Source organism: Carassius gibelio, chromosome A17 (genome assembly GCF_023724105.1).
Source record: "Carassius gibelio isolate Cgi1373 ecotype wild population from Czech Republic chromosome A17, carGib1.2-hapl.c, whole genome shotgun sequence".
NCBI lineage: Eukaryota > Metazoa > Chordata > Actinopteri > Cypriniformes > Cyprinidae > Carassius > Carassius gibelio.
The window spans coordinates 24375501-24501454 of record NC_068387.1 but is presented as its reverse complement, the minus strand read 5'-3'; the positions used below and the strand labels follow the sequence as shown (position 1 = coordinate 24501454).

Here is a 125954-nt window from a genome sequence, read left to right as displayed (position 1 = left end):
ATAGTTGCAGAATACTCAAACACACATACACAATATTTAACCACTGAATATATTTAATTCAGTAAAGTAGCATATGGTGCCAAATTACCATGGTATAGTAATGGTAATGTTTAGTCCTGAAATAAAATGCATCTCAGTGCAGTCTTAACATGTCTGTCTTTATTTGTCTTAACAATACAACTCCAGTTTGTTTTTCTTCTTTCTTAATTGCCCTGTATCCAACACATGACACTTCACCATCTAGTGGCTTGCTCGAGTAACAGACACAATCAATTGATATCATCACAGGCAAATACCATGGTACATTTATCAGTGGAACTGAATTAACACTAATTAATTTTTATTAATTACTACTGTTACTAATGTTAAACCATATTGTTATCATGCTACTTTTCCTTTAGTGTTATCATTTTGATACTCTTTTGAACATATAGGCCTATGTCTTTGTCCTACAGTCATTCACAAGCAGCGTGTTTAACTTGTTAAAAGACTTTCTTTATTGCTGTCAGTTGCATTTGCAGGTTTGGTTTCAGTTTAGGTAAATATTCACTTTATCCAATGCTCTTTTGATCTTGTTCAATTAACAGCAGCAGAAAACGGTTGTCAGACCGGTTTTAGAGTAGGATACAATTAGGTTTGGATACAGGTTGGTTATTAACGAGAGACCCAAGAAAAAGATCAACTGTCCAGATGAAAAGATTTGTACCCACTGCTGAACGGTTGATGGTGGACAAACGGCATGATTTTGATATTGTTTTCATAACAGTTCAATGAACAAGAAATTATTTTTGACTAACTGATATTTTAAACATATATTGTTGGTTTCTTTTTTATGAAAATATTTCAATACATATTTCAAAGCACTTGCACGTCTCCTGTTATAGTGTTTGGTTTGTGAGTGAAGCAATGTGGTTGAACGAATCAGTTGAGTGAATCAGTCAATTCAATAATACAGTCACTTGCCACCACTGGTATAATGATGTAACATACAGAAACATACAGTGACTGACCAACAGAATAATTGTATCAAATCAACTAATTAATTCTTACATATAATTATTCCAAAAGCAGGGCCGGCCCTGACCAATTTACTGCCCTAGGCAAGATTTTACCTGGCGCCCGATGCATCACAGCCCATTTCACCCTGTCATTGTGTTCATGATTTAGCATATATATATATATATATATATATATATATATATATATATATATATATATATATATATATATACACACACACACATTACAGCAGAACTGTTTCCAACACTCATAATAAATCAGAATATTAGAATGATTTCTAAATGATCATGTGATCGACTGATGTTACATGTGACACTGAAGGCTGGAGTAATGATGCTGAAAATTCAGCTTTGCATCACAGAAATAAATGATAATTTAAAGTATAATAAATTGAAAACAAATTATTTTAAATTGTAATAATATATCACAATATTACATTTTTTTCTGTATTTTTGATCAAATAAATGCAGGCTTGATGAGCAGAAGAAACTTCTTTCAAAAACATTAAAAATAGTAATGTTTCCAAACTTTTGGCCTGTACTGTATCCCCCCAAAACTGCACAACTGTAGAGTAAAACATTAATAAAAAACTGATAATAAAAAATGCGTCTTAAAACTGACATGATTGTACAAAATCACAGTCTGGGGACTCAGAACTCAGAACAACTGCTAACATTAAGTTTAAGGTAAAAATAACTGCCATGAAATTATAGTATCTCACTCCTATGCAATAAATTGTTCTTTCACTACATCTCTTTACCTCTGTCTTTAGCCTGTCTGTTTTTGGCACTGTATCTATCGCAGACTATGCTCATTTATAATGTGTCATGTAAATTCGGCCTTCCGTCACAATCAGGAAACTTTCACCGTGCCTAGAACTGGCGCGGGCTGCCAGGCCCGTTTCTACTAGCTGTGTGTTAACAAAAGCAGTGCTGTCTACATTGGTCGCGGCGTCGGGCACGCTACACAACAAATTACCAACAACTGATCGTGCGCGCGCTCTGTTTCTGACGCACTTCAAGCACTCGATGGGCGGGGGAAGATTGAAGAGCAGTATTTCGAATTAATGATTTTTAAATAGTAGCCTATTATAAAAAAAATATGGAATATTTGTAAAATGTAAAAAAAAAAAAAAAAATTCACTCGTTCACTCATTCTGGCGCCCCTATGGATGAGTGGCGCCCTTAGCATTTGCCTATACCGCCTATGCCGCGGGACAAGAAGAACATGCCTGTTAAAAGCAGATAATGTTGCTGGTAATTTTTATGTTTATACTTACACATCAGAAGGGAATTGGATCAACCAAAATGAGAAAACATAATTGGAAATAAAGTCCCATAAAGACTTTGGCTTCTAAACTATTTCATCCAATTAATCTATAAAGTGTGAAATACTAAAATCCCAAAAATTGAGACAACCCTGTTCCAATGTGTTAATTTATTCCAACAGATTTGGAATTATAATAAATTAAGCACTTTCAAAAAGTCAGCCTACGTTAACTTTATACCCAGAGGAACAGATTGAACAGCATAAATCTTTAAAAGTAAGGTGTTGGAAATTAAGAGCACATTTTCCCAATTGGTCCTTCACTATAATAATATCCTATCTTAAAGCTGCAGTCGGTAACTTTTGACGCTCTAGCGGTTAATAAACAGAATTGCTTGCATCTGGCGGAAGAACATTGTATTGATCTACAATCTACAATTCTCTCTGTTTATGTCTATGAAGAATCACAAAGGTACTGGGTTACTCCGCCGCGGTTCCCCCGAAGCAATCTAAAATAGTCAGAATATAAACACTTATTATAGGTGCACCCTAGTGATTCAGGACAAGCTAAAAACACGGTTTGGAAAAAGGATTCATGGTGTACTCGCTTATTATATACATTTTGTAAATTTTGAACACATAAAAAAGTTACGGACCGCAGCTCTGATTGGTTGTTTCTTAGCGGTAGCGATGTATTCCTGCAAATGGCAATAGGAGCACTGGGAGGAGCCAGAGGAGCTTGATTTTTTCACAGATTATCTGTCTCATATTCTACTGTCAGGACATAATGACAGGTTGAACAAATATGTAAAAAATACATTTTTACAAAAGTTACCTACTGCAGCTTTAATTAGTGATATTGTGTAACAAAAGTATAACTGGAGTCATGAGCGCAAACCAGAGTTTTGGGAGGACAAATCAATACTTCTGCCTAGCGTCCTTAAGAAAGAGGGCTATGTCATCAGCAAGATTTCTGACTAGCTCTCCTTCAGCAAAAGCTCTTCCTGTTAAACTGATTGTTTTATGTAAGTGCAAGGAAACTGAGCTTCAAATAGGCAAAGGTAAAGAGAAATGGGGCAGCCCTGCCTAAACACCCTAAGTAATTCAAAATGTTGTATTTCTTCACTTCTCATTCATTGCCTTCTCCCTGTACAATTAAAGAATTAACATGTCCTTCAAGATGACTTTAATTGAAAACCGGGTCACAGGCTGGAGTACAGAGGAGCGAGGAAACAAGGACGTATGAATTTGAATAAAGAGAAGCACCCTTAATCCTATTATATACATTTAAGAAAACAGAAATACACATGTACACTACAGTGCAAAAGTCTTAGGCCACTAGTATTTTCACCAACAAAAAAAATGGTTTTAAGTCAGTTATTTATTTTTATTTTTTCTGCAGTGTTTGTAAAAATCTGATTACATTTCCAAACATTCCTTTTGCCATTAATTGTAATAATCCAGTGAGATTTTTCAAGTCATCATCAAGTCCTACTTGAATGACATGAAAAAAAAAAAACTGAGAAAGACTAAATACAGAAGAACTTTGCCAATGTCCCCAAGATGCTTTAAGAAACCCCATTGAGTGCAAGACAATGATAATATTTTATTGGTCACTGGTTCATAAAAATCAAATTGAGAAACTTAAATCATAACTGCTAATTAAGTTGCTGTAAGTATTTGAAAGCATCAGGGTAAAATATATAGTTTGAGGATAAAATATATCAATCACCATTATTAATCAGCTATAAATCAATCAATAGCTATTTTATACATAGACAGATAGATTAATAGATACACTTTTTTTATTTCTTTTTTTAGGTTAGCTACATTAAAAACTGGTGGGCGTTCATATTTTTTTACACACAGCTCCAAACTGGGGTGAAGTTAGGAGGTGTTTTTTTCCACATTGAAAGGACAGACGTACCTTCTTTTTGTGTTTCTATGAACTAAAATTAAGATTAGAAAAGATAACAGCTGTGTGATTTAAAGAGAGATAATGTGAGTGTGTTTTTTTCTCTCAACTCTGTTCCTGAATTGTTTCTCATAGGAAGCTGTTAAAACTAACAAAGAGACACTGACAAATGAGGATAAAGCCCAAATCCAGCATAGAGGGGTTCAGTGAATTTGGTGTTGAATGTGTGTAAGTGTGTGAGTGTGTGTGTGTCAGAGACACTGTAGAAGGACAGAGTGCCGGACGTCCAGTCCAGATACACTCCTATTCTGTTAGAGATTCTTAAAGGGGCAGGTATGACTTTTCTGTACTTATTGTGTCTCACAATAAATTTGTTATCAAAACAATTCAAACTCCAAGACTTTTCATTGTGCCCAAGCAAACTTTCAGTACACCACCTTTTCCTACTGATTCCTTTATATGTCACTGATATATCAGCCCTCTCACTCCATTCAGCCTCCCAGTAACAGCGTCCAGTCAGACTCTCTCTACACAGAACCTGACACCATTCATCAAATCTCTCTGAATGATCAGGATATGGCTGTTTCTCTGTCGCATGTGTCACTTTTCTGTTCATCTCAGACAGAGTGAGAAAAGTGCCTGCTGTGTTTAAATCCAGTGTGAGATCACATGCATCTGAACACAAGAAGAGAGATTATAACACATGTAACACAACAAAATAACAACTGTTAAGATTTGTGTGTTTCCTACATTTCTGTGGTCCTTCTGTAATCCTGAACGCTCCTCCATGTTCCACACTATAACAAGAGAGGATTATGATAGTTGCCATATTAGAGATTACAGATTTTTACATAATCTATTCAAGGTTTCTACAGATATGAGCAAGTTAAATTTAAGACTTTCTAAGACCAAACCTCTGATGAAAATATATATTATTTTACATACTTATATGTAATATTTAATGTGTTTACAAAAAATATAATCACTGTCCACAATGCTATTTACTATTATGACATACAGAATTTTTTTAATCAGCCAACAATATCTCATACAAAATCTCCCCACAAAAGCATTGTATCACAGAGAGCTTAACAGGGCAACATTGATATCAGAAATACACTTGCTATTATCTGTTGCTGTTTAAGCTAAATGCAATAAAATCAGAAGAATCATTCTCATGTTTCAATGCATCACTAGTTATTTTTTGTCCCTTAAGGTTTAATCAGGTAATTTGTCCTGTCAGGAAAGTAAAATTCTTGCATTAACCCATTTAATGTAGCTAGGAGGCTGGTCAGCTAGCTAGTTCGACTTGTCATTCTGTTTAATACAAATGATGATTGTTAGTGTTGAACATACTTGAGTTTTTCCAATTTGTAGTTTGGATCAGAGAGCAGCTCAATTAATGATTGTCCTGGGTGATTGTAGCTCAGATCCAGTTCTTGCAAGTGTGAGGGGTTTGAACTCAGAGCTGAAGCCAGAAAAGAACAACCTTCCTCTGTCACCATACAGCGTGAAAATCTATAAACACACAAGGATTCAAGATAACATGCTATGTGACATCAAAATTGATCAGGTACAAGACTACAGAATGCATATACATTTAGGCTACATCCTTTTTAGTGATCTGGAATTATTTTGGGCAAATAAAGATTTGTATCATTGATATGGGGGAAAGACAGAAATGTTATTCTGATTTCTATTTTTTTCTTAATGTTACTTGCAGTAATTATTAATCTATTAGCATGAGACCATCTTATTTTGATTCACACACAAGAATCTTCTGATTCCTGTAACTCTGCTTTAATAAAATTATTAATTAATTCAGTCTTTTGCTTTTTTCATCCACACATAACTGATTAAAGGTTCAGTTCAGATGGATCAACTCAGTTAAGATTAATTTAGGGTTCAGTGTGTTACTCATTTTCAAAAATAAATGACTAATACAAATCCAATCTTCAGACACACTGGGGTTTGCAAGTATATTACAAACACTCAAGAGATAAGGACCAGAGAAGAGGACGTCTTTCATTTTATTACTAAGTGTACCTTAATCTGTTTTTTCTTACCTCAGTATGTTGAGTTGACAGTTTGAGCTCTTCAGTCCATCAGAGAGCAGCTTCACTCCTGAATCCTGCAGATCATTATTACTCAGGTCCAGCTCTCTCAGTGAGTTTGATGATTGTAGAAATGAAGATAAGCTTTTACAGCACTGACCAGTGAGTTTACAGCTTGTTAATCTAAACAGATCAGAGTACAAATACTGTACACTTAAACTAGTGAAAAGTGTAAAAAAAAATATTGACGTGGTATGAAAGGATGGCATCCATTCATATTAAAATAAGCTCCTCCATGTTCCAAACTATAACAAGAAAGCATTATGATAGATGCCATATTAGGGATTACATATTTTTACATAATCTATTAAATGTTTCTACGGATATGAGAAAGTTAAATTTAAGACTTTCTAAGACCAAACCTCTGATGAAAATACATATTATTTTACATATGTATATGTAATATTTAATGTGTTTACAAAAATATCATCACTGTCCACAATGCTATTTACTATTATGACATACAGAATTTTCTTAATCAGCCGACAATATCTCATACAAAATCTCCCCACAAAAGCATTGTATCACAGAGAGCTTAACAGCGCAACATTGATATCAGAAATACACTTGCTATTATCTGTTGCTGTTTAAGCTAAATGCAATAAAATCAGAAGAATCATACTCATGTTTCAATGCATCACTAGTTATTTTTGTCCCTTAAGGTTTAATCAGGTAATTTGTCCTGTCAGGAAAGTAAAATTCTTGCATTAACCCATTTAATGTAGCTAGGAGGCTGGTCAGCTAGCTAGTTCGACTTGTCATTCTGTTTAATACAAATGATGATTGTTAGTGTTGAACATACTTGAGTTTTTCCAATTTGTAGTTTGGATCAGAAAGCAGCTCAATTAATGATTGTCCTGGGTGATTGTAGCTCAGATCCAGTTCTTGCAAGTGTGAGGGGTTTGAACTCAGAGCTGAAGCCAGAAAAGAACAACCTTCCTCTGTCACCATACAGCGTGATAATCTATAAACACACAAGGATTCAAGATAACATGCTATGTGACATAACAACTGATCAGGTACAAGACTACAGAATGCACATACATTTAGACTACATCCTTTTTAGTGATCTGGTATTTTTTTGGCAAATAAAGATTTGTATCATGGATATGGGGGAAAAACAGAAATATTATTCTATTTTTTCTTAAAGTTACTTGCAGTAATTATTAATCTATTAGCATGAGACCATCTTATTTTGATTCACACACAAGAATCTTCTGATTCCTGTAACTCTGCTTTAATAAAAATAATCATTAATTCAGTCTTTTGCTTTTTTCATCCACACATAACTGATTACAGGTTCAATTCAGATGGATCAACTCAGTTTAGATTAACTTAGGGTTCAGTGTGTTACTAATTTTCGAAAATAACTGACTAATACAAATCCAATCTTCAGACACACTGGGGTTTGCTAGTATATTACAAACACTCAAGAGATAAGGACCAGAGAAGAGGAAGTCTTTCATTTTATTACTAAGTGTACCTTAATCTGTTTTTTCTTACCTCAGTATGTTGAGTTGACAGTTTGAGCTCTTCAGTCCATCAGAGAGCAGCTTCACTCCTGAATCCTGCAGATCATTATTACTCAGGTCCAGCTCTCTCAGTGAGATTGATGATTGTAGAAATGAAGATAAGCTTTTACAGCACTGACCAGTGAGTTTACAGCTTGTTAATCTAAACAGATCAGAGTACAAATACTGTACATTTAAACTAGTGAATAGTGTAAAAAAAATATTGACGTGGTATGAAAGGAGACACTGTTGGTGATGGCATCCATCCGTATTAAAATAAGGTCCTCACCTTGGCTTTCCCCAAAATAACACTATTTATTGCATTCCTTATAATTGTCAACAGTGAACAATTTTTTTTATAAAATGACATGCAAAAGCAAGACAATGACAAATTATTTGTTTTTATCCTTTGCCTACAGGAGTTGTGTTACACTACTGCAACAATATATATTCACTCCATCAGGACTTCCCAAAAATGGTAAAAATGTTTAAAAAATTAACTTCAAAAACTATTCAGTTTGAAAAAGAAACCCCAAACCTCAGCATGTTGAGTTGACAGTGTGAACTCTTTAGTCCAATAGAAAGCAGCTCCACTTCTGTAACATCCAGGTCATTGTGGCTCAGGTCCAGCTCTCTCAGAGAGTTTGATGATTGTAGAGATGAAGACAAACTTTCACAACACTGACCAGTGAGATTACAGTCAGCAAGTCTATAACACACAATGAAATAAGGTTTAAGAAAGAGGAGAAAAAATACAAAGGAGCTCAACAACAACTACTGTCATGTGAATGTGGCAAGACAACATGGTGGGGGAAAATAATAATGCAGAGGCTATTTCATGCTTCAGAATTGTATTTTGATTTACTATATTGGCCTGTTGCTGTTGTTGTTTCCGCCGTATTACATGATTACTAATTAACATTATTAGAGTAGCATTTAATGCTAAAAGGATCACATAATGACAAATTTCAAATATTCGATCTGAAATTATTTTCTGATGTAAATGCAGTGAATGCATGAGAAATCCTTAACACACAAACTGACACTCACAATTATAACATTCATTGGGTGGCATGTAGACAAAAGTAAAGTTAATTGAATTTGCCTGCAGTTGCCATAAATTCCACCAGATAATGATCTGATTAATTGGTGGTCAGTAAATAAAAGTGCTTTAACAAACTTTATTGTTTAATTTTATGAACTTAAATATTCAATTACAATATTATTGAAAAATGTCCATACCAGTGATAAATCAGATTTTCTAAAAGAGTTGAAACAAACTATGACTTAAAAGTGACAAAAAAGCAGCAAAATAAGCTTTATCTGATATTCTTGGTATTGTGAATGATGTAATTCATAAGGATGAATATATTAACATGTGACTACACACAGACGCATCAATTAATACTCACATAGCTTTTCTGCAGTTCACCACAGCTAGTATCAGTCTCTCTTTACCCTCGTCTGATGTGTTGTATTTCTTCAGATCAAACACATCCAGCACCTCCTCTGATATCTTAAGCATGTAGGCGATTGTTGAGCAGTGAGACGGAGAGAGTTTATTCACATAGCGATTCTCTGATTTCACAAACTCCTGAATCTCTTTGTACAGAGTCTGATCCTTCATTTCCATCAGACAGAGGAACAGATTGTTGCATCTGTCAGCTGAGAGATCACCCTTAATTTTGTTTTTAATGTACTGTGTGATTCTATTGATTGTTTCCAAGTTGTTCACTGTGTGTGTCAGTAGATCCTTTAGAAGTCTCTGATTTGACTCCAGTGAGACGGCCATCAGGAACCGCAAGAAATGATCCAGGTGTCCATTTTTGCTCTGTAATAATTTATTAACTGCTGCTTTTAGTATCTCATGTAGAAGACGGCATTCCCAGATTTTCCAGTTACATCCATCCAAGAGCAAGTGCAGTGATTCCCTATTTTTGACAACATTTGAGTAAAACACAAAAAATGCAGCTAGAAACTGTTGAAAGCTCAGATGTATGAAGCTGTAAACTTTCCTCTGATGTATCACAGATTCCTCTTTAAAGATTTGAGAATACACTGAGGCATCAGTGACGTATATGCCGCTCTCAATCAGGTCCTCCTCATAGAAGATCACATTGCCCTTCATCAGCTGTCTGAAAGCCAGTTCAGCAAGTTTCACAATCACTCTTCTGTTGGACTTCAGGAGTTTTTCTGGATCTTTCTCATCATACTTCTGATTCCTAAGGTTGATCTGAGTCAGCAGAAAGTGGATGTACATTTCAGTCAGAGTTTGAGGGATTTCTGCACTGTCATCTTGTTTCAGGAGGTTCTGAAGCACTGTGGCTGAGATCCAGCAGAAGACAGGGATGTGACACATGATGTGGAGGCTTCTTGATCTTCTGATGTGTGAGATGATTCTGCTGGCTTCATGCTCATCACTGATTCTCTTCCTGAAATATTCCTCTTTCTGAGACTCATTAAATCCCTGAATTTCTGTCACACGGTTGATGTATTTTGAGGGAATCTGATTAGCTGCTGCTGGTCTGGAGGTGATCCAGATGAAAGCAGAGGGAAGCAGCTCTCCTCTGATGAGGTTTGACATCAACACACTCACTGAAGAAGACTTATTCATATCAAGGACTCTCTCATCATCTGAAAATGTCAGTGGAATTCTGCTTTCATCCAGACCATCAAAGATGAACACAACTTTACTCTCTTCATAAATCTTTGAGTCCAGATTTTGAAGTTCAGGATAAAAGTCCAGCAGAAGTCTGTGAAGACTATACTGGTGATCTTTAATCAAGTTCAGTTCTCGAAATGGAAGCACAAACATGAAATCTACATCCTGATTGGCTTTTTCCTCTGCCCAGTCCAGAATGAACTTCTGTACAGAGACAGTTTTTCCAATTCCAGCGATGCCTATAGTAAGAACAGTCTTGATTTTGTCTTTCTCCTCAGATCCTGGTTCATGTAAGGGTTTAAAGATGTCATTGCAGTAGATTGGAGTGTCTTGTGTTCTGGCTATTTTCTCAATCTGTAAAACCTCATATTCTTTATTCACCCCTTCAATCTCTCCTTCTATGATGTAGAGCTGTGTGTAGATCCAGTTCAAAGGGGTTTCATTCTCTTCTAGTGCGATTCCCTCAAATAAACTCTCATACTTGTTCTTCATACTGGTTTTATATTGATCTCTCACTCTTTTTATGACATCATCTACTGGTTGATGAGAATTGTGCTGTAAGTCTGCATTCTCCTTCAGCAATTTGTTTGTCTGCAGAGCTTCTGTGTTTTGCCACCCAAGAAAGTTCCGACAGTAGGAGACAAAGCGTGTCAGATAGAATGTAACTGATCTGATTACATCATCACTCTTCACTCTGTAGAAACAGTGAGATGAATAGAAAACTGCATTGAAATGTCCCAGCACATCAAACTCAGTGTTCTAGTTTGAAATGACACCACATTCACACAGAGGTGGTCGTTCAGACAGCATCCCACTAGCTGTCTAGAAACAACAAATGAATACTTCTTTGCACAGCCTTTAGATTCTTCAATAACTCTTTACATTAAGAAAATTTCAACTTAAAATCCTGGCTAGTGGGAAATTTGCAGACTTTATATTTTGTATAAAAATGTCTGTAATCAACATCCCTGTTTACCATGTTTCATCCATCCCATTTATACTCACTCAGAGTCTGAGGTCGCTGCTCCATCCTTGAGATCACGGGGGTTTTCTATGGACTCGTCACTCTTCACAGAAACACAACTGGATTCAGGAGCTGCTGTTTCATGTGTGGGAACATCCTCCTCCTCCTCTCTCTTTTCACAGAGACTCATTTTACAGGCTGTGCTTTCTAAATAGACAATAGATATATTCATCTGAATTGACAAAAGAGATTCTTCTGCCCTAATGTGCTCTCTTGAATTTCTGACAAACAACTGATAACATTCATTTATTATATTTAGTCCTGGAATATAAAACATATTTTCACATGATAGGTGAGACTCGTTCAGGGTTTTTTATTTTAGTTTTTTTGCTTTTTGTGACTCCAAAAGGCAGCTTAGTATAATTTTTTACTCCTAACATAGTTCATGCGCGTTCTTTCAAAAAATCTGATAAGTCTGCTGAAACCATTTCTCTTGCATTTTAAACTTCACTGAACCAGTTTCTGTTTTCTCAAGAAACAGGGGAGCACAAAAAACAATGTTGTTTATTTACCAACTATATACAGGTAAACCAGATTTCTTCATTTCTGCATGTCACACATACAATGACAGAAGTTATAGTTCAGGAATCAGGATCACGCTAACATTCCTCTAAAAAATATATATCTAACAATCTCACTTTATTTCTCATAATTGGACTTTTATTATCTCACCATAGTTGTTTCATGCATTTGAGGACATAACTGATGATGTGAGCAGCAGAGATTCATCCTTATTTTAGTGTTTGGCTTTATATATATTTTTGCTTTCATCCTTCAATATAAAGTCACAACTGTGAAGAATGAAGTTAAAATTACCATAGTTTAGTGGTACTTTAGGACTACCACTGCACACTCTCTCAAAAATAGAGATCTTTGTACAAATATTAGATCTTAAGATTGTGGTGTATTTAAATTCTTCATTTTACAAAATGCAGTCTGTCGGCAGAAATGGGTTTACTTGTGTCATAAACTGGCTGAATTTTGGCTGTTTTCAGTAGAAAGCTGGGTAACACTTTATAATAACTGCGCACTATTAATCATTAATTAAGCATTAGTAAACAGATAATTCACAATTTATAAAGCATTAATAGACAGTAATAATCAGTTTATAAATACAGATATAAATGCTTTATTCTTGATTTAAAAGCATATCTATAATGTGTAATTTCATACTTTATTCATGATCAATTTATCATTTCTCAATGAAGTATAGCATTATTTACAAACCAGTTATTTAGGAGTTTCCAGTGATTCATAAGATCACAAGAAATGTAGTAAATTCAGGTAGTTATAAAGCATTTAGTAGTGGTCAGTAAACTATTTATGTGAGCTCATCTAAAGTGAGGACTAGTTACGCCTTGTAAAGCATTTATAAAGGATATTTAAAGGCTCAGTTATCTTCTAAACAAAAAACAGAAACTAACAAAACACAGTGATACAGAACATAGAAATATTAACAGCCTTTAAATCTCATTTGTAAAAGCTTTACAAGGCATAAATAGTCCTCACTTTAGATGGGCTCACAAAAATAGTTAACTAACAACTACATATATTTTATAACTACCTGAATTAACCCTGAATTACAGTAGAAATACATGTTAATAAACCATATATTAACACTATAAGTAACTATTACTATATGTCTGAATAAAAAGATTAACATTTAAATTGTTTATTAATCATTTACTTACAATTTCTAAGTGATCTTATGAACCACTGACAACTCCTTAATAACTGTTGTGTAAATAATGCTATACTTAATTTAGAAATGATAAATTGATAAGTAATAAAGTATGAAAAAACAATTATTAAATACATTATAGATATGCTTTTAAATCAGGTATAAGGCATTTATATCGGTATTTATAAACTGCTTATAAATGTCTATTAATGCTTTTTAAATGATGAATTAACTGTTTCCCAATGCTTAACTAATGGTTAATAGCATGCAGTTTTTATAAAGTGTTACCGAAAGCTGTGACAATTTTCTTAAGGAAGATAAATTAGAAATTACAATTTACACTATTAACAAACAATTAACTATGATTTTTGCTTTGATAAACTCCTAATTTGCTGATTTTAAATAGTTAGTAAGGTAGTTGTTAAGTTTAAGTATTGGGTAGGATTTGGAAGTAGAATATGTTCATGCAGAATATGTAATGCTTCAAATGTTTGATATGCATCCAAGCACCACGGCTCCTTCAGTGAAGTCTTTGAAGTTTAATGACTCGCTTATGAAATGGAACAATCTTGTGACATTCTAACATTTAAAGAAAAGGTTCCCCCCAGATCATCTGTAGAAAGGAAGTTATGTGCTGAAGTGCACTTCTATCTGTCAAAGTATCTGAGAAGGAAGCCACACGTTTTCTCAAGTAACATTTATAGTGACCTTTGTCACAAGGACAAAAATATTTTATTTATTATTTTATTTCATTTCTTAAATAAAATAAAATGCAAAATACAATTTCATGACCAGTAACAACAATGGTGAGATATAAAAGTGCAATTATGAGAAATAAAGTGAGATTGTTAGATATAGTTTGTAGAGGAATGTTTGTGAGATCCTAATTCCTGAACTATAATTTCTGTCATTGTATATGTGACATGCAGAAAGGAAGAAAACTGGTTTACCTGTATATTGATGGTAAATAAACAACATTGTTTTCTTGCTCCTGTTTCTTGAGAAAACAGAAACTGGTTTAGTCATTAGTTCATAACGCAAATGAAAATGTTTCAGTAGACTGACAACATTTTGTGAAAGAAAGCACATGAACTATGACAGGAGAGAAATAATCTGCCTTTTGGAGTCATACACACACACACACACACACACACACACACACACAAAACCTGAAAGAAGCTTAATTATCCTGTGAAAATATTTTTTATATTCCAGGACTAAATATAATAAAAACACATCATATAAATCACAAAAAATAAATGTATTGGGTTTTTATTCCATATAGTGTAAGTAATGTTTTTTTTTTTCATTTCATACAATTACAATTAAGTAATTGTATCACCATTCAATTAAGACTGAATGTGTGCATGTTTTATAAAAAAATTTTTGCAAATACTTCAATGCAGACACACAGACACACACACACACACAAACGAAAAAAAGGTAATTTAGTAATATCTAAAAAATACACAAAAAAATACAGCAAAAAACTATTTGTACTCTGTTATATGCTTCTGGTTGTAACGCTTAATATTTGAAACACCAAAATAAATGAAACATTTCAATGCAAACTCATCAGGTGACAAGGCTTAATAATTGAAACAACACAAAATATTCTTAAGTTACAAATAAAGAAAATAGCAGTAAGATTTTTTCTTAAAAATGTTTTGTAAATCTAGCCCGTGAATTTTATAACATCTGATATTCTGACAGGCTGATTTCCTTTTCTGAGAAATCATTGATCACATTCCCCAAATTTTTACAGGATAGTTAAGTTTCCATTATATTTGTGTTTTATCAGCAGCAATTTGGTTGTGGAAAGCAATCGAGAAAAGAAAAAAAATAACAACAGAGAATAAAGCATCCCAAGTACTGACTTTTTATAGTTCAATAATGAAGCATGAGAATGATCTCAAATATTTGTCAGTTCAGACCTACCTCTGTCTCAGCAGTAAAGAGCATCAAACACAAACCTCTTGCAGTTCATAAATCTTGTCTCTTCAAACAGCTGTTCTTTTCTGAGGATGTCCACTTACTTCCTATCCTAAATTTGAGTGTGATTACGTAGTTTCTCTTGTATGATAAACTAGCTGAACCAGTTTCAATTTTCACAAGAAAAAGAGGAGCAAAAAACAATAGTTTTCTTTTTTTGCATGTCATTGTCTAAACCAGGCTTGTGATATCATAATATGCTTGACAATGAAACTATCAATATATTTAATATATCAACATATGCTGTTGTTATAACTGTTAGTGTTTCAACAATATCCTGTCTAACTGCCGAATACACAAACACACACTTACACTCAATATTTTTTCCTCCTTCAAATTAATTATGCAACTTTTTAGTACTTTCGTGTAAACAGTGTTAGTGTTTTTAAAGGAATATGTCTTTACCTGCAGTATAGAGGCAGTCAAAAGTGTACCACTAAACCAAAAAGCTCTACTTTGGAGTCGAAACTAATCTGTCCATAAAACAATCTTAGCTGACAATGAGAAAAATGTTGATACTTAAAACTGCACTGAGAACTCCAGTGCATCTCCTGAGCTACAAAACTTCAGAGCTAGCAATGTCTGAGAATCTAAAATGTTCCTCTGTGGAGATTTCAGAGCCAGAGCTGTTCTGTTAATTCAACTAAAATATATAATACGCTCAGCTTTAAGGAGTCCGCATACTCCTGGCTTTTGAAAACAATTTTAAAAATATGTCAGCTTTGGGTAAAAAAGATAAAACAACTCGGACCCAAAGATTTGGGAGGTGAACTAATAATTTATTTTTCTGGTACAGTCTACATAGGCTCTAGTAGTCTATGGGGCTGCCACATGATGAAAGAAAAACTCGAACCTGAACCCATAACTCGATTATCTGTTTCCAGTACAGAACCTATGGATGTTGCATGTCAACACAAAATGAACGAATCCCTCACTGAGATCACTCGTTCCAGAGTCATCTTAAAGATTTGAATCATTCAAGAACTACCCATCACTAATTGTTAGGTCTATTTGGCATTTTTGTTCAATGTTCACAATCTTGTGTAATATAATTACTTAAGTTCTTAATTGTATTGGCCACGGAGTTAAAAATGTGATGGTTACATATTATTGAAAACTTGATGTTCAATGACTGTGAGAATTTTTTATGCAAAAGCCAAATGCAGAAGTCCAAGACACACACAAAAAAAAAAACAAAAAAAAAAAAACTTTTGGAACTCTGCCACTATGATGTCACAAAGACATTCTAGAACTAGAATATATAGAACTCTAGAGTCAGAGTTGGAGGTGAGAAGACTGCATACATTTACTAAAGATCAACAGCTGGTAAAAATGGAGAACATCAGTCCCACAGCCTTTAATGTGTTTGATGAAGCACGTTTACTGGGCGAACACACAGACCTGATCATCAGAGCAAATGACAGAGAATTTCAAGTGCACAAGATCATCTTGTGCGGCTGCAGCCCGTATTTTAGGTAAGTAAAAGCATTTATCCTGCACAAAGTACCTAGAAATAATCATATACAAATATTTCACCACTAACATCATACTGTTGAAACTGCCTAAGCTGTCCATATATAAATGAATACAAATAAATGAATGAATTGCCAGAACACAACATTACTACAGTATGGTAAGCATGCTTGTTGCATGTTGAATTTAATATATAAAGCTAATCTGTTACAATCTGGTGACAGAATGTGAAAACTGGTCTTAAATTAAAATGTAAATATTTTTTAATGTGTGTAACACAAATACGCATTAAAAATGCCTGTATTTCTTTTTCAAATGTGTTTGCAGGGTTCTTCTTTCCACTAACTGGACCAGAACCGCGGAACATTTCTATGATATTCCAGGAATGTCCCGAAACATCATGTCTCTTATTATTCAGTACGCGTACACAGGATCTGTCCTGATTACAGAGGAGAATGTGCTGGAGCTCTTGGTGGCGGCTGATCAGTTCTTAGTCTCAGGTCTTGTAGATGCCTGCTGTCAGTTCCTGGAGTCACGCTTACGTCCGGAAAACTGCGTTGGCATCCGCATGTTTACAGAGGATTTCCACTCCTGCTCAAAGCTCTGCCGTAAAGCAAAGCTCTACATCCTGCAGCACTTTGAGGAGGTTCTGCAAGTATCTGAGGAGTTCCTGGAGCTCTCACTGGAGCAGCTCGAGGAGATCATTGAGAAGGATGAGCTGATTGTCAAACAGGAGGAGGTGGTTTTTGAGGCCGTCCTCCACTGGATTGATCATGCACCTGAAAGCAGGAGGAAACACATCGCCATGCTTCTGCCAAAGGTAAAATAGGGAAAGACAGTAAACTTTGACTAAATTAAAAATGTATTAATTAAATGTAAATAAAAAAGTAAACATAAAATAAATACTTAAAAATACTTTTTATTTATTAGGGTTTTTCTTGTTTTCTATTACAAATATCTAAAAAGTCAAGAAACGTTTACTTGAGAAGAAAATGACTTTAAGATATAGTCTTGTTTACTGAAAATGTTTAATTATTAACAAAAAAAAACATAAATTTTTATTCATGTTATAATTTTTTTTATATATATTTTCTGTTTTCATTTTACTCGTAGTTAACAGTTTATGAATTTTGTTGTTTTGTCATTTTTATTTGTTTTTACATTTTTTTTAATTGATTTACTTTTTCATTTTATTTCAGTCTTATTGTTACTCTAGTAAGTACATTAAGTTCAAATGAAGTGAAAATAAAAAAAAATGTTTTATTTATTTCAGTTAAAGTTTATTTTATTTTATTTATATATATATATATATATATATATATATATATATATATATATATATATATATATATATATATATATATATATATATATATATATATATATATATATATATATATTTTTTTTTTTTGTTTGTTAAATATAATAACCCTGCAACAGAGTAAGAAAAATAATCTTACCTTAATTTTAAAATTAGTTTATTTAATTTTATATTTGGTATATTTTTCTTAACCCACTGACAGATTATTTTATTTATTCTTTTGTATTTTAAGCATAAACATAATTAATTGTTATCATTTTTTAATAAAACAAGACTTAACATCTTAAGTAATTTTTCTTTATTTTGCAAAATTTTTTATCTTGATCTTAGAAAGTTTAGATACTGTATTTGTACCATAAACACAAGTAAAACATTTTTGTAGTGTTGTAACCACTTTGGCGTTGTGCATTTTTACTTTCTCAAAAAAACTCATTCTGTATGATTTATAAGCGTTTTGAAAAATGGGGACATGGGTTATGTCCTCATAAGTCACCCTCTCCTTGTAATACCTGTGTCATACCCATGTCATTATACAGAGTTGTGTCCTGATATGTCACAAAAACATGCACACACACACTCTCTTCACTGTGCTTCAGGTTCGAATGGGATTAATGACAACAGACTACTTCATCAATAATGTAAAGAGCAATGCACTGGTGATGGAGAATGAGGCCTGCATGCCTCTTATCATCAATGCAATGAAGGCTTTATTTGAATTTGACATGGATTTAGAAGAGCCCACCAGCTCAGAGCTCATACATCAACTGACACGCCCACGTCTGCCCTCTGCGATCCTATTGGCCATCGGAGGATGGAGTGGTGGCAATCCCAACAATGTGATCGAGGCATATGATGCAAATGTAGACCGCTGGGTCAATGTGACTCTTGAGGATGAGAGTCCCAGAGCCTATCATGGCACAGCCGTCCTGGATGAGTTCGTCTACTGTGTTGGTGGTTATGACAGTGTGGAGTATTTCAACAGTGTGAGGAAGCTCAATTTCATCACTCAAACTTGGCATGAGGTGAGTAATGCTGTAGGTCAACAGGTTACTTTCATTTTTGATTACTTTATAAAAAGTACAGTGGTAAAATCTGATGGGACCAACGTACTGAATTAAACTGCTCGTAGAAAAACCTTGATGCATTTTTGTATCCCCAAAATGATTGTAGCTTTGGATATAATTTAATTAATTAATATAATATATCTGTGGATATAATATAATATAATATAATATAATATAATATAATATAATATAATATAATATAATATAATATAATATAATATAATATATAATTCTACATAATAATATTACATTTTATTGTACATTTGGATCTGTGTTTTATAAGTACATTTGAGATACTATTATACAATTCTAGTATCATAGTTTATTAATAATTAGTTTTTTTTTAATATATTTCTGTATATTTACGCTCATTTTAGATTGTAATAATTTTTTTTTGCGTTTTTGTCATTTTTTTTAGTACATCAAGTTAAAATAAATGAAAATAATAAATATTACCTTTCCAAATAGCTGAAATAAAATCAGTTTAAGGATTTAATTTATTTTATTATATATATATATATATATATATATATATATATATATATATATATATATATATATATATATATATATATATATATAAATAAATAAAAAAGCTCCACCTTTTTAATTATTTCATGCAATGACTTTTTTGTATGGCTTTAGTTTTAGTTAACTATAATAACCCTGATCATATAAAATAATATCATATAATATAATCTTTGGACAAAAATAACCAGAATTATATTCATGATCACACCTTTTTGTTAAGCACATTGGTACTCTAAAAAACATTTAAAAGTATGCATTTGTACCTTTAAAAATACAGCAAAAAACCTGGTACTACCATTGTACTTCTCTGCAATTGATAGAAAAGAACAATGAAGCAGTGTATTGATATATGAACACTGATTTTTATGCCAAATGATGTGTTGTAGGTGGCTCCCATGTATGAACGACGATGCTATGTTAGTGTTGCTGTTCTGGAAGGGTTCATTTATGCTATCGGTGGTTTTGATGGACATGGACGGCTCAAATCAGCAGAGCGCTATGATCCTGACACCAACCAGTGGACACTGACCGCATCCATGAACGAACGGAGGAGTGATGCCAGCGCCACATCACTGCACGGCAGGGTAATGCAGAAGGGCAGGGGAAAGGAGAAATTGTGGACTGTAGTATGAGAATACTGTAAATAAGAAACAGAATTTCATATGAAATATACTGTGTGTGGTAAACACTTTTTTTTCTAACAACCTGTAACAGTTGTGTGAAATGCTGTGGTCATACTCATCATCTGGCAGGTTTATATCTGTGGAGGTTTTACCGGGACAGACTGTCTCTTCTCTGCTGAATGCTTTAACCCCGAGACAAACCAGTGGACTCTCGTCGCTCCCATGAGAAGCCGTCGCAGTGGTGTTGGTGTGATCGCTTATGGGGATCTAGTTTATGCTGTGAGTATTAAACACACACATCAGGGATATTTTTGAGTCACTGAGATACTATTTGAATTTTATTCATATTTTAAATGTTATATATTTTCTTATTTTATTGTAATTTTAATCAAAGTTTTTGTAATTTTGTCGGTTTTGTTTTTTATTTTATTTCTTAGTTTTTGTTGTTTAAATTTCCTTTTTAATCATAGCATGATATGTGTCTATTTAGTTTTTTTTTATTATTAGTTTTTATTTCAGGTTTAATATGTTGCCTTGCCTTGCTGTACTATCTGAAATAATGTTATGAAAGTTAAAAGTTTTAATAATAATATATATATATATATATATATATATATATATATATATATATATATATATATATATATATATATATATATATATATATATATATATATATATATATATATATTATTTCAGTTAAAGCAAGAAAAAAAAATTTAGTTACCTGTAATAACTCTTACACACATATAAAATCATGGAAGCAATCACAGTTTGAAGGTTGCACGTGTGTGTGTGTGTGTGTGTGTGTGTGTGTGAGAGAGAGAGAGAGAGAGAGAGAGAGAGAGAGAGAGAGAGAGAATGAATGCTTAGATGTGCATAAAAACACGAACAGAATGCATTAAAAAAATGTTTTTTGTTAAGGTTGGTGGTTTTGATGGTGCCAGTCGTTTGCGGAGTGCAGAAACCTACAACCCGCAGACTAACATCTGGTGTGATATTGCATCTATGTACAGCCCACGCAGCAACTTTGGCATTGAGGTGAGATGTGGACAATTAATCTGTATCTACTAAAACTATGAAATAACACTGCAATAATCTCAAAAACTCTAGAACACTTCATGTAAATGTCCAAATTAATCAATATTGCCCAATGTGTCCTATGCTATGATTTTTTTTTATACAAAGTTAAAGTTTAAATTCATTTTTACCTTCCTCAAAATCCAGGTAGTTGATGATCAGTTGTTTGCTGTGGGAGGGTTTAATGGATTCAGCACCACGTCTGATGTGGAGTGCTACGATGAGAAGACAAATGAATGGTAACGTCCACAAACAAACCATTTTACACAATTAAGACTCAATAATGTATATTTCTTTGCATTCTCAGCATGTGATCTGTTGTCTTCACAGGTCTGATGCAAATGAAATGGCCATATTCCGCAGTGCTCTGAGTTGTTGTGTAGTATCAGGATTATCTAACATGGCACAGTATGCTGCCCAGCGAGACGCAGTCCAGATACAAGACGAGTCTGACACTGAATGACCTGCTTCCAGCAGCATTCTCACCCTCTGACCAGGAAAAACCCCTCACCTGTGATATGTCACGTGAATAAATGCAATCAAAAATAAGGTCATGTTCTGAATGTCAAACCTCTCAAGTGTGGTTTCACTCATCAGATTATAGGTTCAAATCAACTCAATGAGCAATGAATGAAGTGAATTTAATCTAATATTGGAAATTATGTTTACTGAGTAAACTTTCTTACATAAAATCCATCCAACTATTATATTACTTTCCAAGTTTATGGACGTTGGTAAAGAATGCTCTTTTTTATATAGTTTTGAAGAATCTATATGTATTTTATTTTATTTTTATATTTTAATTATTGTCAGAGCGTAAAGGCATTTTGTAAACATTTTTTTTTTTTTTTACTTTTTTGCTGAAACTAATTCAGTTAGTACAAGCAATTCCTTGGCCCAGAAAGCAGTTATTTGTTATAATAAAAATGAAAACAAAAGTATAAATAATTTTGTAATTACAATATTCTGATTGGCAAATTCTTTATTCACAAATTCTCCTCCCTTGTACAAAGGATCTTTTTTTATGAAGTCTCTTAAGGTTGTGAAAAAATGTTAAAGGCATGTCTATTGTAAAATATGTGTGTGTGTGTGTGTGTTTTCTATATCTTTGGAGATTTAGACTTGATTTCTGAATTTGTTTTTGTAATGTTGTTCACAAGTTCTTTAATAATGATAATAACCTCAGTCAGTGAAAGATTAGCTGTGTAGTAAATAAATTATTATAATTCTTATTCTTATTAATTAAAATAAATATATATATATCAGAAAATAACCAAGAAGTTTTGTTTTAGTTAATAATAATAAAAAAATAAAAAAAAGTAACGAGGAGTCTCATACTGTGTGTTTAGCGCCATCTAGTGTTTAGAATCTTACTGTGCCTTGGCATTGTTTTGGTTCTGACGTAGCTTCCTGTATTTTAAATATGGCGGATAAAGGCATGAAAATGTCTCGCAGGTTTTGGAGCTTATGAAAGTTATTTTATAACATTTACTTGCTGCTGAAAAGAACACATTCCAAAGCAAAACAAAGGTATGTTTCGACCGCGGACGAGGCGGTATATTTATAATGTGTAATCTGCAGCGTTTGATTAAATGACTTGAATATATGCTTTATTCTGCATTGTTTAGATAAACTGACGTTCCACGAAAATATTTTCAATGCACTTTGTAAAAATAATCGTATATTTGTATATTTACTTAGTGAATAGGTTAGTGCAGTGATATCAATATTTTAGAATTAAGTAAAATTAAAGCTGCAGTCTGATCAAATAGAAAGTTTACAGAAAAATAAGCGTTTTAGACGTGTTTTAATATAACTATATGTGTTTATTTGCACTATATATCTTACAATTTGAGTACGTGTCTACCTCAAATTAAATTGGTGTACAAGTCTGCTACTCATAAATTGTGTAAATGCATGTATTTTTGTGTTACATTTAATGAGTTAAGTCTCATGCAGCTTTAATTAAATGCATGCATTTAATGGTGAATAAACAAAATAATATTGTATCTCAGCAGGTTTCCACTATGAGCAGCAGGAGGAAACGAGCACCACCGGCGCGCATAGACGAGGAGGCCAAGAAGAGACTGGAGTGGAATATGCATGAAGATCGGAGAAATGAAGGAGATTGTGAAGACATTCTGGAGTCTATCCCAGCTCTGTCTGACAGCTGTCATCTTGGATTGGTGCTTGAGAGCAACCAGGAAGAAGCAAACCAATGTTTTATATCTCCTGCAGGCACAGAAAAGGGACCTTCAGAAGAGCGTCCAAGCTGCTCCACACAGAATTCTCTTCCAGATATAATAGAACTGAATGTGATGCCAATTTCTGCGCTGGTTCACGGCTGGAATGCACTGATTGGAGAGTTGAACCTGTATCCAAAGATTCCCATTGGGATTGGAGACCGTTCCTTCTGCCTGCAGCAAACTGGTGATCGACTAAGCATGAGTCTGAATAGTCCTGAGTTGGAGGTTGAGACCGGCGGAAGTGATCCCGTCAGCTCTGTGCCGATTGAATGTTCATTTGGTGGAATTTTGCTGGAAGATCTGGATTGGCTACAGAAGAGGATGGTCGTTAAATTGTGCCACGCATCAGGAGATGAATCAGTAAAGGTGCAATTAGGATCAAGCATTTAACTGACTGAGGCTTTAGCGATCCAATAACTATAACATAATGTAAAAAAAATTCTGTGTTTTCTCTTCATTTGTTTTTGTTTTTGTGAACAGTTGAAAATTTTTCTTCTTGAGTCGGGATTGGGCAGAGCAGAATTTCTCAGTGAAGGAAATGGGCGCATTAAAAAAGCCAATCAGCTTCTGCAGAAATTAATGGAATTCTTCTACGACTTCATCATCCCTGGTAATCTACAATTTATGGATGCTTTCGCACTGTTTAATTCTTATAAGATACCGGTCATGGTTACACTAAAAGACCATTCCTATTTATTCTGTAGAAACAATCAGGCAACACAATTCAGTAATACACTTGGGCCTGGAGGTGGAGCTCCACTACAAGGCCCACTAAGCCCAGAAGTGGAGCTGCATCACATGACCCACTGAGCATTACATTGAAGTGCAAATGCAATAAAAAAAAATTGTAAACTTCTAGTTATTGGTTTCTGCTTTTTCTATGTTTATAGAAAAAGTGTAAAATGTACAAAAAAATTAAGGACTAAAATATGCATAGTTAATTTTTTTCATAAAACAAGTAGGCTAATATTTTCTAAAGCAAGACTTGAGGTCATTCCTGTTTATTTTTATATTTTTATTTGTATTACTATGTGGTGCAGATGCTTTGCATAGATATTATTTTGAACATATCCAGTAATATTTCAGCTGTATTCTAATTGGCTTTCTTATTTCTGGTCAATGTTAGAGGTGATGGTGAATGAGGAGGAGGAGTGTGACACTGATCTGGAGCGTCAGAACGTGGAGGAGCTGTACGATCACGTCAGACACCTCCATCAGACAGAAGCAGCGGAGCAGAGCTTCGATGTCCAGCACCCAGGCCTCATCCCCGTGCTGAGACCCTATCAGAGCCAGGCGGTCAACTGGATGCTGAGGAGAGAGAAGTACAGAAGCAGCAGCTCCCAAGGTCTACATGTGGTTTTCAAATGTTCATCATCATCTTTGATTTATGGAAGTGCACGAAAAGAATTCAGTGCTAAATGACAGTCTTTGTATTTCTTGCGTAGAACAAAGATTGCATTTTCTTTGGCGGGAAATGGTCTCGATTTGTGGCAAGAAGCTCTTTTATAATCCCTACACTGGATGGTTTGATTCTTTTTTCCTAGAATGCACTGAAACTATATCAACAGCGTTTAGTTTTGCATTGTTTTAATTCCCTTGAACTCAATCACAGCCTGATCCGAGAGTTTCCTCTGGCGGGAGTGGACTGGCCTGGCGGGATCCTAGCTGATGAGATGGGACTTGGGAAAACTGTGGAAGTACTGGCCCTTATTCTGTGTAACATCCGGCAAAACCTGGAGCATGGCGTTCTCACTTTACCTGTGGTACGTTTACGATTGCATGTGCCCTTTAATGCATGCAAACTAGTCTGCTATAATCTAATTTTGGTGACACTTTACAATAAGGTCCTGTTGATTATACATTAACCTCTAAACTTGGTTTTTAACAAAAATGTATATTGACTGCATGCCAAAACCATCAAACTATTACTTGTTCCTGACAAACTGTGTATCATTAGAATGATAAAAGACACTTTGCATTGACAGTAGTTTCTTAATTGATGTCAGGAGAAGAAAAATCAACATGTAAAGTCAATCTGTAGTTTTTGACATTGAATAATTTATATTCAAGTTCTAAGTTCTTTACTAAACAGCATTCATTAGGACATTGTTACTGTCACTTAAAGTTAGCTTATGTCTATTAAATAATATTAACAAACAACTTTAGATTTTAATGATGTATTAGTATGTGTATATTTTTGTAGTTAAATGTAGAAACCCAATGTTAGCAAATGGAACCTTATGAAGTGTAAAAGCAAGGGACATTGAAATATTTCTTTGCACTTTTTTCAGAATTGACACTTTTTGTATTTCTCTTGCGTCTCTGTCCTCTCCAGGGACGATCTGTGAATTACTTTGTCCCTCCTCCACCATTAGAGAAACAACAAACCATTAAACATGAGGCCAGACCCAAGGAGAAGATCATTTATCCAGGTAAAAACGAATTCCTGACTGTTTCATTAAACGTCATCTGATCAGATACCCTAGGGTTTTGAACCGTTTCATAGGAATATTATTCAAGGGCTGAGTTTTGTTCATTCCAGAACATGTCCAATATGTATGAATAAACAATCAACATAATATAATAAATAGGTAATTTCATACAATTACTGTCCTTTTCAAGCTGTTCGTGAGATGCTGTTGACTGCGATTAAGGAAATGAAGGTTGGCAAAGGAGCGTCAATCAATGCCATTTTTGCTCATCTGCGGACCATGTACAAGTATGACACCCTAAAGAACCGGAACCACATAAAGAGAGTCCTCACCAAGCTTATTAGCGAGAACATAGTGGAGCAGATCAAAGGACGAGGGTTAGCAGGATCCTTCAAACTGGGGAAGAACTACAAAGAAAAGAAGAAGAAGCCTGCTGCTCCTCGAATTGTAAGTAATTTTACATCTTCTGTAATTAACTTATTTTGATTAGTAAATATATAGAATACACTATCTGTTATTATTATAATTTTTAGTTAACCAGGCAAAAACCTCTCTGAGATTAAAAATCTCTTTTAGAGGAGTATCCTGTCCAAAATATTAAAAATAACATGCACACTTAAAACAAATAAGACACACTGATATACAAAACCTTCAGTGATTTATGCTCCAATTCGAGGAGAATGGGATTAAATGTTAAAAATACCAGATTATATATATATATATATATATATATATATATATATATATATATATGTATGTATGTATGTGTGAATTTATTTTTGATTATAAATAAATAGTTGTAAAATAATAAAAAATATGTATGCATAATAATATAAAAATAATAAATAATAAGTTATTGTTGATTGAAAAAGCACACAAGGCTGGATATTTACTACTTATTTTATTTTACATGTAGAAGAACTATATTTTTCTGTTTTTAAGGATGCTACTTAATGATTTCACTTACTTTTTAAAATGCTAATTTATTTCTATTATTTTGCTATTTTTATTATTTTGTTACTTTGTTTTTTTTTTATTGTTTTAAGAAAATGTGTAGAATACAGCATGTACTTTTTTCATGTTTTTGTTCTATTTGTATAGAATTCTGTATTTATATATAATTTGTTGGTGTATTTTTAATACCCATTTCATAAAAGAATGAAGACACACTTAAATTTAAGATGCATCATGCATTTTTCTTCCCTTTTTTTCTTTTAATATTTTTGTAGGTCTATTTTATTTATTTAATTGTTTCTTTCATTGCAGTTTTATTTGTGGTAACCACTTTAAATAATGCATAATGTACTTTTTGATATACTTTGTCTTATTTTAATACTAGTCATGTGACAAGGCCACTCCCAGAAGAACATCTCGTCGGTTTTCTGGTCAGGAGAAAGAGGTGTCACAGACCTCGTATACGACCGCATCAGACTCTGAAGACAGTGTGGATCCTCCTCTCCTCACAGAGGAACTCAAAAGTGAGCCAGAGTCACTTCTAGACTCCGAGAATCCACCGCAGTCAGTAGACATCACGGATGAAGATGATAAAGAGACAACAGACAAACCCCGACAAGAACCTACAGAAGACATCCATGTTGAGAGTTCGAAATCAGATCCTACTCAAAACTCCAAACCTGAACCCGAAACCCCAACCAGAGCATCTGTGATCCCGTTTAATACTCCAGACTACCGCTTTGAGTGCATCTGTGGAGAGCTCGGCCTGGTGGACTACAAGCCTAGGGTGCAGTGCTTGAACTGTCTGCTGTGGCAGCACGCTGAGTGTGTCAACTATAAAGAGGAGAACCTGGAAACCACCCCGTTTTATTGCCCTCACTGCCTGGTGGCCATGACACCTGTGTCTACCGGAGCCACTCTTATCATCTCGCCCAGCTCCATCTGTCACCAGTGGGTGGATGAAATCAACCGCCACATTCACACATCTTCCCTCAGAGTGCTGGTAAGAGCCAGCTAGAGAGCTGCAACTACTGTGTAGCTCGTTTGACCAGTAGTTTAAACTTTGATTGTATTTTGAAATACTTAATTTAAGACTATATTTCTTATTAATGTCAATATTGAAAACAGTTGTGCTGCTTAATATACACTGCCAGTCAAACGTTTGGGATCAGAACGATTTTTAAGTTTTTTTTTTTTTTTTTTTTTTATATACAGTTTCTCATGCTCATCAAGGCTGCATTTATTTGATCAAAAATGCATGAAAAAATTTTAATATTGTGAATTAATATTATGATATAAAATGTTTTTTTATTATTATTTTAATAAACATTAAAATTAAATTTATTCCTGTGATGCGCAGCTGAATTTTCAGCATTATTCCTCGAGTCTTCAGTGTCACATGATCCTTCAGAAATCATTCTAATATGCTGATTTATTATCAGTGTTGAAACTGTTGAGCTGCTTAATATTTTTTTGGAACCTGTGATGCTTTTCATGCAGGATTCTTTGATGAATAAAAAGTTAAAAAGAAGAGTATTTATTTACAATATAATTTTTTTCCAACAATATACGCAATAGTTATTTCTTTCTTTTTCTTTTTGGAAATAAATTAAACTTATATTCAGCAAGAATGTGTTAAATTATTAACAAGTAATGGCAAATTTATATTGTAAGAAAATATTTATATTTTCAATAAATGCTGTTCTTTTTCACTTTATATTCATCAAAGAGTCGTGAAAAAAGTATTGCCATTTAAAAAAAAAATAGTATGTGGCAGCACCTCTGCTGCCAACATTGATAATTCTAATAATGAATTTGCATATTAGAATCATCATGTGACACTTTAAACTAGAGTAATGGCTGCTGGAAATTCAGCTTTGCATTACAGAAATAAATGATATTTTAAAGGATATTATATTATAAACCATTGTTTTATATTTTAATAACATTTTGCGAGATTACTGTTTATATTTGTCTTTTTAAATTTTTTTTTACAAATAAATCTAGCCTTGATGAGCAAAAGAGACTTCTATATAATATATATATTTTTAAATTATTTTAGGTGTATCAGGGTGTAAAGAGACACGGTTTCATCCAGCCTCACATTCTGGCTGAGCAGGATGTGGTCATCACCACTTACGACGTGCTGCGCACTGAACTCAATTACGTCGACATCCCACACAGCAATAGCAAAGACGGACGCAAATTCCGCAACCAGAAGCGCTACATGGCCATCCCGAGCCCTCTGGTGGCTGTGGAGTGGTGGCGCGTCTGTCTGGATGAAGCTCAGATGGTGGAGTGCACCACAGCCAAGGTAGGTGATCACAACATTGGTATATTAATTTTGCAGGAATTAATCCAGTTCAGTTTTAATCCTAGAGACTGCACTGTCAGAGAACAGCTTACTTTGGAAAGATGGACATTCATTTTTATTTTGGTATTTTTTCTATTCAGGCTGCAGAAATGGCTTTGCGTCTCACATCTGTTAACCGCTGGTGTGTCAGTGGAACACCTGTGCAGAGAGGATTGGAAGGTAAGCAGAAGTAATATTTGATTGAAATAGGAATTGGTGATACAACTAAACAAGATCTTGAGATGAGCTCACACACAACCGTTAAAAAAAAAAGTCAGTTTTCATCCAGGCTAGATTTATTTGATCAGAAATACAGTAGAAACAGTAATATTGTTAAACATTAGTGAAAACTGAATTTTCTAAAATTAATTTATATAATTTAATTTATTTTAAATATTTATTTTTAAATAATGGCCAAACAACCTTTGATTTAAAATTTAAAAGCAAAATGAAATACATTGTTGTAGTTGAAAGTAATCAAGGGATGTTGTCCCCATTTACTGAATGCAGAAAAAACATTTATTTTAAAACCAATATATTTATATGCACCATTGTAATAAATGGCAATATTAACATACTCTATGTAAAATGCCTTATGGTGACTTTTTTTTTTTCTTTACTGAGTGATGGCACACATGAATCATTGAGTCGATGTTTTGAACCGATTCCCTAAAAAAAAATTTGTTTTAAGAAGTTCACTCGGTACGACTGCCATTTTTGTAACTGTGATCACTAATAAAATATCTGTCTCAGCATTATCATCAGCTTAATGTAACCAGAAGACAGTTGTATTATGTGATTATTAAATTAAATTAAATTAATGCATTTAGCAGACACTTTTATCCACGCTTTTAGACTTACAGTGCATTTAGGCTATCAATTTTTACCTATCATGTGTTCCCGGGGAATCGAACCCCCAACCTTGCGCTTGTTAATGCAATGCTCTACCACTTGAGCTACAGGAACCCATTATTATAATTGTTTTTGTTTCATATGAAATCTTTTAGACTTGTATGGTCTCGTCCTGTTTTTGGGAGTTGATCCTTATTGGGTGAAGTACTGGTGGGACCAGTTACTTTATCGGCCGTACCGGCACGGCAATACGACACCGCTCTACAACGTCATTGGTCAACTACTATGGCGATCTGCTAAAAAAGATGTCATCGATCAGGTTAGTAGGTAACTCTTTTAAATAACTATCATAATATTGTCATTGCATTGATTTGATGTCACAAACTCTCATTTCCAGATCCAAATCCCTCCTCAAACAGAAGAAATCCACTGGCTCAACTTCTCTCCAGTAGAGGGACACTTTTATCACCGTCAGCACGAGGTTTGCTCGCAGGATGCTCTTGTGAAGCTGAGGAAGATCTCTGATTGGTCATTAAAGCTGGGTAGTTTGGACCGCCGTACCGTCACTACCATATTATACCCCCTTTTACGTCTGCGTCAGGCCTGCTGCCACCCGCAAGCTGTCAGAGGAGAGTTCCTGCCCTTCCAGAAGAGGTTAGAAAGAAGTTTTTTGGGAGATGAGGTGTTCTGGTGCATTCTGTCCACACTGATTTTGTCATCTCCTGTTGAAGCACGATGACAATGGAGGAGTTATTGAAGTCGTTGCAGAAGAAATGTCGTGTGGAGTGTGAAGAAGCCCACAGGCAGCTGGTGTGTGCTCTCAATGGTCTGGCTGGGATTCACATCATCAGAGGTATCGTGAGCTCCAGTATCTACAGTATTAACCTGCATCACTGTTGTAGACATTAATGAATGTTTCCTGTCATCGCCAGGCGAGTTTGTAGATGCAGCGGAGATGTACAGAGAAGTGCTGCGATCATCTGAAGAACATAAAGCGAGACTGAAAACTGATTCCCTTCAGGTAAACCATTCCAACGCAGTTTAATTTTTTGGCACAGGCAAAACCTTTGTTTTTCAGGAACCGCTCAGTTTTGAGGCTGTTTGGGTTAGATTTAGGGTAGACTAGTGGAAAGACAACATTAAAAATACTGATTTAGTTGTTTACTTCTACTTAGTTTTCTCAAAATGAGTTTTTTTTTTTCCTCATCCTCAGTCTGTAATCTCCAATTCAGTCTCATGTACATTCACCAAACTTTACAGCTGTATTCATATCTACATTCAGAGGTTTATTAACAAAAAAATATTCAGAAAAATATGGTGATTATATTTTTTTCTGTGTATGTTCTGAGTGATTAAAAAGTGTTTTCCGAAATCTCCTCTATAAAATATTTTGATATGTCAATAAAATGAAAATAAGAATTTTAAACCTTTATCCAGTTTTCATATTTATGCAAATCAGTGCATATTTAATTAGATAATGCTTTATTTTAATACAACATTTTAGAATTTTTTTTATACAAAATAAGTGTCTTAAAGTATTGTGATTAATCAACTGGTATAGTTTTTAATACAATTTAATAATAATAATATTTTTAGTATTTAAATATTTATCCTATTCACCTGTGGTGTCTTACCCTAATCATACACGTTTATTATTTTATTTAGTTTTATGGAATTTTTTCACTCTAAGTCCAATTTAACTCCGTTTAAATATCTTAACTGTTGTTTTTGAACCAAATTTGATTACATCTTTTTTAATAATTTTGTGTGCATTTTTGTTGTTGCTGCTTAATTTTTATTATTATTATTTCTAAACGTATAGAGGCTCCATGCAACCCACAATCTGATGGAGCTTCTGAATGCAAAGCATCCTGGGATTCCTCCAACCCTGAGAGATGACAGTCTCAAAGATGAGGTTGGGTAACTGCTCACAGGCCTAAATATGAACTATTTGTAACAAGAAGATTCTAGTTTTCTGTGTTTTGGTCCCAGGCTGAGCAGCTGAAGCAGCATTACATGGCTAAGGTGAACTCTGAGGTTTCTGAAGCACATCAGAATCTACAGCCCGTTCTTCAGCACATTAAAGAGCTGAGACGCAAGGTAAAACCTCAGGAGCCACACATTATCAGCTTTGTGTTTTGCCGAGTTATTGTAGTATGTACTTGTGTGTAGGTGAACCTTCGCTCTCCCTGGTGGCTGGATGTCATACAGCATGCCATTCAGTACTCTATGGACGATGACCTTGTGGGCCGCATCCAAAATGAGCTAACTTGCAGTTATAAACAACAAGCCAACAAGCTCTCATTGGCAGACAAGTAATCCAGCATCCATTCACCTGATAGATTGCAGATCTATAGTTTTTGATGGAAAAGAAGTACTAATTAATAAAAAAAATGTCTCATTCATAGGTTTCGAGATGCTCGTGGTCTTCAGTTTCTGCTCAGCACTCAGATGGATGATTTGATGAAATCGCAGAAAACGGTTCAAGATGCCGTGAAGAAGCTGGAGGGACCGCCATCTCCGCAGGTCATCGAGGAAGCAACACTTTGCCACCTGCGACCTGTTCGTCTACCACTCAACAAGTAAAATCTTTTCAGTCTTTATGGATGAAGTGCATATTTTATATTACAATAGCAATGTCTAAATAATTACTGTTTCCAATCTGTAAAACTCCAAGGCTATTAGTAAACAATTTTTAACGCTACATTTTTCATTCCACATTATATTGAGTTACATATGTTTGTTATTGTTTTTGCATTTTATTTTTGAGCTTCTAGTGTTTAAGAAATTACACATTAAATGTCACATTTGCAAATTACGGTAACTGTTCAACGTTGAATTTAACATTTGTTCCTTTTAAAATTCATTCCGTAGCTGTGTGTTTTGCAAATCCGATGAACTTTTTACGGACTACGAGTCAAAACTCTTCTCTCACACGTAAGTTATAAAACACATTAGATAGTTTTCAGTTTAAAGTGGTAAGTCTTCTAAAAATGAACATTTTATCATTTTTTACTAAACCGGTTACGACTTTTTCATGTAGAACACGTAAGGAAATGTTTAGCAGAATGTCCAAGCTGCTCTTGTTCAATAAAGGTTGAAGGACTATGGGCTGTCAAAAAGGACAAAGCAGCACAATAAGAGTTTCATAAATGTAATTCATATAACTTCAGCGCTATATTCCAAGTCATACAATAGCTTTATGTGAGAAACAAACTGAAATTTTATCTGTTCTTTACTGACAATTATGTTAAAAAACCATGGTCACCATTTAGTTTCATTCAGTGGAAAATCAGTTCTTCAAATCTAGTTTCTGTGCCTTACTTAAAGGGTTTATAAAGACATTTTGGTGAACGTTTCCTTTGAAACATATATGCAGAAAGCATAGTCACTAAACTTCATTTCTTTGTGTATTCTTGGCAGAGTAAAGGGACAGACGGCCATCTTTGAGGAGATGATTGAAGATGAAGACGGACTTGTAGATGACAGGCTCCCCACGACCAGCAGGGGTTTGTGGGCAGCCAGCGAGACCGAACGAGCCCTTAAAGCCACCCTGTCCTTTGCAAAAGCCCGTCGCTTGGAGTCTGGACTCATAGAGGAGGGAAACTCCTTCATGGAGCTCTTTGAGTCCTGGAAGAAAGAATATAAGGTTTAAGGTTGTTTTTTGTCATTGCATGATGAATGAAGCGCTTGAATGTCCTTATCAAAATGTCTGGTGCTCTTTCAGCTGCTGCATGAGTACTGGATGTCACTGCGGGATCACGTGTCAGCCATAGACGAGCTGGGCATGGCCACAGAGAGGCTGCGTGTGCGGTTACCCGATGAACCCAAACCCAAAGTGCTGCACATCATAGAACCTCACGAGGTAATGACGACAGAAAGAGTCCCATCCGTCATGCTGTTTGTCATTTTTAGACTAGGAGAAGTAAGAACCATTTATTGTTTTGTTTTTTTATGCACGTGAACAGGTGGAGCAGAACAGGATAAAGCTGCTCAATGACAGGGCGGTGGCCAAATCACAACTGCAGAAAAAGCTTGGGCAGTTTCTCTATCTCACAAACCTGGAGAAGGTAATACATGATGTATTTTATGCTATATTAGTCAACGTTATTTAAAGTGGGTTCCTAATATTGTTTCGGAAGTCTCCTACAATAGGTTTGCATGCATGCAAGCATTACATGATTGCACACTGCATGAAAGGCAATATTGGAAATGGTATATAGGGGCACTTTAACCATTTTTTTAACCTTTTTTTTTTTTATACATAAGACTATTTACCCAACATTCAGACCCAAGTCTATTAATGTTTACCCTCTCTCTGATCCTTAGAACTAAAGAAGTGTTTTAATTTTTTTTGCTTCCGTGCCTTTAAGGCAATATGCTACAAGCAAAACCATTGTTTTCTTAATGCACTAGTCAGTGTATGGGTTATTTTGTTTCCATAACTTGTCTTCTTTCAGACTATTGGAAGGAAAACATCTAAAATACACACTTAAATTTATTTATTTCACATGGACATAGCAATAACATTGGACAAACCAGATGCATTGTTTAAAGTGTTATAGCACGTGCTAATTTTCAACACCTGTCCATAGGGGCTTTTACAACAGAAATGTTTATTTTAATACAAACTCTATTATTTCTCAGAAATCTCCATTTCAGTAGCTCTTACACCTAACTTTCCATGTTTATTCCTATCTATACTCTGAAGGTTTTTACAGAGATGTTTGTTCATGTGCCATTTTCCTGATTTATATAACACTTTTTACTGTTTGTGTCTGTAGATTTCAATTGATACGTATCTTTAAAGGCCATTTTCTCAAACTGATTTTTTTTTCTCCTCCACTAAGTCAAAAAAAGAAGAGTTAGTTGTTATTCGCCTTGTCTATATAACATTTTATTCCTGAAAACATTGTGAAAATGTATTTTGTTCCGCATGTTGATAGTATTTTCTGATTTATGCAGTGATAAAGAGATATATCCAAAACTTTAATATTTCAAAAGAATGAAAAGAATTATGAACTTGGATTTATCTTATATTCAGATTTCTGTTCTGGAAATACATTAAAATTACAGCGCATTTAATTACATAATGCATCGTTTGCATATTTTGACATAACATTATGAAATGTAATTCATGTATTGATCATTTCAGTCTCAAGATAAGTCCACCGGAGGGTTGAATCCAGAACCGTGTCCCATCTGCGCTCGTCCGCTGGGTCAGGAGGTAAAATCAAAGCAAAGTCAAGTGTATATACAGTATGTTAGTATATACTCTGAACGTGACTTGCATGTGTTTTTATTGTCAGTGGGCCGTACTGACCTGCGGACACTGTTTTTGTAACGAGTGCATTGCTATCATCGTGGAGCAGTACAGTGTCGGCAATCGACGGAGAGCCATAAAGTGCGCCATATGCCGACAAACCACTTCTCATTCAGAGATCTCATATGTGTTCACTACTCAGAGCGCCCACCAGGGGCAGGACATCCCTGTGAAGGTCAGAGACAATTCCCGCCTTATATAGGCGTTTAATATGGATTTAGGTCAAATACAACTGTACTGTGACTGTGACATTTTCAGTCAGGTCAGATATGATTTGTAGCATCTCTGTAATCTCTTTCCCCTGTAGGGAAGCCACTCCACAAAGGTCGAGGCCGTGGTTCGAGTCTTAAAGAAAATCCAGATGACCAACCCTGGAGCCAAGTCTCTTGTGTTCTCCACGGTAACGCTCTCATTAAATGAGTAACTACATCAAACAGCAGACTACAGCTCTTAACCTCTGACCTTACATTTACGCCTCGCCTCGCAGTGGCAGGGCGTCCTGGACATCATTTCCAAAGCCCTTTTCGACAACAACATGGAGTTTGCACAAATCAACGGAATCCACAAATTTCAGGTTTGTGTTGAATATGATGAAAAAGTAACATGCAATGTTTGTCTTTAAGGATTTTTCCATCTTTCTTTTCTGTAATTGCTCAAATATGTTATTATAAAACGGGTAGATCCAGCACAAAAATTATTAATGTTTAATAAAAAAAAAAAAAAACTGTTTCTGTTGTCTTCAATTACCCAAAGTGTTTTTTTTAATATATTTATATTTAATATTAAATGAATTTAATAAATTATTCGTTTATAAATGAGACATAGAACTCTAAAATTTAATATTTTTGGAAATGTTTTTAAATACATATTTGTATTTAATAAGAATAAAAAATATTTTATTTTACATGAGACAAAACTTGTTTATTTATATATAAATGAAACAAAATTCTATAAATTAAATTAACTGATTTTTAAGATGTTTTTGTTATTTTAGTTAGTTGAACAGAGTAAACAGTGGATGACAAGAATCTCAAAATTGCCAAATTTGATCCGGTTAATCAGGCAGCTTGGTTTTCCCTTGTTACCACTACACTTATTTAACCACTAAGCACAAATGTGAAATTATGATTATTGCATTCGTTTTTAGGAGAACCTGAGTGCTTTTAAATACGAGGAGAACATCAACATCTTGCTGCTGCCACTGCACACAGGCTCTAATGGGCTAAACATCATTGAAGCGACACACGTGCTGCTGGTGGAGCCCATTCTAAACCCTGCCCATGAGCTGCAGGCCATAGGAAGAGTGCACCGGATTGGCCAGACCAAGTAAGCATCAACCCAATCATATAACATTTAACACAACACATGCTGCTGACATGAGTTTGATTCTAGTTGCAACTTTTCTCTCATATCAGTTAAAATGGCTCAAATTCCAAAAAAGGTTTTTGGAATATTTAAAGGATTAGTTCACAAAACAATGTGCTCCCCCCTCAGGCCATCCAAGATGTAGCGATTGTTTCTTTATCTATATATATTTGGAGAAATGTTGAATTTCATCACTTGCTCAGAAATGAATGGGTGCCGTCAGAATGAGAGTCCAAACAGCTGATAAAAACATCACAATAATCCACAAGTAATCCACACAACTCCAGTCCATCAATTAATGTTTCATGAAGCAAAAAAAATCAACAAATCCATCAAGGCATTTTAACTTTAAACTGTTGATTCTGGCTATAACACAAGTCTGTGATCCATAACAACACTTCCTCCAAGGACAAAGAGATGTTATTAGTAAATGATTCAAATTTTTTTACAGACCTACATTCGTTCATCGGTTTCTGATCAAGTCCACCATCGAGGAACGGATGCAAGCAATGCTTAAAACAGCAGAAAAGAGGTACGTTTCTGACACAAAATTAGTGTATTTTTTTTATATCAAAATCAAACTATTGTGGTTTTTAGTCCATGTATGTTTATCCCTCTAGAACTAGTTTACTCCAGGTTTTTTTTTTTTTCCTATCCCAATTTCCTTGTTTAAAATGAATCTCATCAACACAGGATAAAAAATGCATTTGTCAAGCACTTCAATGGGATCTTTAAAACCTATAATTGTGCACTATGGTCTTAGTAGATTTGCATTGTTTTTGCTCTGTTTACTGAAAATGAACTTGACTGATCTGTCTCAAACCAACATCATCTCCAGTCATAGTTCCACGTCTATGAAGCATTCGGAGGCCTCCGTGTTTACAGTGGCAGACCTGGCCGAGCTGTTCACAGAGGACAGCGAGTCTCTTGAGTAAATGTCTCTGCAGACCTGCCAGTCCAAAGGCCAGTAATGTGAACACTACACTAACACCAGCCAGGAGACGAGCCGTGTGCTGCTCTCCAGCTCTCCTGTATGTTTGCTTTGCACATTCCCCTTTCTGTCTGTTCTGTCCCATGGTGTAATTTATTCACGATACTCAATATGAAAAAGCAACTGATTTGATGAACCGTTTCAGTCCTGTATCTCAGTTTGTTTTCTAGATTTATAGTGGGTGTCATTTTTATCAATGCAATGTTGTGCATAAACAAATGATTTTTAATATGATTTTAATGAACCAAATTGAAATTAGAATGCATTTTTAATGCTGTACAGTGCATCGGTTTTGACATTAGCACTCGTGTATTTGTGATTAAACGAACAAATGTTTTATAAGAACCTGCAGTAATCACAGTCTGTGCTGTAAAGTCAATAATAAAAAAAAAAACGTAACATTTTATTGGAATTATGCTCTTGTCCTGGTTTATTTTTTATTTAAATGCATTTTATGATGTTTAGGAAGGAAATTGCTTGAATTGCTTGTTGGAGCATCTTCCGTTCAGGCGCTTCTTTCAGTGGAGGGTCTGTGTAAAGTTTTAGCAGACCACTTTGAACATTTATCTGGTGCTATTTGCAAAACAAAAGACATGTGATTCAGTTTCCGTAACACTCATCCAATAAAGAGCACTTGTAAAAAGTAAAACCAGAAAAGTAAAAAGAAAGAGACTTTCTTTGTCCTAGAAATGACAAGGGCAGACGTGGCAACTGAACTCTTTCTGTCAAGCGTACTAAAATGCTAAATATCTTTCATGTCAGGTTATAACCCAAATAACAGTATTGTAGATGTTCTCAAACCTAAAATTGTCTGAAATGAAAAAAATACAATGGTTTGTCAACGGAGGAATTCACCAGAAATAAATGTTCTGTTTACAAGAAGAGATGCATTTTGTTGTTAATTTTCTTTTGATTTTTTCAGGGAAATGCTTAGCAGACTGATCATTTTATTTTATATATCCCCTGAAAATGCATTGATTGCAATGCCATCGTTTCACATTTTGGCATTTGACATTTGAAAATCTCCCTCACGAGTTTGAAAGACTGCCCTCTCTCTCTGTCCAAACAGTCTTAAAGACATCAACCCCATCGTGGCTAAGGTGTCAGTGAACTGCCCTTGACTCATTGTGACGGATTTCTTTCCAAACAAGTCGTTGGGGTTCCCGAAACAGTAAAGCGTTTGCCATGCCCTTTAAAAACCCATACAGACAAAAGAGTGAGATAAAACGAAACACCGCCCCTGTACCTCCATTCCCTTTGCATGACAAACAGACTCCTTGTCGACCAAAGCACTGAAATGTACAGTGCACCGTCTGCGAAGTGGGTTGCCAGTAGTAGTTTTTTTTTTCGGCTTTTGCCTGAAATCTAGTTGGTCGGTGTAACCTTGGACTCCCCCCAACTTGTACTATTCTTGTGTGGAATCTCATTGTTGGTGTGGACATCATTCAAGCTGGTGTTCCAAAGCAACTGGAGGTTCCCACTTCATTAGAGAGTGTTTCGGAGGGCTGGAGAGAGAGTGCAAGCACTACGTCTGGCTCTGACAGCTAGCCGAGGTGATAACCGAGAAGAATTGGTGGAAAGGGCTGAAGACCGAACTAAATTTCAGAAGAAAGAAAAAAAAGGAAAGGCTTTAAGGATGACACCTGCTACACTGGCACTGACATGGTCTTTGCTCTCAATATGGACCGTAACTTCTGCTGTGCAGATTGAAGAAGAAGGTAAGTCTGATTAAACACAGAGAAATATTCAAGTGCATTATTTTATTGTTACATGCATAAAAAAAAACTGTTTGAATTTGAGATGTATATTTTTGGAAAGTGTAATAAAATAAACCAAAAAAGAGCTTTTACATGCAATGTCTTCCATGCATTTTTATTTATCTTTTATAATGCTAAAGAATCTGTCATTGCACTGCAATTAAATACAATTTTTTAATGTTATGTTAATTTGAATTTATACAAAAAGATTAAAACAAAATTTTCTTTTGAAAACTAAAGCATGTACCATTGCAATACTTCAAAATGCATTATAATTATATATATATATATATATATATATATATATCTCCAATATTAAAATATTATTACATGCAAAATTAATATTTAAGCATTCTTTCTCCATGTTTTCATCTAGAACTCAATGAGACAGTCATTTGCACCAAAGATCAGATGCAAGTTATCATTCCCAGTGTGTTTTTTCTGAACAAGGAGCCACCTGTTTCTGTATGTTCATGCCATTAATTTCACAAATACTTAAATTCAAGCATTGCAACTGATTTGTTTTAAACCATCTTCACTGATCTGTGTTCAGGTTTGGGATTTGCACTTGAATGATCCTGACTGTCGAGGGGTTGAGGTTGGGAACGACTATGTCTTCAGCATCAAGACAAACCTCACAGACTGCGGCACCATTATGGTAACCCTCATTAGCATCCTCAAGGCATTGTGTGTAATCATAAAACTGCTTCAGAAAATCACGAGGACCGCAGAACGTCTTCAGCTGATAACAAACTGGTGTCGAGACATTAAAGACTTTTAAAAAGGTTGTAAACACTTGTTGCATTAAAGCAAACTACAAATTGGGCCTCTTTGGCTGTTAAACTTGAAAATACAAACAGTAAATTTCCCTATTTTACAATCCCTTCATAGGTTGAATGGTGACCCGTGCTTTGTTCATCGAATAAGCAAACCTTCTAAAATTGTTTAGTAAAATATTACACGTCTCTATAATTATGTGCATTGTAATAAGCGACAAACATGAGAGTTAGATATTCTTTTAAGGGAGACTTGTATTTATTTAATTATTTTTCAATATGCAAATGCACATCATTGTGCGTTTCCCTACAAATTGGCTGGCTTGTCCTTTCAGAGCTCGGAGGGGAGGACAAACAGCCATGTGGCTCTAAATTATCCTGATTTATATGTAAATGATTGCTGTGTTTTCAGCCGTGGTGAATAGGCCGACCATAATTCAGTGTCGTACTTTATAGTCCTTCTTTTATTCTGCCCTACAGCCAGCCTCAAACAGTGCTACCACAACCCAGAGGACAAGCTTCACTCTGGCACGGCATAAATCTGTACTTGAGAACTTGAGCATCGTTGAGAGCCTCTCTCGGGACTCAGCAGACTATTTTTTGTAAAGCCAGTAAAAGGTTAACGCAGCTTAGAAAGGAGACGAATTCCCTCCTCTGCCGTCTTTCAGAGTTTTACAAGCTTTTTTCATACTAAAAGTAGGCCGTCTTTGGATTAGCAAAATAAAATCCTTGGTTGTTGAAATTAGCTGCTTTTGAGAATGTGATCAAGAGAGGCAGTTTTCTGTTCCATGTACATCCAGGATTGATTTAAACAGAAAAATGTGAGGTAAATAGCACTAACATTTGGAGACTGGGTCGAGAAGAAACAAGAATCAGGAGGTTTGTTTGTAATGGTCGGGGAAATAAAAGGGCAATAAAGTTTGTTTTACCGGATGTGGTAGGGGACAATATAGCCCCTTCAATAGAACGTTGTTTCCTTACGTTGACCTTTAACTTTTTATGGATTATTGGCCCATGAATGTCACTCAGACATTATTAAACTCAATAATTATTATGCCAATTGAAGTTAGACGAGACAAAATATCTCAAAAGACTTTCACTGTAAGCTGGAAGAGGAACATTGTACAAGATAAATTATTAATTTACAACCATTTGAAGGTTATTTATCTCATATATATATATATATTAGTTTGAATACTTGGACAGTTAGAAATTTTTGAAGTTTGAAGCTTATTTAAACTCTGATATACTCATTACTATATGCATTGTTATAGATAGATAGATAATGTTTCATGTTTTCCCCAGGCATCAGATGATACTCATATCATGTTCACCAACTCGATCCGCAATAATGAAACCGATATCATCACCAGAAGCTACATCAACATCACATTTGGGTGTCGATACCCACTAAACTACATGGTTCAGCAGGAAAACGGGGAGAATCTGATCAGAGTGGATGTGAGGTGAGCTTCTCCAGTCATGACATCACCAGTTTTAATGAATTCTGCAACTCTTTTTGGTTCAGAGCTCAGTGTGTCTGGGACTGCAGCTCTCCATATGTAGTAATGGCTTTAATTATCACTATTTTTCCAAGCTTAAAAAAGGCCGAGCCCTTCACTAATTGTTTGTTTGTATGTAAACACAATAAAGGAAGCTAATGGTAACAAAAGACTGCCCTGGGGTCTAACTCTAAGAGTTTCATTCAATATTCATTGAGCAGACCTTTCAGCCTCTTCAATGAGTCTTTTAACATTCTCTGCCCCGCAGGACAATCACTCTGAACACAGAGGATGGAAATTTCTCGGTCTCCATGCTGCTGTATAAAGACGAAGCGTTTCAGGATAAATGGACCACTGTTCCTTCTCTCACACTTGAGGACAACATCTATGTCAAAGTTTACATGGTGTGTGTTGAGCTGAATAGAGGACATTACTCACTACAAGCTACAGAGGGCTTTCATGAAAGCTGCCGTGTGTTTTCTTTATGCGGCAGTTAAGAACTGTTTGGCTCTTTGTTCTCAGTTCTCAGAATGGAACATTCTATCTATCTATCTATCTATCTATCTATCTATCTATCTATCTATCTATCTATCCATCTATCTATCTATCTATCTATCTATCTATCTATCGTTTGTTCATTGTTGGTTCAATGGTTCTGTCTATCCATCTATCTGTCTGTCTGTCTTTCGTTTGTTCTAGATTAGATGTTTCTGTCCATCTGTCTGTCTGTCTCTATCTCTATCTTTCTGTCTGTCTGTCTGTCTTTTGTTTGTTCTACATTAGATGTTTCAATCCATCCGTCTGTCTGTCTGTTCATCGTTTGTTTATTGTTGGTTCAATGGTTCTGTCTGTCTGTCTATCTCTCTGTCTGTATGTCTGTCTCTATCTCTATCTTTCTGTCTGTCTCTGTCTTTCTGTCTGTCTCTTTCTTTCTGTCTGTCTCTATCTTTCTTTCTGTCTGTCTGTCTCTATCTCTGTCTGTCTCTGTCTGTCTGTCTTTTGTTTGTTCTACATTAGATGTTTCTATCCATCTGTCTGTCTGTCTGTATCTCTATCTGTCTGTATCTCTATCTTTCTATCTGTATGTCTGTCTCTATCTCTGTCTGTCTTTTGTTTGTTCTACATTAGATGTTTCTATCCATCTGTCTCTGTCTGTCTGTCCCTCTGTCTGTCTGTCTCTCTGTCTATCTCTGTCTGTCTTTTGTTTGTTCTACATTAGATGTTTCTATCCATCTGTCTCTGTCTGTCTGTCCCTCTGTCTGTCTGTCTCTCTGTCTATCTCTGTCTGTCTTTTGTTTGTTCTACGTTAGATGGTTCTGTCTACATGCCAATTCAATACTCCTGTCATTATAAATGCTTTGATCCTATAATTTGAGGACAGAATATGTACCAATAATGTACCATATCTACAAATGAGCAGTAATTATTTTCTAATGACGTTACTACTTTAAACGTACTAATGAAGCTTTCTGGACTTTTTATCCTGCAGATTCCAGCCAATCTGTTTCTGAGAGTGGAGAGATGTTGGGCCACACCGACCAATGACCCTTACAGCAACATTCAGTACACCTTCATCAGGGACAGGTCAGGTTTTGCCCATCAAGCATTTAATTTTAGTGATATAAAAACTCATTTTGTTTATTAACTCCCTTTTATTGTCCTCGGTGTAAATGCCCTCTTTCACAGCTTCATTATTCCTTTGCTCAGGATTGAAATGTTCATTCAATCATAATTATCACCAGTGGTGTGAAAGGCTGTTGTTGAGACATGCTGTTGAAACCGTTGCTAAAGGAGCTGATGACAAAACAGAGTATGTAGCTAGCTACAGTCACGTGACGACTGTCAGCTGCCGTGTACATTGCCGTTGAACAGCTGTGCTTGTCCTTAACCCAAAGAGATTCTCCACCAGGAGAAAGCTATGAAGCATGCAGCTTCTGTGAACATTAGAGAAAACAGATCCAATGTAGATATCTATCCTTTGAGTGCAAATATCACACTGACTTACATTTTACTTCACATCAGTTGTCCAGTGTTGTGGAATGACCAGACACTAGCTGTGATGAAGAACGGTCAAGGACCAGAAGCTCTGTTCAGGATACAGATGTTCAAGTTTGTTGGCAGCTCCTACACAGATGTTTTCCTGCATTGCAATGTCCAGATCTGTCATAACACAGGAGGAGTGTGCCGGCCTGTGAGTTCCCATCAACACACACACACACACACACACACACACACACACACATATATATATACTGCTCAAAGTAACCATGCATTGATTTGATTTAAAACAGTGCTATTGTGAAATAAGATTACAGTTTAAAATAACAATTTTTTATTTTAATATATACCAATATGTAATTAATTCCTTGATGCAAAGCTGAATTTTCAGCATCATTCCTCCAGTCTTCGGTGTCACATGATCTTCAGAAATCATTCTAATATGCTGATTTGCTGCTTAAGAAACATTTTTATTATTATCAGTGTGCTGCTTAATATTTTTGTGGAAACTGTTATAAATTTTTTAGGATTAATCGAAAGTTCAGAAGAACAGGTTTTAATTGAAATAGTATTTTTGTATCTGTAAAAAAAAAAATCTTTAATGTCAGTTTTGATCAATCTAATTTTTAATGGTAGTGTACCTATCTAACACCCATTTGCCGGGGTCTAAAATTGGACAAAAACACTATAAAAGTACAATATATGTACCATAAAAGTATTCCATATGACTTGCATATGCAAGTCTTCCAAAGTCCTAAAAGTCTTAAATCCTGCACTTTTTTTTTCTTTTTTCAAATTGCTAATCTGAATCATCAACCATCCTTTTATATTCCACAAAAAACATACCAATTTTGAACAATATGTGGGTAAATAAGTAACATTGATTTTCTTGGTTTGATGAATTTTTCCTTTAAAAAAATATAGTTGAGAAACATTGATTGCATTATAGTAACTTTAAATCACAGAACTGCTCTGCCGAAGATGCATCCGTACGGACACGCAGGGATGTTGCATCGTCTCACACAGTCTCGTTTGGACCAATCAGAAGACTCAAAACTAACATGGAGAATACGAATCTGAGTAAGTCTTGTAAAATCTTGTGTCTTCATCAGAGTCACCATACTCATGTGCTCAAACCTATTTGAACATCTCCTCTTCCAGGTTCAGATTTGCCCCCTGTGGAAACCTTTGTGTTGGGTGGTCTGCTGTTCATCCTGATTGTCATCACAGGAGTTTTTGGGAAACTCTGGCTCCAGAGCAGAAACTCGTATCCGACCCAAGAGGCCCAGCTCACTCTCTCCAACATCCACCACATCTCAGAGGTGGCCAGCTAACTTGAGATCTCATATACACACAGTGTTCTGTGAATTGTTCAGTTTGACAATTTTGTCTGCTAACCTGTAGTGCATTTTTTTTTTAGCTGTTCTTTTTGTCTTTTATTGTGAAATAAATAAAAAAGCTTTTTGAATTCCTAAAAGCTTGCTTAATATACTGTTCAAAATTAATCATCAAACATGATTATTGTTTATGTTTTGACATATGTGACCCTGGAACACCAGTCATAAGGGTGTCAAAGTTTTCCATTGATGTATGGTTTGTTAGTATAGGACAACATTTGGCCAAGATACTATTTGAAAATCTTGAATCTGAGGGTGCTAAAGTTGTCCAAATGAAACCTGTATGAAAACACCTGTGTGAACATTAGGAGAACTGACTCCATCCATCAACTAAACATCACCATCTGCTGATTCAAAGACATTGTGCAAAAAAGACATAGAACAGAAGGGAAATCTTTGGTCTAGACTCTAGGCCATGGTTCAATATATTATTATTTATGCATTTTAAAGTATCACTTAAGTTTACAAATAAATTTTTGGGGTCACTGTACAACAACATTGTTTTATCTGACCACAGTTCTTAGCTTAAAAACCGAAGAGTAAAGTTGATATTTGTATAATAACTCATTACCATTGTTAGGCTAACCATGTTCATTAGTTATTTAATGATTTCAATAAAGCAAACAATAGTATTTGATATGACGAATAGTAGCCTGAACACATTTAATACCATCCATAGTTGCATGAATGAATATCTAGGGCAGGTTTTAAATGTCTCCCCATACATTTAACAATATCAACACTCATAATGAGAATAAATTTTTATGATGAGATTAATTTTGCCAAATGTATTGAAACAAATCTACTGATATCAACAGGTTTCCATGAAGATTTGTGTAAATATTATTTCAAATACCACTCCAAAATACTAATTAATCAGTATGGCATTGTCATGGTGTGTGGGTGTGTGTGTGTGTGTGTGTGTGTGTGTTGTGATGTCTGGTGTGAAATAAACGCTGGAGTCAGTCTGCTGGTTCTGCTGGTTGTCTTTTATGTTGAGTGCTCTGCATCAGTAGAAAACATGCAGTTAATTATTTGTTGTACAGTCTTGTCTGCTCAGACCTCTCGCCGACTGAAGCAAGAGTTCACAATACAGAGAATGTCATTATTTCACAAGATGAAGAAATTATATAAAGAAAATAGTGGTATGTATATATATATATATATGCATAAGATGTCTGATATTTAAGGTATCACTTAATGCATTCAACATTTCCAGCATTTTGTATATACAAAACCAATTCAAGTTTGAACACTGAGAAATCATGAAAACACATAAGAAACGTTACCTGCATCGGTCGAAAAAGAAAATGCAGTTAATTATTCGTTGGAGAATCTAGGTTTGAAGGTAACATTCGAGTAACTCATTTGCACATCATAAGTCCCCAAAAGTATAGTGCATCAGAGTGCGTGCGTAGCTCCGCCCATCTATGGGCCTCCGTTCAGTTCAGTGCGTCAGTGTAGAGAGACACAGATATCAACAGAAACACACACAGCAGTGAAAACAACATCACTGTCATTATACTCGTTTAAATATTAATATTTTTTTCGTTAAATAAACACTGTCCTCATTAAACTACTGAAGACTTGTCACAGATCAACGGTAAGTCACTTTCATGTCTGTTTACTTTGAGTAACGTTAGTTTTCTCACCGGCTCCGACCGAACATACCCGGTCTTTATTAATATCGCAAAACACTTATTTTTTACCTTTTAATAATATGATAAATGTTCATCAGTATACCACGTTTTTTTCATTTCTTATGTGTCATTTTCATTTAATCTTGCATTTCGCTGCTAACCAGCTAATGCTAAAGGTTTTTGTGTTTGTCAGTTTAACGAATTAAAACATTTAACGTTATCTGTCAAAATATAAACAAAGATGTTTGAGGATGGTTCGTTGGAGTTAAATCGTTGATTATTGATCTATAGGAGTTAGTAATACCGTCAGGTTGATGTTGACAGTCGTTTTACTCCTAAAAACAACAAAAGCTGCATCAGGTTTCATGGGTTTGACTGGATTGAGTTCATATGCAGAAAATGTCATATTTGGGAAACATTTCACGTTTAGTGTCAGATCATATGTAGGATTGTGTCATGCTTGGGATTTTTAGGATTATCATGTGTAGGACCATGGTTATGTCATGTGTAGAATGATGAATCATATCTCATATTTGGGGTCATGTTTATGAACATTAGGAATGGTAAACTCAATACATATGGACAAAACAGATCATTAAATGTTTGTTTTATTATTTTTATTAAATATTTTAATTATTTTCATTAATGACAATGGCTCATATGCTGTAACTGATAGCTGACAACTGAGTTTATTATCTCTCAATCATCAAGGGCTTATAATGTAACTGAGATATGCCTTATATGGAAAAAGTGTAAGGTGGCATGAAAAATTAAACTCTTAATATTTTATATAACATTCAGTTTTATCCTCTTTGCCACTTTGGTTGTGATAGTCCTTTTTCGTTCTCTTGTTTTAAGGAATGCATCACATATGAAATTAAATTAAGATTAAGATGCTGCAGTTTACAAAATAACATTTCTGTTATTTTTTCCTTCATTTTATATAATAATGTGGTAAATGTAAGCATTAAGACTTTTTGTTGTTGTTGTTGTTGCTGTTGGTGAGAAAGTGTAGGAACACATTAGTTCTTTATCAATCGTCATCGTTCCTGTTTTTAAAGTTTTAAATTTGTCAGTGTGCTCTGTACTCTGCGATTTTTTTATTATTATTATTGATATTTGTGTAAAATTAACCTATTAAAATTCCAACCAGATTGCATTTTATTTTGAGATGTATTTTCTGTTCCAATGAAAGTAAAAAATTTAATTCTTTGTTATTCATTTTCTTATTAATAGTTTCAATTGTTATTTTGTTTTGTACATGTTGCATGTTGCACCATATTGCACATGATACCAAACACTTAAGTATTTAGAAAACATCCTCAAGAAGTGTTTTGCTGTTTCAAAAGAAGCCATCACAAGATGTGGTAGACTTAACATGCTGGCATTGTACACAAATGTTTCCCAATGTTTATGCCCAGCTAATATTACGAGGACTATGTTGAATGTCAGCTTGGTTATTCAAAATTACACCACATCATGATAGACCCCCACCCACCACCTTAACCCAAGTGACTCAGACGGTTTGCATTTAGGTCATGCCGGCTGAGTCTAACTACACATGTCCAGCCAAGCCCTGTCATGCTGGAGAGAGAGAAGCTTCTTGAATGACATTGCAAGATCCTTATGGAAGTGTTTGTTTTGAGTGGAAGCCATGACTGATTCCTGTAACATACCGTTCAGAAACAAGGGGTCGTGTTCCTTCTAAGTCCTCGAAGAACCAGTGTGACCGTGCAATTTTAGGACAGTTGTGAAATGACAATGTGCAATGGTTTAGTAATTTGGTAAACATACTGAGAGAGCAACAGGGTCTGATTTACACTTAACCCTTTTAAGAGACAGGGGGGAACTCTCCCCATGAATGGCATACATAGATTTTAAGCCATGTGGTGTTATACACAAAGTTTGTGTCTAAAATAAGACCAATAAGAACAAACTGTTTTCTTTTCTTCCACAGTTTTTGGCAAAGCATCTTTGAGTTAAGCGACCCACTAATATTTGCAATGGAGGAGCTTCATATCCATTGCCTGAAATGTGTCAACCGCCGATGTATGATAAGACCAGAACCTAATGTTTCCTGTGACATCATGGGCTGCCCTCTTGTGTGTGGAGCGGTTTTCCACTCATGCAAACTGAATGAACATCGATTGCTGTGTCCAAACGAAAGAGTCCCGTGTCTGAACTGTGGATTCGGATGTCCATTCACCCTAGTCAGGGTCAGAATGGCACAGCACCTTGAAACTTGCCCAGCCAGCGTTGTGTGTTGCACTATGGAATGGAATCGATGGCCAGTGAGTTATGCAGATCGCAAGTCCTACGATAACTTGAGTAAGGAGGTTTTTGATGTGGAACAGCTCGACATGGCTTTGGCCCTCCAGGATCAGCGGATGTTGCTGGAGTCGCTTAAAGTGGCGACCACAGTGACAAAAGCCCTGCAAGAGCAAAATCAGGACTATTCCTGCCACCAGGAGTCAAACCCGGAAAATGAATTCATTGAAACGGATGAGGAGCCGTATGGTGGACCTTACACAACTTCAGTGGAAAACAGTACAAGCTTTGCCGCCACTTTGGACATTCTCCATAGTGCAAAAACGATTGACTTCACTGTGGAGAATACCAATGGTGAGGAACAGAATGGAGGTTGCAGTGGTGTCAGGAATGGCGATGGAAAGTTTAGCAATGACACAACAAAGGAAAGTGACACTGATTCGGATTCTGATCTGGGAGCTGTAGGCGGTGCTGATTGTCCTTTTCCAGTAGACCCTGAAGATGAAAGAGATGATTGGTTGGAGAACAGTGGATGCGGTGAATCTTCTTCTGAAGAAGGCGAAATGAATGGTGGGATAGAACTCAGTGACCTTCATAATGAAGGGGACGGTGATAGCCAGGTCAGACTTGAAAGGGTCAATGGCTGTTCAAGCGTAAGGCAGGTTTTACCTGATCATTCCATACCTGTTCTAGCACAGGGGCCTGAAATGGCCCACTTGCCTCAGCTACCTCTTCCTTTGCCCATCCCTGTGCCTAACCTGATGCACAACAATGTTCTGCACCATTTGCCTTTCAGAATTGAGGACCGATGGCTGGAGCGCAAGTTGGAAAATCTCCAGGCACTCAGGGGAATGAAATTGTTTACAATCAACGGGCGAAGAACTCTGTTTTCCGACCCCTACTTATTCAAAGCCAAGATGGAGGACAAGGCGGTGGACACATCAGACCTCGAGGTGGCAGATGATCTGATGGGTCTTCATGGCATTGACCTCATCACCGCTGCCTTGCTCTTTTGTTTGGGAGACTCACCAGGTGGTAGGGGCATCTCAGACTGCCGCTTTGTAGATGGTTATCACATTGACTTTGGTACACAGACCTTCTCTCTTCCTTCTGCCATACTGGCAACCAGCACCATGGTTGGTGACATCGCCTCAGCTTCTGCCTGTGACCACGCCAGTCCGCAGCTTTCCAACCCCAGTCCATTTCACACCCTCAGATTAGACCTCGTTCTGGAGTGTGTGGCACGCTATCAGACCAAACAGCGCTCAATGTTCACCTTCGTATGCGGACAGCTGTTTCGCAGAGATGAGTTCTCCTCCCATTTTAAGAACGTCCATGGTGACATACATGCTGGCCTTAATGGTTGGATGGAGCAAAGGTGCCCGTTGGCGTACTATGGATGCACCTACTCGCAAAGAAGGTTTTGTCCTTCGGTACAAGGTTTCAAAGTCATCCATGACCGTCACCTGGGCTCTTTCGGTGTGCAGCCTGGATTAGCAGCTTGTCCCAATGAGCCTCTATCTAGAACTAACACCTGTCAGTTTAGGTCCCACTGTGACCACCTTAGTGACCTGCCCTTTGAGTTACTCCAGTACATTGCGAGCTTCTTGGATGGCTTTAGCCTATGCCATCTCTCCAGGGTGTCTCGCACTATGAGGGACGTATGTGCCAGTCTTCTTCAATCCCGTGGCATGGTTGTCCTAATCTGGGAGAAGACACAGCGAGTTGATGGAACCTCATCCTGGCAGATACAAGACAAGGTAATCAAAGAGTATTCACCTTGTTGAAGCACCAAGCATAAAAAGCTATTTTTCACAATCTAATCCTGCTGATGTTTTTCATTTTAGGTGTGGCGCTTCAGTACTGCATTTGATACTGTGAACGAGTGGAAGTTTGCCAACATTTCCAGCATGGCCGACCACCTCAAGATGTGCACATTTAACACCATAACACGGAGAGAAGAGGCTGTCCCACTTCCATGTATGAGTTTTACAAGAGAACTTACAAAAGAGGGACGCTCTCTACGTTCAGTGCTTAAACCGGTGATATAGACTGTAGTCAACATGCAGAAGAGGATTTCATTTTCGAAAACAACATGTCTTATGCGTTCAGGTGAACCATGGGATTTGTTTGGCAATGGATTCATTAAAATTAGAGCCTAAACTTGATAAACCACTTTTGGAAGAGATGTTTCTTTTAAATAAACAATATTGTTTATTACTGTATTGATGATGGTTGTGCTGTCTTATATTTTTGATACACTATATTAAGTTTTTTTTTTTTTTACAAATTAGTTGTTTTTGTTTAACTATGTAACTTCAAACCAGAAACACTGAATTTTTAAAATGGTGATGACCAAACGGAAAACCATCGTCTGCATTTTTGTAATGCAGGAAAACACAATCCAAGGGTTTCTTACATTGTGCATGAAATGGTGACGTCAGCTGGCTTTTCTGTTGCATTGCTCATGTTTTCTTTTACCTTGCATAGTTTTCCTCTTTGAGAATGTATATCAAGCAAACTGTCCATTTTGGCATTTCATATAATAAATGAATTTGATCCAAAATACATTAGAGTTTGATTAGACGTAGAGCAGAAGATATAAGAATTGTTTTCTCTTTAGAAGTCTGCTATTTTACTATCCTTCCTATACATGACTATTTGGCTAGTTGCATTTGATTATTTTAATTTGTATTTAGCGTTGTTTGTTTTATTGTTGTTTTGCCTGCTTTCACAGAACAGACCAGCAAACCACCAGGTCAGAACCACTGATGTAGACTTTAATCTCTTGATTTCTCTCTCATTTAAAAGTCTGTAAATGACAGTCTTTTACATTTTTCCCTTTTTATCAGTTGGTCAGAACGAACGCATAACAGTGCATTCTCTGAGAAGCATTTATGGTATCCAGTTTTAGTTGTATACAACACTTAGTACTTGATACTGTCAAACACAACACTTGCAGTGGTCATCCTCTGTGTCTTTTGAAAAGTAAACAGATTCATGTAAATGTACTTTATCTATGTTGATGGCGTGTGCTGCATTACAATCTTCCTGATGCTGGGTCACTGCACAAAACCTGCAGGACAGGTACAAGACTGCCGTTGTAGCCTGTTTTTGGGGACATACAGTGCATGTGCAGATGTACTTTTCTGTCTCTCGGGGGTTTAACATCAAGCATATGCAGTGGCGTAGCAAGTCAGTCCCGGGCCCATATGCAAAAATAAATAAATAAAATAATCCCTTAATAAGAACAACTTCGAGTGGGATGCCAGGTGTGCAAAAAAAAAAAAAAAAACTTTTTAAACAACTGATCTTGGCACGGCGGCCCAAAATGTAAAAACACAACTACTCACTCATTTTAGAAGCATTCTTCGGGCCTTTCTTTTCGGCAAATTCATCCACGATGAACGTGGTGTTTAATGCAAGGCTTCGTGCATTCTCGATGGAAAGAATTGCCAGTCCCGATAGTCTGTTTTGGGACATGGTGCTCCGCAAATAATTGTTGTGTCGTGACTAACTTCTCCACCTTCTCTTTTCTCTTTAAGTCCCCACTTTTATGTTTATATTGTCCATCCTTAATGTTCACGTAGATAACCTCTCACACGGTTTTTTTTTTTTTTTTTTTTTTGGCGCGACAATGCGTCATGTAAATAAATGATGGCGTAGTAGTCTACGGCAACCGCGGAGTGCAAAAAAAATGATAAAACGCAAACAAGAAATTACGGAGAAATTAGACATTACGGAGAAATAAGAAATTACTACACACGATGTGCATAAAAATATATTTATTACGGCCACAAATTAAAATTAAATTGCATTTTTTTTTATTAAAAGCTGGGGCGGGCCGGGCTCATTTGCACGTGCATAACCTGCATGCCCAGACGCTACGCCACTGAGCATATGCCATATGCATTCTCTTCCACTTTTATTTGTTGATGGTTTAAAAGTCAAGTTTACAGTATGTTTTTTAGGCCTTTTGCTGTTTGTTTTCAGGTGTGCAGTTACTGTGTTTCAGTTTGTGGTCTGAACTGTTGCAATATTTTCAATCTTAGTTGTGTGAAATGTTTTACTGTATGTGCTTTGTGCGAATTTTGAGAGTGACAGTCCTTGCGTTCATGTTGTGTGATGACAAGAGCAATATTCTGAAACGTTTGAGTTTCCGTATAATTTAATTCTAGCCACTTTGAGAACTGAAGAGTCATAAATGTTTATTTTGAAGGACTTTATCAGAGTTAACATCAATCAAAGTGAAAAATGTCAGAATGCATTCATTTACTGCATCAACAGTCTGGGAGCATTTTATGTTTTTTTGAAGAATTGTGATTATATTTGAATCCTTTAAATATATTAACTCTAAGTTTTCCAGCCATAAATATCATATGAGGGAACTCAGGTATTTAAAGAAGAACTGTGGAAAGGTTAGTTCTGAAAATTTACTATTTTGTTTCCTTTTTTCTTGATTTTTTGAAAGTAAGTGTACAGATAATTTACTCTCCAAACCCTGACATTTTTCTAATACAGTTTTCATATTTGCTGTTTTATATGACCTCCTAGTTCTCAAACCCCTTTTTCTATTGTAAATAAAAAGTAATCTCTAGGTTAGCTAACCTAAACAGTTGTTTCACATCAGCAGTTGTATAATCATTTGCATTTTTTATTTAATAATATTTTGTAATATTTTAATAAAGTGTGAGAAATCCAGGTTTCCTGTGTGCCATTTTATCAGACTCCAGATATGCGGCAAACCAAGTAGCATTAAAATAAAGTTGAGCAGAGCTGGCAGAGAAAATAATTTGCCAGTGAGAATCAATCATGTAATGGGTGGATGGTAGTTTTTTGAAGCACTTAAATATTAAAAGTATTCTAGTAAGTAGTGGATCCTCATTTATCACTTAAGTGCATGATGTGCCTCTGATTGTACATATGTTTTATAATAGAGTAACTCTATTTTTATGTTTGTAAAGTGCTTCACCAGCAGATGGCGCTACTGTATTCTGAATCAGAACATGCTAAACAAAACACAGGTCTTCTGCATGGTACATTTCCTGAGAAAAAAATTAATGGAACATCGAATTTTCTTCCATTAAAGTTGGATCTGGCTTTTGATCCAAGTTTGTGATCCTCCCTCTAAATCTTATTATTTTTTGAAAACTTAAATATGGTGACCCTATCTCACCTAATATCACCTGTGAGACGAAACACAGATGAGAAAAACCATGATAAATGTCCTGAATGGATCCAGGGCTGAGGGGCTGAGCTGGGGTCTGGTGGGCTCATCTGCTTCAGTAAACTTAATGGAAATTGGCTTTTACAGCAGCATTCACAGAAGGGTTTAAACAGACCAATAATACACCCAAAACTGTCACCACATTTCTTAAATTAAACAAAGAAGCATAGCTTTCCGATGCAATAATGTTCTTCAATAAATGCATGCCTTTGTAATAATCTTTACAGAGACAATGGATATATCCTCAATCCTTAATGAGGGGTGTTTTTTTAGCAACAAATCTATTGTCTCCTCTGCATTGTAATTAGTATTATGTAATACCGTAATTACCAATTACATAATGATTGACCATTAACTCATTAAACAGGCATTAAAGAAAAGTTTCCATCATCTCCTAAAACAAACAAGAATATTTAAATGTAATCTTAAGATGTGTGGGCGGCTTGCATTGCATCCTGGTTAGAGAAACAGAAACTTTTCAGTTAGCAACATTGTGACTGATATTTCCCCGTTTTTCTTCTTCTTCTTCTTCTTCTTCTTCTTCTTCTTCTTCTTCTTCTTCTTCTTCTTCTTCTTCTTCTTCTTCTTCTTCTTTTTTTCCAGTGTATAATCAGACAATAATCAGACAAGAGATTAAAAACAGCATCCTGTTCAAAACATCCTTAATTAATCATGCATTTTTTATATTCAGTTGAGTTTGAGAGTGATTATGAATAATCTTTTAATTAAATGATGCCCAATTAAGACTTTTAAAATTCATTATCAACATTTGTCTGAAAATACAGCAGGAACATCTGAGACAGAAAATATATATTTATTACAATGCAGCTTTTGGAGTCAAATCCAAAGAAGTTTAACAGTGACAAAGAAGCTTTTTCACAATAGCAACAATATGAGTTAAGAATATAATTGTAAGGACTTGTTAAGACACCAAAACACAATATAGTGTCATACGTATTATTACATCTTATAAGATGCAGACAGGAAACAAATATATGAAACATATTTAGGAATAAAGATGGAGGAAACATCTACAACATGTCCAATCTCAGTGGAATTTGAAAAGAAACACTCCACTTGTGTAATTCCTTTTCAAATTGTTGCTTTTGCCCTATAGATGGACAACAGTGCAGTGCATATGTGGATGAGTTTGAAGTGGTTTAAAATTAAAACTCCTCGAGGAATTTGTTTCTTAGAAACACACAGCTTTTCCACTTCACAAGGCCATATATTGATGTGCTGGAGTGGTTTGGATTGCTTGTGGAATATTGTAATGTTTTTATCAGCTGTTAAGACTCTCATTCTGACGGCACCCATTCACTGCAGAGCATCCATTAGTGAGCAAGTGATGGAATGCTACATTTATCCAAACCTGTTCCTGTGGTGAAAACAACTCACCAGGATGGCCTTTGAACATTTTCAGCAAATTGTAATTTTTTTAGGGAGTAACTTTTCCTTTAAAGCAGACTTTGCATTGTGTGTAATATGTACAGTTTTATCAGTGGCATTAAAGCATGACAGCAGTCTCTCTGGGAGGAAGTCTCGTGGGGTGTGAACAGCGAGCGATCTGTCTGTACGGTCATCCTCTAGCGAACAGCTCAGATAAACAAACACATCTGCACTGCGGTCGACTCCAGCTCTTATCAGTTTGAGGAGCAGAAGACAGCGATGATGAAAGTCCTGTCACACTAAAACTGCATCAGTCATCTCGATGTGGGGTGTGAGATGCTCTTACATGGGGGATGTAAGATGAAATCTTATGCTAAGAACTCAAACTTCAGATCGCAGGCCACCAGTATCTCATCTGATTGAAGAGTCTCACGTGATGTTGCAAAAAACATCCTCGGATCTAAAGGCAAAAGGATAGATTATGAAAGCTTGTTTCTGCCACAGGACTGAAACTAAATAAAAATGCCAGTTGTGACTTTTTTTCACATGATTCTGAGTTTATATCGGGCGAGGCTGACTTTTTTCGCAGAACTGCAAAATATAAACTCAGAAACTCAACAATTGCAAAGTGTAGAAAAGTCAGGATTGTGAGATATAAACTCTCATCTGCAAGGAAAAAAAGCCAGAATTGTGAGATAAAAAGTTGCAATTATTATTATTATTTCATTAAAATGATTTATTCATTGGTGCAACCCAAAAAAATAATAATTTTGGGATGTAAACTTGGAATTGCAAGCATAAAAATGGCCAAATTATGAAATAAAAATGTGTAATTACGTCTTATTCGTTTTTTATTCTGTGGTGTAAACAGGCTTCCATAGTAAATACTTCAATGAATCAAAAATCTGAAATTTTAAACTGTATAATTTATATCTGCTTATAAACTAATGATGATGGTCTATAAATGCTTCAATTCTGTAGAAATAAATTTGACATGTAGGCTCTGAAATTGCATACTAAGTAGGTATTTGTGTTGCAATTAGTTAACAAACGTTCTATAAAGTATGAATGTGTGTAGAATCAGTGTAATCCAGACGTACTCTATCACCAAGCTGTCACGGTCATGTGACCTACCAGCATCAGTTGTGTTGCTTCACTGCCATTCACTGGATAATAAAGTGTCCATTTGATGCACAATTCAGAATCTAGTTGGAAATAGTAAGTCATCTGGGAACATTTTGCCAGTTATTTTATGAATACTGTAAATTTGGGTTTACTAGTCTCTTCTATATGTTAGGAAAGCATGTGATTTCGGATCGAGCCATAAAGTAGTAGGCTATATGAAGTGCTAGCATTCATAAGGCATCAGGCCACCAGTGTGCATCAGGTGACATGATGCAGGTACCTGTCCGCCTCCAGACTCTGAGAAGGTTCCGGCTCATTCAACATCATCATCATCATCATCATCTCAGTGTCAGATGAGCTCTGATGTGCACATGGAGCTGCTCTCTCATCAGTCTGAGTGTGGATGTCGTCTGCACTCCTGCAAAGATGACAGATCAATTTGCATACTCTTTTACATAATAGATTATAATAGATTAATTAATTAGCAGTGATCTCAAAGTCAAGCATTAATATTGTATTGCTTAAATTGGTTTAACCTGATAACTGTCACTCACGTTTTTGAAGATAGACTTGAATGTGCATGATACAAACCTAAATTTTTATGTTTCATGACTGAAAACATTTTGTAACATGATTTTGATGTGCCATTTACATGGTAATGCAATGTCTGATTTTAAAATGGGTTTTGAAGGATGAATTTTGAGATTTTATGTTTTCAAGTGATATATAACTTCTGATGATTTCTAAAATGTGATAGAGAAAAAGGCAACGAGGAAGTCTTTTTTTTAAACAAAGGTCAAAGCTTCTTTTGTAATGTAGATTTCTGAGGGTGCACTCTTGTCATAAATTGATCTATTACTTTTCCTACATAATTTTTAACAAAAAATATTGGTATAATATATATTTGGGAGTCTTAGACCTTTCCAACGATATATAGTTTGTCAAGATTAGATTAAATTTGATTGTAATATAGTATAGTCAACGTAGGTGTCCCGTATACGAGACGGGGTGACATTTAACAGGTTAACCCATTATTTTGTTTAGTTTTAGATGCTACATAAAAAAAAACTATACTATATTTATTAAAAACCTATGCTGAAAAGTGACTTTCATAGTGGTCAGTCTGTGGCATGATGACAGACATTTCAAAGCAAAATTAAGAAAAAGCAAGCAATCAAATAATCACTTGAACTCTATCCATGCAATTAAGTTGTTAAATGCATAGCAGGTTTATTATAATAAACTAAAATTGTTGCCATAAAACTATAGTTAATTGGAATCAAATAAACCTTAACTATAATAAAATATAAAAAAATATATATTTTAAACACATTAGAAAAATTTCAAATTTTCATAATTTATATAAACACTAAATAAAAAAAATATATATATTGAAACATTAAAAAAATATATATATAAAAATAAACAATCAAAATATAAATAAAAACTGAGATATAATGGTATCTCATTTATAAAAAGTAAAATTTTAGCAAAAATGCTATGCCAATGCTTATTCAAATTTTAATTATTATTTTTAAGGATCGTTAAATGATTAAACAGGAGCAGTCTGCTGCCATCATGTGCCTGTCCTGAATGAATCCAGATTTATTTGTGCTGGTCACAGTGAGGTCAGATATGAAATGTTCACTCATCAGTCTGTTGTTCAGGCGTCACAGTGACTGACAGAATGACAAACTGCTGTGCACATGAACCAAACTCACATTTTTCCTGTTGACAGGTGAGATTCTGCTACAGGTAAGATGGCACTGGATTCTCTGTTGTTCTGTGTCGACCTGAAAGTGAAAAATGAAAGTTCAATGTGATGCAGGTATCGAACTGTAAAATGTCTGAAGCATTTTCTTCTTTTCCCTGCAGCTGTCAAAGTGAAATATTCAATTCAGCAAAACATTCAAAAAAGCATATGTGTATATTCAGCTTGTTTAGGGGACAGGCAAAGCAATTGACATTAAAATAAAATGCACTTGTAATATGGTGAGGAAAAAGAGAAGCTTTATTCAAAATTTTTGTAAAAAAAGAGACTGCAGATACTCACTCATACTCCTCTGGACACATGCTTACAAATGCAACGGGGCTGCAAAACATACAGACAGCAGAGTGAGAGAATATCATAGCTGTCAACGACCACACATGGGCAGTATCACATGGCCTTGTGAACTTTTCACACTTACACTACTTCAATATGTCTACTAAAAAGGGCCAAAAGTTTATATGCATCACAAGAAATCAATTCAAAAAGCTTTTTCCTGAACCATTATGAATTTTAATCATTTTTGGACATTTATTACATAAATAATAATAGCATTAAAAATACTTATTGCTTTATTCAGTGATACACAAGTGATTTTCCATTCACATCATCGTGTCTCATAATTCATCTCATGTGTATGTTTTCTTGTTGAATAATCTTTGAAGAATTTCAGTACTTCAGTAATTAAATTAAATTTCACCATAACTGACAGATAGTTATAATTTGTGTGAGAGAAAAAAATTAATAATAATTATTGATTGTGGTGGAAATGACACCATAAGTGAGGGGTACTCATCATTTTAAAGAAAAGATAATAATAAATTATATAAAATAAAATAAAAAAAAATAAAAAAAATGCTGATTGCAATGGAAAGGGATAGCTATAGGTTGTGCAAAATAAAATAAAATCATCTAATAAATATACATTTGTGATAACTGCACTAATATATACATACATACATATATATATATATATATATATATATATATATATATATATATATATATATATATATATGTGTGTGTGTGTGTGTGTATATGTGTATATATGTATATATGTATATATGTATATGTGTGTGTATATATGTATATATATATATATATATATATATATATATATATATATATATATATATTATGGATTTTCATAGTTTAACATTAAACAGCTGGGTCTGGGACAATACAGACTATTGCAAAACATGAAAATAATCTATAAAGTTGCAAAAATAAATGGAATTTATAATTAGCATGTTCAATTTTAGTTTTAAAAGGACAAAAGCAACTGTAGTTGACAAAACACCCATATTCAGTCACTCACATAATGAATCTGGACACGTCATAAAGACACTCAACTAAAAACTACTATTGTCTGTGCTCTGACATTACAACAGTCAATGTGAACAGCTGGTTTATTTCAATATTAAAGACTCTCGAGAACATGATAAATGTCCTGTCTCTTCGTTTCCCCCACAATCAGACACCTGATTGCTTTTGTAATTAAATTCACATCTGCGAGAGGAAAGCAGCATATGTGTGTTGATGTTAAAGCAGCAGCTCTGGAATTACATGAATGAACGGCCTCGTATCTGTTCCAGCATTCGAGTGACACATGAATAGACCTTTAGTAATTAATGAACTCCTCAGCAAAACAGAAGCTAACAAACATGATTCCCATGAGGCTGAGCGATGACAGGAAGTAGTCACATTACCAAGACTTAAAAATATGAAGTAAAACACGGTTTATACTTGCACTTTGTAAACAAGAATTATAGGCCGATAAAAATCTGGAGATCGCAAAAAGATCTTGAACGTTTCCACTAGGAAAACTCACGTCTCTAAATGCTCTTCCTCCAGGATGGTCTGCACGGGCAGGTAGCCGAGCCGAGGGTGTTTGGTGAAGTACTTCTTTGAGCGGAACTTGTTTTTCAGCACCTTGGTGAAGTCACGCACATCTTCTCCTGAGGTGGTCTGTAACAGAGAGGCAGTAGGGACATGTTCTGTTGTGCATGAAGAATTACAGTGGCAGGAGGTGGAGTGTTTAGGCTTGGAAAAATCAGAAGAAAAAAATAAAAATAAAATTAAATTATTAATGCACCTGCACATACACCCACAATAAAGTAGATATGTAATATTATTATATTCAAAAAATAAATAAATAAATAAATATATATATATATATATATATATATAGTTATTAATTGTAGTTAAAATATTTCTAAATAATAATAAAAAAAAACTTTATAAAACAATGTATAAAAATGAATGAATAAAATATTTTCCACATTATTTAGGGTGCACTATTCCCTCCCTTATTTTTGAAGCATTCACCACAAATGAAAACACAACCAAACACAAGCGTCTTCCAGATGCTCACAGGTGTGCAGTACTCCACCATTGGATAGCTGAGATGATAGTCCTTGGAAATCCTTCCCGAGAAAAAACATGTCTGGCACACGTTGTAGTTGAAGTGTTTCAGACTTCGATACCTACAGGATTAACAGATGTTTAACACTGCGACAGCTGTGCACTTCACCACCCTGACACTAAACAGAATCAACACTGAACTAACACTATTGTCTTCTGAAGAGCTGATTATACCTTCTTTTGAATTTGTTTCATAATTTAGGAATTATATTTATTTTCCTGTAGTTTACTGTGAAGCTTCTCTGAAACAGTCTGTATTGTATAAAGTGCAATATCATTAAATGTGACTTGACTTTTATGACACTGTCCACACAAATAAGATACACATTGGTGAACCATTACTTAATCTTTTAAAACAAATGCATAAATATCCTGTTCTCTGGACTGAGAACTGTTAGATAAGATATGCATGACATCTCAGTTTAAGGGAAAAATTGCATGTTTTAATTTATTGATTTATTTATTTGAATAGTATATTTTGTTATAGAACGGTATATTTCAACACTGTTTATATATTTAATTATCATGTTTATTGTAAAAAAAATTAAATAACAAATGTCAGGGTTTTTAAATTATGTTTAGACACATTCCACTATGTGTATAATAATAATAAAAGTAAAAATATTTTTATCATTGTTTTTTATTAATAATGTATATAATAATAATAATAATAATAATAATAATAATAAAGACTTTTACTTTTATTATTATTATTATACACATAGTGGAATGTGTCTGAACATAATTTTAAAACCGTGTAATTTGTGATTGAATAATTTTTTTACAATGAACATTATGATTAAATATATAAACAGTGCTGACATAAAACTCTAACACAAAATATACCATTAAAAATGAAATAATAAATAACAATAATAACGTTAATAATAATAATAATAATAATAATAATAATAATAATAAAAGTGATTACTGTTATTTATTATTTCATTTATTTTAATAGTATATATTGTTATACAATTTTATGTCAACACTGTTTATACTGTATATTTAATTATAATGTTCATTGTTAAAAATAATTAAATGATTAAATCACATTTCACGTTATTAAAATTATGTTTAGATGCATTATATATTATGATATATTATATTATATTATTGAAAGCCATTATATAATAATGGCTTTCAATAGCTAAAACGCTATTTTTAGGTAGATAAATACCACTGTCTAAAGATTGCGCACCTCCTTTGCTGAAGAAAATGACATTTTAAGAGCTCCTTCACTTTATTTACCTGAAGCCCACCATGGGACACTCCTTACAGATGTTGCATTTGGCCTGATGTTTGGCGGTCTCTGCAGCGGCGACTCTATGAAGGACGGGCAACCAGACCATCGACTGCGGCTCCAAATGCATCCAGTCCACAAACTGCTGTACCTCAATGACATCATCACGGCCCACCTGAACCCCAGACGACAGACAAACCATTCATTCATAACCACAATGCACTGCACGACACACTATAATGGAGCCGTCTGAGTCTAAAAGCACTCAGATGGTCTATTTATCATTTTAGAAGCGTATTCAACTACTCTCCAAAAACTATAATATCCCATCACAACCTTATTAGCCCGAGGGCAAGGGATCCATTAGCAACTTTAAAGTGAAGCAAATGGGCCCAATTGTGATTATTTGTGTCTCCCCGTGACATTAAAACTGCTGCTACTGTTATGCATCAATTACAGCGGGCCAGTTAAAGCAGGACTATCAAGAGTTTTTCATTACATGCAACATTAAATGAAAAGAGCTCCACTGTGACCCAAGTGAAACAGAGAAGTATTGGAGGCTCCGTCCAGGACGGCTGAAGAGGGGAGCTGAAGGGATTCATAAATACTCCATTACACCAGCGGATGTGGTTCACATCATAAAGCACTCCATCATGTGATAGTATGGGAAAGCGTGCACACAAATCAAGTGGATTTCATTTAAAAATCTCTCGGTAGCTTGTGCGTCAGCTGTCGAACCGAGCGCTAAGCGTCTGAATGTGGCGATGTAAATCCCCTGACAGGCCTGCCACTCTTAGAACTGAGCTCATCATTTATTTATATGTCAAAACTCAGTCAAGTGTAATGATGAGCCCCTATCCCCAAATAAACAAATCTGAGCATGCCTTCAGCAGCGTCCTTTAGGAATACATAATGTCTCACACACCTGAATTATGTATCATACAATCCTGTTCATTAAATTGCATGTAAGAATTTTTATTAAACCTTGTCTTTTTTTTTTACACTTAATCAGTAAATAAAGTAGTTTGTTCTGTTCATATAATGAAGGTCCAATGGAATATATATATATATATATATATAGTAAGAATATGATTTTTAAGTGCATGCTTTTGAAAATGTTTGATTTTAAAATGTTGATATTTCAAATTCTCAGCAAGCTTGTCAAATAAATATATTATAACATTTTGCTAATTGAAATAAAGCTATAATCAAATTAAATGCAAATATTAGACAACCAAAATAAGTTTATGAAATAAGTTTAGGTTGAAGCACTAAAATAACTTAATGGAAATAAATAAAAACTAAAACAGAACTGAATCTAAAACTAAAATGGAAATTAAAGTAATTGAAACCTGTATAGTAATGTTTAAAACTCCTCTTTCAAAATGACGAAAGCACATAACAAATTCATTAAAACTGATAACTGAAAATATAAAGCTAATTCAAAAATAACACATAATAGTCTATAAAAATATTAAAATAACTAAACACTGGTTCTCATAATACAAATCAGACTAATTCTTCTCCATTAGACCACAGTTTGATCTTTAATAATTTGTCAGTTTACAGAAATAAGTTTAGGTTAAAGCTACAGTTAAATTAAAATTAATCAGAACTAAAACTAAAGTAAATTAAACCTCAATAGAAAAAAAATACTGCAAAAGGACATACAATGACTTCATGACAACTGATCATAAAAAAATAAAAGCTAATTCAAATTCAAAATAAAACTAAATCTAAATAAATAGAACAATCTGACCTCGATTTAATCTCAGTGCCAAGCAACTTACTGAAATATATCCAAGTTGGATCACTTAAATGACTAGCTATAATTAAATAAAACAAACCAAAAGTAGAATTAACAAAACAATAGAACAAAAAATTACCAAAAAAATGCTAAAATTAAAATGATAGCTGAAAAAAAGCTTTTTCAAACTATGAATAAAACTATAAATAATGCTGAAATAACACCAGTTGTCAGGATACTCACAGGTCTTAATTTGACCTGATCCAAAGATATGAAGAGAGATATCTCATTATGTAGTTTTTTAGCCTACAGTAGTGTTAACTCACATACTGAAAGCAGCTCCGGACACTGGGCTCCATGTTACCCCCTCCGAACGCTGCGGCCTCCCCGAGCTGGTGTGGGATCTGGATGCTGTTGTGTAGCAGTAACGCCAGCTGTCTCTGGTTACAGACGCCTGCAGCGCCGGCCACCTCAGCGAACAGATCTGTGGAGGACAGCAGCAGCGATATGATTTTAGACTTCAGATCTGATTTATACATGTCCTTGTAGGAGTCACAGCAAGGACAGTGTTGCATTCAATTCCCAGTAGGCTTGAGTCACCTAGATCAAAGTTTGCAGTGAAATTGTGCACAGACATTAAAGCGAAGCAAAGAAGCCAGGGTTTCACGACATAATTTAATTCATTTCTAAATTGAGGGCAGGATTAGACTATTTTATGCCACGTTTATTCAGTATCAAAGCACTTGCATTTGTACTTATCCTTTAGAGGTCCTTTTGAAAGAGAAAACAAGCCGATCTTCATGGACAACGTTTGAACTTTTCCACTTCTGTCACTATTAAAAAAAGAAATAAAAAAGTGAGAAAGTGAGAAAGTATCAATTCAATCTGAACAGGGGTTTTTGATATTAAACTACTTTTCTATGCCGTTTATTTTTCCGTTTGCTTTAAAAAACATTTGTTGTGCAAACAAAACCGGGATGTTAGTTGCAGCGATAAACACACTGAATTCTGGCTACACTTACTCTAATGCAATGATTAAATTGCTTATTATATATTATCTTGGGGAATAACACTGGTTATGTCTTTACTAATCAGTTTTGTGTCAGCTTGTCCTCTTGGCAATAATAGAGATTGCTTTAGGCCTGCAAAAGAAATTAACAAAAAGCATTACATCAAATATGTATGAGAACAGCCATTAGAGAGGAGACTGAATGGAATAGTTTAGAGGTCATGAGACATACATTTAGTGGCACTAAAAAGCATTGGGAAATTTATTCAGATTTAAAAACGGTATATAACATCATTGCATTATAAAAAATATTAGATATAAAAATATATAAAAAAAAAAAAACATTTTATTAGATATAAAAAATATAAAGATATAAGCTTTTTTTCCCCTATTGACAAAACTGTGACCAAAAGTGTTGTTGTTTTTTAAACAGTATATCTTTTGTTTTATCATTTTAAAGCAATTTTTTTGTGTGTGATTATGCTGGGAAATAAATGACACTTTCTTTCTTTCAACTTTATTTAATAAATGACAAATATTTAGTTATTGGATGCATTAATACAGTTTTAAGTGTTACCTAGTAGGAATAGTTACCCAATCAATTAAAATTTGTTGAAAATGTATTCGCCCTCGGCCCACCTGAGATGTAAATGAGTTTGTTTCTTCATTTGGAGAATGCTCACCAATTTCCCCCTTTGCAGTAAATGGGTGCCGTCAGAATGGGAGTCCATTTGTTTATTAAATTTGTTTTTTGATTTGTTTATTAAACATGCAGCTTTTAGCTCTCAAGACTGGACCAGAGAGGTGTGGATTATTGTGATGTTTTTATCAGATGTTTGAACTCTCATTCTGACGGCACCCATTCACTGCAGTAATGTTAAATTTCTCAAAATCTGTTCAGAAAAATACAAAAATAATCTACATCTAGGATGGTCTGAGGGTGAGAAAAATGTCAACAAAAATGTATATTAGGTGAACTATTCCTTTAAGTGTCTAAATATGTTTAAGGGTCACTGTATTAAAGATTAAACCCATACAGACCTGTCATAGACTTTAAGCAACCAGTTGAGACACAGATCCACACACAGAGGCACATTAACCAGATCCGGATGCATCTGCTGAAGCTCACAGTAGATTGTGCAGAGACAGTTTATGATGCCTGGAATCTCCAGGAGCTGTGCATTATGCACGAGTTTGTGTTGATCAAACACACTCTGGGCGATGCTGAGCTCCAAAAGGTCCACTAAAACAGACAGACAGATTTCATCTCCACTCATTTCAGTCTCCACAATGAATTCCATTCAGTGCATTTTAATGAAAGTCACCGGAGCGTAACTCATCCGTTGCTGTATAATGAAAATGCCGTAATGAAAAGTCAGCAAAAAATTATATTTCTTATCAGCATTCATCAGATTTGCAACCAATTATACATTTCAACAACTAGCCTTTCTCAACATTACCCACATCTGAAGATATGAAGCAAAAATCGGCTGCTGTTACCAAAAACACCATCCGGCTAACCTGACTGATGGCTGTTTCTGCACAGCTTGAACTGTACTAATGCTGTCAGCGGGTGGCTTTCTGGCTCTAATGCTCTCAAAACTCCAGCTTCAGATAGTTAGACAACCAGAAACGTCCTGACAAAATTAACAGATAGAGCTCAAGATTGCTCGAGTTAAAATTGCCTTTGTCTTCTGCAGTAATCTGTTTACTTCCAAAAGTCATTTCAAGTGAGAAGTGATGAAGGGTTTTTCCACATTGACAGTAATTAGCAATGCACTGATAAATGTCCACACAAGTGTGATATTTAGTACAAAACCCCCAACAGAAGAACCATTGAACTGTTTTTATCAGGAAAGTAAAAGTTATCACTCACAGCAGAGGGCTTTCTGTAGCCGGCGGCTCTTCATCGCTGTGCGGTAAGCAGAGAAACGCACATGGCTCAGATCGGCTGCATATCAAGGGTGAAACATGAAAGCTGGATGTAAATATTACTAGTAAGAAACGTTCTCGAGTTCAGATAATGAGGAAAATTTAAGAAAGCATGCATATTGCACATTTTGAATGTTTAGTGAAATGCACAGAGAGAAAGACAGAACACTTAAAAAAAAGATTGACTGGAACAAGAACAAACCCATTGACTGAAATAGCTGTGTCATCTCTGGATGATCCCACGAGGTGGTCTGCTGCTCATGACTGAAAGATAATTAATAAGAATTAAACATCAGTTCACCTTAATAGAAAATTTATTTTGGTGTCTGTCAAGTGCATGAATAAAACTGCCAGAAAGATTTGGAGACACACTTATTTGAAAGAGTCCTTTTATTCCATAAGGATGCATTCAATTAATCTAGAGTGAAATTAAAGACATTTATAATGTTGAAAAAAATTCTAACACATGCTGTCGTTTTCGACTTTCTATTCATCAACGAATGAAAAAATTATAATAAGTGGCACAACTGGTCTCATCATTTGTAATAACAATAATCAGCATACTAGAATGATTTCTGAAGGAAATTATTGTTATACATTTTAGTAAGGGTGACTGCAAATAGATGAAGATTTGTTGGATGACTTCATTCGGATGCAAAACTGAGCACATGGGAAATCACACGAAGTGCATGAGGTGTCATAACAGAGATGAGAACGCATGAAACAAAACTCACTTGATATAATAAGGGACGCCGTTATGAAAAACAGCTCTTTGCCAAGGGAACTGAACGGAAACTGGTTGGGAGACAGAAGGTTTCAAAGATAAAGTCACGACATTTGAATAACTTTCACCCAACAAAGTTTTTTATTGTATAGTGGAACAAATGAAAAATATTTGTGACAAATCAGAGTTTCCCCACTTTTTGACCAGTGATTTTTCAGAACTTTTTTCAGCTGACTGAATACATATTTTTTTAATGGGAAATTGCTCTCCAAATGAGCCATTTCTAGCCAATTAAATAAATCAAACAAATGTACATTACCATTCAAAGGCTTGGGATTTTGTATTGTTTTTGAAAGAGATTTCTTATGTTCATTTATTTGATCAAAAATACAGTAGAAATGATTGCATTTGAAAATATTATTAGAAATGAAAGTATATTTTAAAATGTAATTTATTTCTGGGATGCGCAGCTGTATTTTCAGCATCATTACTTCAGTTTTCAGAGTCACGTGATCCTTCAGAAATCATTCTGATATGCTGATTTGCTACTCAAGAAACATGTATTATTATTATCAAAGCTGACAACAGTTGTACTGCTTAACATTTTTTTGTAAAACACGATAATTATTTTTCTTCTATGAATAGAAAAGAACAGCATTTATTTGAAATGGAAATCTTTAGAAACATTAAAAATGTCTTTACAGTCATTTTTTAAAATCAATTTTATTGCATCCTTGCTGAAAGAAAAATCTAACGACCCCAAACATTTGAACGGCAGTGTATTCACTACAGTTACTTTTAATAAATTCACAGGGCTAAAAATCACCATTTTTGAATTATAAAGATTTTCTATGACTATTTGGGAATACTGATGAATGCATAAAAAACGTGTCCAACTTACCAGACAAGAAGTCATGGGAGAAATGTCTCTTATCTGTTTGGGAGCATTGCAACTGCTGATGCTGATTACCCACAATCCCCTGATAAGATTTAGAAAAAGAAAAATATTCTCAAACAATCAAGACTGAAAGATTATGACTACAACAGATGGCAAGATAAAAAATGATGCCTAACATCTTACTGTGCTATCAGTTCATAATGCACTGATCGAATGGAGACATAATGATAGCTCAGATCAGAGGGAAATTACAGTGCTTTAAAGGCTCTTTCCTCCTATGAGATGACTAAGCAGGGGGCAGTCTGGAAAAAAATAAAGACATTGTTCTGAGGATATGAGAAAGTAATCGCTGGTACTTCACTTCAGAAATGACCAGATGCTTATTATCCAACACGTCTGTCTTCAAGAGTCTGTGGAGACACATCTCTGCCAAAATATAATGAGTGCCCTTTTCATCTAGTGTGACAGACAATGCCAGATCCCAACAGCACAAATGGTGAACCTCCTTCAGTTACATTAATAAAACTATTACATGAAAACCCAAGATGCTCACTTGGAGTGAAAAATGTTGTTGTTCGCACTCCAAAAATGAGTTGGCAGCAGCCTGTCTGTGGTTTGATGAGGTGTTGGTGAAATAAGGCCCAAGGGTGTCATTGGGCAGGTAGCAGCTTAATTATCTATGTTCTCCAGCTGCCCAGATCGATACCGAGGGTCAATATTTCTGCCCACAGGATCCTCAAAACAACATGACAGTCACACACTCATCAAGCTACGATATAAAGCAGCAATCAAAAACAGACTGGACTCCGTGTGGTTTCAGTGATCCTAATGCATGATTAAAAATAATCGATTCTTCAAAGTCAACGCTGGGGTTTGAAATGCATCTTATGAGCCTTTCAGAGTGTGATGCCAGCCGGCTCAAATGATCAGTTACCATGTAGCACAAATTGCAATCTTTATAGATATTATGTGGGCTACTAGGAAATATTATAAACCTGAAGTATTAAATAATCTATAATGTTGGCCTTCGATATGCAAATGACAGAATTAAAGCAATAAAAATAGCTGAAATGTACTCCTCAGGCGATCCAAGATGGAGATGAGTTTGTTTCTTAATTTGTAGTAATTCGGCATTGGATCACTTGCTCTGCAATGGATACTGTGTAGTGAATGGGTGCCGTCAGAATGAGAGTCCAAACAGCTGATAAAAACATCACAATAATCCACAGCACTCCAGTCCATCAGTTAAGTGTAAGAAACAAATCCAACATTAAGGCATTTTAACTTTTAACCTCTAACTTTAAATACACACTTCCTCCAGTGAAAAAGTCCATCACCTGTTGTCCTCTCACAATACAGTTATCTTGACCTGTTTTTGTCTGTGCATATATCTCTTCTGATTCAGACGAGATGACTTTTCCATATTTTGGATAGAGGAGTTTTATTTTAACCAGAAGCAACCGCGTGAAGTTGTAAACTTCTTAATGATGAAAATGTTTATTACAAACATGCAGTCTTAATTGATGGATTTGAGTGGTGTGGATTTCATGTGGATTATTTTGATGTTTTTATCAGCTGTTTGGACTCTCATTCTGACGGCACCCATTCACTGCAAATGATCAATTGGTGAGCAAGTGATGTTATGTTACATTTCTCAAAATCTGTTCAGATGAAGAAACAAAGTCATAACCTGAGGGTGATCAAATGATTACTTTCATATGAGTATATTTATTCAGACAGTGTTACTGCACATCTCAAAGTTTAGCCAATGCAACTCCTTCTTGACCCTGATGTTTGATGTTGTATGAGCTATAGTCTGATGGCCTTGTGTGCATGCAGTCCTCTACCTAATCTGACCTGTAGTAACCGTTCAATCAAACAGATGAATTTACTCACACGAGACGGCTCGCTGACATATTTATTGAAATGCCCTTGCACAGTCAAATCTGAGTCTGATCTTTCACTGGATCTGCCTTATTCTATTCAAGGCTAAAATTACAAAGAAAATTTCATATTTGATCATCACATGAGACATGAGGGATGAGCTATCTGTCACATATCAAAGTGCATTATACAGTTTTAAGTCTGTGGAGGTCAAACTGGAATAAAGTGAAGACTAGAGAGTGAACACACTGATATATGTAGTACAAGAGTACATTTTCTCTCTTCTCTCAATGGTATAGCAACTTTTAATATTCTCAAATAGATGCTTATTATATACAAGCCTGATCTCACAATCAAAACGTACATTTTGTACGTTTTACTGCTACAAATACGTCTAAGTGGTACGTTTTCATGTGCATTAAAACGTAAGTAAATGTACGTGTGGTAGAACCACATTTTAACGTAAAAATACACACGTATTATCATGATATCACGTTGCATATGCATAATTATTGAGCAGTAAAGCATGTCTTAAAAAACATATAAAAACAGAGTTTAAAATAGAGCAAAATTCCTAAAAACAAAACAAAAACACAAAATCTGGCTTATATTTTTAAGCTTAACTTGAAATCAGGCATTACAAATTTTGAAGAACAATTGTGAAACAAGAAATAGGAAAACTATATGCTACTCATTCAGAAAAAAATATGAAAGAAATTAACAATGAAAATTAATTTGTTCATTTTAATTACTGATTATTTCTAAATGTAGATTTCAGTATTTATTTACTAATTCAAAATCAAAAAATTGTAATGTTACAATATTTATTGGACCTGATTAATAAATACAGTAAGAAATGGATTGCTCATTATTAGTAGCTTTAAGTAATTGCATTAACTAACAGTTTTTTTTTTTTTACTCACAATATTTTCCACGTTCTCCAGCACACAGTTGTCCATGCTGTGTTCCTCAGAGTGCCAGCTCTCATTCTCCATCTCAGCCAGGCCGAGGTCCAGTTGGTTCATGGCTTGCTGGAGGTCCTGGAGTTTCCCCAGAGCCCAGTCAAGCTCGTGCGTCCAGCTGGTGGCCTGGGCACTGAACCGCTCCCAGTGCTGCTGGACCTCGAAGGCCTGGTCCTGAACCACTTGAGCCAGCTGACGAATCTTCTCCTCCTGGACGCTCAACGCTGAAAATAAAAGGCAGCTTTAATCAAATTATCTCAAACGAGTCATCATCTCATTTTGAACTGATTATTTAATCCCTACTCTTGCATCTTTTTGTAGCGATCTGTGGGTTTCTGCATATCATGATGACGTCCTTCACAGCACATGCACATCACGGAGATGTCTATTTGACATCTGAATTTTCATCTGCAAGATGTATTTTTTTTTTTTTTGAGTTATGCTCATCTGCAATACATCTATAGGAATATTAAAAGTCAAATAGATCTTAAGAAGATGTCTTTAAGAAGCTTATGATTTAAAATGTATGTAAAACTGACATCTGGAAGATGTCTGTCAGATGTTTGTACACAGCAGATACTTTCCAGATGAAATCTGGAATCTTTTAATAGACATCTTGCAGATGTGTGTGTGCTATTTGGGATTACAGTAAATAACATCAGTAAATTCAAGCATCTCCTCAAGATATGATTACAGACATAGCACGATCGCTGTTTAAATTTCACTTTTTGAGCTGCGGTCCGTAACTTTGTTTGTGTTCAAAATGTAGAAAAATGTATATAATAAGCGAGTACACCATGAATCCATTTTCCAAACCGTGTTTTTAGCTTGTCCTGAATCACTAGGGTACACCTATAATAAGTGTTTATATTCGGACTATTTTAGATTGCTTCGGGGGTACCGCGGCGGAATAAACCAGTACCTTTGTGATTCTTCATAGACATAAACAGAGAGAAGTAGTTCCGGCTACGATGTTCTTCCGCAAGACGCAAGCAGTTCTGTTTATTAACCGCTAGAGGGTCAAAAGTTCCCTACCGCAGCTTTAAATAAATTTAATTGAGTAGCTGTGTACTATGCTCAATGTACTAAGACTCTTTGTAAGTATGCATGTAGACTGGGTTTTCCAGGAGTGAATATTTTGGTAGTTAAGAGTCCCAGTCCTAACCACAGTGGACCAGCACTTAGCGTGACTCTTTATTGCTCTTTACTCTGAAATCTAATATTTCCTCTGCGATCAGCTGCTATAAATCCAGCTCAGATTTACATCCGGACCCTTCAGCACTCTCTCACTTTTCACTCCTATAAGGTTTTTTCTGTCCACTGAGCCATTTCAGACACATAAATCAAGCAGCAACGATGCTATAGACTAAAATTATGACCTCCAGAAATGAAAGGTGTAATATAAAATTAGTGTGTGAATCCAGGAGATGACCATTTACATCAGAAAGACAATATACATTAAATGTGACACTTGGTGGCATCTTTAATAGAAACAGACAATTGAGGACAAAACCAGACTGACTGGTGAAATCTATCACAGCAACAAAGTGTGTTCAACAGAGGACAACAGAGTTTAACGTATGCTACCACTCAAAGGTTTAAGAAATAAAAATAAATTAATACTTTTATTCAGCAGAAATGCATTAAATTTAACAAAAGTAAAAATCCTAAAAAAAAAAGAACATATATATATATATATATATACACATGGATAATAATAAATATTTTTTCAGCAGCAAATCATCATGTTAAAATGATTTCTGAAGTATCGTGACGCGGAAAAATGATGATGCGGAAAATTCAGTATTGCATCACAGAATAACATTTTAAAATATACTGAAGTAAAAATGGCTATTTTAAATTGTAATAATATTATATATAAGAGACTTCTTTCATAAACATTGAAAAATCTTACAGATTTCAAAATTTTGAATGGTAGTGATTGAATGGCTGCTGAAAATGTATATTTTACATTAAATTAATAAAAATTTTAAATAAGATATTACTGACCTCAATTTTTTTTAAAGGGTAGTGTATATACATAAAGAAATGTTGTGCATTGCATGTTGTATAAATTTTTTTTTTTTGTTTAAAAAAACACTGCCTATATAAAAGAAAAACCTCAAATAAGACCTCTGTAATATATGAATTATCTCTCATACGCAGTAATATAATTAATTTTGCTTCTAAGATGTTTCTCCCGAGAAAAAAATAAATAAATCTCACATCTGGCCCCTCCAGAGTTTAAGAAGAAATCTTAACAATGTTTCAAACTGTGCAGAGATTTGCCAAGACATCAAAGCCTGCAATCAAAAGATTTCAACATGAACTCTTTTTTTCTTATCCAATTCTCCCAAGACCAAATTATCTGAGCTTTGCTGTATGAGTATGTTGATACTTATATGAAACATAACTGAGAATTCCTGTACTATGTAAGAAGACCCGCTATAATAAAATATTCCTCTGGGAGGTATATAGCAGTCTCTTACCTGAAGCCATCTCTATATTGCTCTGGACTTCTATTGTTGTAGGATGAACTGCCGGAGGCAGACATGTCTGATTCATATCCTGTCTCCATCCAGTCAACTCGCTGTGCAAGGCCTGTGTCGAACAACACATTAAAGATGCAGAGGTGTGACTTTAAACTAAATCACACAGATAAAGCTAGACAGTCATTACATCTCATTCCAGACAGTTTAGAAGTGGAGATATAATTACTCGAAAAGCAATCAGAAAGCAATGTATAAACCCAACATCAGCTAAGCTGACAGTGACAAACTGAGAAACAGAATCATTGAACCAGATGGAATATGTTTTGTGGTCAGGAAAACTTTTGATGAATCCTGTCTGGTTTTTAACTGTTAAAGCTAGACCCACAAACCACATGCAATAATGAGCTGTAGACTCTAATAAGCATATACAAATTTATATGTGGAATAAATTACTGTAAAATACTGTTTAACCACCACTATATATACAATTAATTTATAATGTTTTTTACTGCTATTATTATGGGAGGTATGTTTGTCAAGACAGACTTATTACAACTGATGTAAACGATGCATTGTATTAATGCAGTAAATACAAAAAGGGCAACGATAAACGGTGCTGTGCATCTAAAGGACATCAATAATTCAGCAGAGCAATAACAAACAAAATTATATCACAGCTTCTGTTTGAGGAACAGTAATCAAGGGGTTTAGTTATTTTGTATTGTATCTTTTTATTAGAGTAGAAAAGTCTATATTATCAAATGACTGCAAGATGCCTGTTCATGCACAGGAGGAGGTGCTGGGTACAAAGTGGAAGATTTTAAGACATTATGTATAACTAGCAGTGGTGTCAAAAGTACTGGCATAAATTACTCAAGTAGAAGTATAGATACTAGGTTTTAAAAAGACTTTTGTAGAAGTTGAAGTATCAACTCAAGCTTTTTACTCAAGTAAAAGTGTAAAAGTACTGGTTTAAAAAACTACTTAAAGTATAAAAGTAAAAGTAATGTAAGGAAAAAAATGCCATTAAGAACAAAAGCTTGGGCCGTGCCACAGGGGCCTATTGTGCACTACCCCACCTCCTAAAAAAACATTTTTCTAAAGGCCATAATGACTATAATGTTATATTAAAATGTTCATGTTGAAAAGTTTGGGATGCACTAGGCTACCTGTTTCAGCCACATATATGCCCATTGAAAATGAACTCATTTTAGTACAATGCAAATACATTAAAGAGCTAGAGATATGATGACTAGTTGCCAATAAGTATTGTCATGGTGCAAAAAGTCAAACTTCAGAGGCATGTCATCAATAACCTTGAATGGAATGTAAATGTACATCCAAGCTTAGCTGCAGGACTCTGTGAGGGCAATGGACAAGAACATTGGTGCAGGCTAAGAAACAATTACTCTTGTGTGGTTGACTATTTACAATAAAAATTATTATAATTATTTTCCCATTCATTTCTCCCATTCACTTTCGGAAAAATCCGTATCTAAAGAGTTTTAGAGCATGTGTGAGGATAACCAGCTACGGCTGAACTCATAAGCATATAACATATCATTTCAAGTGAAAAAATTAAGACAAAATCCAAAATTCAAAAGGTACAAGACTGTGTACATATTTTCATTTCGAGCGCAGGAACTACTCATCCCATAAACCACCGCGCCCCATTGAATTAGACTGAAGCCACAACTGAGAACGAGGCAACGAGCCTTTTGAGCGACATCCAAATCTGATGACGCCCGCTCGCGCAAACTTTTTCCTCCAGTGAATTTTATTTTATATAGTGAATGTGCAGTAATTATATATTGTGTGCGTGTGTGAAAGTGGTTAACGATAAAGTCAGCAATGGTGCAGTGCTTTGTATCTGACTGCAATCACCGCTCAGTTGTCAACACATGTCGTTGCCATTACACAAATGTTCAGTAAATGCACAAAAAGGTATGTCTAGGCTAAATATTGTTTTGACAGTGATATTATAAAATGCTTGATATGACTCATTTCATATGGAGGCTACAGTAGCCTAGCTAAAGTGGACGATAATGATAACTAAAGTTACCAACCTCCCTGCCAAACTCTCAATGGCAGCCAAGGAGATGATGATTGCACTGATAAGTCTACCGTGCAAAAACGCAACACAGGTTTTTATTTTATTTTATTTTTTTATTAATGATCTTCAATCTTCACGGACCTTCGAGGGGTTTAACCAGACGATTATACGAGCTCCACCAATCAGATGCATCACTGTGGGATTGTGGGATTGTTCAGGATTGTGGGTAATGAAGTACTTAGCCAAGACATCGCGAATAAAAGGCATTTAGATCAAAACAAGGTTAGTGCCCCATGATCTTTTTACGTTTATATGAGCATATACTGTCGCTTAGTACAGCCGTAGCTGGTTTTAAGTCTACCATGTATGGTTACATTTTAACGGCTTATACCCCAAATGTCAATGCAGAAATTGCATTGAATTTTTAGTTCCGGCACCAGCTGTGGGTGGGACTGTGATGCTCTATAGCCTAGATATCACAACATTGTCATTTGTGTCATCAATCGCAAACGATAATTTATTAAAACGTCTCACTACCCAACTACCTACAGTAGCTTAATTTGTGGAGGACGAAGAGAAAGCACCCATTTGGCAAATGAGCCAGTAGTGAGAAATAAATAATAACTTTTAAGTAGGGTCCAGTGCCTTTTCGATACTTTTAAAATGGTACTGGCGCCTCAACGTGCCTGAACCGATACTTAAAAAAAAAAAGAACTACAAAAAAAAATATGGATAACATTAAAGAACATTACAAATATTTAAAATAAATCCATAGCTTTCACCTTGGATGCTCTCATTTCCCAAGTTGTGCTTCCCTTAATCTAAGGCTAATAAATGTATTTCACAATCTGGGTCATTATTTAATACAAAAGTACACATAATGTTTCTACTGTATCTCTGTCACTCACTCTGATATTTAGTTAAGATGAGTGCTGTCTGTCACTGTCTTAAATCAGTTCTGTGAATGACTGTATGCTCATTCTTTATAAAGTAGCAACAATCTCGTTTTTAAAATACAGTACTGTGCAAAAGTCTTATGGAAAAGAAAGAATAGTGTTTTCACCCCAAAAAAAGGGTTTTAAGCCAGTTATTTATATCTTTTGCTGCAATGTGTCAGTAGGACAGTAGTTTGCCATTAATTTTAATAATAATCTAGTGCAGTAATCAAGCAGTTTGACAATGGCAAAATGAATGTTTGGAAATGTAAACTGATATTTTATACTGACACTCTACAGCAAAATATATAAATAACTGGCCGAACACCATTCTTTTAAGTGAAAATACTGCCTAAGACTTTTGCACAGCAGTGTATGTATAAAGTACGTATGATTAAATTAAGTATATTTAAATAAGTGTAAGGAAACTTTACAGTAGAGGAGAAACCGCTTGATCGTGACCTTTAGTAAACTGTATTTATGACAAAGAACTTCACAGATACAGATATTCTAACAATCTATCGGTAAACACACACCTTGTGTCCTCTGTCTCTGTCTGAGCTCGCGCTGCTCCACCGCGGTCTGCGGATTGAAGAGCGCGCTGAAAGACGGGAGGAGACCGGACTGACGCCGGTTTCATTTGAAATTTAAGCGGACTGACTCTGAGGCGATCGGATACTACTGGTTCCAACCTACTTTTAAGAAATATATTTTTTGATAAACGAACCCAAAACTGTCTATGCAGTGTGATGTGACTTGTGTCATGTGCAGATGTGATGGATCGCGTATGGACCAATAGGGTGTCGGAAAGGTATATGTGTATCTCATCCAACCACAATCAAATTCACTCCATCCTGATGGCGCGATTTATCTGGATAGGTTTTTTTTCTTTCTCTCTCTCTGAACGATAACAATCCGGAATGAAATAGCAGTAACGAAGCTATTTTTTAAAATGTAAGGAGTAGAAAGTACAGATACTTGCGTGAAAATGTAAGGAGTAGAAGTAAAAAGTCGGCTGAAAAATAATTACTCAAGTAAAGTATAGATACCCCAAATTTCTACTTAAGTACAGTAACGAAGTATTTGTACTTCGTTACTTGACACCTCTGATAACTAGTATGACTACATGACTCAGAATGGACTGTAAGTGTTTAGCTCTCATAATAGTGAGGTTTAATGGTCCTTAAAATCTGAGATGCCTTTCTTAGTTTAACCTGTGAACACACACACACACACACACACACTGTGTGACCGTGACTGACCGTGCAGTAGCCTCGTTTCTGCAGTAAAGTATGTACATCTTCTCCCACCGGCCTCTGCCTTGTCAGCTCTTCATCTTTCAGCTTTACCCAGAACCAAAGCTCTTCAAGGATGGCTATGAGTCCTGTCCATTTCTCCACACTGGCCTCGAAACACTCTCTGAAAGAACATGGCAGTTTGAAGGAAAGTTCAGGACATTGGAGGTTTACGTTTGTTTATATTGCTGGAAATATTGCACAAACCTCCTCGAGGCTATCTGAATGTGGTCCAGATCTCCAAACTTATCAAGCTCTTGTGCCATGGTATCCGGGATCTGACCCCCCAGAGCCCTTTTAGAAAGATCAGTCTGGGTATCAACATCTGTCTGAATGTCCTGAGGAGAAATAACAGCATGCAGAAGATGAAATTGCACCAATTCAAACCAATCTCAAGAGACTCTAAGTGTTTGTCCCCTTGGTCTGTGTGGCCTATAAATAGGACTTAAATTAAGAGAAAATGATTCTGCCTCTATAACTGTTTAAAGGAATAGTCCACTCAGAAATGTACACTTCCTGAAAATTTACTCAGGCCGTTCAAGATATAGGTGAGTTTGTTTCTTCATCAGAACAGATTTGGGGAAATTTAACATTACATTACTCGCCAATGGGTCTTCTGCATTGAATGGGTGCCGTCAGAATGAGAGTCAATTTTTTTATTGCATTTGTTTATTAAACCTGCAGCTTTCCATTTTACAAGACTGGACTGCAGTGGTGTGGATTACTTATGGATTATTGTGATGTTTTAATCAGCTATTTGGACTCTCAATCTTACGGCACCCATTCACTGCAGAGGATCAATTAGTGAACAAGTAGTGTTAATGCTACATTTCTCTAAATCTCTTCCCATAAAGAAATAATCTCAGACTTACTCAAATTTAGATGGCCTGAATGTCAGTACATTTTTAGCAAATTTTAATTTTTGGGTGAACTATTCCTTTAAAGCAAGGTCACAAAATCTGGAAAATGCATGACTAATAATCAGGTTCCAAAACACATTTGTGGTTGACAGAACACCTACTTACAAAATAAAGTAGGCTATAACCTCAAATTGCACACACCTCACCTGCCTTCAACAGTAATTCCTACCCATAAAACTTCAATTTATGGTGACAGTTTCCTTAAAGCCTCCACAGACATAATGACTGATTGGTTTATCTCAGAAAAATGTAGCTCTCTAGTTTTGGGTCAAAGTGATGCTATACAGCCAAGGAAAGTCATTATGCTGGATGGATGCTTTGCTTATTATGCTGAAATGCATTAATATGTGTTCTGCTAACAAGAGGGGATGGGAAAGATGAAGGAAAATGACACTCATCCTAATTAGTACTACTAACAATCCTAAAAACATGAAATAGCTCGATCAGATTTAATTTTGTGTGCATGCCTTAATGAGGTTGTACAAATGTCTAACCCTTATCAGACTGTATGTGGAAAGTTAATTCATTAATAGAACTGTAAAAATCCTTGGTTAATATTTGAAAGCTGATAATGTATTACAATCGATCCAGTTATTTTATTGTATCAGCCTAGCCATAAAAGCACTATAATAAAAAAACAACAACAAAGACAGTGTGATCTGTCTACCCAGCTAACAGGGAACGTTCCCATTACTTTCACTAACATTATGTAAAAGTTATGTAAATGTTAGAAAAAAAATGTTCCTGACATAATGTTTCTGGGTATCAACATCTGTCTGAATGTCCTGAGGAGAAATAACAGCATGCAGAAGATGAAATTGCACCAATTCAAACCAATCTCAAGAGACTCTAAGTGTTCGTCCCCAGTCTTATAATGTTTTCATAGTTAAAATACATTGTCGTAATGTTTTCAAGATGATAGAATGGAGTGTTTTCTATAACGTTCACATAAACCAACAAAAAACGTTCCTAATACATAAAAAAAGCACATTTCAAATATTTAACGAACATTCCCTAATAACATTTTCATAACGTTTTCAAGATGATATAATGGAATGTTTCTATAACGTTCACATAAACCTAGAAAAAGCGTTCCTAATACATTAAAAAAATGCTAATTTTAAACATTTAAAGAACATTCAATAATGACGTTTTCGTAACGTTTTTAAAATGGTAGGATGGAATGTTTCTGGAACGTTTGAAAAAACCCCCACAAAAAATATTCTCGATACATTAGAAAAACTTGCCGTTCTCAGCATGTACAACACATTCCGAAAATAACATTTTCATAACTTAAGGGAATTGTTAGTAAAACGTTCTGACAACTCGTTTTTGTTAGCTGGGTAGTCTGATTCAAGATCAAATGACTCTTATGAGTCATTTAAATGAATCATTAAAACAATCTGATTCGTTCATTTAATGAATCAACTCCAAGTCCAACGGATCATTTTCTACCTCGGTTTTGAGGTCGGTGTTGCTAATTATGTGACTATAGTAGTTGGTTTATTGAGCTGTGTAATCCAACCTAAACTCAATCCTTATCCTAAACATACCCTCACTATAACAATATTCTTTTAGTAAGATAACCTCTGATATATCAAAAGCTCAAGTAAATGTTGATTTCTCAACTCATTACCCTTTAACAGGCAAGAGAGTTCAAGCAGTTTAAGAGACAACTTATTATTTTTTTTTTTTTGTTCATCCTTAATCCATTTATTCCAAGTAGAGACCACACTATAAGGCTCAATTAAAATGTTTATAAAAGCGTACAAAAGGCTTTTAGAGACGTACCTAATAAATATAACAAATCCTTAGTCTTTCCAAAGAGTTGTGAAACTTGGCATCTTTGAGATAAGCAATAAAGCTTGCTTTTAGTCGGAGAAATCAGAGCCTGGCACACTTGTGGTGAGGAAGACATTAAGAAGAAGTTTATAAATGTCTATGCATTAATATTCTTGCTGTCTCATAGACATGGTGCCAGCTGCAAGTTTGCATAATGCAATATCTCTCTGTGAACAACAGTCTTCTTGAAACCGTAGAAGAAAAGACTCTGCAAGTGGGATCAGGATGGCAGAGGGGTTAAGGCATTGGTCTTAAGATCCACTGGACAAATGTCCTTGTGGGTTTGAACAGTTTTCAATGAAATCAAGTAATCTTCTCTGTGAAGTATAGTGAGAAGTACTGCTGGTACTTCTCTGCTGATATAACTCATCATGTTGTGATGAGATGGCATTATGAGAAACATTGCTGACTTATCAGTGTTGTTCAGAGGAGTCAAAAATGTATATATATAATGCGACCAATGCACTCATTTCTGTGTTATTGACAAGACTTTAAATCGGGGTGTCAAACTCCAGTTCGGAGCCCTGCAGAGTATAGATACAATCCTAATCAAACACACTTGATCCAACTTATAAAGTCATTCAGGCTTATTTGAAAACTATGTGGTATTTGTATTAGAGCAGGACTGGAACAAAACTCTGTGGGGCTCAGGTCCTTCAGGACAACCCTGCTTCAGATAGTAAGCGATCAAAACGGTCAGCATAAGTTCCTACTGAAACATAAAATTAATTATCGAAATATTTCTTTATTTAATTGATGAAATACATTAGAAAAATGCCTTGTGAAGATAACACTACGTACACTTTTTACTAATATGCACCTTTATGCTACCAATATGGACTCTTTAGGTACAAAGGTTTGCCTTTTGAAAAGGTACCAACCCAGTGACAACTTTTGTACCTTTTTTTTACAGAGAGTGTATTGTTCAGAGTAGCCAAACATCTATATAATGTCACTGATGCACTAATTTCGGTGTAATTGGCCGAGTGGTTAAGGCGTTGGACTTAAGATCCAATGGACGAAATGTCCTTGTGGGTTCAATCCCCACTCCTGGTAGAGAACTGGCTTTTTAAAGAGATTAAAGTTTGAGATGCAAATGTCTGTATAATTCATGAAAAAAATACAATACCTGTTTAGAGAATAAACAACTGTGGCTTTCTGGACAAGGTTCCAGATGAAGTCAATCAATGAACTGTAAAAGTTCCTTCTGCTTGCAATATATCATTGCATTTGAAATCTTGGTTAATGCACTTTTTAAATTTCTTGTGATGCTACCGAACACCTCTAAAAGACTGAGAATCTGAGAGCCCAAATGCACACACATTCCTCAACAGATCTGAATAAAATTCACATTCATATAAACAAAGTATAACTCTTTTACCTTGCACAATTTCTGATAACGGGGTGACGTGACAGCCATTCTTTGGATGTGTTGTAGAAAAAGCATCACTTTCTGCAGTGAAGATCTCACCATAGCCATTATCTTCAGACTGCTGGGCTTGTTTAAGATTCTCATCCTAAAGGATTTCCACTCCTGATGTTTGCACAGTTAGCACATCATCTCGGATTTGAACGTGGATCCAAAGACCCCTACAGCATGTCCAACAACTTAAGAGGTCATTTGTAAGTGTGAACTACAGAAACCTCCTCTCCAAAGCAGCAAACAAAGCCAGCACAAAGATCCAACTCAAGAGATGTCCTGTCTTCAGGCTTCTGCTTTCATCTTCAAAGGGAGACTGAACAATGAAGAGAGGAGTGCTTCAGAACCATGAAGATTGAAAGTTGGACTACGGTGCAAAAGCTTGTTTCCTTGTCAGCAAAAATTCCCTGTCTGGATGAGAAGATGCTGAGCGAGAGAATGAGAGTCTGAGTGAGTGGAAGAGAGAGAGAGAGAGAGAGATTTGGGGAGGTGCAGCAACAAGACTGTTTTATACAATGAGGACCATTAGCCTTATATAGTCAAAATGCAATATTTTCCATTGCAAAATGTATTAAATAAAAAGATGATGATTTCAGAACATCTTAGTATTTGTTACTATATTTTTGTTACATATTTTTCACAAAGTAAGATTAAATTCTGATAGCTTATAATGTAAATCAATAATATCTTTAACAATAAACTTATATAAAATGCATATACTGTACATATCAGTTGTCACTCTGTATATCCAAATAATTTGTCTTAGTCATTTAAATGCTTAGTTTTATGATCGAAACTCTGTTTTCGTTGTGGGGGCAAAATATTTAATGCAATGCCAATTGAGATTAACAAAACCCTGATTTACTAACAATATAAAAGTTATTTACATTCTCTTTAAAAAAAACTGAGTTGATGTTTTAAGAATGTCACTAAAAAGCCTTTTCCTTGTAAAAAAAAATAAATAAATAAAATGCAATTTTTTGTTTTAGGTGTTTTAAAGCTGCGGTAGGTAACTTTTGACGCTCTAGCGGTTAATAAACAGAACTGCTTGCGTCTTGCGGAAGAACATCGTAGCCGGAACTACTTCTCTTTGTTTATGTCTATGAAGAATCACAAAGGTACTGGGTTACTCCGCCGCGGTACCCCCGAAGCAATCTAAAATAGTCCGAATATAAACACTTATTATAGGTGCACCCTAGTGATTCAGGACAAGACGAAAACACGGTTTGGAAAATGGATTCATGTTGTACTCGCTTATTATATACAATTTTCTACATTTTGAACACAAACAAAGTTACGGGCCGCAGCTCTGATTGTTTGTTTCTTACCAGGAGCGATGGAGTTTCTGCAAATGGCAATAGGACACTGGGAGGAGCCAGAGGAGCTTGATTTTTTTCACAGATTATCTGTTTCATATTCTACTGTCAGGACATAATGGCAGGTTTAACAAATATGTAAAAAATATATTTTTACAAAAGTTACCTACTGCAGCTTTAATATCCAATGGACACAAGTGTTTGAAATGCATTTGTATCATGTTTACAGGCATGGCTGTCATTGATCAGGTTTCTGAGAAGTAATCCTGAAACAAACTAAAATAACAAGATTATAATATCAATTCCACTAAAATGCCAAAATAATTGTTCCCAGCTTTTTGCAATAATTAGTTTAGCTAAATAATTACACATTTTTGAAGAGAGAACACTTCAAACGTGTTTTATTATCAAAATCTACTAGAGCATGTCTGTTTACATACCAACAGTTAAGTTATTGCCATATCTTACACCAATTATAATTTATTCAGTTGCTTACAATATGTAGTCCAGTTACTTGAGTTTCGTGTAACACGTGACTCTCTTGAGACAAAAAAAATACAATGCTGACATCAAGTGGTATAACACGGCAACACTTTTCCACTGTTGTGAATGTGACTGTCAATAGAGGGCTCTAAAATAGTGTAAATAATATCTAAATTTTATATTTTTCTTATTCCGTGCATTTGTAACTTGCTCATTATACGGGACGAAGGCATTCATAAATACATGTGCATTAGCGCTATTGGCCTCTCATACATGGATGCAGAGCCAACTGTAGTTACAAAGTGAATTACAATATCTTGTAGGCCTCATCACATAACATGCAAAATCCACAGAAGAAAAGATTAAAGTATTTTCTTTTAACAGACTTTGGACTGATGGCCACATAACAGTCTAAACAGAGAAAATTTAAAATGTATTGATCTGAACAACAAATTTACTCACAACCTTTGGGTTACAAATCCAACTCTCTAACCATAGGCAATGACTGACCCAAAAGCCACAACTCTGGTGGGACACACTTAGTTAATACATAATACAGCTCCTTAAACAGTCTAAACCCACTTTACACTTCTTGCTGTGAAAATCAACCAAATGCAAATGCATATAATTATACATTTTCAAACGGAGTATTATTATAGTTTAAACTTCCTAATTGTGCTCTTAATTCTTTTTTAGAAATATCAAAAAGCCTCAAGACAAGAATGTAAAACTTTTGACCCCAAATACACCACTAGAAACCACTCTGAAAGACACACATCATAACTACCTAGTTCGAAGAAAGGCATTTTATTTTTAAATAAGGATCTGTTTTGGTAGATGTGGTTATTAAAAACAATTGGAGGCCAACTGACCCTGACAATAACCAGGATGGCTGAGCTGTAAAGGTATTGAACTCGAGATCCCATGGACAAATATCCACATGGGTTCAAACCCCTCTTCTGTTAGGACTTTCTAACATTTAAACTCTATTTATTATATACTATATTATAATCACATCCAAAATAAAGGTTTTTGTTCACATAATATGTGTGTATACTGTGTATATTTATTACTTATATATAAATATCAACACATGCATGTATATATTTAAGATAAATATGTTATGTTTAAATATAAGAATATAAATATATAAATACATGTAAATATTTTCAAAATATTTACTGTATGTGTGTATTTACATATTCACATAATAAATATACACAGTTCACATACATATATTATGTGAACAAAAACTTTTCTTTTGGATGCAATTAATCATTTGACAGCAATACTATCTACATGTTTCACTTGAGGAGAAATTGTAGATATGCAGCAAACAGATAAAAAAGAGACTAAGCAGCTTAGTAATTTATTATGCTCGGTTAATGCATTAACCCCATGGGGGAAACCATCCAGACACCCAGACGGCTGGTGAGTGGTAAAGGTGTTGGACTTGATCCAAACATTGTTGTGGGTTCAAACCCCTCCTGGAAAACCTGAAAGAGATTTAAATGCATTATTCTTGACTTAAAACCTTTTCATGTAAAAGTGTTTCTCAAAAGACATCGATTTCTCACACGGTTTATGATGAAAATGCAAGAATGTACCGAAAGGAAAAACAGTTCTCCGTTTCTGTTCAAATAAATAAGACTGTAGGGTTTTGTATGCAAACCACTTTTACACAATATTTTTTTATTGCAGAAGTAACGTTCAAAATTGGGAAACCTTCACTGATGTATTTCACAAATTTCCTATGAGGAACACTACATGCACGATATGGTGATCAACCAAAAGTAAATGCATTAAAAGATAAAAAATATTTATTAAATTAATGCAACAAACCATACATACACAAATGTACCTTAAAGCAGTAGAGTCATCAGTAAAACATGTTTCTGTATAATATCTGCTTGTGCACTGTACATGGGCGTAAAACACTTTTTACTTGCAGTTTCCTTTTTAATATCTTTTACACATCAAGTCAATGTCCTGCGACTTTCTAGCAGTGAGATTGCAGTATCACTTCAGCTCTCTTGCATTGCAGCTCCTGTGGTTTCCAAGCAGACACAGTATTTTTTCACAATAACAACCATCAAGCGCAGGCACTGGGCATTGGTTGGTCTCTTCAGAGCACATCACATGACATGGTTAACACTAGCATGCAAGACTGCCGTTTGTTTAATATGCTACGGCTTATGTGAAATTGAAGGCAGCAACACTTAGTTCATTTATTGCAACATGGAAAACAGCAACAGAAGAGCTGTCGACAAGGGTTTTTCTTCTGATATCTGACAGCTTCCCCTATCTTAGCTGCGGCTTTGGCCACAAAGTCTTGGGTGGCATGTACATTGGCCTCAATGTTGTTCACCATGAGTCCTTGTTCCTCCACCAGTAAGGCCAGCTGGAAAAACAGATCATGGATGTCTCTGATGCGACTCTCTAACTCCAAAAGCTCCTTATGGCGATTCTCGATCTCGTTGAGCGCGGAGCGAGCGGTGCGCCCATCTGTGAGCAAGTCGTCAGAGAAGACATTCCACTTGCCCGTCTCGATCATTTCTTCGATTTGATCTCCAGTCACTTCTTTACCCATGATCTCTGCTTGCCTTTGGATGCGAGTCTTGCAGTTGTCCCTCTGCACCATTTCGGCACAGTTGTACTCATTCATGGCTTCATGAAAAGAACCCGTTATAGAGATGAACTGGCCGCGTACCATGCGCGTCAAAGCCGAATGAGCTCCGTGTTTCTCCTCCAACTCTTTACAAAGTTTATCCATCTTCTGTATCCGAGCATACAGTTTCTCCCCTTTAGTTTTGATGTTGCGTGCGATCGAGTTCGAGTCACGTTTGATGCTGCTCATGCGTCGGACGGAGGTGAGAAAGCGCGTGTTCTGCTTGCCCAGTTTTTTCACCTCCACACGGAGTTGGGTGATTTCTTTCTGGATGGACTGGGCTTCTCTTAAAACCTCCTCCATGACGTCCTCGCCCTCGAACACCACGGCATGCTGTTCAAATTCACCGCTGTCCACATCCTCTCCGCTGTCTACTTGGTCTTCCTCTCCGTGCTCTTTGGTGGGAACACCTCCCAGTTCAACCAGCCTGTCTCTCATCTTTCCTGGGAAATTAAGATTAAACCAGAGGGAAATTCAGTTTGAATACACACATGACAGGCTTTGAGATCTTTACTGCATCATGCAGACAAATACAATCAATGTACAATCAGACACTGTTCGCAATATAGACCTGAAAACCTCTCACTGATGGTTTCCAGTACCATTCGCCATGATACTAGCCTGAATTAAATATTAGAGCAGAAGTATCTATCTATCATTTAGTTGGTCACCACAATGGCAACTGTGAATGATGCTGCACAAATCCCACCCCATATGGTCACCAACATATAAAAAGGTTGGGGACTTTCCTTAAGTCCTCGGTTGAACACCATGAAGCAATAAAAGCAAATGATTAAGTGCATTATATCTAAAGTCCTGGAGTAACCCTGAAACAACATACAGAACTAACAAATATCGCTAGCCTATTTACTATGCAATCACATTATAATTGCTGTTAATAATGTTCATCATCTGGTTGACCAAGTCTTGTATTAATTTTTCTGAAAATTCCTGTCATATGCACATAAACTGATCACCACTTATAAGCTACTACTAAATATTGTAGAAACTTAATTTTCTATAAAGTTGCTTTGAAATGATTTGTATCGTAAAAAGCGCTATACAAATAAACTTGAATTGAATTGAATGGAGTAAACGCATTATTGTCTCATTCACGAGCAACAGCAACACAAGTGCAACTGATCTAAGATCATCTAGTCTTTTCCCGGATGTAAAGTCATCATTGATGCATTACATCGGTGCACAAGGTACATATAAAAAACGTTATAATGTGTGCAAGTTCAATCACAGAAATAAACGGTGACTGTATCCCAGTTTGATATTGTGAACAATTATTCAGTTTCTCGATTTAGGTGAAGAAGAAAAAAAAAACTGCATGAGCATCTTCATTTTCACTTCCTTAAGAAATAATAATAAAAAAAGTCTAGAAATCATCATAATTTAGTCTAATTTGAATAAAACAGAAGAACAATTCTTAAAGAGAGTTTTCAATCATGCTGTAATTTATTTCCTCGTTCAGGCGAACGCAGGAGTAACTTAAGCGTTTGATTTGACGTTTCGCTAAACAACTTCGAGACAAACTTTACATATGCATTGGATTCAAATAAGTTAATATGATACATAAACTGTCATGTTACCTTATTTCATGTCACCTCGTTCAGTGCAAACGCTATAAAGGCGAACTTCTGTCGTTTCCTAACGCCTCGCGCATCACCTCTCCGGTCACGTCGTCGCCGGAAATAACGTTGCAGGCAAATGACAGAATGACTTTAACTGCTGGGAGTTTCCGATAAATGCAAAACGAACTCTCTTGCGTTTAAAATAAAGAGTAACCTTGCAAACATAGTAATAGTACAGTTTTATTGATGTCACATTTGGAATCTAGAAAAAACTTAACATAGTAATTTTTCCCCCTTATTATACATAAATATACACCTTCCTCCAATTATTATCATAACACTGATGTTTAAAATCCCTTCCCATCATTTAACATTTCCACCTCACACGTTGCAGGTCACATCGCAGATCCTGTGGATGATTCTGTAGTGCAAAATCTATCACTTCTATTTTTATCAAGGCAGTTGAAAAAATAATCAGTTTATAACTGTGGCAGTGCTGGAGCCTAACTTGTCAGTGCTAATTTAAAAAAATAAAAACCTACAGCCTCTTTCCAAAAACCCAGCAAATGATGCTGCTTTGTTGTTTTCTTTAACCCATGACTGACAATCTATGAGACAAATAATTCATAGGTTCTTAATATACTCCTTAATTCTAAATATTTTGACAGATTCTCTGGTAACAAGAAACCCAAACCAGTTGTCCTCTGAGGTATGTGGGTATAGGCATATTGATCTATTATTCTTTGAACAATTGGCTTTTTAGAGCGGATCTATAGGACTGGTTAAATCATAACTTAGATACATCAGCCATTCTGTTCACATGACAAGGAATTTTAGAGAAATTGGTCAAAATACAAGCCATTTCCAAAGTGTATATTGCTAGCCATTTTAAAGTTCAGTAATTATCAATGTCTGGCAGAATTATAATGTGTTAAGGCTCATAATTGTGTCATAAGGTGTTCTAACTCTATTGATTGGTTTTACGTTTGTTATAAAACTACTTCTAGAACCAACAGAAAACTAGATGAGTCACAGTTATCATGTCCAAAGCAGAAGTGAAATAGCACATTTTCTGCAAAACATGATAGCCATACTAAGCAACACAATTCTGCGGTGTGTGCACATACCTGATAACATACTTTACACAAGATGATTTTACAATCAGATGTTTATCTGTGTAATCTTAGAAGCAATTGGTGATTTGGTTCATGCACACACCACATGATGGCAGTAGAACATAAATAATGAATGATTCTCAGACCCTTGTGGCCTTAACTTCACTGAAGTGTGAAATCTCTTTGCTCTCTTTACTCTATATTTTTGTGAACACTTATTTGAGCATTGCTGTTTCTTTCTGTTTCCTGTGCTTTTTATAAATTTAGGCTGACCAGAAGAGTCTGGGTTTCCTCTTTATACCGTGGTTCCTTCCTTTCTTTCAGGGTCTCAGGGATTTTTGCTTTCTGTTCAGTTTGTGATTGCATCATAGCTGTAGGCCTAAAACCAATGCAAACCAATGTCAACTAAACTACGGCAGTCGTGTATACTACAGTCATACAGGCTGATCATACAGTACATTGTATAATTGTATGTGTATAGCTTAGTTTACCAATGCCTCCACACTGTATGCTTGTGGTCTAATCCATGTGATCTTTATGTTCTTTTTGTTTATATAGTAGTTTTATGAAAATGTAAGTAGGTACTTTTCTTTGTGGTTGATGAACATTTTAGTAGTAATTGCATCCAAAGTGAAATTTTAACCTTTTAATGTCACATTATTTGTCCATCAGGGCCTGTAATATAGAAACATCTTAACCTAGAACCCAATCACTTTGGAAATCTTAAATCAAGAATCGAGATACTTTTCCTTTTCACTTGTACTTACTGTCGTACCACTTATAATGTACAGTATTACTGTATGTACAGTATTGCTTGTTAATGTCATAGTAATTATTTAAATATTAATTTTGCTGTTGATGTTTACATCTGATAGCATGCATATCAAGCTTATTAAATGCAACCGTTAGAAATCACACGAAGCAACTACTGACAGTAATTAAAACATGCAAAGAAACACCATAATTTAAATATAATTACCTCTAGTGCAGTCAGATGACAGCGATCAAAATATTTATTCAGGTCCATACACTGGTTTTAGATGTTGTTCAATGTCTGAGAATGCATTCTGTTTTTGACAAAACAAAATAAAAAAAAAAACCTGCTAATTCTTTATCTGAAGCCATACAAGGAAATAACAGAACCATTTAAAAATTCTGATTTTTATCTATTTAAATCAAGTATTCAGTCTATCTAAAGCTTCAAGCTTCTTTCAAGATATGATTTTTTTTTTCTGATATAGATGTTGTTGGTGCAGTTTTATATAAGGTTGTTGATTTTGTACACTATATATATGACTTTAAACTGTTCAGGCTAAGACATAACTCTTGTTTAAAAGTGTTTTCATTGTATGCTCAATTTGTTTATGCATCTAACTGACTTACATCCTTCCGTCTGAAGTTCTACCTGCAGGGTCTGCAATGTGAGAAATATTGCATGTTCAACACAGTAAACTTAAAAAATTAGGATATTAAATCAATTTAGGGAAAAAGATAAGCAATGGGATAAAACCCCTTGGACTTGATGTCAGGAGAGTTCATGATCTATCATGAAGGCGAGAAGGTTTTCTTTAAAATGTTGGAATAGTTTTAATTACTTAATTCTTAGTTCATCTCATATGCAGAAAATGGAACACAGTGAATCTGGGACTTTGACATATTAGAAAGGATAAGTTAATTAGGTAGCTCACAAAGTGTTTACAACTTTCCGTCCTAATCATCATGTGCAGCTGCTTCTGTAAAGACTAGGTTTTGTGAATGGTTTATTGTTTCCGATGTGTGTGGAGATGACGAGGAAACCAAACCTTTTTACACTTTTACACTCACATATAAAGATTTGCTCGTCAGCTTTAGAAAAAAAACAAAAAACTACTATTTATATTTTGTTTTTACTTTCATTTATTTTGAAACAAAATTGAAATGACAGTTGTTGTATATAAGGTAATGCAGATTTAATATGAATTACAAATTCTACATGCCGAAAACTAGCACAAGTGTAAAAGGGAAATGTAAGCTACATTAATGATGTATTTCTGACTGATCTGACACAAAAATGTGTTTCTGTTGGAGTAATCTCTTTTTAATCAGGTTGAGGTGGTCATATACATGTTTTTTTTTTCCCATAAAACCAGTTTAAATGTTACAAAACTTGGGTATACTATATACAATATTGTTATGCTACTCATCTTAGGAAGTACTATTTTTTTAATTGATCACCTGATTTCTTAATCATCTGAAAAATGAATATTAGAAAAATGAAAGTAGCAACTTAACCCTTTCAGGTTACCACATTGGTCCCACTAAAAAATGAATGAATGAATACATACATACATAAAAACATACATACATAAATATACATGCTTTTTTCTTAAATGTCCTCTGGCTCTCGGCCCTATTGTAAGTTTGTTTGCATTAAATTACACCAAATTAGATACTTGTAATTCACTTATGATTAAAGTAACCACAACACACAATTATGTAATCAAACATCCTGCAAACTGGGAAATCTCCATTCCATTTCCCCATTATATCTACAAATGAAAATATAACGTACTGTTAAACATGAGTAGTTGAATCTGTGATTAGTGACACAAATTGGTTGCAAAACAAGTGTAGATGAACAGACAGACAAACTCTCACTTACATGTCTGTAGGTTATTCCCAGGCATCATTTGATCCTGTTTCCAGGGCCTTTAAACTGTATCATGTCTGAAGAAAACATCAGCTGGTTTTGGTTAGCTGAACTGTGACTCAAATTAACTGATCCTGTTAACTTCGTATGAGAATCTCCACAGAAGCTGCAGTGTTTCAGGGCTTTTGATTGAATTAGCGTTCATGTTTGTCATGAGTTTGGAGATCTTTCTTGGCTCAATAATTGGCTGTTGCTGTTACCATCCATTTCTTTTATAAAGGAACAAAAACAAAGATAATTTGTTGTTATTACTCAACAACAACAAATTATTCAATTTAAATGAACAATGACACATTAAAACTATATCTAGAAGTTTCCCACAAACAATTACTGTATCCAGTACTGGTCAGGTCACAAATATGTGGTGGTGTTGTTTTTTGTCTGCTGGATGATAAGCTCTTTTCTCACATACTTTTCAGTTTTGCTCCCACAATTAATCATTTATTTTAGGAAACACTCATTTAAGAGAACTCATTTTGCTATATGTGTGCGCTGTCGGAGAGACGCTGTCAGGTTAAATACACACACTTGTATATGTCAGAATGTCTGTCTTTGCAAGTATCTTCTTAAACACAGTAATTTAGGTCTTACGTGTAAGCAAACAGCTGAGAAAGAAATCGTGTAATGGTATATTGGATCTGGGCAGCTCTTAAAGTGACAGCAGTCTAATATTCCTGCTGCCTGTCATTCATGTTAATCAAACAACAAAAGAGAGAAAATCTCGCACTGCTCTTATACATGACTTTTGTAACTTTAATAATAAGAAATATATATATATATATATATATATATATATATATTGTGATATTGACACTTCAATGACAATGACATTTCAATGGTGTCAAAAATTTGATATGAAAAAGGCCTTATTTAAAGCAAAAATAACTTCCATGATATATATCGTTACTGTGAAATAAAATTACTCATATTGTGATATAACATTTTGGTCATATTGCCCACCCCTACTCCTGTATCTGAAATGAAATACATTTCAAAAATATTTATTTTCAGTTAAGATTAATTTTATTTTAAGTACCTTTTTTTTAATGGTTTTAGTTAACCTTAATAATCCTGCTTACAGTAGTTTGCTTGTTTATGTATTGTGTAAGAACTAAAACTAAAGTCAAAAGGTTATTGAACAGCTTGTAGAACTGTCACTTCCTGCTCTATGCGGAGTGATTCAAGCTTCCTGTGAGATTTGGGTTCAACAACTTTGGTTTCAGGGGGCTCAGAGTCCACCGACATGAGTTTCTCTCTCCAATGTATGACCCTAAACTGATCCGCAGAATCTGTGCACCGGCAAATGAGCTAACAGGAACATTTCATCTGCCCTAGATGCATTTATTTCCTGTTTTGTGTTATCTTGATCTTTAGGCCCAGTAGTTGATAATGTCTTTATGTTGATGATTTTCTTCATAAAATAAAATTGTGTGAAAGGTTGAGGGTGAGCTGTCTTGTTTTGGAGTCAATCTTGTTATTTGGAGCCCAGGCATTCCAAATAGTTGTATTTTTGTTTGGTGCAGCGGAAATGGCAAATAAGAAGCTTTTAACAAATTTTGTTTTACAACCCATTACAATGCTGAATAGAACAATTCTGTTTGCTGTTAAACGAGTAATAGTTCACTTAAACAGGAACATCCTGCTATTATAGTTACCCACCTCATGTGTTTTAAGGGAATGCATTAACTAATAAATGAAATACCATGAGATGCAATGTATCTGTGTGTAAATGCATCAATGTCAATATGAACCTGATACATCATGACGTCACTCACCATTGTTTCTCATCATGTTCTTTGTGACTGTAGCAGGTTTGGATGTGTGCAATCTGAGCTTGTTATGCCACTGTTTTGTCCTTTTTGGAGCTTGACAGCCTTTGGTAAGTGTCTACATTTGCTGTATAAAAAAAAATACATCATACACCTTTACTGTTTGCGAAACTCATGGTTTCAAAATGACTAGAGGGGGCACAAAATGTTGAACTATCTTTTTAAAGTTGTGTAATAATCCAAAAGTTGTTTTAGAAGTTAGAATTATCCTACTTTCTTGAAAGGTCAAACTTTTCCTCTGAAGGCATGGAAACGTGTTTAGATGAACTACTCGAGAAATGTGGAACGTAAGAACACCATTGCAGAGCGTTTTATGCGTGGGTTGTTTGTCACACTCGTGATGTTTGAATTCACATGACCTAATTTAATCTCAAATTGCATTATGATGAAGGCTGTTCCTCCTCAGAATAACATTTGACCAGTCAGTTGATTTTAATTCACCTTATTCCCATACTTTCCACCTTTCTGCTTTGGGGCAAGTGTTGCCCAAAATGGTTGGAAAATCTATATTTTTCTCTTTTTAAATAGTCCCGAATGTTAGAATGTCACAATTTACTCCCATTTCTCCAAAATTAGCAGGCTTTTCTCTTAATTCAATTGCATAATCCATTTGCCATTGCTGTAAGTTTTCTTACTCTATTCGACTACAGGTTTCAACATGAAATCTGCGCTTAAATGTTTTGTGCCTATATTTTAAAGTTTTCACATTGACTGAGGTTCTAACAGATTCTAAATGAGGAGTTTGTGGTAATGTTTTATGCATCTTTTACAGTAGCTAATGTCCCATAGTTCTGTATTAAAAAAGACTTTAAGTAAATCTGTAAATAATGACAATTATTAATCATTTCTGTCATCCTTCTAATATGCATTTCATTGACTATTGTTTAAATAAGGTAAAATTCAGTTTAGCACATTACTACAACTAAACAGTTTTAAAATAATGCCAAGAAACACATTGAATTAAGCATGCAGTTTTGAAGTAAGGAAACTAAAATACTATTTTCTTTGTAAATACGCCAGTGATGTTTTATTTACAACTTCAAAATATTATTACTTTTTTAAAAACATTGTATTAGTTACAATGCTGGATGCCTTTTAATGTTTATTAGTTAAAAAAAAAAGTTGAGTTGTTTGGAGACCTTTATTTAGTTTTTTTCATTTCAATGAATTACAAATCCTACATCTCTATATAGTGATTCATATATTTACAATTAGATTAAGATTTTGAAGGTTTTGGCTTGGCTTTTGTAAGAAATTCAGGGTTTGGAATTACTGAAATAGCTTTTTCTCAAGTGTTCGGTCCCAGCAAACAGAAGGAGATGTCCAAACTCTGCCATTGGAAAGCAGCTAAACACCATTATTTTTCAGCCGTCATCCTGGGAGTTCTGAGCCACATGTGTATGTGGCCACAATTATGCACACCCCCTTATTATTAACAGGTTCGCCTACTTCTGTCAAGACAAATTTTAATGCTGCAGCATACTGTAATACTAGAAAAGTCTATGCTTTCAATATTGCTAAAGCAGAAAGGCCTTTTTCTGTTCCAGCATGGTAATACTACTCTGCAAGCCATGCTTTATTGAAACTGTTGTGGGGGAAATTACTGGCATGCACTTCTTCAGATCAACTGGGACACCATCTGCAAGCCAGGACTCCTTTACCGACGCTCTTGAGTCTAAACTAGTGCAAATACCTGAATTTGCACGTTCCTTGTTCAATCGATGTTTAAGATTTAGTTAAAGGCAAGCCCCAGAAGAGCTTATCCTTTTATAGGGAGTGAGTTATGCTTTTTGCAGGCTTATTGAACATAAAATTACCCTCTTCAAACATTTGCAACAAAGTTGGATGCACAGTATTCTCTAGAATGCCAATAATATTTGTCTCACTGAAATAGGCAAAACTGTTCACTGGAATTACCTGCTATTTAGGGAGTATCCACATACTTTATATGACTAGTTGAGCCATGTGAATTAAATTGCTGACCTTTTTTTAGTGTTCTGTTCTGAATTGGATTTAAAGGTATAATGACATTCAATTAAATAATTAAATAATTAAAATTACGTGTTTTCTTCGAAATTAGCGTTTTTAATAATAATAAAAAAAACCAATTATTGTTATTAAACACATACAATAGGTACTATTTTGAATAATCATTGGCCTATAAATGAACACATTTGATAAATAAAAAAACATAATTATAATTATGGAATAAAAACGCTCATTGTAGAGGCTGTCCCTCGGTCATCCCAGGACTCTCGTTCTCTCTCTCTCTCCCACTGATGCACCGAGGCGTGCCAGTGTGTTCATGTGATGCAGGAAGGATGTGTCCTAAAAGAGTCAAACTGAGCCAAACTGCATCACTTCTGAGTCCGATCACCGCTCAGCACTCATCTTCGGAGAATCCCCCTTTCGCTTTGCGGTTACATCGGGTGAAAGAGAAGAAACCGAGGAGAACGAGAGAAGGATTGTGAGATGGGAGCTACGGCATCATCCTCGCAGCGGGACGGTGGATGTGCGGAGGACGCAGCGGCGGAGGAGCTCACTGCAGCGGCCAGCGATGCTCGGGATGAGGAAGAGGGCAGTGCTGATGACAAGGTAGAATGCATGCAACCAGCCTCCTGCTGCAGACAAACGCCTCATAAAGTTTAAAAACACGAGCTCTGAATCCAGGGATGCGCACGGGATGTATATATATATATAAAAAAACATAATGTGCTGCCTGCCTATCTAGACAATTTTTTTTTTGCCGTAATGCAGAACATGCATATGATGCTCAAAATGTATTGTAGGTAGACAAAACGATTTATTGTTCATAGGTTGCTCTTTTAGCTCAGGAAAAGGGATTTCTTAGTTTTGTTTATCTATCAGGCGTTTCTCCTTTGGATAAGTAAATTAGACAACTGTTATAGAGTTACTGTATAAGATAAGCCGCGTTTCCACCGCAGGAACTTTACCCAGGAACTAGGGACTTTGGCCTGGTACTTGGTGTGTTTCCACCGCAGGAGCCAGGAACTAAATAAAGTTCCGGGTAAAAAAATGCCCCTCAGAAAGTCCCTGCTGGCGAGGTGGTACTTTTTCAGAGTTCCGGAACTTTCGGGGGCGGGACTTTGGCGCTAAACATTCTGATTGGTTGAGTTCAACCACCATTTATTCGAATCAACATTTTCAAAATATTACTCTTATTGTGTCATGAAATGTAATTTTAAAAGTATTTCAGGCGAGAATGTAGTTGTTTAAAACTCAAATCTGTTGTTTATTTATAAAGACAGCGCCTATTTAAAAATGTGTTTCGCCGATCTCAGAGACGGTAAGCTCCACTCGATCAGCGGGAGCTCAGTCCTCATGTATCCGCAGAGAGCAGCCTCTCCTGGGATAGACCTTCTGATATGTGCCGCTGGCTCTGATGTGTCTTTAGTGGTTAAACATAAAATATAATTCAGCTGCGGGGTAAATCTAACAGGTTTTCTTTGGTCTGTATTCAATTTATCTATATGTTAAAATGAAAATAAAATATTATAATATAATATTATAAATATAATATTTCGTTTCATTGTAATGGCTGCATATACACATATCCCTGAACTAAGTACATTTCCGCAGCTGTTATTATGCTTAAATGAAAACCAAAGGAGGCAGTGGTATTTTATATCCTATTTCGTTTTATTGTAAATATACAGAGAGGAAAATTACAGGATTCGCGTCATCGCGGACATCACACTCCCCAGTGGAATGCACGAAGTCAGAACTAACTACCGATGATGCATGTCCAAAATCAGCGTACCTTTTTTTTTTTTTTAAATCAGCGGTACTTTGTATTGAGAAACGCGCGCAGACCTACGTCACCAGTCTATTTGCCTAATCTACCCAGTACTTTACACCGTGGTGGAAACGCAGAAAGCAACAGGTCTGGGGGGAAAAAAGTTCCTGGGAAAAAAAGTTCCTGGTACAAATGTTCCGGGTAATTTCGGTGGAAACGCGGCAATAGTGTGGACTTTGGTGCTTTAGCAAATCTGAGCACAGTTTTGAAACTGTAGAGAGGAAAGTAAATTTCCTAGTCTTGTTTACAGGAGAACATAATCCTAAAAAGGATTAAACTAAAGCAATACACTTTCACTCAGAAATTGCTAGTAAATGTCACAAATAATTGCATAGAAATAGCAGTAACACTATTAAACATGATATTTTAAAGTAGAAAGACTGAAATCATATTTTGTTGTGGATCTTACTCAGATAACGTTTATTTTACTTACTAAAGTTTTGTTTGATTTGCTTGGTGTAGAAAAGATTGATCAGGAAAGTCCATAATGCAATATCCCAACTATCATTTGCAGCTATTTAAGTGCAGTAATAGTAGTCAAAAGAAGAGGTGTTTAAATTCACTTTTCAAACAAAAAAAGAATTAGGTTCTGGTAGTTCAGATTAGATCGTGTAGTTAATAAGAGAGCATGTTATTTGATTTGCATTTATTTTATATAAAAAATATTTATTTGAATTAATCTGTGTAGTGAATTCAAGAAAATTGTATAGGACATTTAAACATTGTTTTTGACTGGTATTATTAAGACATTAAGGCAGAATTTAACATAATGAGAACTTCAGAAGTTGACAAATTTGGATAAAGTCACACAAACAAGTCCTCTGACAAGTGTTTCTTGGTAATATTGCAGGCAGAATAAATCAATAACGCTGATAACTGATGCATCCTCAGTGGCTGGCAAAGAATATGGTATCTTTTTTTTCCTGAAGTTCAAACTTTAAATTCGACTTAAAAGTGTTTCATTGCTACTAAAATGCTTCTTATCATGTGGGTTGAATTTCTGCTTTGTCCTTGGTTTGTTTTCTTGTTCATCTGAATTATTTTATTGGATTAAATGTGTAAATTAAGCATTTGAAATGCAATTTCGGGTTATTTCAGCATATCACGACTCCATCTCCTTTAAGCATTTAAGTAGGTCAGTTGTTTTGGTCTTATGTGTGCACATAAATGGAGGGATATTTGTAGTACTTTTATTCCCAAAGGATTGAAGGAATGCTCCCTTACTGCACTGGGTGCATTGATTTTCCATGTAAAACATGATGAGGTCAGCCATGATTTAACAGGAAGTCTGTGAGATGGCTTTTAGTCAAAAGAGAGATCTGATACTCGACTTCCATATATGTGGTCAGTTACTTATCCCAAGATCCATCTCCTTCAAACTACATTGCAATACTTAGCATTCAGAAAATGTGACATTGTCATAACTTTTGTAAAATGTTTGGAGAATTTCTTAACTTGAATCTGATTCCATAGTTGTAAGTTTTGTAGCCTGAGTGAGCAGTGCTGTACACAAACAAACTCACTGAGATTGTTGCCTAAAATAGCATATAGATCATGTGTGTAGTTAAGAGCTACAGTGATTTAAAGACAAATAATTAGCATAGTATAATTACCTTTGTTAGTCACCCCTTAATCTGTCCTGTCTTTTCCATTTAGTTATTACAGAAAAACGGGCAGATCTCCAGTTTGAATGTAAAGACACAGAACCATGCAGATGAATTAGATGGCAACTTTGAGGAGAGAGTACTTGCAGATGGTATGTAAAACTATATTATTGCTATTAATTTCATTGTTTTCCTCGTTGTTTCCAAATAAAATGAGAACAGCACTTTTGTATAGTAGTAAATATCCATGTACAAATATTTTGTGTATAGCGCCACTTTTCATTCTTATTTTTTTGTTGTTTATTTTTTTGTCAGCTGGTTCAGGGTTTGTTACCCTGAAAGAAGATGGCACAGAAACAATTGAAGACCTCCAGGAAATGGATGCTCTTCAACCAGTCATGAAGAACGAGAGCACAGAGATGGTTAATGCAGAAGAAACTATGGAGGACAACCAAGTGAATGATATCAATGACATTGGCTTCAAAAAAATCTTCAGATTCGTAGGATTAAAGTTTACCCTAAAAAAAGACACATGTGAAAAGACTGAAGCAAATGAGCCAGAAGAAAAAGTCAGATGTGCCTCAGAGGACACCAGTGACATCCAGGAAAACAGTGCAGTGGCAGCAAATGAAAACACACCCGATGAAACTCAAAAAAGTGAGTTATCTTCCCAGACTGATTCAGCTGAACCCTCTCAACAAACAGAAAATATAAAGGAGCTGGATCAGGACTTAAAGACATTGGAGGATCATGTGGAGGACACACCTGAGAAAGAACTGTCAAAAGAAGCAAGTCCTGAGTCGGAGGAACCGATGTCACCAATCAAGCAGTTCTTTACACAAGGAATCTTTGCCAGTTTAAGAAAGAAAAAGAAAGAAGAGGAAATGCAAATGGAGAGTAAAGAAGAGGAGCTCAAAAGAATTGAGAAAATGGGTGTAGAAGAGGCAGAAAAAGAGGACAGTAAATGTATGTGCCTTGATATTCATTATATTACTTCACAGGAAGAAAAGGATTCACAGGAGAAAGATAACGACGAATTGTTACCTGAAGGAGAGCTTCAGAATTCTCTAGAGAAAGATAAGGTACAAGGAAGTCCACTTAAAAGACTTTTCAGGAAATTTTCCACAAGAAGGCAGAGAGAAAGTAAAGCTGCAGAAAAGGTGATGGAAGCTGAGGAACAAGTCTCTGAACAGCCCAAACCATCCTCGGAATTGATAGAGCTTGCAAAAGTGGAGGAACCAAAAACTGCTGAAGAGGAGCTGGTGGCCGATGTAAGCCCTCTAGAGTCCAAAAAGAAATCTGACATCACCGTTTCCTGGGAGGCACTGATTTGTGGTGGCTCTGCTAAAAAAAGGGCTAGAAAAACAAATGAGGATGAAAAGTCAGATAAAGGAGAGGGATATGAGAAGACAACTGACTCTCCACTTGGAAGTTCCATTGAGGGTGATTATGATCATCTCACATCATCTAATGAACAAACTGGAAGTCCTGCAGAAGGAGAGATGGGATCCACATGGAAAACATTAAAAAAGATGGTCACCCCAAAGAGAAAGGTCAGAGCTGGAGAAAGTAGTACCCCGGAGCAGATACCTTCAGACAGTGAGATGAGCAAAGATGAATCATTTTCTATGAAGAAACTTATTCCAGGGCATAAAAAGAGAAAATCGGATGCAAGGAAAGACCAGACATCCTCCCATGAGGGTGCTAAGGATCATGAAACAGGTGATGAAGATGATGAAACACCAGCTATCATTCCTCTGTCTGAGTATGAAATAATTGAGCCTGAAAGTCTGAAGGAGGTGAATGAACAACGAGTTGAAATCACAATCGAACATGAGATGCCAGAGATGACATCACAAGTGTTAGAACAGGACACATCTACTAACCTAGTGCCCAAAATTGCAGTTAAAGTTCCAGCTAACACTGGACCAACAGTCGTACATGGATTTTCAGAGGACTTTGAAGAACTTGCAGACTTTCTGAGCAAACATCAGCAACTGAGTGATATTCCAGAAGAAGGCATCAATGAGGAAAGCATTGAAACACCTGTATCATCGGATGAGTGGACAACACAGGTTGACACCTTGGCTGAGGACATTGTAGAGTTGACAGCTGATGCGGTCACTGCTCCAGAACCAACAAGTGAGCAAATTACTGGGGATGACAGTACTGAAATGGTCTCGGCAGTCTCACAACTAACTGAATCTCCCAGGTCATCTGGACATGTTACACCAGTGTCAGCTGAATATGGCGTACAAACATCAGATGTGATCCTACAGGAAGCCATTCAATCCATTTGCATGACTCCAAGTGTTCAATCAGTAACTACAAAAGAGGAAAGCCAAGAATCTCTGGCTGTGTCATTTTCACCTTATATTGTACAGTCCTCCACAACAGAAGAAACAAAGGTTTTGGTTGCGCATAAGAAAACTGAGGCAACAGCAATATGTACAGGCCTAGTATCTCAAGAAATAGAATCTGTTGAAGAACATCTCCCTGTACCCTTAATGGAGGCAACACTTGAAGTAAGTGATGCTGTTTCAACTGAATTAGTCTCGCATAACTTTACAGGTGAAACCGAAACTGCAGGACTTGGGACGGATGTGGTCTATAAAGCTGAAATTAAGGAACTGAAGACTGAGTATCTGAAAGTAATTGTAAATGAAAAAGAAGAGCCTCTTGTAGAAGAATCCAAGGAAACTCAAAAAGAGGAACATACATCTAGTATTGAATGCAGAATGGTGATTGAGATTATGCAAAGTGAAGACACCCATGAACCTGAAACGGAGTGTCCACTGCATTTTGTGTTAGATGAGCCTGTTTATGAAGGACAAGTAGCTGCTGAACCTGAAAAACAGCTGACACCTTTAGATGTTGAATTGTCAGCTGCTGAGTTTGAGCGAGCTGCACCCACGGAAGTAGTTGCATCTTTGACACACGGTGATGTGGAAAACGATCCTGATACTACCACAAGTAAAGAGGTCAAAGCAATTGAAAGCATTGCTTCTGCTGTGGAGTGTCTGGAAACCAGAGAGACTGTTAGTATTGTAAGTCAAATTTCAGATCACATTCAGTCAGAGACACTGGATTTGGAAGAGAGTTTAAAATTCGAAGCAGTTGAATCAGTTGTAGATGTCTGTGAAACAAAAGTTGAAGTAAAAGATGCAGTCTTATTAGCAAGTGATTCAGCGGTGACCGTGGAGGACATCAGTGAGAAAACAGAAGAAAATGATTATGAAAAAATGGCACAGCTGGACATTAAGGAAATTCATGTAGAAGAAGAGACTGTGGATGCTGTTGCTTCAGACATTGTTGAAAATATTGAGGTTGAAAATATGTCAGAAGCTGTAGATGAATTATTAGCCAGAGAAGAGTTGCCAGCCAAGGAAGTGTCACTTCCAGAATCAACATTAGTTGAAGAGCTCCATAAAGAAGACACTGATAGAAATTTGGATGATAAGAAAGTGAATGACAGTGCAACTGACAGAATGGATGGGATTTTTGTGAAAAAGGATGAAGAACATGGAGTAAAGGAAGGGCAAACTTTAACAAACACTGAAAGCAATGAAACAGAGAATGAAGATGTTTTTGTTCACGCAAGCACTACTGATGAATCTCCAGAAATAATTGTTGATGCAGGAAGTGAAAATGGATACATGGTTCATAAAATAAGAGAATGCACGGTTGTTCCTGACTGTTCAACAGATATATCTGAGAGCACAGAAACACCAGCCAAGCTTGAAGCTATTTCTGAAGTCATACTGAAACCTCTAGAGATGGTGTTGCCAGAAGTAGAAGCAAAACCTTTAGCAACAGAAATTGTGGTTTCTCAAACAGGAGACTGGAGTCTAGATACCAAACCAAGTACAGAGATTCCCAAAGAGAATGCACAACCAGCGACAACTGAGAATATTAAAACTGGTAAAGTTTTAGAGATGGTTGCAATTATTGAGAACACATCAAAACAGTCTGGTATAGAGAAGTCTGTAGAGTCTGAACCTGTAACACAGTTCCTCGAAAAATCTAAGCTACCAAAGGCAACAGAACAAGAGGGTGAAGCAATAGATGGGGACCAAGCCCCAGCAACGACATCATCAGAAATGAAAGAAATGGCAGTTACAGATAAAAGAGATGAATTGGCTGTTGCTCCCAAATCAGAACCAGAAGGGTTTGATTCAGAGCAGACTATGACTGAAGTGGCTGCAATCACAGTGCTGGCACAAAATTATACTGCTACAGAAATAGAAGTTAGTAATATGATCGAACAGAATAATGCAGCAGATGAAAATGCTAGGCTTAAATGTGAACCTCTTGAACAGGTGACAGAAATGAAGTCAAATGAGTTGCAGGTAGACAAGACAGAAATTAAAGATGAAATACCAGAAGTAACGGAAATTGCACAGGTATCACCACTTACCTCTGAAGTTACATCAGAAAAGCCAGAAGTTGCTGTTTCTGAGATACAAACAGAAGTAGCGTGTGAACTCAGGGCAGAGACGCTTGAAGTGACAGAACCAAAGGTAGAAATTCCAGTGGTAACAGAAGTGAAAGTAGAGACTGTAGCAACTGAACTGAAAGTGGAGACACCAGTTGTCACATCATTGTTTACAGAACTAGAACTAGAAACACCAGAGGTTACATCTATAGTAAGAACAACTGAGAATCTCACTTCTGCTATGTCACAAAATCAAAACATAGATACTGACGCATCAATGTTGACGACAGTGATCAAAGAACAAGTGGTGGAGATTCCCACTGTTGTTTCTGTGGTAGTGACACCAGCTACACCTCTAGATGAAACACCTGATGTAACTCTAGGCAATGACTCAAAGGATGTACCTCCAGTAAAAGACACACCTTCTGTGACTGACGCAGTAGAAACAGCAAATGTTGGTTCAGTGATTGTGAGGACTGCTGTGGCCCCAGTAGTAGAGATACAGAATGTGATTCCAGTGGTCGCAACACCAGATCTGGGTTCAGTAATAGTAACAGAAGCTGCATCTCCAGTAATAAGTACAGCAACAGTGACTACAGTAGCAGAAGCAACAGTTGTGAGCACAGTTGTAGAAACACCTGTTTTTTCTGTCACAGCAGTAAAATCTACTCCAGCCGTGGTAGAAATCCCAGCCACAGTAACATCTGTTCTGCAGACTCCGGCAGTTGTTTCAGTGGCAGAGATCCCAGAAGAGGATACACTAGATGTGACCCCACTGGTAGAAACACCTGTGAACCAAGTAATTGAAGCTCCCATTATTTCCATAACATCAATAAAACCAACTGTACCTGCAGTGACAAAGACACCAGTCACTGAGATACCAGCTATGATTTCAGTGCCAGAAGCAGTATCTCCTGTAGTAGTTACATCGGCTGGAATTCCAGTAGAACCAGAAACAATTATGATTCCAGAAGTAGAAACTTCAGAAGTAACTTCTACTGTAGAGATATCACTTGTGACACCAGTGGTACAAACACCGGCTCAGATTTCAATAATTGTAAAGGATGCAAGACCTCCAGTTACACCACCAGCAACTGCAGCATCAGAAACATCTGCTGTGATCCCATCAGTGATGGTAACAGAGATTGCACCTCCAGTAGTTTTTTCAGAAGTGGCTGCAACAGTAGAAACACCTGTTGTGATCCCATTAGTAGAAACAACTGTTGTGAAGCCAGTACCAATAGCAGTGGTTGAGACGCCAGTTTTGACCCCAGCGGTAAAGACACCAGGACAGGTTTCAGTGATGGTAACAGACTCTGCCCCTCCAGTAGTTGTTTCTGCAGTGGCTGCAACAGTAGAATCAACACCTGTTGTGAACCCAGTAGTAGAAACTCCTGTTTTAAAGCCAGCACCAGATGCAGTGGTTGAGACACCAGTTTTGATCCCAGCGGTACAGACATCTGGTCAGGTTTCAGTTATGGTAACAGAAACTGCCCCTCCAGTAGTTGTTTCTGCAGTGGCTGCAACAGTAGAATCAACACCTGTTGTGATCCCAATAGTAGAAAATCCTGTTGTAAAGCCAGCACCAGATGCAGTGGTTGAGACACCAGCGGTACAGACACAAGGTGAGGTTCCGGTGATGGGAACAGAAATTGCACCTCCACTTGTTTTTTCAGCAGTGGCTGCACCAATAGAAACACCTGTTTTAATTCCAGTAGTAGAAAGTCCATTAGGAAAGCCAGCACCAGTTGCAGTAGTTGAGACACCAGTGATGACCCCAGTGGAACAGACACCAAGTCAGGTTTCAATGGCAGTAACAGAAGCTACACCTCCAGTAGTTGTTTCAGCAGTGACTGCAGCAGCAGAAACACCTGTTGTAATCCCTGTTGTGGAAACTCCAACTCAAGTTGTTGTTGAAGAGACACAGGTTGTTACCCAAGTGAGGATGACACCTACTGTGATTCCAATAATGGAAAGGTCAGTTGTGAGCCAAGTAATAGAATCTGCCGCAGAATCATCAGCTGCAATTTCAATGGAAGAGAAACCTGTTATGATCCAAGGGGTACAGACACCAGATCTGGTTTCAGTGATTGCAAAAGAGGCTGCACCTCCAGTAATTCTACCAGCAGTGACTACAGGAGCAGAAACATCAGTTGTGAGCCCAACAGTAAAGGTAAACCCACCAGTGGAAGTGGCAGAGACACCAGTTCCAGTACCGGAAGCACCTTCTGTGATCCCAGCAGTACATACACCAGTTCCAGAGCAGGTAGCACAGAAACCAACAACAGCCCTGCCCTTGCTAAAGGCAACATCAGTTGTGACTGGGATGGAGGCACCCGCTGTGGCTACAGTAGCCCCTGTGATGATGACACCAGCAATTACCCCAGTTGTAGCTCCACCTGTTTTGACACCAGAAGTAAATAAAGCAATGTTGCAGGTAATTGAAGAGGAGAAAAAGGAAGCAAAGTCGGAGGCTTCACTTGTGTCTAAAAATATTGAACCACCATTTGTGGTTGCGGAAGAAGTAAAGACATCAGTTTTAACTGAAGAGTGTGCGTCAGATGAAGAAAATAGGAAAGCTTCCTTGCAACATATGCCTGTGGTTACTTCAACAGAACCTCAGTCAGAGATAGAGGAGGATGTGTGGGAGGATGCTGTAGATAATATTGGAGATTCCCCGTGTCAGGTGACATACACAGAAGGTGCACCCCAAGATACTGCTGCTAAACAAGCATCTGATGCTGCAATTAATAGTGCAAGCTAAACCAGTTGAAAGATTTGAAAGAGTCGGTAATTGATTTTATCCGGTTATCAGTCATTTTTGTTGTCATATGCATAACATTCACAAAGATTTTATCATTTCAGGTGCAAGTTTAACAAGCAAAATTCAGAACATTTTATATCGGGAAGAGGCTGTGGGCTCACAACAAAGAAATGACCAAACCACTGAGAAGTAAAATTGGATCATTAAAGTTCCATTAAGCAAAATTAGTCATTCAGAAAATATTTCAACATATATAACCCTTCAAAATCAGTTATTTTGTCATATTTTTACTAAGGATATTTGTCAATGTATTAATTTGTTATCCTGATTCAGAAATTAGCATAATCTTATGCCAAATTATATCATGTTGTATTACAGATCTAAACAAAATGTTTTGTTAAAATGTAAAACATTTGTACACATGCATTATATCCTGACCGTTTGCCATGTTTAGCATAAGGAAATAATTGTAATTGTGGAAGGATGCAGGCTAAAATGCCTGGTATTTAAATATATGTACTAAATCAAAGGTAATTTTGTTTTGTACCATCATATTCCTCTACATATGATATAAATCTAGAAGGAATTTATTTTATACTCAAAATAGGGTGTACACGTTACCAAAGCTATAATGAGCAAATTTCCATCAAAAGAGAGGTTTAGACAGTATTCAGTCAAATCTATGCACTTAATGACTAAAAATAACAGATTGTTTTAATTTGTTTTACAAAGAAGAATCTAAATCTTATCAAAGTCATGATTTATTTTGTTGCTGTATGTCATTGTTCCAAATTATTTTTGTAATTTGCTATTTTAATTTACAAAAACACCTAATTTCAGAAAATATTTGACAAGTTTTGCATAAAAACTGAAGCATGCAAACTAATGTTGGAATTACTGGCTTTTCCCCATGTGTGTTTTTCGCCCCCAGAGAAGCACTTTATATATATATATAAATGTTATGTGTAATGATCAATACGCTTTGTAGTACTGCATATTATCATTAAACAATTTAGCATTTTTGTTAATATTATACAATTTGCATTGCCTGTTTTAGGGGCATTTGCATCTGGCCTGATAAAATTGTAACTTATTCTAATATAATGCTAAGAAGTGTTTGAAACCATCTGGACAAACTGGTTTATAGAGTCTATGCATCTTCTATGCAGAAATTGCAATATTAACAATCAATTAAATACAAGAGTGTTGTATTGTTCCAGGATTTTGAGACATTTAAAAATGTATGGTTTAATACAAATTATAATTTCAGGTTTTATTTAAATAAAAGAAACTACCAATATTTGCCTTATGATTTATGAAAAGTTGATGTACTGCACACCAATACCATTGTTATTTCACTTGGAAAAATGAATGAAAGACAAAGTGATAAAACGCTGGTTTATTTTTTACTTTGTGCAATGTAGGATACTTTAAAGAGGCAACTCAGAAATGTTTCTGATGCAAACATTAAATATAGTTTTTGCATTTTAGTAGTTTCAAATATATTTACAAAAGACCTTTCAATAGAAAATAAAAATGAAAATAATGCAGTGGACCTTAAAAAAGAAATACTTATTTCTCTCTCAGTTTATAACAAACACATGAAAATGGTTAAATACTGACAAGGAATAAACTAATACTGCTTTAGACTTTTAAAAAGGATTTTTTTTTTCAGAAGTAGTTGTCTATAAGTCCTTGTTTTGATTTTCTCCCACTGAATTTTCTGCTAATGGTACCGCTTCACTCTCAGTCAAACACTGATGTTTGGGAACCTCAGAAGGACTTGCAAAAGGTGCCGCGCAAATGCTACATTTATAAGGTCTTTCCGAAGACTGGAAGAGAGCTTCTACCTGACTGTTGTCTTCTCCACCACACAGAACCAAACTCTGTTTGTTGACCATAATGTACGAGTCTGTGTCCTGACTCAAACAAACGTGTCGAGCAGCTTGATTGGCTCTGCAGAAGTTCTTTCCGCAAGCACTGCACTTATATGGCTTTCCGGTGTGAATGTACATGTGCTCACGCCAGTGGCTCTTCTGAATAAACTTGCGAGCACAGGTCGGACACTCAAATTTTCTGCGTTTAATTTCACGACCCATCTCGGTGCCCTCGAGGTTATCTATATCAGCAATTTCAGAAGGCGGCGGGGTGTCTTCCATCCACGCCTGTTGATCAGTATCACTAATAACATCACTGTCAGCACGCAAATGGTCCTCTTCCATATCCTGAACTTCAAGCTCAGAAGTGTGACCATTTTGCATAAACAACACATGTGGCTCAGCTGCTTGCTTGGTGTGGACAAGGAGATGTTCCTTCAACTTGCACCTCTGGTTAAAACGGATTCCACAGTAATTGCATGAGTAATGCTTTCGGGAGGAAGCACTCTTACTCATAATGCCATATGTGAGGTGGTGGACCATTGTGGCTGCTGGGTTTCGGGTTGGTGACTCTATGCCAAAAGGTTGTGGAGATCTATAATCCATATCAGAAATTTCCAAAAATTCTCGGCTAACGTTTTCACTGTTCTTAGCACCATCCTTGCATGCTGTATTTCTTTCAGGCCGGCTGTAAGTCTGATCAGGTATCTGTATGCCATAAAGCGAGTTTGTCAAAGGTACATAGTGGGACTCAGGGTTTATAAGAAGACTTGCCTCCTGTAATAAAGGGTAAGCATGCAGGAATTTTACACCTTGCTCAAGGCGAAGAGGGTCAATGGGCTGTGAGGTGAATTTTCCAGTGTACATTAAATTAAGCAAGTAGCTGAAGATATCTGCTTGTATGTCTGAAGGCTTCAGTCGAACACAGTCACTGCAAAAAAGAAGCATAAAGAATCATTTATTACCATAAAGTACTGCAAATATGAATAGCTTTTTTGCAGTGAGATTTGTGGTACCTGTCTTGATGGATAAACAGCATACGGAAGTAGTTTGAGAACGCTGCAAGAACAGCTTTGTGGGCTTTGAAAAGAACATCCCCGATGGCCACAGTACAGTCACAGAGGAAACCAAACTCTCTTTGAGCATTGAGGCGCTTGAGAAGAACGAGACCATGATGAGCCAAGTCCATTTTTCTACAATGAAGCACACACACAAATGAAAAGAAAAATAATCATAAGATTTTCAGTAGGCTTTTCCTGATCAAATTTCTCAAACCACATAAATATTAATTTTGGTCACCAAAACTAAATGTATCATTTAAAGAACATTTCTATATGTACTTGACCATATAGAATAAGTAAAATCAATAAAATCAATCAGTTCTGGCCAATATATATATATATATTTGTAATATATGCTAAATATATGATGGAAATGTAGAAGCTTTTTTTGAAATCTGAAAAAAGCATTTCTGAAAAAAAATAAAATAATCCAATCATACAGTAGCCTAGATTTAGGATAAATGCAAAGGTGGAGGGAATAGCCTCAAAACTTCAAATGTGACGTGAAATTATTTTCTTGCACTGAAATATATTGGAGGGCAAAATACCATTTTAAATGCTTAAGAAAAATAAATGTATATTTATGTACAGGAATCATATCTTCGCAAATATATTTTTGACATTTTAGTAGCAGTAGTGTGGTATCAATGTCTAAATAGGTTTAGAGGCAAGTGTGTTTGTAAACGTCTGTGTGTGTGTCTGTGTGTGTATGTGTGTGTTGAAGCCCCGCCCATGCTGGTGAATTCAAGAGTACAAAAGTTTCCGCGGACAAATAGGAAACACGCGCTCGCGCAATGAACCCAACAAAATAACGTTAAAGTACACTTTAAAAGAGCGAAAGGATATCACACGAATGAACAGATAATTTAAAAAGGTTAATCTTCTGATAAGCGAAAGCAATGCCAAGAAGAAATCTGTCAAAATATGAATAATTTTCGGTCTAGATCCGTGAGTAATAGTTGTTGCCCATCGTAAACCAGGGTATAAACAAGCCTACAACCGGTTTATTAAGCACTTGAAAGGCGTCACTTACCGTCTCCTCTTTCTCGACAGAACTCTAATGCCGAATTCGGTTGAGTTTGTTGGCTGAAAAGCCAAGGAAACCTCTCCGTCGAGCAGCACGAGCTCAGTCAGTGAACCGCTGCCGTTTTCCGGAGGGTTTGAATCACATGACGAGAGCGCGCGCCGTATCGAACCCAGTAGTTCCTCACTGCGGAACACGGGATCCAGGGGGCGTGGTTTAACGGCTGTCAATCACCAGAGGCTGATCAATCACTCAACATTAGAACCAGAGATTAGAACATTAGAACATCAGCGTGACGTCATGATGGATTTGATAGCGGGTTCATTTGAGCAGCATTTTTTAAATAACTAATGGAATAATGAATAAATGTAGGTAAAACAGCCTTTTTGAAAATCAAGTTTATGATTATGAAAAAAAATTAAGATTATGAAAAAAAGAGAGCCTCTGAAACTAACAATCTCTTTTCTTTTTCTATTATTTTGTGTTTTTTTATATAAAAAAACTAACATCAGTGTTCCCTATTCTTTTTTTATTCTACCTACTTTTTTTCATTTTTATCTATTTTAAAATATATATTTATAAAAATAATAAAACTTGCTACATGTAGTGCATAACTGAGACTTGTCACAGCACTTACATATTATTACCCTTTTGTTAGTTTTGATTGCTTCTCATTTGTAAGTCTCTTTGGAAGCGTCTGCCAAATGTCAATATAAATATAAGTCAAGTCAAGTCCGCTTTATTGTCCATTCTTCCACACGTACAGTATAAATTATTGCATATGTGTTGCATTTTCCAAAAAAAGAAAAACAGAGAAAGTTTGTCACAGCTTGTAAAGTAAAAAAAAGTAAAAAATAATTATTTGAAAAATGTTTGCATTATTGGAGGCTATGCAAACAACCCAATTACAAAAACCAAGTTCGATGCCATTGGCAACATGGCAGCATGTGAAGAATTGTGCACATTTTGGAGCTGTTTTATATTACTCAAGCTCATTTATAAGTTCCATAACACAGCTATCAGCTTATTTCACAGCAGGGGTCGAGTCATTTCAGGACATCTATACATCTAATAGTAACTTCTAAACCAGAACTTTCTGAAAAGGAGCTAAAACAGAAACCAAATGAGCCACTATTCATCTAATCCTTCTAGAAAAAAAAAAACTTTATTTCAGGTCAGTGTCACATTAAGAACAGCAAAAGATCAGATGACTAATCAATAAGTACTTCAAGTTCATCCACAGAAAAAGATTTGCTGGTTTACAAAAAGTCACTGTATGCCATTGTAAGTCTGTATCTGAGGGTCCTCAGAAGATTACACGAGCAAGTTCAAACATCACCTTTAGAGGGAAGAAAATAACAAATATGTTTTACATTGCATTTGCAAAATGTGCTCCTTAAAACAGATTTTGAGGACATGCATAATATGATGTAGATTTTTTGAAAGTGCAGCTGAAATGTCTATTAGATCTGTTGGTGTTCATGATGAAAGTTTGGATGAATACAGTTGATTCAGTGTTTACTAACCTCAATGGTGATCAGGATGACAATCATCCACTCCAGTCTGAGACTGTGTTTCTCACTGAGGTGATTCCTCATCAGGTCTGTTAGTTCAGTGCAGTGCTGTAACTTCTCATTCATAACCTACAAATAAAACAGTGCCTAGGATCAGGATATTCATCTCATGTCTTTTAAAGGAATAATTCACCCAAAAATAGACATTTGCTGAAAATTCACTCACTCTCAGGTCATCCAAGATGTAGATTAATTTGTTTCTTGATCAGAACAGATTTGAAGAAATGTAGTATTTCATTACTTACCAGTTACTCACCTCTGCAGTGAATGGGTGCCGTCAGAATGAAAGTCCAAACAGCTGATCAGTTAATGTCTTGTGAAGCCAAAAGATGCATGCTGCAGGTAAAGAAACAGATCCATCATGTTTAACTTCAAACCGTTGCTTCAGGCTAAAATACTTAATTATGAGTTATGGACAGGTATTTTGGCCAGAAGCTACAGTCTGAAGTTAAAACACCTTAATGATGGATTTATATTTACAAAGCAGCTTTTCTATTCAAAATATGTCAATTGATGGACTGTAGTTGTGTGGATTATTTGTGATTATTGTGATGTTTTTATCAGCTGTTTGGACTCTCATTCTGACGGCACCCATTCACTGCAGAGGATCCATTGGTGAGTAATGATGGAATGCTGAATTATTCCAAATGAAGAAACAAACTGATCTCCATCATGGATGGCCTGAGGTTAAGTACAATTTCAGCAAATTTGAATTATTGGATGAACTATTTCAGATACAAAGAAATATTTGCAAGTACTTCCACTGACCTTAACTCTTCTGTTAATATTGAGGAACTGACAGGTTTTGTCATAAAGCTGCTCGAGATCTTCTCTGTCCCAGTAGAAATCAGGTGTGATCAGTAAGTCAGAGCTGAGGTTTATGCAGTGCCTGTAAATGTTTAAAAAGACTGTGATAATTAAACAGAGCAGCAGGTTACCTCAAACTAAATAAACCAAATAAAGTGATACAAAATCAGCCTGACCTGAGGGAAAAGAGCTCCCCTATCTTCTGCATAACTTCAGCCCTGGACAGTTTCACTCTCTGTCCAGACTTCAGCATCTATTAAAAATGTTTATAATTAACTATAATGACAACATTTCAAACAGAAGAAACAGATTTGTAGTTTGAGAAAAAAACAGAAGACCTGTTCAGATCTGTGCTTTTTAATAAACAGTATCATTTTAGCTCACAAAAAGCAACAAATGCTGGTATTACCTATGAAAGAGAACATAAGTGGATCTACCTCAGGAATTGACTGGATGGACTCAACAAAGTTGTCGAGAGAGACCTCCCATATTGCTAGTTTTACTGAAAATATGCAAGTTTGAAGCAATGCCATCAGTGCTTTCAATGTTTCTACAATTCATCAACGCTTAATAAAAATGCAAACATTACCCCACCTGACAGAGATAAAGCATTGGAAAATGCAAACTTCTCCAGAACAACCTGATCGTAGTCCAGCTCTTCATTAAACAAGAAAATTCCACGATGCAGCTTTGAATTACCCCTAAAACAACAAAGAAATTACATATGGAAGACAATACAGCAACTTTTAGAAGGTATTATATGATTGGAATACATGATGCATTAAGAAATGAAGGATTTGTTACTCACTCTCCCACTGTATAATTGATCTCTTCATTTTCCCAGTGAACCAGAGCGACTTCATAGGGTTGAATTTCATGCTGTTCCAGTATCCTCATCACAGTCTTTATCTGAGAATGAACATGAGTTTAACTGAATATACACATATGTATAAACACACACACTTTATATATCATTACTCCAGTCTTAAGTGTCCCATGATCCTTCAGAAATCATTCTAATATGCTGATTTGGTGCTCAAGAAACATTTATGATAAACATGATGCATCACAGGAATAATTTACATTTAAAAATATATTCAAATAGAAAACAGTTAATTCAAATTGTAATAATATTAATAAAATTGCTGTTTAACTGTAATTTTCATCAAATAAACACAGCCTTGAAAAGCATAAGAGACTTTATGCTATACATTAACAAATGTCTAAATTTTATAAATAAAAAAGAACAACTACTCACAGTTTTCTCTTCAGTGTTCCAGAACACTACAGAGCCTTCTCTATGAGGTAAACAAAACAAAAAATAATTACCAATTGGCTGAAAATCAAAATCCAGAAATCCAAGCAAAAAAAAAGACATCATTCAGCATACCTGAAGAAAAATATTGTGCCACTATCATAAGGTTTTGCAGCATTCTCTGTTCCCATAACCAAAACATTAGAAGCATCTGAAACCCACAAGATGTATTTAATACAAATATGTGTATCCTTCAAACAAGAATGGAATGCATTGCTTCTATGTACAGTATGGTTTAAAAACTTTTTTTTTTTTTTTTAATACCTCTGGGAAATTCTTTGATTTCAACAAAGCCGTGAGCGATGAGATCGTGACAGAGGGTTGGTAAATGGTACTGATCTGCAGTTGAGTATGCAATGCACTGCATCAGGTCCTGAAAAACATAGTTAAGATACATAATTATATATGCCATAGAAGATTAAAAAAATAAACAATTGTCACAAACCTCCTCCAGACTGGGCTGATTAGTACGTGAAGGCTGTTTGGTTCTTGGTCCCTTAAAGGTCCTTTTTCCCTTTATACCTCCTTGTTTTAGCACTGATTTGGTGGCTGTTGTTGTGGATTGCAATCTCATTTGTAAACTGGATTTCAAATTTAAAACAGTCAGTTTTTCAAAAAGTGGTCTCTGACACACTCCTCTCTGCAACAAGCATGTATGGTAATGTAACCTGGCGTGACAGTTCCTCCAGTCTCTGAGAAGGTTTAGTGTAGATGCATTGGATGCCAGTGTTTTGCAGTTGAACCTGTTGGCAGTGACACTGTTTAATCCATCTAATGTCCTAAAAGCAAATCCATAGGCTTGTGTCCTTTTCAAAGGCTGATGTAACCTCCAGAAAATCTTGAGAGACATGCCTGTATGAATCAAGCAGTTACATCATTCAATTCAATTCAATTCAGCGCTTTTTACAATACAAATCGTTACAAAGCAACTTTACAGAAAATTATGTTTCTACAATATTTAGTAGTAGCTTATGGTGGTGAGTGTCAGTTTGTGCACGTTTGACAGGATTTTTAGAAAAAATCAATACAAGACGTAGTCAGATAGACGATGCACATTATTACTATTATTAATTAATAATTATTATATGATGCAGTCACACATGTAGTAATAATTGTTAGTTCTGTTTGTTGATTCAGTGTTCATCATTATTCTTATGTCTATATCAGCATGCGTGTAGTGGCCAAGAGGCCTTTATTTTAACTGACCTTGAATGACAAGCATGGCAACGCATTTATTATATCTAATCATATATAACCCTCTTGATGGTTCGTTATGAAGGCCAATTGAAGCAAATGCAAAGAAGAATACGTGTAAATACACACTTCAAATAGTTTTTGGACTCTACTGTACACACGAGCTGCTTACATTTGATTCTAATAATTCATTCTAATACTTCATTCGTTTTAAACCTTTAGCGTACCTGCCGTGTAGCGTCCCGCCAAATATTAGAACGTTCGGTGACACAAACTGTTACAATGTAGATACAAATGTTCAACATTGTCAAACATTCACATAAAGTGTATTTGACAGCTCGAACTCATAACTCGAACTGCACGACTAATCCGGGCACTTCCTGTATTTTGGTGACGTCCAATCGGACGTAAAAGTCGCTCCGCCCCTGCAGAATTATTATACAATTATTATTATTAAATAATTTAATTTTTAACCTATTGTTTTATTTGGTAAATTCCATGTAAAACACGTGTAAATTTTATTTTTTTCATCTATCTGTCTAAAATTATTTTTTTTAAATTAATTAAATAGCATACATTTATCAAGACTTTACAGAGGATAGATAGGAGGCTTTATATTAATTATGTCATATAAGATGCTTGAAATGTATTATGTCAATACATTAAATTAAAAATGAAATGAAAACATTGTACGTCTCTCTGATAAAAGCATCTGGCAAATTTGTCTGGCGGTCACTGGCGCGCCCTCTAACGGTTAGCACGTTAAATGTTGTTGTGTCGCTTGGATACCTGATAAAATACACATTTACATGAATAATCTACAGAACACTGTGCCTCTAAACAAGGTCTGATATAGACGTGGAGCAACAACAGAGACAAGCGAGTTTGTACATTGTGCCAGTTTATAGAGTGATGCATTCTTATTATTTTTTTCCTCTCAAAGAAAATTGTTGATTTGATTTGTGTCAGGATGTGTAAAGTTTTTGTGCTAACATTTTGAGAACATTATTAAAACCAGAATCATAAACCCTTTTGAACGGACATTCTAATGTTATTTGAAGAATGTTTGTTCTGAACCTTGCCATTAGTTATGTAAATGTTATGGTTTAATTAAAAGCTAACTAATGATCTCCCTAAAGAAATTAAGTTTGGAGAAGGAGAACCAGAGCCTCAAAATCTCCCTGCAGGAATCTGAACTGGCACAGTATGAGAATCTCTCTCAAGATCTGCAAAATAAACTCCACAGAAGCTCCATGAGGCCTTAATGAAGAAGGTGGAACATACTGAAGGCACTTAAGGCCCTTTGCAGCAGAGAGAAAAGTGAACAAAAGGTAATGTGTGGTCTAGTTTCAGATGGAGATGATGGAGGGCAGGCTGGCAAAAACCTGCTACTGTATAAAAACATATTTCTGGCCACCGTATGGAATTAGAACATAATTCAAATTCCTCATCACAAATGTCCTAAAATGACCCCTCAGTAATGTCACTGGTCTGCTCTCTCTGTAGCGCCTCTCAGGGATGTTGAAGTGGATCGTGTTGCTGCATGTCTGGGATTTTATATGAGACTCGAGGTCAGTCTTACACGAGCAGAACAGCTGAGAGGACAGGAAGGGACAGTACTGCTGTACTGGAGACCAGGACACAAGTCTACAGCCTTATATATATATATATATGCATTTTCTGTGATATTCTGATCGTACACTGACATCTGAAAAGGCGAATGGTCTTGTTTCTTTCCCGCATGCTCCCTCCAAATGTAAAACAGGCTAAATATTTTGTGGTCTGGATGCTGGTTTCCTTTCCTAGATTCTGTAACTGCACCATTCTGGGAACAAAAAAAGCACCTTCACCTATTGATAGTAATTGAAAAGTAACCATCTAAAATAAATGTAAAAATGCATGCAACAAATATAAAAATTGGAAGTACTTCATTTATAATTAGTAGATATTTACCATTTTTGATGAACGAGACTCCTCCCAGATGTTTGCTAATGTTCCCATTAATACAAACGTTGTTTCTGAATTTTCTAAGACTATTCAAAACATCCAGTTAATGTTTTAAAAATCTGAACATTCGATTTTATCATTTTCCAGAAAGTCCCTTCTGAATATTCTCTGATACATAAATACAATGTATAAAAACATCAGAATGTTATTAAAGGCCAGATCGTTTTAAATGAACTTGCTTTAGTTCCTGGAAGAATTTTCATTCATAACTGAGAGAGAACCAAGCTCTGAGAAGGTTCCTGTGGGTTCAGTGTTTAAGCAGTGATTGCGTCCGTAAACTGGTAAGAAAATAATTATGTCATGTATTAAGGTCATTCAGTCTTTATTGTAATGAAAAATACTAATCATCAGGTTATGTGTGTATAATAGGTGTATTTCCATTGCGAAGGTTTCTCAGCCCTCAGCAAAACTGTACATACATAAATATATTTTCTTCGATATCAGTGGTTTCCATACGTTACAGTAAAGTATATTCATGAATATTACAGCAGTTTAGTTAAGATCGAAAGTTAAAAATAAACAATGACGAATCCGATAAAATCGATGATTGCTTTAAAGGATGACCACATGCCAAAAATACATATAAAAATAATTGCAATATAGACTTCATAAATTTTTTTTATCTTCTCTTTTTTACAAGTTATTTGAACGATCCCACTCCTTTCAATTCTTTTTTCCTAATGAACTTGATCTTTCCGTGATATAAAAGGCGTTTAGACCTGATTAACTCAGCGTTGAGTTAATAGACTACGTTCCAGTTTCCTTCTTCATATCAAACGAGGAAGAACATCAGTAGCACTAACACCACTCGTCTGAAAGCAGTTTTCAGTGCAATAGGCTTTGCTCTAACATCTTCATGAGACTCAGTGACATACTGTAGAATCAGCAGCTTTATTTGCTGTACAAGAACACAATAATGGCTGCCAAATTTAGAGGGAAACCCGATGCTCAAAGTGGAGCTCATATAGGCGGAGGCCCGTTGGTGTAGCTGAGCATTGGGTGGAAGGAGCGGGCGAAGTTGTTGAGGTGGCCACAGCTGGAGTCATCCTCACATGTAGGCACAAGACAGGCCAGCACCAGCATCAGCAGCAGGAAGATCTGCAGCGGCAGTGCGGCCCAGAAGACTCGCTTCAGGAAGGTTCTGCACCAGGATGAAGCTTCTTCCTCGTCAGAATGGGAGGAACCGGATCCAGCGGCGTTGGGAGACCTGCTACACGAGAGGTGGAAACATTCAGATGAATGAGAGAAATGACATTGGTTATCTAGCTATATCCAAAACTGTAGCTAAGGAAATGGGTTTTGTAGATTTCTCTCTGCACTTTTAAAATGAAAGGTTCACTGCATAAAAACCTTTAAGATTCAAGGAACCGTTATAGGTTCTTTATTGTGAAAAAAACAAAACAAAATGCTTCTTCTGTTGCATTGCTATGGAAATCCCATTTTCAAAACTTTACATTTAAGAGTATAAATAGGCTTTCATATTTATTGGATGGAATGATTTCTCTATGCATATTTCTTGTACATATTTATCTCTGTCTAACACTTTTATATGAGATTTGGGAACACACGAGCTTGACACAGATAGCGTTAGTTTAAAGACTTCAGTAGCATTTCAAAGCAAAAGGGCTATTTTTAAGAGAGTTTTTGTTTTTATAAATATCCCGGTCCCACTTTATATTAGGTGGCCTTAACTACTATGTACTTACATAAAAATAAGAAAAATGTACTTATTGTGTTCATTTTGTATTGTTAAACACTTTTGCTGCTATTGAGGTGGGATAGGGGTAAGGTTAGGGAGAGGGTTGGAGGTATGGGTAAGTTTAAGGGTGGGTTAAGGTGTAAAGTATGGGTCAACAGTGTAATTATAAATGTAGTTACAGAAATTAAATACAGATGTAATTACATGTAGTTTTTTCTTTTTAAATATGTGCATTGTAAAAACATGTATGTACACAATAAGTACATTGTACTACATTATTAATTAAAATGTAAGTACATAGTAGTTAAGGCCACTTAATATAAAGTGGGTCCAATATCCCTGTTTTGTTAAAGCGCTTTTAAACAGAGAGCATGCTAACAGGGAAAAGTGCAAGGCAAAGAGTCTTAGCACTGAGGTTGCTGTTGCCTAATGGTTAAATAATGCTGGAAAAACTCAAATGCTGTATGTTTCGAACCCAACAAGATGCAGTTCATGAGCGATCACCATTGTGCTCTCTAGAAAGATACTTTCACTTTGGTTACACCAGACAAACTGACTGTAATATTAATGATTTACTCTGGCTTCCTTGAATCAATAATCAGAAGAAAGTGACACATGCAGTCATTTTCACTCATGTTTACTGCAGTTTAATACTGTATAGATCATCTTCAAAGAAAATTATCCAAAATATAAAATGTAAATATTTATCCATGTTAAATAATTATTCTGCAGTGATTTTACAATAATTATTTTAGCTATTTTATAACAGAAATCTTAAAGGGATAGTTCACCTGAAAATAAAAAGTATATATATATATATATATATATATATATATATATATATATATATATATATATATATATATATATATATATATATATATATATATATATGTTTAAAGATCATTTAAAATTCTATAATTTAAAGGGTATATATAATATTAATTTTATTTATAGGACAGTAGTTTTAAAATATTTTTTTATCTTAATTATCTTATAATAAATATTATTTAACTTCACTATTTTATAATAAACAAAAACTAGTTGGAATTACTATGTGATCCACAACAAAGCATTTGTGAATAACCCTCTTAATGCTGAAATATCATGATAAACCAGAGTCTGATTTCACAGTCATGTTTCTCTAGCATGTCATCAAACTGCACGCACGGCAGATTGAAGGAAGGAGAAGATGATTGATTAGTTGGTGAAAGAGCAGATGTGACACACCAGAGAGAGAAAAAGAGAAACTGTTGCCAAGATTGTTCATTGCAGACGCTTGCTGTATAGACAAGAAAAATGAACGGCTCAGCAGCAAGCAGCCTAGCGTATCCATATTTACAGCTGAAAAAATATAGAAAACAAGCACGCTTTTGGTCTGGTGCATGACCTCCTCCCTTAATAGTGTCTATCTCAGCTCCCTAACCTGAGCAGTGTCTAGAATCACAGAAGATGATGGAAGTCATCAGCATGAGCCTGGAGCTTGCTAATATTTCTGCATGATGACATGCTTCATCTCTGGCCCACTGCAAGCGTGGTCCGTCAGGTTTGTAGGACACGGTCCACTCAAGGGTCAACCCCAGAGACGTTAGCGCTAGGGTTCTACGCTCAGGTCATGGGTTGAGTTCCATTATCTTCCAAGTGTTCTAGAAACCAGGAGAAAGGTACCTGTGAAGTGGACTGCTCACACAGGCTCCGGGCTGTGACAGACTACTTTTGCCCCGAGGCTGTTTGCAATGAACAGGGGGGTAAAAGAAAGAAAGAATGTTTCAGTCCAGGCAAATAAAGACAAAGCTACTGATGAAAAAAAAAGAAAAAAGAAGAGCACCAACAAAATCAAAAGAGGGGGTGACAGCACCTCTATGAAGAAAGAAACTGGTTCTTCATGACACCATTCTCAGAAAAACCACCACGCAACAAGGGATCCTTTAATATTTAAAAAGCTTATAAAGGGCTCAGAGGAAGTTTTAAGCTGATTTCAGATGTTTTCTGAGAGTGAATCTCAAAATCTGCCAAGAACATTTCACAGGTCATATTTTACCCATTACATAGAGGCCATAATTCAGGAAAAATCTTATTTTATGTGAATTATAATGGAAAAAAATAGCATGAGCTTTAATATTAATTATATATATATATATATATATATATACACAATATTATATTATAAATATTAAAAACAAAAATTAAGCATAATGACAAGCTATAATATTATAATTTTTGAATTATAATCATTAAAAATATACATTCATCACAGTTTGTTGATTAATGCATCGTTGTGTTATTGTAATGAGAATCTGATGAGAATTCTTAAAACTATATAAAAAACGAAATTTCTGGACGAAATAGTTTTTAAATCAAATAAAACATCTGGATGCATTATGGTAATATTTAAGAGGAAAATGTGCTTTAACATGATTATAATTTTTATAATCATTTAAATGTTAACGTTCCAAAAAGTCTTAATTTCCTTCATACAAAATATAATTTCACATTTTATTCTTTTAATTTTGAGGTTAAATATGACCTGGACATGTCATAGAACCAGTATTCCTTGATGACTACAGTGTGGGAATCTAGGATAAACATGAATGTGGGAAAATGTGTGGAGGAACAAACTAAGCCAGTATTTAGGGGAGTGATTTGGGTGTGACTAGTAGTTTAAAGGATGTAAAACGCACTTGGATCAATCAATCAAGGATGTAGAAACACAACAGGGACGAATCACATCTCCAGTTCTCATCTTGCTCTTGCATTAGAGGAGAGCATGCTGGGAAGGTCCAACATTTTGGAAGAACTCTGAGCAAGTATACTAATAAGGTGTCAAGTGTGTTTTTGGAGGCCACGTTCCAGGGACAAACTATGGGCAAACACTGATCTCTGAAGGGCTCAACAGAACATGAGGGTGATGTGTTACCGATCGCTGACGGCTGGGAGTGCTGCGTCCAGACACGGGGCTCAGGGAACCAGAAGTGTCCAAGTCATCTACAGACGACCAGGATGACAAGTCCTACAGAGATAGTGTGTGACGAGGAGGGGATTCAGTTCAATTAAAACCAGGATTAAGTTTAGGACTGCACATCAAGGTTATTATAGATAACTAAAACTTAAACCATAAAAAAAGGTTTTGCAATAAAATAAATTTAATAATATACAAATAAACTATATAGACAGAAAAAAGGCAAAAACAAACAACAACATTGATAAAACTTTAACTAAAATAAAATGCAAAAGGAAAATTACAAAATATTAATCAAAACAAAACAAAAATGAATAATATATAATATAATATTAGAAGAATTATAATATATAATGGCAAGTAATTTCAAGTTTAATGTATGCTATCTTCTACAATTAAAGCCAAATAAATTTAAGTGAAAATACAAATGTTTATATATATATATCTATATATATATATATATATATATATATATATATATATATACACATATATATATTAAATTAAATTAAATTAAATTAAATTAATGCATTTAGCAGACGCTTTTATCATATATTTAATTATGTTTGTTTTAATATATTAATAAAAATAACTATAATATTTATATCAATGATGATAAATGGAATTGATTTAAGTCATCCTGTGGCCTATCCCCCCTCTGGTTGAGAACCACTGATTTAGACATGTTAAATTTCATTAATTCATTCATTTCCAGGCACTAATATTATTTGAGTAAACTATGGGCATCAATGTTTCTGTGTCAACACTGGTGGTCAGTGACTCTGACCTGCTGACTGCTGCTGATGTCCAGGGTCTTCTGCAGCTCTCTGATGTCTCTCGTCACCTCCTTCAGCAGCAGCTTGAGACGGTTCCCGATCACATGCACCTTCTCTTTGGCTTCCAGACAGTCAGTGCCCTCCGCGTGGACCAGCAGCTGAAGAGACATGTCCTGCAAGGACGCTACCTTCAGCTGCGTGTCCAGCAGCTCCCGGCGGATTTGCTGCGGAACAATCAATATTTAATCAACATTAGCCATGCAAGTTGTAACCCTAATGCTGTACAAACAGAACAGAGAAATCAGTTACCAGAAGCGTTTTGTGATGCTCCTGTAAGGCATCGCTGTCCTGAGCGTGGTCGATCGGGACGATCTCATTCCTCCTGCGTTCGATGTTCTCCAGCCACAGAAGGAGGCCGTGACTCATCTCATGGAAGTCCTGAAGATAAGGAAAATATCTGTAATTTTAACTCTTGAACATTGATGAAAGCATGTGCATCTTCTGCTAACAGCTTCAGCATCAGTTGCTGGTAAGGTTTCTTGCCTGGCACTGCATGAGCGCGTGCTGGAGTGCGGTCCTCCAGTCGTCCAGAGAGCTGCTGAGACGCTCCCAGCGGTTATTCATCTCCTTCAGACGTCGCTGCAGTTCCTGCTCCTCCTCGCTGTCCGACTGCACAAACTCGGCGCTGCAGAGGTTAATGGACAGCACCATGGCCTTACGCTTCTCCAGAGCCTTCTGCAGCTCCTGTGTGGAGTCACAGGTCATTAATGCCAAAACAAAATAATAAATGAGCTGGAAAACCAGTTAACACTAAAACAAAGAAAACACTAATCCATACAAACTATATCAATGCTTCAAAGAATATCATGGCATTAGTGTTCTTTTAGTATCATTTATATACTATGACAGTATTTATAAATAATTTGAATTACCTTTTATTTCAATAATTTCAAGTTTCATTTTTTTTATTTGAAGTTTCATCTAATAAATAAATAAATAAAATAATTGTATGCATTCAGCAGACGCTTTTATCCAAAGTGACTTACGGTGCATTCAAGATATAATTTTTTTAACTAAAGTGTTCCCTGGGAATCAAACCCACAACCTTTTGCACAGCTAACGCAACGCTCTACCACTGAGCTTATATTTAATTTCAGCAGTTACTGAAAATATTTTTTTTATAGTTTTAGATAGTTCTGTTTAGTTTTTTAAGAAAACGCTAACTCTTTCAAACAAAACAGTGGTTCAAAGAATAACATGGCATTACTGTTAGTGCTATTTACTGTACATACGATCACAGTATTTAGTTATTGATATTTTTAATTAGCTTCTATTTTTATATTTTTACTTTCATTTTAGTTTAGGTTTCATTCATTTTAAGTGTTTGTGCAATTATTAATAGCTATATATAACTATATATAATATATATACACACACACACACACACACACATAGCTTTACAGTTTTTTTCAGTCGCTAACAAGCATTTGTCCAAGCAGTTGTCACATTTTCAAAACTCTAAACACAATTAGCACAGCATCTATCTATTGTGGCCATACCATTCACACATTTCATGTCGTTTTCACACAGTATGGATTCACTGAACACATTTCCACAATGCTTACATTTTCTGAACAGACAAGCTATACCTCCCAACAAAATTATGGATCGTTTTTGTAGTATTTACAAATGTTAACACACAACATCCCACAATAGCAAAAACAATGTTCCAAACCTTAGATACAGTATAAAAACCTCTGCTTCTGCAATGATATCAGTTCAAAAACAATATATCTTAGCTGATTTATTTTGTGTAAATTGGGCCAACCACAGCTGATTCCAGTCTGGCTTAGACTCAATGGCAGGGGTTATTTTTTAGACAATAAACTTATACAATAAAGGGAGGACTTTGAAGAGTGATGTTTTTGGAAACAGAAACAGAAAAAGAGAAACACTGTAATGTATGGACGAGGAAGAGTAAGAGCAAGGGGCCCAGGGAGAAGAGCAGGAGCAGTGAAAGATGCAGTGAGAGGAGCAGTGAGAGATGCAGTGAGAGCTGCAGTGAGAGGAGCAGTGAGAGGAGCAGGAGCAGTGAGAGGAGCAGTGAGAGGAGCAGGAGCAGTGAGAGGAGCAGTGAGAGGAGCAGGAGCAGTGAGAGGAGCAGGAGCAGTGAGAGATGCAGTGAGAGGAGCGGGAGCAGTGAGAGGAGCGGGAGCAGAGAGAGGAGCAGGAGCAGTGAGAGGAACAGTGAGAGATGCAGTGAGAGGAGCAGGAGCAGTGAGAGGAGCAGGAGCAGTGAGAGATGCAGTGAGAGGAGCAGGAGCAGTGAGAGATGCAGTGAGAGGAGCAGGAGCAGTGAGAGATGCAGTGAGAGGAGCAGGAGCAGTGAGAGATGCAGTGAGAGGAGCAGGAGCAGTGAGAGAAGCAGGAGCAGTGAGAGGAGCAGGAGCAGTGAGAGGAACAGTGAGAGATGCAGTGAGAGGAGCAGGAGCAGTGAGAGGAGCAGGAGCAGTGAGAGATGCAGTGAGAGGAGCAGGAGCAGTGAGAGGAGCAGGAGCAGTGAGAGATGCAGTGAGAGGAGCAGGAGCAGTGAGAGATGCAGTGAGAGGAGCAGGAGCAGTGAGAGATGCAGTGAGAGGAGCAGGAGCAGTGAGAGGAGCGGGAGCAGAGAGAGGAGCAGGAGCAGTGAGAGGAACAGTGAGAGATGCAGTGAGAGGAGCAGGAGCAGTGAGAGGAGCAGGAGCAGTGAGAGATGCAGTGAGAGGAGCAGGAGCAGTGAGAGATGCAGTGAGAGGAGCAGGAGCAGTGAGAGATGCAGTGAGAGGAGCAGGAGCAGTGAGAGATGCAGTGAGAGGAGCAGGAGCAGTGAGAGAAGCAGGAGCAGTGAGAGGAGCAGTGAGAGGAGCAGGAGCAGTGAGAGATTGTTTTTATTTTAACCCCC

General features: G+C 35.7%; 11 protein-coding genes and 1 long non-coding RNA gene across 20 annotated transcripts in view; 5 read left to right on the top strand and 7 right to left on the bottom strand.

The window, feature by feature from the left end:
• Positions 1-4349: 4349 nt before the first annotated feature.
• On the bottom strand, positions 4350-11642 carry LOC128031795 (NACHT, LRR and PYD domains-containing protein 3-like). Its single transcript, XM_052620229.1, has 9 exons — positions 11494-11642; positions 11121-11182; positions 9239-11003; positions 8365-8535; positions 7819-7989; positions 6268-6438; positions 5558-5719; positions 4952-4998; positions 4350-4876 (listed from the first exon to the last, which is right to left on the bottom strand). Exons 1-9 carry the CDS (start codon positions 11640-11642, stop codon positions 4350-4352), a joined length of 3225 nt encoding a protein of 1074 aa, XP_052476189.1.
• A 4875-nt stretch (positions 11643-16517) lies between these two features.
• On the top strand, positions 16518-21740 carry LOC127933544 (kelch-like protein 10). The gene is made up of 8 exons (XM_052530588.1): positions 16518-16660; positions 16986-17478; positions 18576-19001; positions 19961-20158; positions 20327-20476; positions 21122-21238; positions 21425-21516; positions 21608-21740. Exons 1-8 carry the CDS (start codon positions 16518-16520, stop codon positions 21738-21740), a joined length of 1752 nt encoding a protein of 583 aa, XP_052386548.1.
• Positions 21741-22641: 901 nt separating this feature from the next.
• On the top strand, positions 22642-38197 carry shprh (SNF2 histone linker PHD RING helicase). Of its 2 annotated transcripts, none has more exons than XM_052530079.1 (30): positions 22642-22807; positions 23293-23889; positions 24004-24133; positions 24650-24868; positions 24969-25047; positions 25136-25286; positions 25859-25955; positions 26146-26402; positions 27295-27912; positions 28972-29223; positions 29364-29442; positions 30270-30433; positions 30512-30768; positions 30846-30967; positions 31047-31135; positions 31937-32029; positions 32107-32214; positions 32287-32429; positions 32523-32696; positions 32989-33051; positions 33538-33763; positions 33842-33979; positions 34083-34184; positions 35270-35341; positions 35424-35612; positions 35745-35837; positions 35925-36011; positions 36585-36763; positions 37254-37334; positions 37641-38197. In XM_052530079.1, exons 2-30 carry the CDS (start codon positions 23305-23307, stop codon positions 37735-37737), a joined length of 4944 nt encoding a protein of 1647 aa, XP_052386039.1. In that variant the 5' UTR covers positions 22642-22807; positions 23293-23304; the 3' UTR covers positions 37738-38197. The 2 variants fall into 2 exon arrangements, with proteins under 2 accessions (XP_052386039.1, XP_052386040.1); XM_052530080.1 differs by having other exon boundaries at positions 22688-22807; positions 23296-23889.
• LOC127933249 (uncharacterized) lies at positions 33617-52801 on the bottom strand. Of its 2 annotated transcripts, none has more exons than XR_008147473.1 (3): positions 52485-52800; positions 43834-43988; positions 33617-33744 (listed from the first exon to the last, which is right to left on the bottom strand). It is a non-coding gene; the product is annotated as an uncharacterized LOC127933249 (long non-coding RNA). The 2 variants fall into 2 exon arrangements; XR_008147474.1 differs by lacking the exon at positions 33617-33744 and adding an exon at positions 43436-43762 and having other exon boundaries at positions 52485-52801.
• On the top strand, positions 38338-46116 carry LOC127933248 (pancreatic secretory granule membrane major glycoprotein GP2). Its single transcript, XM_052530082.1, has 9 exons — positions 38338-39511; positions 39927-40015; positions 40104-40208; positions 41632-41792; positions 42097-42232; positions 43318-43412; positions 43851-44019; positions 44792-44906; positions 44988-46116. Exons 1-9 carry the CDS (start codon positions 39430-39432, stop codon positions 45158-45160), a joined length of 1125 nt encoding a protein of 374 aa, XP_052386042.1. The 5' UTR covers positions 38338-39429; the 3' UTR covers positions 45161-46116.
• Positions 46638-53834, top strand: LOC127933247 (F-box only protein 30). Its single transcript, XM_052530081.1, has 3 exons — positions 46638-46826; positions 48821-50891; positions 50979-53834. The coding sequence occupies exons 2-3, from the start codon at positions 48867-48869 to the stop codon at positions 51180-51182; spliced, it is 2229 nt and encodes a 742-aa protein (XP_052386041.1). The 5' UTR covers positions 46638-46826; positions 48821-48866; the 3' UTR covers positions 51183-53834.
• A 6633-nt stretch (positions 53835-60467) lies between these two features.
• On the bottom strand, positions 60468-82806 carry LOC128031519 (utrophin-like). Its single transcript, XM_052619814.1, has 15 exons — positions 82382-82806; positions 78446-78576; positions 78206-78362; positions 73953-74064; positions 71425-71687; positions 68621-68699; positions 67730-67790; positions 67198-67259; positions 66940-67014; positions 66105-66306; positions 64802-64887; positions 64381-64538; positions 62316-62482; positions 61015-61126; positions 60468-60608 (listed from the first exon to the last, which is right to left on the bottom strand). Exons 1-15 carry the CDS (start codon positions 82514-82516, stop codon positions 60468-60470), a joined length of 1941 nt encoding a protein of 646 aa, XP_052475774.1. The 5' UTR covers positions 82517-82806.
• Positions 82807-86021: 3215 nt separating this feature from the next.
• On the bottom strand, positions 86022-88641 carry LOC128031341 (syntaxin-11). The gene is made up of 2 exons (XM_052619531.1): positions 88486-88641; positions 86022-87330 (listed from the first exon to the last, which is right to left on the bottom strand). Exon 2 carries the CDS (start codon positions 87323-87325, stop codon positions 86444-86446), a length of 882 nt encoding a protein of 293 aa, XP_052475491.1. The 5' UTR covers positions 87326-87330; positions 88486-88641; the 3' UTR covers positions 86022-86443.
• Positions 88642-96253: 7612 nt separating this feature from the next.
• LOC127933387 (A-kinase anchor protein 12) lies at positions 96254-108020 on the top strand. The gene is made up of 4 exons (XM_052530369.1): positions 96254-96695; positions 99574-99673; positions 99837-106746; positions 106822-108020. The coding sequence occupies exons 1-3, from the start codon at positions 96573-96575 to the stop codon at positions 106718-106720; spliced, it is 7107 nt and encodes a 2368-aa protein (XP_052386329.1). The 5' UTR covers positions 96254-96572; the 3' UTR covers positions 106721-106746; positions 106822-108020.
• Positions 108021-108104: 84 nt separating this feature from the next.
• LOC127933388 (zinc finger and BTB domain-containing protein 2) lies at positions 108105-110888 on the bottom strand. 2 transcript variants are annotated; one of them, XM_052530371.1, is made up of 3 exons: positions 110692-110888; positions 109614-109795; positions 108105-109528 (listed from the first exon to the last, which is right to left on the bottom strand). In XM_052530371.1, the coding sequence occupies exons 2-3, from the start codon at positions 109784-109786 to the stop codon at positions 108406-108408; spliced, it is 1296 nt and encodes a 431-aa protein (XP_052386331.1). In that variant the 5' UTR covers positions 109787-109795; positions 110692-110888; the 3' UTR covers positions 108105-108405. The 2 variants fall into 2 exon arrangements, with proteins under 2 accessions (XP_052386331.1, XP_052386330.1); XM_052530370.1 differs by having other exon boundaries at positions 109614-109790; positions 110692-110886.
• Positions 110889-111828: 940 nt separating this feature from the next.
• Positions 111829-115961, bottom strand: LOC127933389 (required for meiotic nuclear division protein 1 homolog). 3 transcript variants are annotated; one of them, XM_052530373.1, is made up of 13 exons: positions 115800-115961; positions 115047-115230; positions 114824-114959; positions 114643-114751; positions 114454-114529; positions 114322-114361; positions 113872-113972; positions 113658-113764; positions 113501-113565; positions 113240-113316; positions 113025-113145; positions 112209-112325; positions 111829-112021 (listed from the first exon to the last, which is right to left on the bottom strand). In XM_052530373.1, exons 2-13 carry the CDS (start codon positions 115226-115228, stop codon positions 111989-111991), a joined length of 1164 nt encoding a protein of 387 aa, XP_052386333.1. In that variant the 5' UTR covers positions 115229-115230; positions 115800-115961; the 3' UTR covers positions 111829-111988. The 3 variants fall into 3 exon arrangements, with proteins under 3 accessions (XP_052386333.1, XP_052386332.1, XP_052386334.1); XM_052530372.1 differs by having other exon boundaries at positions 114824-115230; XM_052530374.1 differs by lacking the exons at positions 111829-112021; positions 112209-112325 and having other exon boundaries at positions 113473-113565; positions 114824-115230.
• A 1923-nt stretch (positions 115962-117884) lies between these two features.
• Positions 117885-125954, bottom strand: part of LOC128031786 (nesprin-1) — a 103637-nt gene continuing 95567 nt past the window's right edge. For 3 of the 4 annotated variants that reach the window (XM_052620208.1, XM_052620212.1, XM_052620209.1), the window contains 6 exons: positions 123557-123757; positions 123323-123451; positions 123025-123237; positions 122196-122288; positions 120947-121005; positions 117885-118789 (listed from right to left, as the gene is read on the bottom strand). In XM_052620208.1, coding sequence (XP_052476168.1) covers positions 118540-118789; positions 120947-121005; positions 122196-122288; positions 123025-123237; positions 123323-123451; positions 123557-123757 — 945 coding nt within the window. In that variant the 3' untranslated portion in view covers positions 117885-118539. The remainder of the gene's footprint in view (positions 118790-120946; positions 121006-122195; positions 122289-123024; positions 123238-123322; positions 123452-123556; positions 123758-125954) is intronic. The other variant, XM_052620210.1, reaches the window with a different exon arrangement.

Excerpts from the sequence above, each read along its gene's own strand:
- LOC128031795 (XM_052620229.1), bottom strand. The coding sequence starts at position 11,642 with ATGAGTCTCTGTGAAAAGAGAGAGGAGGAGGAGGATGTTCCCACACAT. Across the intron at positions 6,439-7,818 it reads TGTCAACTCAACATACTGAG|ATTAACAAGCTGTAAACTCA; the intron begins GTAAGAAAAAAC and ends TGATCTGTTTAG. Across the intron at positions 4,877-4,951 it reads TACAGAAGGACCACAGAAAT|ATGCATGTGATCTCACACTG; the intron begins GTAGGAAACACA and ends TCTTGTGTTCAG.
- LOC127933544 (XM_052530588.1), top strand. The coding sequence starts at position 16,518 with ATGGAGAACATCAGTCCCACAGCCTTTAATGTGTTTGATGAAGCACGT. Across the intron at positions 19,002-19,960 it reads TCACTCAAACTTGGCATGAG|GTGGCTCCCATGTATGAACG; the intron begins GTGAGTAATGCT and ends GATGTGTTGTAG. Across the intron at positions 21,239-21,424 it reads GCAGCAACTTTGGCATTGAG|GTAGTTGATGATCAGTTGTT; the intron begins GTGAGATGTGGA and ends CTCAAAATCCAG.
- shprh (XM_052530079.1), top strand. The coding sequence starts at position 23,305 with ATGAGCAGCAGGAGGAAACGAGCACCACCGGCGCGCATAGACGAGGAG. Across the intron at positions 31,136-31,936 it reads TGAAAACTGATTCCCTTCAG|AGGCTCCATGCAACCCACAA; the intron begins GTAAACCATTCC and ends CTAAACGTATAG. Across the intron at positions 35,838-35,924 it reads AGTCTCTTGTGTTCTCCACG|TGGCAGGGCGTCCTGGACAT; the intron begins GTAACGCTCTCA and ends CTCGCCTCGCAG.
- LOC127933248 (XM_052530082.1), top strand. The coding sequence starts at position 39,430 with ATGACACCTGCTACACTGGCACTGACATGGTCTTTGCTCTCAATATGG. Across the intron at positions 42,233-43,317 it reads TCTATGTCAAAGTTTACATG|ATTCCAGCCAATCTGTTTCT; the intron begins GTGTGTGTTGAG and ends TTTATCCTGCAG. Across the intron at positions 43,413-43,850 it reads TACACCTTCATCAGGGACAG|TTGTCCAGTGTTGTGGAATG; the intron begins GTCAGGTTTTGC and ends ACTTCACATCAG.
- LOC127933247 (XM_052530081.1), top strand. The coding sequence starts at position 48,867 with ATGGAGGAGCTTCATATCCATTGCCTGAAATGTGTCAACCGCCGATGT. Across the intron at positions 50,892-50,978 it reads CCTGGCAGATACAAGACAAG|GTGTGGCGCTTCAGTACTGC; the intron begins GTAATCAAAGAG and ends TTTTCATTTTAG.
- LOC128031519 (XM_052619814.1), bottom strand. The coding sequence starts at position 82,516 with ATGAGAATCTTAAACAAGCCCAGCAGTCTGAAGATAATGGCTATGGTG. Across the intron at positions 67,791-68,620 it reads CTCCCATGACTTCTTGTCTG|TTTCCGTTCAGTTCCCTTGG; the intron begins GTAAGTTGGACA and ends TCTCCCAACCAG. Across the intron at positions 62,483-64,380 it reads TCCGGAGCTGCTTTCAGTAT|GTGGGCCGTGATGATGTCAT; the intron begins GTGAGTTAACAC and ends TCTGGGGTTCAG.
- LOC128031341 (XM_052619531.1), bottom strand. The coding sequence starts at position 87,325 with ATGAGAGACAGGCTGGTTGAACTGGGAGGTGTTCCCACCAAAGAGCAC.
- LOC127933387 (XM_052530369.1), top strand. The coding sequence starts at position 96,573 with ATGGGAGCTACGGCATCATCCTCGCAGCGGGACGGTGGATGTGCGGAG. Across the intron at positions 96,696-99,573 it reads AGGGCAGTGCTGATGACAAG|TTATTACAGAAAAACGGGCA; the intron begins GTAGAATGCATG and ends TTTTCCATTTAG. Across the intron at positions 99,674-99,836 it reads GGAGAGAGTACTTGCAGATG|CTGGTTCAGGGTTTGTTACC; the intron begins GTATGTAAAACT and ends TTTTTTTGTCAG.
- LOC127933388 (XM_052530371.1), bottom strand. The coding sequence starts at position 109,786 with ATGGACTTGGCTCATCATGGTCTCGTTCTTCTCAAGCGCCTCAATGCT. Across the intron at positions 109,529-109,613 it reads CTGTTTATCCATCAAGACAG|TGACTGTGTTCGACTGAAGC; the intron begins GTACCACAAATC and ends TCTTTTTTGCAG.
- LOC127933389 (XM_052530372.1), bottom strand. The coding sequence starts at position 115,228 with ATGTCTCTCAAGATTTTCTGGAGGTTACATCAGCCTTTGAAAAGGACA. Across the intron at positions 113,765-113,871 it reads ATCAATTATACAGTGGGAGA|GGGTAATTCAAAGCTGCATC; the intron begins GTGAGTAACAAA and ends TTGTTGTTTTAG. Across the intron at positions 113,566-113,657 it reads CAATGCTTTATCTCTGTCAG|TAAAACTAGCAATATGGGAG; the intron begins GTGGGGTAATGT and ends GCATATTTTCAG.